This window comes from Mus caroli, unplaced genomic scaffold, assembly GCF_978045245.1.
Source record: "Mus caroli unplaced genomic scaffold, Mus_caroli_1 scaffold_8, whole genome shotgun sequence".
In the NCBI taxonomy this organism is placed as follows: Eukaryota; Metazoa; Chordata; class Mammalia; order Rodentia; family Muridae; genus Mus; species Mus caroli.
Genome location: NW_028227263.1, coordinates 53,635,491 through 53,779,669, shown reverse-complemented (window position 1 = coordinate 53,779,669; position 144,179 = coordinate 53,635,491). Strand labels below are relative to the sequence as shown.

General features: G+C 41.7%; 1 protein-coding gene across 4 annotated transcripts; it reads left to right on the top strand.

Annotated features, from left to right (window-relative positions):
• The first annotated feature begins 42,150 nt into the window (after positions 1-42,150).
• Positions 42,151-139,021, top strand: Rab30 (RAB30, member RAS oncogene family). Of its 4 annotated transcripts, XM_029479376.2 has the most exons (6): positions 42,151-42,428; positions 48,443-48,656; positions 117,892-117,992; positions 121,827-121,910; positions 127,542-127,725; positions 130,196-139,021. In XM_029479376.2, the coding sequence occupies exons 3-6, from the start codon at positions 117,900-117,902 to the stop codon at positions 130,444-130,446; spliced, it is 612 nt and encodes a 203-aa protein (XP_029335236.2). In that variant the 5' UTR covers positions 42,151-42,428; positions 48,443-48,656; positions 117,892-117,899; the 3' UTR covers positions 130,447-139,021. The 4 variants fall into 4 exon arrangements, with proteins under 4 accessions (XP_029335236.2, XP_021023461.2, XP_021023462.2 ...); XM_021167802.3 differs by lacking the exon at positions 48,443-48,656 and having other exon boundaries at positions 42,152-42,428; XM_021167803.3 differs by lacking the exons at positions 42,151-42,428; positions 48,443-48,656 and adding an exon at positions 80,144-80,626.
• Positions 139,022-144,179: the final 5,158 nt, after the last annotated feature.

The following is a 144,179-nucleotide window of genomic DNA, read 5'->3' as shown; positions in this document are numbered from 1 at the left end:
TACAATACCTGGCCCCAACTGGACACTTTGGGGATATTCTGCCAGAAACTTAGAATGAGTCTGAAAGTAATTCCTCTAAGCCAACCATCAAACAAAGATGGTGTGGGAAGAGAGGCTAGAGAAGTGGAATGGAGGAGCATTCCACTGTGGGAAGTGAGCAGGCACTAAGAACAGACTCTGGTGAACGTGTCACCTCTCACATGGCTGTATGTTTGCTTCACAAAGTAATTTCCACCAACTGGAACCTGGAAGGAGGAAGAAGGCCCACAGGACTCACAAAGCTTCAATGACTCAGGAAGCTCCGCGGGTTACAGGTCTTATAAGGCTCCTCCCCTGTGGCTATATATTAGTGGCAAACAACTGCTGGGAGCACTGACTCTTAAGTCAGCTGACCTGTATGCAGCACTGGAGCTTTGTCACTCATCCAGGGGGGGAGCTTTTCAGTGATGTGGATCTCTGAGTCACCATGATCCTGTAAGGAAACCCAGTAAACTCACAGGGTCACCGAGCTAGACTTAGTCTCTTTTCATTGGGTGAATAGACACATGACAAGTGGCGAGACGGGCTACCTTCCACAACCTGAAATATGCTCCAGTAATCTGTGGGCTGGATTCCAGGCTCTCTAACAATTCAAAATGCAGAAACAGATACCACCATTTTTAGGGGGGGTAAGTGGAGGTTGGGATTTAATCTCCTAAATATAATAGGCCTGTATAATATATTTTGATAGTTAACACACTGTATAAGTTAGAATGTTCTCCATCAAGTGGGTGAAATCTAGCACATTAGTGCCTGTTCAGGTGTAGGTTATTTTGGCAAATATTGTTTCTATTTGGGCCTAATGTGTGTGGCAGTGTGTAGTGTACCCAAGGCATTGGAAGCCAGCAGCTTGCTGAGGACTGGGCCAACATTCTGCAAGGTCCTGGAGATGTTTGTTCTGCCATCTTAATAATGTGGTCCAAGACAACATAACCTGTCAGATAAGTAAGAGAGACACTGCCCACAGGCAGCTGTGTACAACCTTGACTTTAACCCCAGCAAGCAACACAACAGGCATTACTCAGCCACAGAGAATAAGTCCAAGGTAAACCTCTGGACCATTCAGAACATCATCCAGCTCATGAAGGTTCTTAGGGAGTATTCCTACTGGCTATAGAGAGGCAACTACCACTGCTGTTAAGATAAGCTGGTCCTCTCAGCAGCATCAATAGCAGTCACCCTGTACAGCTTTTTACAGCTCCTTGGCCACTTATTGAATGACAGTGACCTCAAGTACCAAGAGATTCTTAAGAAGAACAAAGAGACCCTATAGAACAAGGCCATCACTCCCTACAAGGAGCACAATGGTAGGATATGGACCTGACCTCAGCCGACCATTGGCTGAGTTTTAATGAGAGGCTAGTCATCACAGGATACCCAGGGCTCTCAGTTACCACAGACTGCTTAGCACTTCAGGGCACCTTAGCACATTGTGGCATTACTAATTGATCTTGTCAGATTCTTGAAAGTCTATTGAAGGCTATTCCTTTTCCATCTAGATCCTTTTATGTAAGAACCAAAATTGCTTTCTTACAGGATGTCTTATGGATGATGACAACTCAACAACATACCTGATGCTACATCCAGCTGCCTATCAGGGGTGGCAGGCAGGCTGAGTGCAGCCCATGTTGCTCTGTGAATTGATACCTGCCCATTCCTTGTGGGTTTATGTTTCCATTTTTACAGGGATTCAGAACTTCACTTTTCACCAAATACTAACTCATCTTTCTCTTGAGATTACAAAAATGAACTAAATTGAGGATACAGGGTGGGGGGAGGAAAAGAAAATGGGGAAGCAGAAAAGGAGAAGGCATTTCTGGGTTAATGACTCTATTTAGCTTCAAGAAGCATCTATAGTTCTAAGGAAGTAGCAATCAATGGAAGACCACACATTAATTAAATAACAGGGGGTTGGGGCAAGCCTTGAGTCACTCCAAAGTTCTTTTTGGATACCCCAGAGCTGCTGTGAGCAGCTCTCTTGAAACAAGCCAATTATATACTTGAGATAAGGAAGACTCATGGTATCTTCTGGGAAACAATGCTGAACAGGATTGTTTTTCTCCAGATCTCTTTCCTTCAAGTTCCTAAATTCCTTATTAGAAGGAGTTCTTCTGTTAGAAAAGGTACAAGTGAGTTTGGGGGATCAGGATGAAAGACATTCCTTGCTGTTAGATCTTGGACTGTTGTGGAGAACAGTCCAAGATCTCCTGTCATCTTCCCTTCCAGCTGCAGGGCAGCAGCCTGGTATTGGACATGTTTGGTGCTGAGGTGTTGGAGCTCTGACAGCCTACCCGATGGGAAGCCTGGTCCTTTTTCCAGTGCAGGACTATTACAGGGCCAGGAACTAAAGGGCCCACTATTGTTTTTTAAAACATGCCAACAATTTATAAAGGGTAATAATTTACACTATATCTCTCACTGTTTTTTAAAAAAAGAATGTTGGGAATTATTATATTTCAGATGGGGAACCCAAGTCTCAAACATGATAAATCACTAGATCAAGTTTATATTACCTAAAAGTGTTCAGATCAGGACTTGGCGCTTATGTTTTTCTAATCCTAAATTATTCCTTCTCTGATTCAATACTGTTTGCCTTTTAAACAACTTGTTGTAAACATACCAAAAAAATCTGTTTTGGGAATTATTTGGGACCCCTTGGGCATAAGAAATTATTGTCAAGGGATATGGCCCCTACGCCTTGCCATCTTTTTCTGGTCATAAAAACTATTTACCAAACATATACATCATTGTGACAAATAATTTATACTAACCATCTAATCATCACTATGATCATATGTACATGAGTATGTGTCAATACATAGTTTTTTGTGTGTGTCTGTGCACGCACATGTTTGTGTGACTTGCTCAGTCTCATATGCCAGTAATCTATTAGATTAGAATGTTAGCATTCTGAAGGCGGGAGGGTTAGCTCATCAGTTAAGAACACTGGCCGTTCTTGCAGAGGACCCAGTTTGGATTCCTAGAATGCACAAGATAGCTCACAACTGTCTGAAAATCTGATTCTAAAAGAACGAGAGCCCCTTTCTGGCTTTTTCAGGCACCAAGCATATACATGGTGAACAGACATCTATGCAGGCAAAACATGATATATAAATATAGTCCAACTCAACTCCTAACTCTTCAGTTTCCTCCTAGTATATGATTTGCCTTTGCTTGCAGGATTCACAAAATGACAGCATGCTTTCACTTAAAACAAATTTATTAATTACTGGCATACAACGGTTAGGTTCCATTGCAGTATATTTCAAGTAAAATTTGGGTTTTGTTGTTTCTCGTTCTTCTTTCTCCTCATTCCCTTATTAAAACAACAGTATTATGATTCTCTAACAACTCCGACATTTGGGATTTGTTTTGCTGTTGACCAAGAACAATCATTTGCAAATTAACCTTTCTCTTAAAGGTACCTGGTTTTTATTATTATTATTATTATTATTATGTGTACGAGTGTTTTGGGCAAATGTATATTTGTGTACCATTTGAGTGCCTGGTACACGCAGAGGCCAGAAAAGGATGTTGAATCCCTTGGAACTAGAGTTACAGATGGTTGTTAGCTGGTGTGTGGGTGGGTGCTGGAAATCAAACCCAGGTCCTTGGGGAAGAAAAGCCAGTGCTCTTTACTGCTGGGCCATCTCTTCTGCCCCTTAAAATTAATTTCTAAATTCATTTTATTCTGCTCTTTGTTTGTTTGTTTTTTGTTTTTTGAGTCAGGGTCTCTCTGTGTAGCCCTAGCGGTCCTGGAACTCACTCCGTAGACCAAGCTGGCCTTGAACTCAGAAATCCACCTGCCTCTGCCTCCCAAGTGCTGAGATTAAAGGCACGTGTCACTACTGCCCGGCTTCTATTTCTGCTTAAGGTCAAAACATGACTGTTGAAAGTAACATACTTTCCAAAGCTTAGTTGTGAATTCTTTCCGGCTTTCAACGTGTTCTTTTATACAGCAACTGTGAGACTGCTCGTCCAAGACAGAGTTTGTGACTACTTTTCATAAGCAGTCTACCACCATTCTCAATTAGATGCAAATGACCTGGTTTTTGTACTTTGAAACTTCCAGGGGTGACAGCTCAAGCAAAGCTCAGAGGTGTTGTTTTGTTCTGTTTTCTTGTCTTCTCACCTTCAGTATGGCAGGCCCTGAGACAATGTTCAGGAAGCTTTCAGATGAAGAAGGAAGTAGCAAGGGAGCCAGAGAGCCAGGACAGGCATGGGAGTCAGGGCAGGCATGGGAGCCAGGGAGCCAGGGCAGGCATGGGAGCCAGGGCAGGCATGGGAGCCAGGGCAGGCACGGGAGCCAGGGAGCCAGGGCAGGCACGGGAGCTGCCACTGCTCCTGACTGGGAAGATCCAGAGCAGGATCCCTGTGTGCTCATCCTCTCTATTCAGGTGATTAACAAATATCTACTGAGGACATTCAATGACTACTTAGCTGTGTGAGGCTGTGGCCATGCTCTTCAAACAGATAGAAGTAGATAGACAATAAGCCATTCTTACTCCATCTCCCCACCCACAATGCCTGTGAGGCATAAAGAATCAGTACCCTGATCCGCAAATAGGAGGCTACTAATTTTTTTTAAGCTCAAGCATCTTCATGTTTTAATATTTGCCTAGCAATATACTAAGTAGTCTTACTCTGGTCATCTATGACTTATTTCCTTGTCTATGAAGTGATAACAGCAGTAGCAGCTGCCTTGTGATGTTGGGGTTCAGGAAATCGCCACTCAAACCATACATACACCATCTCAGTTAAGCAAGAACATGTTATCAACTGCACTCCATAATACTGGATGTCCTGGTCCACAAGAAGGAAAAACCTAATCGCAGCACTAGGCTGCTCTCAGGGTAGACTTTTTACAGGAAAAGCCAGGTTCAAAAGTTTAAAGGGCAAGAAAGTCAGTAGTTGGCTCACTAGGTAAAGTATTATCAGCTACCCTTTAAGCTGATTGGTCCTGAGTAAGGTAAGGGTGGTGGTGGATGGGTGGTGAACAGGGGAATTTTAGAACATTGAGATAACAGAGCATGAGTATTATAATCATAACCATTTGGCTTATTAGTGGTATTTTCTTTAGTGTCAGTCACAAAAACCATAGTGAGCTCATGTGTTGGTGCAGGAAGGGCTGCCCTATGGTCAGTGCTGACTCAAGTCATTTTAGACAGAACAGTTCATATTGACTTATTTGACAGGTCCTACGTAAAGCTGGGTGGAATTTCTTAAGACTAGTAAACCTCATTCAGAATATTCAGAACAAAACAGGGGATGTGGTCAGCATGTCCTTGAGCCAAGTCATTTCTCTGTGTCAATGACTGGCAGGCATGTTACAGCAAGGATATGGAATAGCTGGCAGGCATGGGACGAAATGACTACATCTATTTGGTGAGGGTGGGGGTGTCAAATCATAACAGTGAGAATATAAAAAACAATACAGGTGAGCATGCTACAGTCAGACTGATTGGCAAATTGTCCAACCCCACAAGGAAAATAAGGGACAGTTTGAACTTTAATCTTAGTTTGTCTGGGTTAAATCTGTATGCTTGACTACAGATCCATGGTGACTTCATAATGAACATATAAAAGTGTTTTGATACGTAGTTTAGTAGCTGCTCCATTAAAAAAAAAATTAAAACATTCATGTAGCCAGGCATGGTAGTGCAAGCCTTTAATCTCAGCACCTTGGAGGTTGAGGCAGGAAAATGTATGAGTTTGAGACCAGCCTAGTATACACAGAAAGTTTCAGGACAGCTAGGACCACATTGACAGATCCTATCTCCAAAACCCAGAACAACAACAAAAATTAAAACCAAGCCAGGCAGGTGGATCTCTGTAAGTTCTAGGCCAGCCTGGTCTACAAAGTGAGTGTAGGACAGCCAGGGCTTGTTACACAGAGAAACCCTGTCTCAAAAAACCAAAACCAACCAACCAAACACAAACGTTTTTATTTTACACACACACACACACACACACACACACACACACACACACGTAAGGATCATGCAGAAATTGATTCTTTTCTACCACATGGGCGCCCAGAATTAAACCCAGGTCATCAGAATTGGTGACAAGCAATCTTACCCACGGAGCCAGTTCTCTGAGCCTGCAGTTTTTGTCTTAAGACCATTTTGCAATACTATTAAGTAAACCCTTTCAAACATTAAAGCCTGACATTTTCTCTACTAAGCAACACTGGAATTTGACCTAACAGAAAATTGAAACTATTCCTTAGAGGCTTAAATTTCAACCCATTTTCACTGCATATTCCCTTTTGGTTTTCAATCATTTTTGTTTTTTACTTTTATGGTTAAAAATAGACATTGGTCACCTTTGGGAGCAACACTGATGAGGAAAAAAAAAAAAATTACCAAAGGCAACCTTTGGCTGGAGTGAAACTCAGTAGTGTGGAGACTGGAGAGGGAATGAATACCCACTAAATACCTCTGTGATGGTGTGGACTAGGTTCCCAGAGCACCTACTGTGTTCCCAGAACTCTATTGATACTACTGCTGATTATCAGATTTTTACCACAGCATTGCAAAATGGGGACATAGAGCCTTAAACAAGTTAAGTAAGTGCCACAAGGCCACATGACCAGCAGGGTCGGCACAACCTAGTTCCATGTTCAAGTTTGTGTGTTTTCAGCTCTGTTGCTTCCATGACATCTTTCCACTTTGCTCAGGTATTGCTGGGAAAGGGACGATTCTAAGCTGGTGAGCCAGGATTTCAAATCCCAGTTGGTAAGACCTATCATTTTCCTTGTTCTCCAGAGTTAGGAGAGGCTGATTACTAATGGAGACTTCAGTAAGTTCCTGTCTTCCTCCCTCCCTGTTGACTTCCTCCCTTCTTTTCTTTTTGAGGCTGTGTTTCTTGTATTCCAGGATAGCAACAAACTTACTATGTACTGAGGGCGACCTTGAGTTTTTGATTCTCCTGCCTCCACTTCCAGAATGCCTTGATCACAGGCTTCTCTCACCCTGCCTGGTTTGTAATGCAATACAAGGCATGGAAGCCAGCTCTTGTTTTGTGCATGTTAGGCAAACATTTTACCAATTGAGCTGTGTTTCAATCCTTGGTTAACGTTCTTTATCTTTTTGAGACAAGGTTTCATTTGTAGCTCTGGATTCCTGGAACTTGCTATGTAGATCAGACTAGCCTTGATCTTACCTCCCAAATGCTAGGATTAAAGGTATGCCTGGCCATGAATATCTTTTTTATATTTTCAAGAAAAAAGCCACTTGTTGTGGTGCACAACTGTAATCCTGACACTAGAGGCAGAGGCGGGAGGATCCTGAGATTAAGACTAGCCTGGGCTAAATAGTGAGTTCCAGGTCAACCTGCACAAAATGCTGAGAAACTATTGCTTTAAAGGCTATTTTTGGAAATGTCTCACTAGCTTCAAAAAATGCCTTTTAAAGTGCAGAGAATGCATAACTGTGGAGCACCCAGCTCTCACTGGATATCTGTATCACACCCCTTTCCTCCAAGGCTGAGGAAATATCACAGAAACGGGGACAGAATGATGTTATGAGTCAGAGATCAGAGAGCACTGCTTTAAAATAGTGCTTTCTGGATAGACACAGAGTGCTCACAGTCTCACAGCAGCTGAGGCCGACTGCACACAACCTGTGTGGGAGAGGACCTCCTGGTAGGCCCCACTGAGGAGATTTTACAGGTGGCTGCTGAGGGAAAGAGAGTCAGTTTTGCTCAGCAGTATGGCCCATAGACATTGCTCATGGTCCTATGGATGGCTCCACACCTATGAACACACAGGCAGCACTAATAACACTCAGTGAGATTTTTAAAAAAGAAGTCAAAGACACAAAGTAAGAAAAAGACAGGAAAGAGGATGGTTCAGGAGGAGGTGGAGGGTAAAGTAAGGGAAGATGTGGTCTAAATATATGGTGTTCATATATGAAATTACTCAAGAATATATAATTTAAAACATGGCTTTAAAGCTGCCTGTGCTGGGAATCACAGACAAGAAGACCAGGAGTTTGAAGTCCCCCTCAATTACATAAGAAGTTGGAAGCCAGCCTTCATTCTCAAGAAAAAAATAAAAGCCAATCAAGGAATGTCTTTTAGGAGCGGCTGGTTGCTCTAGAGAATACTAAATACAGTTTTCTAGAGTGCCGGAGGCTTCATTGTGAGTACAATGTTTGTGCATCTCACGGGAGCTATTGGGGACATGCACTTTGCTGATATATGATGGGAGTCCTCCAGGAGCAACACAGCTGAGAGGCTGGAGACTGAACAGCCTCTGCTCTAAGCAGTCCACATGGAGTGAGAAAGAAGAGGTGTATGTAAGATGCTTCACAGGGTGAACTGTTCGGTCAACCCCTGTGCTAGCTGCACCAGGAGGCGGGAGTTTGTAGAATGCTTAGATTTGTTCTCTTCTGCACTTTAAGACCCAAGGACATCAGAAAATGAACTTAATTTGATGGACATCATCACCACCCTGATTTTTGCTTCTTAAATTGCTTGGCATGTTCTCTCTCATATGCAGATCCCAGCTTCCAATTTTTATGTACCTTTTATGTGGAAGCAAACTGTGAGCAGGGGTCAAGAGATTAGAAAGAGGACCTAAGAGGAGGAGAAGATAGACGCCTTAGTGGTGGAGGTCTGGGGAGCACAATAGCTTGCATGCAATAAATGGAAATATGAGGAATGGTGGCTATAAGCAGAGACAGGGAATGGGGAGGGGTGTGTAGGGAAATGGGGAGAGGAGCAGGCTGTGGAAGAATCAACTGAAACTAAGTATGTATGAAAATCCCATAAGGAACTTGTTAGTTTATGCTAATTAAAAATTACTTGGCATGATGAAATCAGATGGTCTGCGTCTTAGAGAAAGGATAGCAGTTGTAGCATTTACATCTCAAATACACGGTTTCTTAAAGAAAACAGTCTAGGTATCCGGCAGCACTCTAGTTCCTCTGCAGCCTGCTGTCCATTGCAGAGCACGCAATGCACTGCTCTTCCTGTCTACATGGTGAATTCATTACCCAGGTGTCCCGCTGCCTTACTCCTCTATCACCTGACTTCATATTACATTTTCCCTCTATACAGAAGAAAAAGGAATATGCTAAGTAATTTCTTAGATTAGTTATACTCATTTACTTATTTGGGGGAATGATACAGCACAAGTGTGTCACAGCCTGCAAGTGGAGGTCAAAGACAACTTGGCCTTGTTGGCGTCAGTTCTCTCCTTCCATCATGTGGGTCCTGGGCATCAAAGTAAGGCTGTCAGGCTGGGCGGCAGGTACTTTTACCGATTAAGCCATTTACCAGACCCAGGGAAAGTTTACTTATGTGAACACTTAAGACAGTGGTTCTCAACCTTCCTCACACTGCGAGACCCTTTAATACAGTTCCTCAAGTTGTAGTGACCCCAATCATAATATCATTTCATTACTACTTCATAAGTATAATTTTGCTACTGCGATGAATCACAGTGTAAACACCTGTGTTTTCCAATGGTCTTTAGGTGACCCCTGTGAAAGGTTTGGTTGAGACTTCAAAGGGGTGTCAACCCATAGGCTAAAAACCACTGACTCAGATTCTTTAATAGCTGTAAAATATACTATTTTTTTTTAAAGGAAAATAAACTTTCCCTAAGGATTTACCATGTGTCAATCATTGTTGCCTCTTCTGACTTCTATTCATAATAAGTACAACATGGTACACATACATATCTGCAGGCAAACCAGTTATGTAAAATAAATAAAAAGATTTAAGCAAGTGAGCGAGCTGGGCATAGTGATATATCTCTTTAATCCCAGGACCCAGGAGGCAAAGGCAGGCCTATCTATCTGTATGATGTCCAGGCTAGTCTGGTCTAGATAGCAAGTTCCAGTCAGGGATCGACAGCGAGACTCTGTCTCAATACTTAGGAGACAGGCAGGAGGATCTCTGCAAGTTTGAGGCTAGCCTGGTTTACAAAGTGAGTCCTGGACAGTCAGAGCTGTTACACAGAGAAACCCTACCTAAAAACAACAACAAAGGCAAAAACAAACAAACAAAAAACCAAAAACAAAAGCAAACACAAAAACAAATCCTAATTTCTTTAATCATTATTTTACTTTTGTTAGAAACTATGCCATCATGCAGGGCTCTTTTGAAATGCCAGACTAAGATATTATTAAAGAGATCTGCTAGATCTTGCATAATCATTGTTTTGTTACTTTGAAAAATAATACATGTGGGGCCAGTTTAAGGCTAGCCTGAGCTAACTTGATAATGACCTGTAATGACAATTCTGGAATTTTGGTTTCTTTAAAAACCACAGAACTAGTATAAGAATGTGCTTTTGTTTTAGTCCCAGGTGTATGGATATGGGCTGCTTCGGACTGTTTTCAGCAGCTGCTTATGATGTGCCTTAAGCTCTGAGGTGTGGTTTTGCCAGCTGCAGATAGTTTTTGTTATTGACTGATGTTTGGAATTCTGAGAATATTTTAGAGGGTATATATAATGCTTAGAGCCCTGATAGGCAGGGTTGGTGGTGGTTCAGGGGGGTTGTGTGTGGTTTGTTAGTAATTGTGCTCAAAGAAGAAATTAGATCCAGGGATCTCTTTCTCTCATTCTCTCCTCTCTCTCTCTCTCTCTCTCTCTCTCTCTCTCTCCTCTCTCTCCTCTCTCTCTCTCTCTCTGTCTCTCTCTCTCTGTCTCTCTCTCTGATATTATTAGACAGCTACTAAGAAGGGGTTTTATGTTAGTTATGTATACATTTGCATTATATATGAATGTTGAATAAATGAACATATATAAATGCATACACAATGAACTTAATTTCATAGCAATCTTAATAGGAAACCACTATAATTCATTTTAATATGGAAAGACCTAATTAAGAAGGTGACAAAATAAGAAAGTATTGGATTTCTCAGAAGTATTCAAAGTCTGACCTAGTGAAGGCAAAACGAATGTGCTTTACCTTGGTTTAAGCTATCTGAGCTTAAGGAAAACATTTGGGGAGGGAAGAAAAGCCTATCTTACATCACACAGGGAAGCAAATTGCCCACAGCAGTTGCAACACACCAGGGGCCCCTCCCCATGCTATCTCCTATCTTCAGTTTAGTTTGAATCTGATCACTCTCTGGAGAACCCATTATAACACACAGCTGTCTCCATTAGGAACTGACTAGAGTCACTGTCTTTATGGACACAAACCAAGCCCCACACTCTTCTTCCTCCTGTCATTAACCTGCAGCTCATTTGTGGAAACATATAGAATTGTATTAAAACTTTAAACACTGTAAAAAAAAAATAGACATATTCAAATGCTACTCCAAAATGCCTCACTGAGAATACAGCATCTTCATTAAAAATATTACCTGTTAAATAGGATGGGGACTGTGAGCACATATGTACATGACTCTCAAAGAGTACTGTTGAAAGAAAACATCCTGATTATTCGGGACTGATGTTACAGTTGCATGTGTGTCTCTGTCTCATTGTCTGTTTGGAAGAAATCATGTTTGTTTCTATTTTACTGTTAATACTCATCAAATTGACAGCTTCTTTCCATATGTGTTGTTATTTTTTATCCTTCGTATTTTCTGTGAATAAATAAATACCTTCATTGTAACCATTTAGTGTCTGCTGAACACAGTAAGGTAATTGTTTTCATGGCTGCTTAGTATTTTGTTCCCAAAGCTAATTAGACGCTTGATTTATACAGTCCCTAAAGATGACAGTTTAAAAAAACAAACCACTAGGGTCAAATGCAAATATTAGCAAGAATAGTTAACTATAAATAAACAAGCACTTTTCCTCTGGGAATTGGTTTATAAAGAACAGTACAGAAATGACATGATAACTTTCGAAAAATGAACTTGGTATGGAGCTAACAACCATAAGCTGAATATTTGGATCAGGAATTCAAGGCTGGCTTTTGCTACACAGCAAGTTTGAGGCCAGCCTGGGCTACAAGGTGACTCTGTCAACACACACACACGCACACACACACACAGAACTTACTTCAAGTTTGTCAGATCTGGACCATAACAATAAAGGAACTTGAGTCCAGAGTCGTGAAGCTGGCATTCCATAGGGGGCAGGAGGAGCATGGTGTGGAGGGTACCTTGGATTATCAAGAGCCCTTGAGTTTAAAAAGAGAGGCAAGGGGTAGTAATGAGAGGAGGAAAGTAGAAAGAAAGGACGATAGAGACAGAGAAGTTTATACCGGATTTTATACGAAGAGAAAGAAGTAATTTGCTGTCAGAAGTAGAGAGCAAAGCAGAAGAGGGGATTCCCTGAAGCCTGATAATCTGTGTAAATATCCAAGGAGAGAGCCGACTTGTTCTCAAAGACTAGAGGACAGAGTCTCCGAGAAGGGACTCTGTATGAGGCATCCCTTTCTCTAGGCTTCCAGAGAAGGGAATGCGTCTGGATCAGCTCTCCTAAGGTCTCTCCCAGGGACCTGCAAAGAGCAAAGTCTGCAGTGAGCAGAATAAATCAAGTAGGCTGCCCAGGAGGAGTGAGTTGTCTGCTACTCTAAGTGGGAATAAACCTCAGAGTGTACAGGTTTGGAGGAGGCACTTGATCATATACAGGGTCCCTCCTGATATGTTTGCAGATGTTTAGCATAATATTTGACCATATTTATCCCAGAATACAGCCCCAGTCTACACATTTCCCTCCATGTCTGCCATTCTCCTAGCCTAAGACGCTGTCGTCAAGTGAACTGGATTAGGACTGGTCTTCTAACAGGTATCTTGATTCTACTTTGTACTCAATATAATGGCTTAATAGTGTGATTAGCTCAGTTATCCCTCCTGCTTTAAACTCTTAGTGGAAGAAATAAGAGAAACTAAAAGGCAGAAAAGAGAACATAGGAAGCTAGCTCAGTGGGCAGAGTGAAGAAGGAAGGGAGTGGAAGAGAAAGAATAGCGTCAAAAGTTTCAAACACAAACTTTTTCTTTGAAAGAAATTGAAGAAAAATCAAATAAAGGAAAGGTCTATACCATATCGCTGGGCATAAGATGAAATTATCTTAAAGTTGTCAGTTCACCCAAACTATAGGTACAGTGCAATTCAATTCCAAATCAGAAAGTTTCATTTTGTTTGATACTGTAATACACTGGTTTTAAATTTTACAGAGATAGATGATTAAGAGTAGCGAAAGCAGTTAGAAAGCAGGAAGTGGGCTGGTCTACCAAATATTGTGATTTATGATAAAGCACAGTGATTAAATCAGTTTGGTCAAAGTGCAGGAACAGAAAGTTGAGCAGTGGACTAGAAAATACTGTGCCCAGAGATGAAATGCTGTGCTGAACCTCTGATTTATTCAAACATGGTGCCTTAAGACTGTCATTCTTGAGTTACTGGTTCAGGAACACTAATTTTTCACATTCTGAAGAAAAAAAATATAAACTTCAATTATAAGTACATTCTACTCATAAATATGGAAGGTAGAATGATCTAAGATTTAAGATATTCCAAACGGGAATACCCACAGTGAAACAGGTGAAAAGATCCCAAGTCCAATCCAGAAAAGCAAAGCACAAAAGACTCAGGAATCTGACCCCACACAAAAGAAAAACCTCTACTCATCTACAGAAGCAATAAACATAGGAAAAAGGCATCCCAGAGAATTAGATATACATGCAACACACACCATCTGCTACCTCCTACCTCAGATAGAGGGAAAACAGCCACAAATTAATGAGAAAGCAGCAACATTCAGTTTTACAATTGTTCAAGAGTCTTGGTGGGCACCTTACAAAAGAGGATAATTAAATGGCCAAAAAAAGCAGCAGTCCTCTGGGAAATATTAAAACATAAACTTCTCTGCATGCCCATTCAAATGGCCTCACAGAAAGATGAAACAACGGAAAGGGGCCAGGCGTAGAGACACACACAATGAAAATCTGAGCACTCATTTGGGAGGTTTTGGACTTCTAAAAATACTTTGAACTGACCAGGCATGGTGACACATGCCTTTATTCCCAGCACTCAGGAGGTAGAGACTGGCAGATCTCTGTGAGTTCAAGGCTAGCCTGGTCTATGTGGTAAGCTGTAGGCCACCCTAGCTATACAGCAAGAACCTGTGTGGGGGTAGCCAGGACTGAGCCATCTCTCCAGCCCCTAGCTTCTTATTTTAACTATACAGAAGCTTATTGGTTTGTGTAGACTTTGGGTCTGGTTGATTTGTGTGTCTGTGATGTTTGTATTTATTTTCAAGGTTTTTTTTCATAATAAAGTTTATAAAAGTACAGTTATAACAGCATTCAGCATTTTTCACAAGTGAGAAACCCTAAACGACTAACATTAACATACAATAAAATGAATAACTAAATTAACATCTTTATAACAGAATTCTATACAATGAAGAAATAAACTTCATGTGCTAACAACATCAAACTCAAAATAATATATCTATTATTTCACTGTTACAGTGTACAAATAAGCTAAAACTAAACTATAGTGGTTCACTTCTAGGTGTACACACAATGTCTCGCTATGTTGCCCTGGCTGGCCTGGAATTCTCTACATAGTTCAGGCTGACCTTAAATTTACAGTGATCTGCCTGTCTTTATTTTTCAAGTGCTTGGTCACTTCCAAACTGTAAAACATGAAGTCATTATGAAATTCAGTATGGTAGTTACAAGTTTTAAAAGATTTATTTTAAAGGTTATGTGCTTATATGTGTATCTGTGTGGACATATGCACATGTGAGTGGAAGGGCGCTCAGAGGCTAGAAGAGAAGCCGATCCCCTGGAACTGGGGTTACTGGCAGATGTGCGCTGCCTGATGTGGGTGCTGGGAAGCATGCTCGGGTCCTCTGCAAGAGTGGTGCACACTCTTAACCTCTCAGCCATCTCTCCAGCCTACAAGTTTTCTTTGTCACGTGATGCTGGGGCATACGCTAACTGGGAGCCACACTCCCATAGGAGTGTATAGGCAAAGGAGTCAAGGTACTTGGGGACAGCATGGAGTTATAGTTCTTGATCTTAGTAGTAGTTATGACCATTTTTATTTCGTGATCATTCACTGAATTATATATTTCTGGGTTTTTACCTTTTCTATGTATATATATTCCATTTTCAATCTGATGGCAGGTTAAAGTAGGGAATTAAAAGGCACAGTTATGACTGAAGCAGGATAATTATAAGTTGGAGCCAATTCAGAGTTAATGGCTAGCCTGGGCTATAGGGAGAATCTACCAAAAAAGAGAGAAAAGAAAAGAAAAGGAAAGGAAAGGAGAAAGAAAGTAAGAAATGAAGAAAGAAAGAAAGAAAGAAAGAAAGAAAGAAAGAAAGAAAGAAAGAAGAAGGAGGAGGAGGAGGAAGAAGAAAAGAAGAAGAAGAAGAAGAAGAAGAAGAAGAAGAAGAAGAAGAAGAAGAAGAAGAAGAAGAAGAAGAAGAAGAAGAAGGGAAGGAAGGAAGGAAAGAAAGAAAGAAAGAAAGAAAGAAAGAAAGAAAGAAAGAAAGAAAGAAAGAATGAATGAATGAATGAAGAATGTTAGGGTTTGGGGCTGGTGAGATGGCTCAGTGGGTAAGAGCACCAACTGCTCTTCCGAAGGTCCTGAGTTCAAATTCCAGCAACCACATGGTGTCTCACAACCACCCATAATGAAATCTGATGCCCTCTTCTGAAGACAACTACAGTGTACTTACATATATTAAATAAATAAATCTTTAAAAAAACCAAACCAACAAGAATGTTAGGGTTTTATTGCTGTGAAGACACCATGACCACTGCAACTCTTATGAAAGAAAATATTTAATTGGGGCTGGCTTACAGTTTCAGAAGCTCAGTCCATTATCATCATGGCAGAAAGCATGGTAGCCTGCAAACAGGAAGTGCTGGAGAAAGGCAGCCAGGAAGAGGCTCTGATTTCACACTGGGTGGGGCCTAAAAATCTGCCTACATACACAGTGACTCACTTCCTCCAACAAGGCCACAGCTACTCCAAAAAGGCCACAGCTCCTAATAGTGTCACTCCTTATGGGCAAGCATAGAAATACATGAATTTATGAGGGGCCAAACCTACTTAAACCAGTACAGGAAGGAAGGAAGGGAGGGAGGGAGGGAGGGAGGGAGGGAGGGAGGGAGGAAGGAAGGAAGGAAGGAAGGAAGGAAGGAAGGAAGGAAGGAAGGAAGGAAGGAAGGAAGGGAGAAGGAAGGGAGGAATAGTAAAAGAAAAGAAGGGAAAAAGGAAGGAAGGAAAAGAAAGGTGATTTAAAAAATATCATCTGTAGAGAAGGCAAATAAGGTGCAGTAGTGGAAATGCAGCGCATGTTGACATTGTAGCATTCATCAGTCTTCTGCAAATTGGAACATTTATTTTTATTGTTTAATTAATTAATTATATTCAAGGTCTAACTATGTAGCCCTGGCTACCCTGCAACTTGCCATATAGACTAGGCTGGTCTTGAACTCATGGGAATCTGCCTATCTCTGCCTCCTGAGTGAACTGTGTTGATCTGAAATATGCTGACCATTTCAGATACTGTTCCTTCAGGCTAATCCTCTGACAGTGCTGTGCACTGTGGGTCTCTGGTTCTTTTTCTCTACCATATTCCTGGATGGCTTCTACAGCAACAAAACTGGTTCCTTTGTTTCCAGGGACATCATATGAGTAACTCAAATCTTAGTCCTCAGTCTACTTATTATTTGTGATGTTTTGCCCTGTTCATCTCTTTTCCCTAACACATTTTCTAGTATGCAACTCATGTGCTTAGGGCTTGGGGATGTTGTTGCTCAGTGGTGGAGAGTTTCCCAGCATGCATAAGACTGTGAGTCTGATTTTCATCACTGCCTCAGGGCATGTGACTGACTGTCACCTTACCACCCAGATGTTTCTCTCTGGTCCTGTTCCTGACCCCTCCATGTTGGAGTGGTCGCTTGAGGTTCTGTCCCCTAGCCTATACATGAGCAACTAGACCTTACTTAAATGTATCTTTTTTCAGTAAAGATTTATCTGCCACCCTTTTTTTCTTAATTCATTTCTTTTATTATTTTAAATTGCGTGTATTATATCAGTTCTATTCCTTTAGTGAACCCTGACTAATACAAACATTATTTTGAAATATTTTCTATTTTACATTCTTGTGTGTTGCCCTTTATTCTCTCTAGAATATCTTCTTTTGTTGTTTGTTTTATGAGATGAGGTCTCTCTACGTAGATTTGGCTGGCTTGGAACTCATTATGTAGACCAGGCTGGCCTAGAACTTACAGAGATCTGCCTACTTCTGCTTCCCAAGTGCTAGGATCAAAGGTGTGTACCATCCTGCCCATCCTGCCTAGAATATAGCTTTCAAAAGGGAGGTAACTGTATGTCACTGCTGCATGTACAGTATTTGGAAAAGCACCTGCACACACGAAGCATCCAATCCATGTAGAGTAATAAACTGTAGAGTAGAATCTGGTCCAGGCTTAGGTTGTTTTCTTTTAGCCTCTCTGTTCTCATTTCATACCCCTTTCAATTCACTGGTCATAACTTGATGTTGGGGCGCTGGCTTAGGGATTTGTAGTTGGCTTTTGCTCTGCTGAGAAAGTTTTTGTAAGGATCTTTCTATAACTGACTCAATCTTGGCTGGGCCTGGTGTTGCAGACCTTTTATCCCAGAACTCAGAAAATGGAGGCAGGAGAATCGCTTGAATTTAAGGTCATCCTGATCTACAGCCAGGCTACACAGAAAAACCCTGTCTTGAAAAACTTAAAAAAAAAAAAAAACCCAACAACAAAACTAAACAACAACAACTAATAATAATAATAATAATAATATCTGGCTTTCCCTAGTTACTATTTTTTTGCTCTAGTTTTCTTTTGAGATAAGGTCTCATTCTGTAGCCCAGGCAGGTATTGGATTTAAGGTCCTGCTCCCCAGCTTCCTATGTGCTCGGATTATACGTGCACCACCATACACAGTCTACTTCCTCTTTTACATATTTCCCTCTTTATTTCTGTCATAACATTTCTAAAGAATCTCCTATTGACATGTGTATTCCTCTACCTTCATATGTTTAAGCTCCACGAGGAATGGTTTAGTGTGTCTTTCTTGTTTATAAATCCTTAATATCTAGCACAGGCCTGGCACATATTGGTTCCTTATTAAATATCTATTAAATAAATGGTAGGGAGATGGCAACACAGTTGGTAAAGTGCTTGCCTTGTAAAAATAAGGAATAGACTCTGATCCCCAGAACCCACATAAAAGGAAAGTCAGTCATAGTGGAATGTGCTTATAATCCCAGCACTAGGGAGAAAACAGGCAGAGCTGTGGGTCTCACTGGTTACCGGTAGGTTAGTAGTGAGAGACTCATTCAAAAAAAGGTGGACCTGAGGTTGCCTTCTGGGCTTTTGTGTGCACAACATATATGTACATGTACTTGCTCTCTCTCTCTCTCTCTCTCTCTCTCTCTCTCTCTCTCTCTCGCATTTGTCTTGATATATTGAGTTCGAAGAATGAAATCTCAATATTCCTTATAAGATCTTTTCTCTTTGAGTAGCCTGGCCATCTCCTGAGGGAAAAGAGCACATGTAGCAATAGTCCACCTGCACCAAATGGGCCTCTTTTGATGTGCTGGCTTGAAATGTGTGGACCATTAAAGGTGACTAGCCTTGGAGACCAAGTAAATAGTGCGTGAAATAATGATAGCTGCATGGGAAGAGGAGTGGGAAGGTGGCTTCTGGATACATTATGTTTTCTTCCAACTCTTCTAGTATTTTTATTACCATTACTCTATGTATGAAAGCAAATTTTACATTAGAGTAAGACCAAACTATAGGGGGCAGAAGACAGAAGTCATAAAAGAGAAAGATGTAACTTGGGGTCAAGCCGTAGAGTTGGAAGGCCAAGGCACTTTCCTGGAAGAACCACTATGGGCCAGACATTTACTCAAAGGATCCTAGTGAATCAAATAGTTGTACATGAGAAATGTATGAACAAAATGTGACATGATCATTATTGGCTGCTCTTCCAACCTGACTTTACTCCCAGCATATATGGTAACTTAAACTTCTGTATCTTCAGCTCTAAAGGATCTATTATCTTCTTTTGATGGCTAAACACACACACACAGAGACACACACACACGCACACGCACACGCAGGCAAACCAACCATACATATGAAATAATAAACTTTTAGATATAGTATAGACAAAGAAGATACCATATACACTGTGGCTTTTCTTATGAGTCCCATGCTATGAATCAAAATACCTCACCCCTGGGGGAAGAGGGTGTTTTCATTTTCAAAGTTCTACAGGAATAGCATATCACTGAAAGACTTCAAAAGCCCCAGAAAAGGAGGGCCACAATAAATGTGGTGTTATGTCTCTCTGCCCATCCCTGGGGACTTGGAGTGTATTGCCTGCAGGATTATCTTTTGGTGATGTAATCTATTAATAGCAATGCCTAGCATTTATTGATCACACAGTAGGCATTGTACTGAAGTCTTTCTATTTTATTCATTTAATCTTCCAAGATCTGAGAAAAAAGTAGATTATTTCAGCTTCACAGATAAAGGAGGAGAGGTTGTGTATGTCTGAAGTCACTGCCAATTTGTAAGAAAAATCCAATAAAATTCATTTTCTGACTTCTTTTTTGCCTTCCCTTCTTTGCCTAAGTTGTGAAAATACAATCCCCAAAGAAACTCAATTATGTGGGAATAGGAAAAAGGTCACACAGCTCTCCCATGCTCATAAAGACACATGACACTGCTCTTGGCCTGATGGCTAAAATAGAACAGGGCTGTTTTCATAAACCACACTTAAAAATTGTAAAAAAAAAATGATGTGTCTGAGTTTGTGCACGGAGTGCTGTTGACTCTGGAGACAGAGGTATTGGCACCCCTTCAGCTGCAGTGACAGGCAGCTGCGTCTGATGAGAGTGCTGAGAACTGAACTCAGGTCTTCTTCAAAGCAGTAAGCACTCTTAATTGCTGGGCGGTCTCTCTCTCTCTCTCTCTCTTTCTCTCTCTCTCTCTCTCTCTCTCTCTCTCTCTCTCTCTCTCTCTCTCTCTCTCTCTCTCTCCAGCTGTCTAAAACATGCTTTTATGTGGGAGAAAGTACTGGCTTTCATATTAAAATCATAAAAAGCTTAGCACTGGGTCCTGCTCCATGGTTGACTAGGTATTTATCTGGCATCAGCCTTAAAGAAATTTAGTTTCAAGTATATAAGGGTAAAGGTACAAATTCATTCCCAGAGAGGCTGTCCTTAATAAAAACCTGGATAGAAAAAAAAAACAAAACCTGTCTGTCTCCAAATGCTATTTTGCAAGGGGGTGGAAAAGTCTCCAATGCCTGATATAACAGACAACTCTTCCATGTCACTGATTTCACACAAGAGTTAATATCTGTGGCTTAATGTGTGCCTGTAGTCTCAACATTTGGAAGTTGGAGACAGGAGCATTCGAGTTTTAATCTTGGTAGGTTACTATGAGAAACTATCTGGAAAAAAAAAGTCACACAACAGTCCAGATCATGCTGGAGGTATGCAGAGGAGAGGGATACACTCAGGGGCTCTACTGAGTCCCAAGACAGGAAGTGTGAGCATGGAGAACAGAGACTGGTTCATGCCTGAGCCAGGCCTGGAGGTACTGTTGATCACTTCTGCTTCCATGCAAATGAGTAGACCCAGTAATGTGGCTGGCCTACCTGCAAGAGAAGCTAGTCTTTCTGTGTGATTAGGATGAAAAGGAAACTGTTTTGACTAACTAGTCAGCCTCTGCCCACTGGTATTCTAACCACACAATGTTTGCTTGCCTGTCACTCAGTCTCATCAACAAGAGGCAGAGTGAAGAGAAAAAGCTTTATTAGGAGCAAGGCTGCCTGGTGGAGAGAGCATGCTCCCTCCTTCCAGCAACTATCCTTGACTTTAGGGAGAAACTTTTATGACTTTCCAAGGGAAGATATGTGTGTTCCTGACAGGTGGATACCTTAGTCCTCAAGTGTTTTAACAAGCAGCTGTTTCTAGGTTGTGGGCTGTGTACTTCTTATCTAATTCACAGATAGAGGAGAGAGGTGCTGTCTACTGGATCTAAAGGAAGCATAAACGATCAAAGTTTCAGTGCTCATTAAAGTGACTTGTATTTGGCTTTTGCTATGGCCAGGGTTTCTAGCAAGTGCCCTTGCAGGTGTGATTTTCTCCTACAATTTGAAACTAGGGTGTGCTCAGGAAGGGGTTTCTGTATTCCTAGCTAGCTTTAGTGTAACAGTTTATCTATAAAAGATAGACTTCAGTGAGCAGCTAATCCTTAAGAGAGAGAGTAGACATGAGATGGAGCAACACCTGAGAACTGGGTCAGTGTCGGGGGTGATGTACACCTGCAGTATATTGAAGATTAAATGGATGATTTAAAAAGCTTAGCTCAGCATCTTTGCACCTGGAGCAAGGGTTTGATTTTTATCATATTATACCCCCCAGTGAGCTAGTTATAGTACCAATTATTTTCATGTCACACACACACACACACACACAAAATAAACAAACAAACAAATAAGCAAACTATTCCAAAAGGTTGTTACTTTCTTGCATGGCTAGTAAATAGCAGAATGAACATTAAATCTAAAGACGTATTTCTTTGATTTCCTAATATACTATACTCTTTGCTAAGGGTGTTATTCCTACTATATAACTGCAGATCCTGTGACTTGGACAACTGATCTCTAAGTGGAGTGTACAAGATGAGGCAGTGAGGTATGGTTAAAAAAAAAAAAAAAAAGAATTGTAACGTCTTCTATTTAAGTCTGAACCAACAAGTTTCCATTCTTGGACTGAGGCTGGCATACTCTGTAGGAGCTTTTGACAAACCAACTTTTTATTTTGAGATGGCCATGCTACGTTGCCAAACTGGCCTGGAGCTTTTTAGCCTCCTGCTGCAGCCTCCCAAATAGCTGGGGTTACAGACCTGACTGACCATGTCACTGAAGTCCTCACTCAATCCCAGGCATCCTTGAACTCACAGTGAGCCTATTCTTGTTGGGTGCATGGTACACACACCTACACCCAGCTTTATTCTATCCATTTAAAATGTTTTTGCCTGCATTTTATAACATATTACCTACAGTAGTACCTGTAATTTGAGATGTATCTTACACATATTGTGGGCATATGTTAAAATTAATTTGATATTATTGATTTAAACACTTTCTACTTTTTGCCAGCTGAGTGTCTAGTATGTGAATACAGTATTACTCAGGACATAGTAACCATGAAAAATAATAGTCCCATGCTAACCTGGTGGTGGTGCACATCTTTAATACCAGCCCTTAGGAAGTAGAGGCTGGTGGATTTCTGATTTCAAGGCCAGCCTTATCTACAGTGTGAGTTTCAGGAACGCCCCCAGGGCTACACAGTGAAACCCTGTCTTGAAGCATTCCCTTACCAAAAAAATTAAAATAGTGAGTCTCTATATCAATATCAGTATTAAGCCTAAGGAAGAACAGGTGATTTTGATGCAGACTCATGATATATATCATGACTTCCACTATTTTACCTCAAATAAACAAGATAATTTGATCTCTTTGGAGACACTTTCTTGGTCTGAAATTATAGACTTTGCTGCAATTATACTAATGCTGGATCTATAAGACTGTTGCTCTGAGAAGTCCTAGAAAGGCCTCCCTCTGATCTTTTCCTTTCCTGTTGGGCAGACCAGTGAGATGGTTCTGCAGGTAAAGGCACTTCTCCCTAACCCTAACAACCTGAGTTTGACTACTGGGTCAAACTGTGTAGTGGAGGAACAAAACTGATCCTGTACATTGTCTTCCAACCTCCACATACATGCACTGGAACCCCGCCACCACCAAAAAGCCATAAAACCACAACAGCAACAACAAAAAAATCCAAGACAAATGTAACTTTAAAAACAGTTTTAGGGATGGTGAGGTGGTTCAGCCGGTAAGAGCACTGACTGCTCTTCCGAAGGTCCTGAGTTCAAATCCGACTACCACATGGTGGCTCACAACCACCCGTAATGAGATCTGACACCTTCTTCTGGTGTATCTGAAGCCAGCTACAGTGTACTTATGTAGAATAATAAATAAATCGTTGGGCGGGATCAAGCAGGGACTGAGCGAGCAGAGTTGACTGGATCGAGCAGAGGTTCTAAAAAAAAAAAAAAAAAAAAATCAATTCCCAACAACCACATGAAGGCTCACAACCATCTGTACAGCTACAGTGGACTCAAATATATAAATAAATAATTAAATAAATCTTTAAAAACAAACAAGCAAACAGTTTTAAACCACATAGTAGGGATTCCCACCTAAAGTCCTACTGTGAGCACTGCTTCCTGGGCTGAGATCCCCATTGCTCTACCTGTAGAGTTCATGTTTTCTGTCCTGTGCTCCTAAAAGAGCAACACCAAACCTCAAGAGTGTGTCTGAAAGCAGCTACTTGGCTGTGTCTGCCTGCTTGCTAACTAACAAGCTTCGATGGAGATAAAGCCTACTTAATTCATAGGCTTTGTAGTGCAGACTGACCTTAGCTGTGCTACTAAATCTCTCTTAGGCTACCATGCCATCTGAAAAGTGGACACACACTTCCTAGGGCTGTTGTTTCAAATACGAAATGAGACAACAGGCCCTGAAAAAACATTTTTGTAGTTTATCTTTAGGTGCTCAGTAGAGGTTATTTTCATCATTTTCTCACCTGAAACACTAAATCCCACTCTGGATGTTTGTTCTGTAAAAGGATGATTTACTTTCTAAAGCTCTCAGATTCTCTTTCCATTGAATAAAATGTTTACTGTGGCAGATACCCTACCTAGTAAGCACTTTCCACTCATTTTTAATACTCTCCATAATCATATGATGGACTAATAAAAGGTCAATTTCAGCCAGGCACAGTGGGTGGTGTATACCTATAATCTTGGCACAGACATAGGAAGATCATTCCAAGTTTAAGGTCAGTTTGTGTTACAGTTTATTCATGTCAGCCAGCTATCTAGCAAGATCCTGCATCAAAAAAGAATTTTTTTTTGAGTTTTTTGAGCGTCACACATAAGAAAATGGAGTACAATTGAATGCTGAAGACAATTAGAATCCAGGACTTTCTGACTCTGGGACTCACAAATTTGTTGCCTGCAGATTAAGGGTTTAAATAACTAATTTTCAGCCCTGCTTATTTTTTTTTTTTAATTGACCAACCCCAAATAAGCCTTATACATTTGAATTCAGAGCAAACGCTGCCTAGGGCATTTGCAAATACCTCCTGGAGACTCTAGCTTTACCTCCCCCCAAGGCTGTACCCTCTCAAAAGCAATGTGCACAGCAGTGCCAGGAATCAGATCCTTTGAAGTATACAGTCTGAAAATCAACCTGCCCAGTCGCTGGCTCATCTGCCAGCTCTGAGTCAGCTGGCAGGCAACAGAGCCAGAGGCTTAGATATAACCGGTTCCTACACAGGTCTGACCACACCACCTCTGCCTTCCTCTGCCTTCCATAGCCTTCCAACCTGATCTTGCCACAGGGACCCTCCTGAGAAGGAAGGCATCAAGTCTCAAAGGGCACACTGATTCCCCTGAACGCTTCCCTGCCTACAGAAGTGACAGCCACACTTACTTTACAAATGATGATTGGTGGCAATTCTGAATGTTTTGAGGATGATGTTGATTATAGATTCTGGAGTCAAATTGGCCAGGGGTCAAAGTCTCAGCTTTGCATTACTGTTGTGCAAATTGTCTTTACATTTTAGTTTTTTTATTAACAATTTGGGGGTGACAATATTAAGCCTCTTACTGAGCTGTTTAGAAAAATTAAGTGAAAAACAAGTAGGAAACGCATGAAAAGCCCTTGGGACAGTGTCTTAACCAATAGTCTTAACCATTGGTTCGCTGTGCTATGTAGCCCAGAGTGTGTGAATGAGAGAGCCTAACATTTTTCACATACAGGGGGTGTGAAAATGAAAAAGGCCCTGACACATATCAAGTGCTCAGAATGCTAGTCCATGTGATCAGCGACTCCCTGTTCCATACTTTATGAACATTAAACAATTTGCATTTTTTCTATCATAAACCTACTTGCTCTCATGAAAAAATAGGCAAATGCTTCTCCAGCTTCAGTAAGCAGATAGCTGCTCTGGTTAAATTGCAGTAGGTATTCCTTGAAGATTCCTTGGCAAGGGGAAGGAGGGTGTAGCTGGTCTTTGCTATTTTGTGGGTTCTTTCCCCAACCCTTTATTCTGCCCCCACCACCCCAGTTTCACTCTTAACAGTAGATAGGAGAGAACCATGGATGGATCGGAAAGGTAAGGAGGAGGAGGAAGAAGAGGAAGAGGAAGAGGGGGAGGAGGAAGAGAGATCTGAATCTCTTTTAAACTTTTGTTTCTTCTTTGATCAAGGCTACTAACAAACTGAACCTAACCTCCCTAAATGACCGACAACCACGGACCCTGCTTCGTGAGGCACTTGCATTATGTATCCCTATGAAGTTCCCAGAACTCCAAATATCATACCATTGCAGAAATTATCTGCAACTGACAAAACCATGCTTGTGCTAGATCACGAGGCAAACCACAATCAGTTGTAGACAGTCAGAAGCAGCCCCACATCCCTACACCTAGGATTAAAACAAAAGTACATTTTCCAAGAAACCAAAAATGTCATGGACACAAGGGCCAAATAGGTCATGAGAAAGCATGCACTGCGTGTACCACTCACTGTTTTCTTTTAACCAAATTGACCCTCACAACTCTATGGGGCATGCCATATTCAAAGGAGAGCTCTTGCTTTACCTGTCATTTTTATCCACTACAAGGCAAGACAATGTTTTGTCATCATTGTTCATCCAAATAAAACGTGAGAGGGCAGACCTAAAGGATTCCAACTGGATTTCAGAAGGAAGAGTGGTAGAAAACAAGAGTGATCACTTAGTACAAAGCTCAAAATATGCCATCTATGTGTGGGCAGTCTTCACTTCTTTATCTGTCAAACTGTATACTGTATACTTCAAAGGTGCCTGAGATCTTGTCTCCAACAAAGCAATGTTTAAGAGATCATGAGGGCAGATCTTAAGTGGGGGGAGTAAAGCAATGCTGTGACATGATATAAAATATGTGTGATATGAAAGCAGAAGGGAGAACTATGTTAGGAGGGAAAATATCAGCCTAAGGGGGGATAGGGAGAATGGAGGTAGGCAGTAACAAGGAGGGATAAAATAGAACAAGGAATAATCTCTCTCCACCACCCCCCCCCCCCAGAAATGCCATACTGGAAACCAATAGTTTATATGTGTAAATTTGTATCTTACAACCCTAGAAAAAACCCTGACTTTTTCAACACTGTGCAGTGGCACCGTTGCTGTCTTTGTCCTTAAAGTGGAGAATGTCAGCAGAAACAAATATTCTGACCAGTCTAGTCACTTAGCTGGGCTTGGTAGCACAGGCCAGCAATCCTAGCCTCTCGAGAGTCTTAAGCAGTAGGGCTACAAGTTCAAGGTCTGTCTGAGGAGATTTCTGATATGTGGCCATCTGAGTGAAATACTGTCTAAAGATAAACAGTGAAAAGAAAAAGGCAGAGGATCTACCTAGCCTTGCTTTAATCTCTAGTACTGGAAAAGAAATTCAAGTGACTTTCGGCATGTTTTAAAAGTTTTGTTGTTTCCAATATAATGCAGGGTTGTTTTGTGAAATCTGCTTATCTCAATGACTAAAGGCAAGTACCGTGTACCCTGGGGCAAAACAGCCTTTAATCCTAGCACTCATGGAAGCAAAGGCAGGTGGATTCCTTAAACTTAAGACCAACTTGGTCTACACAGCAAGTCCAGGCCAACCAGAGTTTGAGAGAGCCTGTCTTAACACAATAACAACACACACAAGTATTCTGTATATAAAGTACTTAGCATATGGTAAACTTCAAATGTTAATTACTTTCACTTATTAATGTGTCACACTCATCCTTCCAACTTCTTGCCTTCTTTAAGACTTCTTGTAATAGTCATTGAAATGAGCCTTTGCTATCAGAATATGTTATCCCAATGGGAGAGGAGGCATAGTATCATGTTTGTATACCCATAGTATCTCCATGTTTGTATACCCATAAACTATGACAAACTATAAAAATCCTTAAATAATGTAGGTTAAAGGCCCAACACTCTGGTACATAAAAGGTACTAAATTTGCCAGGTAGTGGTGGTACACATCTTTAATCCTAGCACTTGAGAGACAGAGGCAGGTAGATCTTCCTAAATTCAAGGCCAGCCTGGTCTACTGAGCTAGTTCCAGGACAGCCAGGGCTACACAGAGAGACCCTGCCTGAAAAACAAATCAGAAAAACAGTACATTTAGACATACTAGAAAAAGCATGGCAGCAAGCTATAGGCTTGACAGAACACATATCCTGTAGAACACTGGGGTGCTGCAGAACTCATAGGCTCTGGAAATGAGACTGAGGATCAGTGAGCTGTTTCTACAACTTCAGTTTAGATCTGTTATTAAGATCCAATCACATGTAATTTAAAGAGATTGTTTGATTTTCATTGATTTTTCTCTCTAGTTAAATTTAGAAGACAAGCCAGCCTTAGATGCACATGCCTATAACAGCATATTTGGGAACATGGACAAAACAATCATGAGTTTGAAACCAGTATAGGTGAGACCTTGTATCAAAAGCAAATTAAACTGAACCTTTTCAAGATATTTTAAAACTGAGACAGGAGGATTAACCAAATAACACAAAAAAGAAGTTACTGGCAGTCAACAAGAGAATATGTAGAATATGGCTCTGTATAGATTTAGAGGCTATTCTTCAGGATTGATCTCTTTAAATCCTCGGAGAATCTGGTATTACTTTTCTTCAGGGCTCATCTCTTTCATTCCTCTGGGAATTTGGTATTACTCAAAATACCACACACACCGCACAAAAATGAGAGAGAGAGAGAGAGAGAGAGAGAGAGAGAGAGAGAGAGAGAGAGAGAGAGAGAGAGAGAGAGAGAGAGAGATAGAGAGAGAGAGAGAGAACGAACCAACCGTGGCATGGCCAGGCACTATTATCTTTTCAAATCCCTTGATTTCTACTCTGGATCACCAGAAGCTTAAATTAGAAAGTTGCCAATGAGTAGCAATAATATGGTCTACTTTTTCTTTATCTGTATGCCACAGAACTCATTGTCTTAATTCCAAGACATACTTTCAAAATAAGGAATAATGCTGGGCCTGGTGGCACACACCTTTAATCCTAGCAGTCAGGAGGCAGAGGCAGGCCAGTCTCTCTGAGTTTGAGGTCACTCTGGTCTACACAGTGAGATCCAGGATGCTAGGGCCAGAGGGCTGAGGTACTGTGATCTTAAAGTACAGTCATGATGAGTTTGCTAGAGACTACTGTCCTGATGGGATTGGGTGTGTGCAACGTTCTACACCAGAGGCTAGTAATATTGTACAGAAAGATTCTTGATGTTCTTAAGCAGTTTCCTTAAAATGCATCTCATGAAACCACACAGATCACAGAATAGCAATGAGAAGCTGGGTATGGTCAAAGCAGAACCAGATGTTCAAAAATTACAAGACACATTTCAGGGTGGTCAAACAGAAACAATAATGCTTCAAACTGAAAATAAACTAAATCTTGCAAAAGCCATCCCCCTGCCAAAAAGAACCACACACACACACACAAACACACACACCACCACCACCACCACCACAAACCAAAAAACAAATAGTTGTAGTAGGAGCCATGGGAACTATTAGTGTGAATGGACAATTGGCAAATATGCTCATTAACCTAATGTCTGATGGTCGATAAGAAACTGGTATAATTGAATGTTATGTTAAAAAAAAAAATACAAAGTTGGGCGGTGGTGGCACACGCCTTTAATTCCAAAACTTGGAAGGCAGAGGCAGGCAGATTTCTGAGTTCAAGGCCAGCCTGGTCTACAAAGTGAGTTCCAGGACAGCCAGGGTTATACAGAGAAACCCTGTCTTGAAAAAACCAAAACAACAAACAGAAAAAACAGCCAACCAACCAACCAAAGGAACATCCAAATATGGCTTTTTGGAAAATGACTTAACCACAAAAGTTAAGGGGTAACACATGAGACTTCTGTGAGGGTGGGAGCTGCTCTGGACCTTGAGTGTGGGGATACTTTTATGACTTGTATTTGTGAAAATTTACAGAACCATGAAGCAAGAGGGTGAAACTCATTATCAACTAAAAATTAAGATTTTAAAAGCAGCAGAGAAAGGCACTCCATAGTCTATTGTTGCTCCTCCATTTGTTCAGGACAGCCACTGTGTGGCATTGCTCTGGTGTAACTTTGCAGTAGCAGAGATTTATCCCTGATTTGGGGATGGGGGCGGGGGCAGTGCTTATTGGGAAGATGTCTTTGGAAATTCTTTTTACTTCTCTGGAAATAGGATATCTATTCCACTCAAGCTTAAAGTTGGCACCAAGGGAATGGAAATAGACAAATTAGTAGGACAGCCTAGGAAAGATAGATGAGAATGAAGACTAATGCTAAAACTTTAAGATCACAAAAAGGGTTCCCAAGCAGGCAAAACAAAACCAGACTGAGTAAGGAAAAAGTGCTGGGCTTTGATTAATGTTTACTCCCAGCATCCTGCATGGAAACTTACCTTGAGTTTATTATTCCCAGCCTCATTCAAGTGTCTTGCCACTTGACTTGTACATACTATGACCATTATACAGAACTAAGGCCAGCATGTATTTGGCTTGATATTGAATTAAAACATAGTTTTAAATTAGTACTTCTATTAGAATGACAAAATAGTACTTATACAACTTTTGGTTTGCAGATCTATTTTTGTTAGCTCTTTGTAAGACTGCTAGGTTCTGATGGGTACCGTGTTTATCGTGGTGTCTCTAGAATATCTACCTTTGAATTATCTGACACCTAGTGGAAACCCAATGAATATTTCCTTAAGAAACTTTTTTTTTTTTTTTTTTTTGGTTGAGACAGGGTTTGTCTGTATAGCCCTGGCTGTCCTGGAATTCATTTTGTAGACCAAGCTGGCCTCGGACTCAGAAATCCGCCTGCCTTTGCCTCCCGAGTGCTGGGATTAAGGGTGTGTGCCACCACGCATTTGAGTACAGAAGAGAATGTGAAATGGTCTAATTTTTAAAAGAGCTTTACAACTTAGTGATTTTTTTTTCCTTTTAAAAAAACACAATCTCACATAGCCCAAGCTGTAGCTTACTCTGAGCTCACTGTGTTGGTGAAGACTACCTTGAACTTCTGATATTCACGCATTCACTTCTTGAGTGTTGGAATTACAGGTATGCCTGTTTATCATAGTGATGGAGGCAAATATAGGGCTTCGTGCATACTGAGCAAACACTACCAACTGAGCTGCAGCCCTGACTCATTAGTTTATTTCATGAATATAACTTGAAAAATAAGAGGGCAGAGGGCTTTCAATTATGTAGAATTTGATCACAGAACCCACTTACATGTTGTTTTAATGTTAAACGGTGTAAATTCAGATCCCTTAATATCCTTTCATGTATTTCTGGGGCTATGTTAAAAAAAAAACAAAAACAAACAAACCACAACAAAAAGAGGGCAGTGGTGGCACATGCCTTTAATCCCAGCACTTGGGAGGCAGAGGCAGGTGGATTTCTTGAGTTCGAGGCCAGCCTGGTCTACAGAGTGAGTTCCAGGACAGCCAGAGCTACCCAGAGAAACCCTCTCTCAAAAAAACACCCAAAAAACCTTATTAGGTAATAGGAATGCAAACCAGAGCCGGGCATAGTGGTACCTGCTTTCATCCTAGCATCCAGGAAGAAGCAGGCAGAACTTTCTGAGTTAAAAGCCAGCCAATAGATGTAGCCATCTGAAGACCAAACTTAGTGCTTTGTACAAACATGGCATGATTACACTTCCCCAGATCTCATTAAAATTTTGAAATTGTGTGCTGGGAGGTTAAGAGTCCATTCCAGCACTCACCTTGGAACTCACAACCAATCTAGAAACCTCTTATATTTATTGGCGCCTATACACAAACACACACACACTTTCCCTCTCTCTCAAGGAGCTCATAAAGTTTTAGTCTAAAAATATATTAAGCTCAGTTAAGGGCAGAACTGTCTTTCTTCCATTCATTTTGGACTCTGGAGGCACAAGTATCTCTAGAAGATCTTGTTACTATGTTTTCAGGGTCATGACACTCAATAATGATATAAACCTTAACATATATTCTGAATTTGTGCCTGAGCATATGTGCAGCCCATTTATGCAGATGCTCATGGAGGCAAGAGGGTGTCAGATCTCCTGGAACTGTAATTTGTGAGATATCAAATTTAGGTACTGTGATTTCTGCAAGAGCAAGGGCTTTTTTTTTTTTTTTTTTTTTTGAGACAGGGTCTCTCTGTTTAGCCCTGGCTGTCCTGGAACTCACTTTGTAGACCAGGCTGGCCTTGAACTCAGAAATCCGCCTGCCTCTGCCTCCCAAGTGCTGGGATTAAAGGAGTGCGCCACCACATGGGGAAGATGACAGATCAGTTAAGAGCCCTTGCTCTTAACTGATCTGTCATCTTCCCCATCCCTAACAGACTTTACTTCTAAATACATGGACATTGTACATGTCCCTGTCGTAGACTAGCCTATCTAACAGACTTTACTTCTAAATACATGGACATTGTACATGTCCCTGTCGTAGACTAGCCTATTACACCCGGGATCAGATGCTAAATCAAATTTTAAGGGACTAAGCAATGTACCAGTTTTATAATCTAACAAGATATTCATTTAACCATTACACAACAACTACTGTGTACATGCTAAGCAGAAAAGGTCCAATTCATGTAACACCATCTGGCTGCTAAGTACAGCTTGCTGGTGTGTGAACGTCTTTTGCTGCAGCAAAGAGGAGCTAGAAAGTAGATTGTTTGTAATCAGCTTTTGGAGAGAGGGCGTTATAAATCTTGAAGGTGATTTCTCTACTTCTATTGGTTGACTACCACTTTCTAAGTCAAATGATAAAATTGTACATTAATTCATAATTATTTTCTTAAAAAAAAAACTAAAAAGAGAATTGGCTGGGCAGTGGTGGCCATGCACACTTTTATTCCCAGCACTCAGTGGGCAGAGGCAGGCAGGAACTCAAGACCAGCCTGGTTTATAGAGCAAATTCTCAGCCAGCCAGGGTTACAGACTGACATCCTGTCTTGAAAACAACAAAACAAGCCGGGTAGTGGTGGTACACACCTTTAATCCTAGCACTTGGGAGGCAGAGGCAGGTGTATTTCTGAGTTCGAGGCCAGCCTGGTCTACAGAGTGAGTTCCAGGACAGCCAGGGCTACACAGAGAAACCCTGTCTTGAAACAAACAAAAAACAGAAAAAGAAAACAACAAAAGAAACTGGTTGAATCTACATAGCCCAGCCTGATCTGGAAACTTTATATAGACCAAGCTGGCCTTGAACTCAAGATCCTCACCTCTGTCTCCCCAATGCTGGGACTTAAAGCATGTTATTTTTTTGTTTTTTCCAAGACAGGGTTTCTCTGTTTAGCCCTGGCTGGCCTCGAACTCAAGAAATCCGACTGCCTCTGCCTCCCAAGTGCTGGGACTAAAGGCGTGCGCCACCACTGCCCGGCGTTATTTTTAAAACATAAAAACTGGATCAGCTGACTACAGAAGACTCCAACTTCAGCCTTTGGAAGGCAACAACAGTTCTAAATTATAGGCTAATCTGGGCAACCTGAGCCCTGTCTCAAGACTGGTGGTGAGTACACGAATTAAGACTAGGACTGAATGGATGTAGCTTGGAAGGAATTGGAGATGCGCAGTGGTTAACAGTGAATGTTGTTCTATCATTGGGCTGGAGTTTGGGTCCCAACAACTAAGTTGGGTACCTCATAGTTATTTTTAACTAGCTACAGGGAGATCTGGCACCTTTGACATCAGCACCCACCTGCACCTATAGAAAAATAAACCCTTTAATAAAACTAGCACTCAGGAGGCAAAGGCAGGTGGGCTGACAAGTTTGGGGCCAAGCTGGTCTACAAGGTAAAACTGTCTTAAAAAGCCAGTTTATTCTAAAACTGTAATATATCTACCATACTAATAGTACCATACGACCCAGGCAGATTAACTGTTCTGGAAGGGAAATAACCATAGAAAGCCCTTTATCCTATATGCTTAGGATCAACAATGTAGTATTCAGTTCTTGGAACTTGGAATAGCAGTGGTCTATGTGTATTGTAGTTGGCAGGTTGGCACTAGGAATCAGAGGTCAGTACCTCTGTTACTAAGTACCACTTACAGTTAAGTAGTATCAGTACTGATAGGTCAGATTCTGGTCTAAGGCTTCCTATGTGGAGCAGAGGGTCTTGGGAATCATTCTTTACGTTTACTACTGTGTTTGTCCAAGAAATGTTTTTGTCTAGATTGCTTTTCATCCTGGACAAGCATGTGAAAATCTGTGTGTCTAAGGACTGTTAACTTGTGAGCTGTGAACACGAACTCCAAAAATCTTGGTACTATTTTCCTTGGAGAGAGGAGTTGATCAATGATTACACTGTAAAGACAAAACAGAGATAATTATTGCAGCATAAATATATACATCTGAAGCCGTAAAAACATATGTAGTTCTAAGCCATAAGCCAGGAATGGTGGTACATACCTTTAATCCCAGTAACTAGGATGGATGTTTTCTGAGACGTGATCTTGGAATGCCCAAGTCAGCTCTTAACTGAAGCTTTCATGTCTTGGTATGTTTATGAAACCATGCACAGATGGTATGCTTTAAACAGAACTTTTGTCACCAGGTCTGTATGACAATGATTCCTGCACCTCTTTGGGATATGTGCAGAAAACGTACTCAAAATACTCAAAAATGTAATTTTCTTCCTGCTTTTCCTTGATCCAAGTAGCAGTTCCTGTACAGTGGACTAAGGTTGAACAAACCTGTTATATTTTCAGCTCCTCTCCTTGTTAAAGGATATCGTCAACCTCGCTTTTAAGGTTTTTATTGTGTTACTGTATAACAGTGTATGTGAATTCAGGTAAGGTCAGGGAACAACTTTCCAGGTCTTCCTTGTAATGTGGGTTCTGGGGTTCAAACAAATCAGGTTTACCTTCTGAGTTACCTGGACAGCCTGGACTTGTGCTTACATTTCAAAACTGGTAATTCCTATAGCAAGCAATGAAAAGCACAGCTAGATATATACTATGTCACTATTTGTTTCCTGTTGAGATTATAACCTTATAAAGCTGATATTCTTGCATTAGAAACCACCTCTCCAGTGCCTATTTATTGGGCAAAGTAATCCTGTTTTGTTTCCATGAAGCTCCTTGAATTTACTATTCTTCAACACTGTTCTTCTATTCACTTGTGTTACAAGGCTCTCACCACACAAATACCAGATGCACCAGACACAGCCAGGCCCACATTTTCAATACACCTGTATTGAAGCTGTAAGAAACAAATGGATGATTCTAATAGTAAGGTTTCACCATCAAAGAAAGATTTCTTCAATTCATGTATCTTTTTAAGTTTTTTTTTTTTTTTTTTTTTTTTGGAGACAGGGTTTTTGCTGTGTAACCTTAGCTGTCAAGGAAACTGCTCTGTAGATCAGGCTGGTCTCAAACTCAAGAGATCCAATAAGAGTTTTTATGTGCCCAGAGGTCAAAGTAATTAGATTCCATGAAAAAGAATTTACAGCTCATAATGAGCCACCTCTCCAGCCCCTTAAATTCATTTTATAAGTATTTTGACTTAAATGGGCTAAGGCACATTTTCAATGTTGAGATCTTTTATTTTTTTGAGATAAGGCTGATATATATATATATTTGTGCACAGGCTGGTGTCTATCCTCTTCTGTTCGAGGCACCACTAAATTAGCCCTAATCGGCCTTGGGCACAGTAATGAGAGTAGTTACTAGAGTAAGGCCCCCCCGTCCCCGACAGGCTTTCTCTGTGTAGTTCTGACTGACCTAGAACTTGCTCTGCGACCAGGACAGCCCGGAACTCAGAGATAGATCTGCCTCTGACACCAAACCCTAACAAGTGCTGAGATTGAAGGCATGCACTACTACTGCCCAACTTAGAATTAAGTTTACATTATTTTCATGTATGAAATTATCAATGAACATAAGGAATTCTATTAAAACTTGTAGCCAAGGTTTTAAATCAGGGATTTATAAACAGTGCTTCAAAACTAGTTAAAAGTTAATTCTTTACTTTTAGTGACTTCTATTAAAATCTGAATATAATCAGGGAGGATGATAAAAATGTATTAAATTCTCAAATAGAAATATTACAAAATTTATAGACTTCATATATAGTTTGGTAAACTTCAGTGTGTGTTTTTCTATTTGTACTTTTTATAATAAAGAAAAATCTGGGCTGGAGAGATGGCTTAGTGGTTAAGAGTTCAATTCCTATCAACCATCTGGTAGTTCAGTTACCTATAATGGGACCGGATATCTTCTTCTGGTGCATCTGTAGACAGTGACAGTGTATTCATACATAAAGTAAATAAAACCTTAAAAATAAGAAAAATGCCTAATGTAAAAAATTACAGTATTAGCAGTAAAGATGAATGTCCTGATAAAATGCATTTTCTTATAATATTGCTGCAGGTAGTTTGAAATATAATCTGCTGGACACTAGCTGAGACACTGCTGATAACCTAGAGTTAAAAAACATGTATTTCTCTGTAACAACTTAAATTTTATGATTTTTTAAATTACTTTCTCCCTAAATCAATCCACTGTACTTTATGCGTGTAAAAAGTTTTGTTTTTGAAGAGATCTCTAGATAGCAGATTGAAAAAGGGGTCCATGACACTGAAACAGGCTATGTCATGACTTAGAGGGAGGGACATAGGTATCACTGTATCTCTAGGCCCTTGTGCTTAGTACACAATTGTTACTGATTCAAAATTTTACAATTAGCTCAAACTTTGGTTCAAATATTGACACTTTTAAGGATCAATTTATTATAGGGCAGCTTCTTACTCAACACCTTTTTTGGTTTGTTTATTTTGTTTTTCCTCCCTGAGACAGGGTTTCTCTGTGTAGCCCTGGCTGTCCTGGAACTCAGAAATCCTCCTGATTTTGCCTCTGAAGTGCTGGGATTAAAGGCATATGCCACCACTGCCTGGCAACACCTTTGTTTTAATGACACATTAATAAACCCCGTGATTTACAATTTCCCTAAACTAACTAACTATATATGTCTCTGTGTGTATATATATATATATACACACACGCATTGAATCTAAACAACACTTATGTGGTTGGACAATATTCTTCACTGAATATCAAATGTTCTAGTATGTCTTGGATTTGTAACCAGGATGAGACATACTGAGAGCTAGGCTTACAATTAGGAGTTAGGGCTGGACATATAACTCAGTGGTGAAGCAAGCACTTGTTTGCAAACACAAAGCCCGACGGTCAACACAGGTATCTGGTAGGGGCAGGGGACTCAAGTGAATTAGGACCATCTATATGGAGAAATCTGACTTTGGTGGTGGCAAATTACTCATGTTGGTGTTTTCTGTTGTTTTGTGAGACAGGATCTCATTATGTAGTCCCTGCTGGCCTTGAATTCAAGAGATACGTCTAACTGTCTCCCTAGTGCTGAACTTGGTGATGTGCTAAGAACATTTTAAAATTAAGAGCTGATTCAGACCTCACTCCTCTAAACTGACATCATAGTCAGTGCAGCAGTGGAGGGTCTAGACACTAACAGTCTGTTTTCCATTTTGGATTTTGGAGTTCTCATATACTTGCCATTCTTTAAGCAGACCATCGACCAGCACAGCTTTGGGTATATGTACATCACAGCTCCAAATGGGTAGTTATATTATTCAGATACTCTCTTTATTTCAATTGTTAATGTAAGACTTTCGGTTAACTGCAAATTGTATATGTAGAGATTTTACATATTATATAGGGTATTACTAAATATAGTATTGATGGCAGTTAAAACTGAAAGAACACAGATTTATAATAAGGAAATTCAATCTTTAAAGCTTAAAAGTGGTAACTTTTAGTATTTAGTGAATTTTAGTGAAAAAGGTTGTTTTCCCCTCAGTCTGTGTTCTAAGATCATACACAATACTGCCTTTGGGAACATTAAGCACTTTTTCATATACTTCCTTAATTCTTCAAAAAACTCAATGAAGTAGGCATATAATTTTTATACCAGTATAAGCCCAGAATGAATGTCAACATTATATTAAAGTGAGACTCAAACACATTCTTCTATTGGTAAAGCCTATACTAAATGACAAAACCAACTTTGTGATCAGTCGTGACCACAGGTGTATACTTACCTACCAGGATGTACAGAAGAAATGGCTTCACAAACACTTTAGTTTGACATACCCATTTTATCTATCATACAGGAATCACTTTTTAAAGACAATTCTGTCATAGTACTCAAGTATCCTCTAAAAATTTATTTACCTCAGCTATGACAGGCTATCAGGAACTCATTTTGTATCAGCATAGTACATGCGGTGCATGCCTGTAACCCCAGCACTAGGGAGGTAGAGGCAGGGGGATCTCTGTGAGTTTAAGGCCAGCCTGGTCTACACAGTAAGTTCTAGAGCAGCCAGGCAAGTCTATGTAGAAAGATCCTGTCTCAAAGAAAAACCAACTTATTTCTACTTAAGTTACTTGAAATTTATTCTGAATCATTGTACAAGTATTAATTAGTTACCTAATTAGCTCAGCAGAGAAAAAAGGGTGGCAAGGTAGATCAGTTTGAGGCCAGCCTGTTTTCTCAGATAGCCCCAGGACAGCCAGAGCTATAAAGAGAATCTGTCTCTGGAAAAAAAAGGTGGTGATGGGGGAAGGTATGTATATATGTGCAGGCCAACTGTCTTTTGAACCTTGATTTCTAGTTTTTCATTTTATAGAACTCTTACTGTCTTTGCTGTTTTTCTTCATTTATCTTTCTAGTTAAATCTCTAGAGAAAACAGGTAAGTAATGAGAATAACTTCAGGCAATGTAAAATTTGATTCGTAATTGTTAAGACTTGGATTTATGACATTTACAGAGGGCTATACTGCCTCTCAGTCGCTTCTCTCCTTTTGCATCTTTTGTATCTGTACAACCACACATTTCCCACGAAAGTAATCTAACAAATTCAATCATTGTGCGTTTCTCTTGTCAGTAACAGAGACCAGTCGCATTCACTGAATTTTAATACTCTCTCCAACAATGGTTTTAAAGATCCCAGTTGGGTTTGATGAGCATTAATGAAGTGTAAATACCCTGCTTATGTCTTTTTTTTTTTTTTTGAGTAGTGTCATAAAAAATTCACAAAACACAAGTTTGGTCATACAGGCAGCCAAGACTTGAAAGAAAATGGCAATCATGAAAAGACAAAGAATTCAATGAAAAAATTTCCTGTGGTTTGACAGGAATTCCCCACATAGTCCAGGCTGGGCTCCAAGTCACAGTTTCCCTCTTTCTACCTCCAGTGCTGGGTTTTAGAAAGAAACCCAAACCACTGGGTATTATACGAGAAAATTACTGCTAAAGTATTTCAGAGATCCTTTTCTTTGCCTTTTTTGGCTGGGTTTGAGTTTAAATGTCCTCTCAGATTCCTTGAGGACATGATCACTGTGCACTGAGTTAGGACTGGCCTTTAATTTCTAAGAGGGGATCTAGAAAGTTGTGAGAGGACAGAGACGGCTCAGTGGTTAAGAGCACTTGTTGCTTTTGCAAAGGATCAAGTTCAGTTTCCAACATCCACATGGTGGCTCACAACAACCTCTAGTTGCAGGGCAATCTGAGGCTCTCTTCTGACCGCTGTGGGCACCCTAGCAGGCACATACATGATGGCAAATACCCAAGCATATAAATATAAGTAAGTAGGCTGTTGCTTCTAACATTTATAATAAACCCTTTTAATTCTGCCTGCCCCTACGAACATTTATCTTTCAGAGATTCAAACCTCTTACTTTCACTTGGTACCTATTTTTCTCTATTCCATTCATTCCTTAAACCCTGAAATGTGTTGACTCCACTATATTGTTAATTTGGAGTTTTTATGAAAATAACAAAACTTAGCAAGCCTTCATGGGGAACAATGCCAGTTTGGGAAATAAAAAGCTCAGGAACCACCTCAAAAGCAAAAAGGAAGTCGAGTTTTAGAAAGACTAAACATGAACACTGAACATGGAATAGGCTCAGGGACTAAAATTCAAGGAAGGCATAATGCCCAGCATGATAATCCTACAGAAAAAGAAAGCCATCAATGTAAGTATGCATCACTCTTAAAGAATTCTCAACTGTGACAGTGTTGTAACATGTAATTGGCAAACAAAATAGTATGTTTCCAGTAAAGGCCACTTATTACATACAAGGAACATGCTATTTACTTACAGTATTGCAACTGTAATTGAAGTACTCTAAGACATTACCCACAATAAGCTTTGTATTACCACTTTAGAAGGCAAAAATCCTTCCCCAATTATTTCCTTATACTTACAAGCATGGTTTTGCATTGGGTTTTTTTTGTTGTTGTTGTTGTTTGTTTTTTGTATAATTGTGTTGATTGCTCAAACTCTGAGCAAACTAAAACCCATTGGACTGCACCCTTTATGTAGGTGAAGGGCATATGTGAATTTCATTTCAATAAAGCTGCGTATAACAAGAGAGATACAACTCAGGATTATAGTTTATAACAAGATCATATACACACACAGCATCATCAAAAATTCTTAAAGACTATGAATGTATACCTACTTTTTACATAAATGGTTACAGTTGAGCATCTCTGCATACCTGAATTTCTGGAAATGGTTATATTCATTAACATATATAGTTTATCAGCATATATCCTTGCAAAGACATGTTTTCTAGTGCCCTTTAATTAGCCGAGCCTGCTAAAATCTGAGAAATAAGATGGTAAGATAAAGCTTGCTTTTCTAGGTAGCCATTAATTAATATAAATCTGATGTCATTTAGATTAGATTTCAAATTTTGAGAGACATTTGTTCCATTTACCTTAAGCCATGCAGGAAATCTAGCAGCAAAAATCTACATGAAAGAACGCCTAAAATATGAAAAATTTTAGTTTTCTTATTATCCAAAATGAAGTAAAGATTTGCTCCGAGGGTGGAAAAAAACCCCTAAAAACTCCCCAAACCATATTTGGCAAATCTAATGGTGTGCCTATCTGTATCAACTTGAAGAAATGGGGAGTATGGCATTTACCATAATCAAAAAGGAGGTCTGAAAGATACTTTTTTTTTTTTTTCTGGTAAAATGTTTTCCCTTAAGTTTCTAAATATGGAATTTTTTTCCTGTGAGAATTTAGGCTTAATTTTAGTCTTTCTGAAGACACTGATATTTTTTCCATGCATCTACGGTTGACTATCCACTATAGAGAAGGCGAAAATACTTCAAAGTACTCAATCACGTACAAATTATGGAAGCCATTACATTATATCACCCCCATTTTCCACACTATTTTCACCCATCCTGTTATTTTCTTTCAATAAATCAGTCTTCCACATAACTCAAACTCAGGTTACTGCTCATAAAAACAAAGATTCATTAGCCTGAACCATTTCTACATTTCCATCAAAGGACAGAAAGGAAATGGTAGCTATTGGCTCCTTTCTGGTACTTACCAACATTACAAGCAGAAGATCGTAGTATTTCTGAGGCTTTCACGTTGCTGAATCCACAAGAATGGCATCTGCCACTTCTGTGGCTGCTTCTCACACCACAAGCCAATCTTTGAAAAAAAACGGCCTTTTTAAGCACCATCATCTCCATAAACGGCCTTTTTAAGTACCATCATCTCCATATATCTTTGAAGGTTCCTGTTGTGTTTTGGCAATTTAAAAAGCAGCCTGCCTAGCTTTTTGAAAGGAAGACCTACTGGAACTTTATTAATTTCTAACAGAGGCACAGTATATATTTTCACTGATGCAAACAAACCAGTGCTAGGGATCCAATCCAGGGTCTTGACTGTGCTGTGGGAATCCTCACCACCGAGCTAGCCATCTCCTTCGAAAAGCTCGGGAGGGAAAAATAAAACACTCAAATTATGCATATCAGCATTTTTAACTTTTCAGAGACCCTCAGAAGGTCTTTTGGCATCTTTCTATAGTGAACTTCTGAACCTGAAAAACAAACACACAGTACTATTTGAGTTACTGGAGAAAAGGTGCTATTTGAGATGCTGAGGCTCAAAAGTTCTTTAAGTATTCTGAATGCATTTTCATCGGTAAGGGTATCACGTGGCTAAGGGAAGGGGATGATGTGTTAACTAACGTTATCTGCACGAAGATGTCACAACAAAACACATTATTTTGCACAAAATAGGTAACAAAAGAAAAGGGAAGTTTTCCACGGTTATCAACTTCGAATATACGCAGTATTTTAGCACAGTTCATTCAGCGTTAGTCGAGTAAGACTGCTCACTTGCAGTCCCTTTTCAATGTCGTTTACGTTCGCTGGTGGGGTAAGAAAGATTAGGCGCTAACTTCTTTGGGTAGATCCTTCCTTTGTCATTTTCAGGGCCAAGCTCCACAACCCTTCGCGATCACATTATTTAGCAAAGGATTTCTTTGAGGCCCTTTGCAATTCACGACCGAACGAAAATTCAGTGGTGGGTGCAGGGGTCCGACACCTGAGGAAACGATCATGAGGGATTAAGAAAAATGACAAGGCAAAAAATAAATAAATAAATAAATAAAAATTAACCTAGGTTTAGCTCCACTCATAGGGTGCACGCGAGCTTTTCGTCTTACAGGCGCGAGGCCCGTCGTCCCGAGTCCCCACACCACAACAAAGACACCTTTTGCCCAGAGAGTCTCCCTAGGAAGTCTAAGGGGTTCTCCACGTTCAGTAAAGCGACTCCCTGTGTCCCGGGGTGGCGAGGCCTTGTGCAACCCCTGCGGGTTGCGGTTCATTCCGACTTGCGATGGCATTTCTGGCTCGACAGCCCTGAAGGTCCCCAGTGTAGCCTCCATTCGGTCCTAGCCGGTGCGCGAGGCTATCAAGTTCTACATCCTAGCCTCACCATTCTCACCATGCCACCTCTCGGCTCCACGAGCCCCCCGAAACCTCGGCTCGCCGCAGCTCCAGGGCTCCAACATGGCGGCCGGTCCGGTCCTTCTCTGGGCGCTCTGACCAGAGCATCCTGGGTATTGTAGTTCCAGCTGTAGCCTCTACGTCGCTCCCGGACTTCAAAGAACTACAGATCCCAGAGTGCACAGCTCTGGAGCATGGCTATTGGGGCCGCTCGGACAGAGGGATGATGTCATTGCAAAACCCTACTGCATTCATTGTGCTACGGTCTATCCACCCCCCGCCCCCCCGCTGCTGCTGCTGGGCTCGCTATTGCCGCTCGCTCCAGCTGAGCCCTGAGTAGCAGCAGGACCAGGGCAGGGACTGACTCCAGTCCTTGGACTTAGGACACCGCAGCACCTTCTCTTGCGTGCGTGACTCATTCGTATATCATTTCTTTTTATGCCTGGGGTGGGGAGAAAAATCCCAAACCAGGTGAGTTGAAGTGATTTATTCAAATCGTTTTCCCAAGTTATCCCTCCCGCTTAGTTCTCAAGGCTTTCTTTTGAGAAGATGGGGCCGGGAATTGGGGGTATGGATTCGGGAGGTTCTCACCGGCGCTGCTAAGAGCTAAATAGCTCTGTGCAATTTGGGTCACTGCAAAGAACAACTCCTGCAACCTGCCCCCGCCAGAGGACTGGTGCCTGCCAATTTCCTCGCCTCAACTCCCTTTAACCTTTTTGAGGCTAGGAGAGGGGGCTGGGCTGGGAAGGATGTTGGGAAGTGCACTTGGAAAACACGAGGAGGGCAAAGGTGGGGGACTGCAGTCCTGTCATTCCACGACCCCAGTGCTGAGGTTTGAGTGGGAAAGGGTGATGTGTGGGGAGAAATGGAGACAGTAATTTAATGTGGCCGTACTTCTTGAGAACATTTGTGTCGCTTGGACTAGCACACACTATTTTTAAGATGAGCATGTTTCTCTTGAGTCGCTTAAGTTTCGTAGGGCTTTATTTTATGTTTGTATGTTTGTGTCGTTTGTCTCGCCTTTTCCTGCTGATTTGAGGTGACAGTGTCCTTTAATGGTGCACTCCGTGCCAGTCAGAAATATTTCACGTGTCTAGGGAAGGATCTCTTCGGCTGCTAGAAGCAGCATTTTTGTTAAGCGTTTTCATTTTTTGTGTTCTCCCTACTGCGGGATTCGGGATGGTTTGGAAGTAGAATTTGTGCTTGTGTGAGTGTTTTAAATTACATCGCAATAGGCTCTTGCCACTGACAATGGTACTGTAACAAGCTGCCGTTTCCGAGGCTTAGTCTCCACTCAGAAATAACGGTTTGCAGACGGAATCGATTAGGAACCTGGGTGCTTTTTTTTTCCTCTTTTTAACACTTTAGGGGAAGGAAAAGTTGGATGTTGTGTCACCCCGTTACTGGACTTTAATGAAAGGTATCCAAGAACAGAGAACCTGACCAGTGAAACTCGGGAGCGTGGTAGTGTGCTGTTTGCTTGAATTTTGTTTTCCAACGAACTGACACATTTAATAAGGCAGGCGACATTCTGACTTGTATGATGCTGGCTCTCCTCTTAAGAGTTACAGGGATGAACGCTGCAATAAATATGTTCCTTTGAGATAAACAGCTGGCTGGCTCCGGAACAGATGGGGCCAGTCTTTGGCTGAGAGATATACAACCTTGGAAATGAATGGACTTTGGGTCAACCACACCCCCTTTAGGAATGTCAAAAGAAGGAGAACCGCCAGGGTGTTTGCTTAACTCCAAAAGGCTAAAGCTCTTTTCACAGCCTCTGCCAACTTTAGAGGAAAAGTCATTTACTGTCTGTCTTTAGCTTCTGGGAACCAATTTTATTCATTTTTAATTGAGATGCACAGGTCTCCAAAGTTGGAGCTGCTGGGTGACACTTTGTTAAATGCTTCATGTTACCAAATGCAAAGGACAGCTTTGTAAGTGGAGGGATTTATTGGGAGTGCAGCGGGTAGTGGTTAGATTTGGGGAAAACCCAGCATGCTGTATTTGCTTCTTCCTACAGCTTTGTGATGGCACTCTGCCCTTCTCTTCTGTGCCCTTCTTTCTTTCCCTACCCAATTCTCATCTCTTCAGATTCTATTTCCCCTCCCCCTTGTCTATTTGCAGTAAATACTGCCCTTTCTCTTTGAGGATTTCCCCTGTGGCAGGAGAGTATCACATCTCTTTTTCTAAGTCACTTTCCAGTCTCTGCACACCGCCCTCCACACCTTCATCCTGCCTTCCTGGAAGGAACCCTGGAGTTAGAGGATGTAGGCTATGTGTGAATCTTTGCTCAGAGTCCTCTTTGAAGAGGTACTGGCATTTTTGCCCCCTTGGAATCTGTGCTTGGTAGGGTGACACCAGCGAGCCCCGACCCAGGGCTGGGGTTGTGCTTTCCATGGCAGACATAACCTGGGCCCGCGAGCATGTGGACAATGACATGCAGGCCTGGGACTCTTCCTTTCCACGGCACTGCTCAGTCCCCATGGTTCAGCAAAACTGCTTTACACAAAATGCTCTCGTCATTCCCAAAGTAGTCTTGAGTAGCTTCTGCTTCATGTAGTATTTGTGTTTCTTCCCTGTTCCAGGGAGTGGTGGGAAAACAGTGGATCCCCTGAGCCTGATGCTGAGTAACAGCAGTACAGGCAGGCAAACTGTTTGCGTCTTTTGAAGGTAGTTAGAGTCCCTGCCATTTTGTCTTCTCTGTGGAAGAAAGAAGTTTGTTGTTCTATGCTGCTCTCCCCAAGACATGGGTGTGGTGGCAGCTATATCTTCTTTTTTCTTAACCAGGAATTTAAAGGCCATTGTCCATTTGAAGTCTGCCTGGGTGACAGGTGATGAGACTTCTTTTGTACTACCTTGCAGTACTAATCCCTCTTTCCTGCAATACCCCCTTGCTTCCTGGGTGTGTGTGTGGGGGTGGGGGGGATGGTTCAGTTGGGAGGAGGAATGAGATGAAGATTAGATGTCAATGCTGTCCTTATGACTTTCAAGAGCTGCAAGTTTCTTTCTGCCTCAGTTTGTATATCTACAAAGGGACACTCAGGGTGTCTACAAAGGGACACCAACCTTTGCTTCTTGGTTTCCTTGGCTTATTTGCTACAATCCTCCATGGTAAAGCCTGAAACTTACTCCAACAGCAAATATGTCAGTTGAGCAGGTATTGTGTGATAAGCTCTGTGGTGCATCAAGGAAGAGAAATGTTCCCCCCCTGCATTGAGGTATTCCAAGTGTCATGTATGCTTCTTCCCAGGGGTTTGCAAGATGGGATGAAAGTGCCCAATATGACTGTTCCCTTTTCTGGTGTAACCAGGGAAGGTTTCCTTTAGGAAGTGGCATTTGAAGGGACTTGAGTGGTCAGAGTTAATTTGAGGTGGCAGTGGGAGTTGCTTTGAGTAAGGCAATTAGGGTTTGTAGGCAGAAGGAACTGCACATTCAGAGTACAGAGAGGAGTGGTGAGGAGGAGATGGAGCTGGAAGAGGTAGGAGAGGCTGGAGCCTGGGCTATTTTGAATGACAAGGTGGTTTGGGTCTTTGTCCTCAGGTAATGGCAACCTAGGAAGTACTTTAATTAGCTAGATGAATATCACATGTGGAATTACATTTAAAAACACCCCATGGTTAGGGAGATGGCTCTAGGGTAAACTTGCCATATAAGCCTGAGGACTTGGGTTCAGTCCCAGGAACCCATGGTGGAAGGAGAAGACTGACTTCTAAGAGTTGTCCTCTGACACTTCCATATATGTGCTGATGGGTAGGACACACATACACACACACACACACACACACACACACACACACCAATAATAAATGACAGATATTTTTAAAATCTAAAGAAAAAATTGTGAGGAATGTTTGGCCAAGTAGCGTATCGTTTTGGAGTCATGACAACAGGTAATGACTCGGCGGAGACTGGATAGACACTAGGTTTGAAAATTATAATTGTGTAAATGTATTATTGATTGATTAGATGTGAGACTAGGAAGAAAAAGTAGAATATGGCTTGTGTTTTCTGTTTTTTTTCTTTTTAAGCAATCCAGATGACTTTTACAGAGAAAGAGAAAGCTGATTGGGCACTCAGTTTGTTCAAGAAGAGGTGGGTAGGGCTCTGGATTCTGTTGAATTTGAGGCTTTTGGAACAATCTAAGATCTTTGTTTTATTCTTCCCATGGTTGTATGGGATGTGGCATGGTAGTCTAAGGAAGAGAGATGTGATGAGGCTAGGATAGGGTACTACTTATTTATTGATTTATAATATTGGGAATGGCATATTCATATTCAAGGTTTAGTTTTCTCATCTATACAATGGGTTTATCCCACAACAGTATACCCAGATGTAGGTGCATCATGCTATGAATGCAACCTCTCATGAAATAGTGTTTGCTTTCAAGAGATTTCTCTGAAGGGGGAAAGACACGTGATTAAATGGAGGGATGAATCGAAATTCTAGGACATCACAACCCCTCAGGAGGCATTCATTCTTGGAGGGTGGGAATTTAACGATGTGGCCCCCAGCCTTCAGCTCTAGAAATGAAGGCAAGGAACAGCCCTAGGGAGGTGTTCACAGGCCTTGCACAAATTAGGGACTTTGCATGTTTATTAACTACTAAGGATTCTTTCTTTCTTTCTTTCTTTCTTTCTTTCTTTCTTTCTTTCTTTCTTTCTTTCTTTCTTTCTTTCAGATTTATTAATTTATTATGTACATATGTGCTGCCTGCATATATGCCTGTACACCAGAAGAGAGTGTCAGATCTCATTATAGATGGTTGTGAGCCACCATGTAGTTGCTGGGAATTGCACTCAGGATCCCTGGAAGAGCAGTCAGTGCTCTCAACCTCTGAACAATCTCTCCAGTCCCTCTAAGGATACTTTCTAAATAAAGAAAAATTTCAATGTATTGAAAGCTGCTGCTTTTAATAATGAAATGTCAAATGTAAATGGCTACTAGCAGTTCATTTTCTGAGACCTATATATAGTCTTTTTTTTTGTGGATAAGTTTAGGGAAATCCAGAAGTATTTCAGTTCTGGTTTCTTTTAGGGCTCAGCTTCCTAAATTCAAGTTAGTTTCCCCAAAATCATTCTAACGGCCAATAATATTCCCTAAATCAACGGACTTTTGAATTTTACAGATCAGCAACATCACACCAGATAAATACAATTGGGTGAACTATTTACAATATTTTTCCTTGGTAAAAAAAGATTTTTCTGTAGCACGAAGAATTCTCTAATGTATCTTTTTTTTTTTTAAAGATTTATTTATTTATTATATGTAAGTACACTGTAGCTGTCTTCAGACACTCCAGAAGAGGACGCCAGATCTCGTTGCGGATGGTTGTGAGCCACCATGTGGTTGCTGGGATTTGAACTCTGGACCTTCGGAAGAGCAGTCGGGTGCTCTTACCCACTGAGCCATCTCACCAGCCCTCTCTAATGTATCTTAACCCCTTATTTTATTGCACAGGAAAGTTTAAAATCAAAACTCTACAGTGTTATCATTACTTAGGAAATCATTGCTGTATTTTCTTGGTTGTAGTAGAAATGTGGCCAGTCTTTAAATGAACATTTCCAAGTGAAGAGGAATTTTATGTCACCCACAGATAATGTATTCTCAGGTTCCTTCCCACAGGAATCTAACCTTTGAAAACTAGCAGCCTCAACATTAGTCTATCGTAGAGGTTCTTGGGATTTTATTTTTCTTTCAATGTTGTAGAACAAACCTGTAACTTAATGGTCCTTTGAAGGTTATCAGGAAGACATGACCCATGTGATCCTGAGTTAATTTATATGTGTTTTTGTGTTATAGTTCATTTAAGCAATTACTCTTATCATTATGCATGCTCCTGGACAAATACCTTAACTTCTTTGAACCTGTTTTGAAGGAGGATTATAGTGAAGATTAAATGAGAATATATTTTCAGATTTATTTATTGTATGCGCATAAGTGTGTATTTGTGTGTGTGTGGGTTTAGTGCCTTCAAAGGCCAGCAAAGAATATCAGATCCCCTGAAACACATTACAGATGATTATGATCCACTATATGAGTACTGGGAACTGAGCCTGGGTCTTCTGTGAGAGGAGCAATACTCTTAACCACCATGCCATGTCTCTAGGCTTGAGACTATATTTTAAGCATCTGGCACTAAGCCTGATATAACTGTTGTTCATAGTAGATTTAAGAAAAATTTTAAAGATTTTTTATTCGTATGAATGTCTGACAGTATGTATGTACCACATGTATATACATACATGTGTGTATCGCAAGTACACCTGGTGTGTGCAAAGGTTGGAAAAGGATGTCAGATCCCCCAAAACTGGAGTTACTAATGATTATGTGGGGGCTGGGAACTGAACTAAAGACGTCTACAATGGCAAAAGTGTTCTCAACTACCGAGCCATCTGCTCGTCCTCATGGCAGCTATTTTAAATATTACATTTATTGGTAACTTTCAACGTTTTATTTATTGGGTGGTGCCTATTTCATCCTTACAGTGACAAAGGAGAAATGGTGTAATGAGACTAGCTGGAGCTCACCTCGTCAGCGCTGAGTTGCTGGAGTAGAAACCTCGATGTTTACCAGAAATGTTTAACTTGCATCTAATCATGAGGAAATAATTAAACACATCCAAGTTGTGGAATGCACTATACACAGGGCCCGCTTGTGATCTTCACCACATCATGAATGATTCATGGAATAGAATGAAAGGTAAACATTAAAGAAGGTTAAAGAGATAAGACAACATAGCAGCCTGTAATCTTTGAATGAAGCCCTAAAAACAAAAGAAAAAACAAATCTTATTATGAGGACATTTGGGGAAATTTGAATGGGAGCAGGACATTAGGTGACCATTAAGATCCTTGATGCATGGTAGTGCAAGCCTGTTATCCTAGCACTCTGGTGGGTGCATGTCCGATTTCAAGGTTAGCCTGGTCTACAAGAGTTCTAGATAACCAGGGCTAAACAGAGAAACCTTGTCTAGAAAACCAAAACAAAATAGCAAGCAAACAAATAAAAATAAATCCTTATTGGATATAATGAGTCCTTCATTTAGTCTAATATGTGCATGTGCTGCTGTTAAATGTTGTCTTCAAGAGTGTCACAGCAAAACAAAAAGGCATGTTTGTGAGGCATTTCTTGATTGATTAATGCAGGAGGGTGGAGCCCACTGTGGGTGGCACCACCCCTAGGCAAGTGGTTCTGACAGGTATAAGATACCTGAACCTGAGTTTGGAAGCAAGCCAGCAAACTGCCTTCCTCCCTCATTCTGCTTTGGGTCCTGATCCATGGTTTCTGCCTCACTTCCTACTTTGGCTTTCGTCTCCTAAGTTGGGTTTAGTTAGTGTCTTATCACAGCAACAGAAACCTAACTAGGACATGTGTGTAAAATAGCTCTGACAAATTTGCATGTGCATAAGCACATAAATATATGCTGTCTGAAAGGTGCTGGCACCTCTGACTAAACTAGTTCATAGCAATCGTTCCTGTGATTCCAGTGGCGTTTTTTTTTTAAAGGAAGAATGTTATTCTTGTTCTCATAAAGTCTTTTCTACTTTGTCAATCAGAACTTATGTACATAGGTTAAATACAAGGTCCTGTACTGGGTGTTCTGATAGAGAAACAAAGGTGGAGGTTTTCTTACACGCCTCTTGATTCTGTAAGACTCAGATCTCTTACTTAGTAAGGTCTTCAGAAGGAGATACACCATGAAGGTGTATTCTGTATGCTATTCTCTTTCAATCCTATGCAAATTTAAAATGTTTAAATTACATTGATTGATAGTGTGTGTGTGTGTTTGGAGGTTAGAGGTTAAGATGTGTCTAATGGCTTTCTTAATCCCTCTCCTTACTTTTTGAGACTAGGTGTCTTAATAAACTTGAATATCTAGGTTGTCTGGCCCACGAGTTCCAGCGATCCTCTTGTTACCTCTCATTAGTGCTACAACTCTAGCATGTGCCTCTGAGTTCAGCTTTTGATTTAGTCAGTCATTCATTTGTTTGTTTGTTTTGAGGCAGGGCTTTTTGTGTAGTTCTGGCTGTCATCGAGTTGCTCTGTAGACTAGGCTAGCCTGCCCCTGCCTCCCAAAGGTGTTGTGCTACCATACCTGGCTAAGCTCAGCTTTTTAAAAACATGTATGCTTGGGATGGAGAGCTGGCTCAGAGGTTAAGAGTTCTTCTAAAGGTCTTGAATTCAATTCCCAGGAACCACATGGTGGCTCACAACCATCTGTAATGGGATCTGATGCCCTTTTCTGGTGTGTCCAAACACAGCTATAGTATACTCATAATATATATAATATATTGCAATATATAATATTATACACACACACACACACACACACACACACATATATATATATACATATATATATGTATATAATGGATGCTGAGGATTTGAACTCATGTCTTCAGGCTTCCACAGCAAGCACCTTACCAGCCGAACCATGTCCCTTTAATAACCCTTTTCCTTTTAATAACCCTTTTTTTTTTTTTTTTTTTTTTTTTTTGGTTTTTCGAGACAGGGTTTCTCCGTGTAGCCCTGGTTGTCCTGGAACTCACTTTGTAGACCAGGCTGGCCTCGAACTCAGAAATCCGCCTGCCTCTGCCTCCCGAGTGCTGGGATTAAAGGCGTGCGCCACCACGCCCGGCTAACCCTTTTTTTTAAAAGATGCTTGATCCAAAATCTAGTCAGGTATCATTCATACAAGATAATTGTGTCCTTTAGTTGTTTATTTTTCGTGTAGGATAATATATATCTGTCTTCTTGTCTTGGTGTTAAGATCTTTGAAAGTCTTAAGTCTGTTCTGTAGACTGAAGTTGGATTTTTCTGATCATTTTCTCATTATTAAATGTGGGTTAAGGATTTTGGTTGGAATTTTCAGCTGCACTTCAACCCCTTGTATCTGAAGGATGTGTAGGGTCAGTTTGTCAGATCCCTGGTGATATAAGGGTTGAGACCATGGTTAAGGTGGAAAGTCAGGACTTCCCATGAAAAGGACATCATATTGAAATGACCAGTATGAGGATTCTCTACAACCTTCATCTAATATTTTCTAAATTCCCTCATCTTATATGTATCATATGATCAGTTAGCTTCCGGCTCCTCCTTGCCACTTCAAACACCCACTACTGTCCTCCAATTGTTTGTCCTTCAGTGTATTATAATCGTTATCAGGCTTCTTCCCTTTATGCTTTCTGATATTCCGTTGTCTAAGATGTAACGAGGAAGCTGGGCGTGGTGGCGCACGCCTTTAATCCCAGCACTCGGGAGGCAGAGGCAGGCGGATTTCTGAGTTCGAGGCCAGCCTGGTCTACAAAGTGAGTGCCAGGACAGCCAGGGCTACACAGAGAAACCCTGTCTCGAAAAACCAAAAAAAAAAAAAAAAAAAAAAAAAAAGATGTAACGAGGAGACCAATCTTATAGTTATTCCTAAAAGCATGTGGTAAAGTAGGCAAGATGCTCTTGAAAGTATGGAAACTAAGTCTTAGAAGCCACAAGTAATTCAAGGTGTGATTAGTCACATAGCCACTTAACAGGAGAGACCAGTTGCAAATACTGTCCTAACTCCAGAATGCTTCCTGCTGCTCCACACGTTGTCCTGGCTGTCTGGGAACAGAGTGTCATCTGTCGAAACCAAATTAAAGGATCGAGTGCAATCATTGCAGCATCTTGCTGTTAGAAAGTGATTGGAATTGTGCAACAGCAGGGGACTGGATATGTTTACACAAGGGAAAATCTTTAAAGCTACAAACAAGAGTTCGGGTGTTCTCTGAGGATATATATATATATATATATATAGTAAGTGATAGAAGGAAGTGTGAAATGTATTTTGTGAGGGGATAATAATATTTTGAATTTGCACAAAGAAACCCTGGAAGGCTATGGAAAAATACTATGCTATGGGTTACTGGTAGAAGGTAGGTGATGGACAGACAGCATGTGGATTATGGACAGTGAGTGTGTACACATGTGTGCTGAGATATTTTGATATACATATATCATGTTTGTGACAGGTTCTTACTCTGTAGCCCAGGCTGATCTGGCCTCATTTTGAAGCACAGGGTGGCCTCGGACTTAAGACAGTTCTTATGTCTGGTGTTCTGAGTGCTGGGATTCTATAGGTTGGAGCTACCCTAACAAGTATAGAGTATTGATTTTAAAAGTAGCTCCATTGAAGTGTGGTTAACACATACCACATAAATTGCCCTTTAAAAATATACAATTTAATATTTTTAATATGTTGATCAAGTTGTATAGTCAACTTTAGGATTTTTTTTTTCTTCACCACAAAAAATGTTATCACAACCAATTTTAAGATTTTTTAAAATCACCACCAAAAGAAACTTCAAAGCCCTTAGCAGTTATTTGCTATTTTTCACACCCCTGCCTGCCCAGCTCAAGGCTACCTCTATTACACTTTCTGTATACATTTCCTACTTCAGTCATTTAACATGCATGAAATTATACCATATGTGGTCTTGTTTGAATGACATCTTTCATTAGCATAATATTTTCAAACTTCACCCATCATGCATTCTGTATCAGTGCTGCATAACATTTTATTATCAAATAATATTCCATTGTATGGCTATTCTGCATTTTATGGATCCATTTTCATATTATGCATAATTTGAGTTGCTTATACTTTTTGGCCAGTTTGAAAAATGCTGCTGTCAACATATATTTTAGGTTTTTAGGTGGATATATATTTTGATAATTTCTGTTCAGGATATGGGACAGAGAGATGGCTCAGTGGTTAAGAACACCTGCTACTCTTCCAGGGGCTCTGGGTTTGAGTCCCAGGGAGGCTCACAACTTTCTGCAATTCCTGTTCCAGGAAGCTTGACACTGTCTTCTCATCTCTTTGGACACCAGTCAAGTGTGTGGTGCACCTATACATAGGCACAAAACATTCATATACATAAAATAAAATAATAAGTTATTTAAAAAGAGTTCAAGTTTTTCTACTTCTATGCCAATATCTGTTAAAAAATCATTGTATCTATTCTAGTGAGTATATAGCATATTGATTTTCTTAACTGTTTCAATACATTAACAATGTAACATTGATTCTAAAACTAAAATAAAAAAACTAGGAAGAGAGACTAGAGAGATGGCTCAGCAGTTAAGGGCTGTTCTTCCCAAGGGACCTGAGTCCAATCCCCAGCACTCACCTGGTGACTCACAACTGCATGTAACTCCAGTTCTAGGGAATCTGAAGCTTTCTCCTGGCTTCTGTGGGTACCAGGCATGCATGCAGTGCACAGACTTACATGTAGGCAATCCTTATTAAATTTTTTTAAAAAAAATTAATCTTGAGAGACAGAGAGAGAGAGAGAGAGCGCGAGAGCGAGAGCGCAGCAGTAGCGGCAGCAGCTCAGAAAGAAGAGCTTCAGCCAGCTAGTTGAATGGTCAGGGTGCGAGAGATGGTTTCAAGGTTTCCCCTTTCAGCCTGGTGTCCAAATGCACACAGAGGTTCCTGTCAGACTTTTTAGTGTCCCCCGACTTTCCTTCCACCAGCACAATCCCATTCATTGCCCAGAGTGTAGAGCCTTCCTTCTGGTGTAAAGGGCTGTGCTCAGGAGGCCTTCCTTCAGGTCTGATGGGCTGCCCTCAGGATGCCTTAGGGTTAAGTAGAAAGAACATGAGAGACAGAGTGACTGATCACTTGATCTAGACATTTAGGGTCTATCTGTCCTTCAGTCTCCTTTAATTTAGAAGCATTCACATCTTTCACACTCCACCTTATTTTTGTCCTAGACTTTAAGACTAGGATTCTGTGGGCCATGAGGTCATTTTGTGAGCTTCCTCTGCACAGGGTTAGGAGATAGATGAGGCTACTTTAGCCGTGGTGGCTGGTGTGGGAAACAGAGGGCCTTTATGAGAAATCTCAATGTGGGAACTTACATATGGCTTTGCGTTTATGTTTTGGTATCTTTAAGCTTTATGACATTGGATAAGTCCCATTTTCTCTAAAGTTCTCATTGTCTGTAGCAGGGGATGCCTGCCTCAGCATCTCCTCACAGATAGGTACTCATTAGTTGTAAATGGGTGGGGATGGGAAACAAGCAAAATTGTTGAGGAAAATGGAGGATATTACTTTTGCTGACTGACCAAAGTTAATATCAATGATGAGACAAATAGACTTATGAGAAAAAAGACCCCACCACTTTGTAGAATTTCTCCCTCAAATACATAACGAGAAAGTAACCACGAGGGCCTAGGGAGATGGCTCAGTGGGTAAGAGGCCACTAAGCAAGAAATCCCGTGCAAGCAAGGTGGATCTTTGGGTCTCTTGATAGCTGAACTAGGCTTTGGATTCTTTGAAAGACCTGTCTCACAAAATAAGATGGGGTGTGAAAGACTGGCCTGCTTCTAAGTTAAAGGAGACTGAAGGACAAATCAACACTAATGCAACACGCGGTCCTGGGCTAGTTCTTGGATCAAAGACATTTTCTCTTTGTCCATTGATATAATTCATATTGCCATAATGAATGCTTTTTGGAAAGTGAGTAAAAATTAATTAAGGTTTGAAACTGGATTAGATTTAGGGTCAGTATTAATTTCCTGATTTTGATAACCATATTGTGGAGATAGGAGGGAATGTTCCTGGCTTTTAAGGAAATACTACATATTTAGAGATAAAGTAGTATCTATAGGAGAGAAAATGATAAGGGGAAAGAAATGGGATACAACATTATTAATATTTGGGTAATTTGGGTAAAACACACACCTTTAATCCCAGCACCCTGGAGGCAGAGGCAAGAGGATTTCTGTGAGTTTAAGGAAATAAATTCTTAGTAACTGACTTCAAAATTTTTGGTAAGACTGAAACGAACTTTGAGATAAAAGAAGAAAGTTGGAGGAGAGGTACCACTCCTTAGGGTGTAATGTGGTTGTAAGGATTAAACCCAGTCTGATCTCCGGATGCTGCCTGACCTGGTTGATTTTGGTCATCCTCCAATGAGCAAGACAAATGGTCACTCTTAGACATGATGTGGGAGTCGAAATTATCTTATTTGGGGCTGGAGTTAAGAGAAGAATTCACACACACACACACACACACACACACACACACACACAAACACACAGAGTTTCTGAATATACATAAAATAATAAAAATAAACATGTAAGTAGTTTCATCTATGGTATATAGTGACAGTATTGCATTGAACCGAAATTGCAACTCATCCAGCATTGGTGGTGCACACCTTTAATTCTAGCGCTCTGGGGCAGAGGCAGCATGGGCTTGGTGAGTTTGAGGCCAACATGTTCAACATTTCAAGGTTCAGGCTAGCTAGGGCTGTAGAGCAAGACCCAGTGTAAAAATTCATTCACTAAAAATAAATAAATAGGCTGGGCGGTGATGACACACTTAATCCCAGCACTCTGGAGGCAGAAGAGGCAGGTGAATCTCTGTGAGTTCGAGGCCAGCCTGGTCTATAGAGAGAGTTCCAGGACAGCCAGGGCCATGCAGAGAAACCCTGTCTCAAAAAACAAACAAACAAACAAACAAACAAACAAACTGGGGATCATGGTCTGACAGAAATGTCTCCCTTATTTATAAATCCATTGACTTGAAAAGCTTTAGAAAGTACTCACACCAAATCACTAAGCCACTGTAGGAAGAAGTCATCTTAACCTACCATTTGTTTTTTGTGGAACTCGGACTGTCTCGGAAAGATTGTGGGGAATGGTCACCTTTGCCATCTGGGGAAATTCGGGGCCAGTATTAGCATTTGTGCAATGGTCTCTTCTTTTTCTCCTTCCCATCCCCACATAGGCTTTTAATTTTGTCTTAGAGAGCAATTTTAATTAGGCATGCCAAATTTTAATTGTTTTTGGCAGACAAAAAGAAAGCTGAATAAGCTTTTCTGGTCAAGATTCAATAATTTTGCTTTCTAAGAGTTAACTTTGGAGCTGGGCAGTGGTGATGCATGCTTTTAATTCCAGCACTTAGAAGGCAGAGGCAGGTGAATCTCTTAAGAGCTAACTTTGGGAAGAATGCCATTAGTCTGGAAAATCCAGGTGACCCTCAGAAGAAATTTGTATGCTCGTGGAAATTTGTATGTATAAGAGTGGGCTTGGGAACTAAGCTTTTGAGAAAAACTGAAAGAAATATGTCTATCTGAAATAATTACTTCGTTTTTGTCTTTTCTTCTTCAAGCCTCTATATATGAATGATTCAGTTTTGGTGAGATGGCTCAGTGGGTAAGAGCACTTCTGACTACTTGCCATCCATTCCTGAGACCCATGTGATAGAAGGAGAGAATCTACTCCTTCAGATGTCCTAATCTCTAAATGTGCACCATGGCATATGTGTTTATACCCCACCTCCATGCTCACATACACATACATACACACATACCACACAAACAAATAAGTATACTTAGTAAATGCATGTAATAACTTTAGAACAGACTTAGTTCATGCACCATAAAGAAACAAAGCCTCTCAAATAATAGTGATTAAAAATATTTATGAGGGAGTGGAGAGATGGCTCAGTGGTTAAGAGTACTGGCTACTTTTGTAGAGGACCTAGGTTCGATTCTCAGCAGCCACCTGGTAACTCAGAGCCATCTGTCAGTGTAGTTTTAGGGAATCCGATGTCCATTGTCATCTCTGCAGGCACCAGCCATGCTCATGGCGTACAAACAAAGATGGAGGTAAAACACACAGCCACATGAAATAATAGTTAAAATAATAAAAGTAAAAAGAATATTTATGAGATTTTTGATTGGCTAGATGCTAAGACAATCTTTAGTATAGCTTAAGTGCTTCTCTTTGAGGTGAGGAAGTCTCTACCTCTTGGAGCTGTAGATTTTGTTTTGTTTTGTTTTGTTTTGTTTTGTTTTGTTTTGTTGTTTTGTTGTTTTTGAGACAGGGTCCCATGATGTAGCTAGCCTTTCTTGGCTTGCTTGGAACTCTTATGTAGATCAGGCTAGCCTTGAACTCATGGCTGCCTCTGCCTCCACCATGCCTAGACGGATTATTTCTGTAGGACTTAATTCCGTTTTGACTGTTACCTACAAAAGTTTTGTCTACTTGTTGCTTTTATAGTTATGGCTAAGACATGATTGCATGTGCAATAAACTGTATTTATTATAACTTTATAATGTTGAACATATTTAAAATTTTTATGATATTCCAACCATTGCACTGACTAGATAAATTATGCCATTTAATTTTGACAAAAGTCTAAAGAGGATGCCTTATGTCTGAGAGCTTCAGTGAAATGCTTAAAATCATTTGACAGTCTTGATTTCTGCTGCTAGACCTGTTTTGTACTAGTCAAATGGTTGATTATATAAATTGTTCAGATGATTTTAGATTGGATGTACCTTCCTATGATTAAAGACCAACCAACCAACTGTACTGTCTGGTTTTGTGTGTCAACTTGACACAGGCTGGAGTTATCACAGAGAAAGGAACTTCAGTTGGGTAAATGTCTCCACGAGATCCAGCTGTAAGGCATTTTCTCAATTAGTGATCAAGGGGGAAAGTCCCCTTGTGGGTGGTACCATCCCTGGGCTGGTAGGAAGCAAGCCAGTAAGTAACATCCTTCCATGGCCTCTGCATCAGCTCCTGCTTCCTAACCTTCCTTATTTCTAAGGCACTGCAGGCTGGGAGGACAAGGTAAGGCACGGCAGGCATCTACTGGTAGCTGCTTTCTGCCCCCAAGATGCTGTGTATTTCCATTCCGTGTCTTCATATGCCAGGGGATGAACTTGCCCTTCAGGGACTTTTGAAAAGATTTATTTATTCTTATTTTTTAAATTATGTATGTGTGTGCATGCCTGTTGGGCATGCCTGTGTAAGTCCTGTTGGCCCAAGGACACCAGAAGACCTTGTTAGATCCCCTGGAACTAGAGTTACATGTGATTGTGAGCTGCCTAGCATGGGTGTTAGAGCCTGAACTCAGGTCCTCTTGCAAGAGCAATTAAGTGCTCTTAATTACTGAGCCATCTATCCAACCCTTTCATGTACATTTCTAGGTCACTAATGCGTTTATGAGATCACTAGACCTCATGGTTGAATCAGTCATTAGTACTCTTAACACTGTCTGCACTTAAACTGCAATTTCAGTGTAAATTTTGGAGGGGACATGGCCATTCAGACTGTAGGATGCTTCACAGTGTAGTGGAAAGTGACCATTGAGACAAGGAAGGACTGGTGAGGTCACATGGATTAGAGATGCTTTCTTCCTTCTCTGTATTAGTCACTTTCTGTTATGGTGCTAGAACTTTCTGTTATGGTGCTATGTAACCAAGGCAACTATAGAAGAAAGAGTTAGTTCACTTTAGCTTAGGGTACCAGAGGACTAGGGTCCCAGTGGCAGCAGGGACAGCATATCAGAAGGCAGCAGGTGTAGCAGCTGGGACAAAAATCTGAGGGCACACATCCTTTACTGAAAGCACAGGGCTTTAACCTCTCATAGCCCCCCCCCATCCCCCGGGATGTATTCCTTCCAGCAAGACCACACACCTTAAACCACCCCTAGTAGTACCTCCAACTGGGGGAACAAGTGTTCAAATATCTGAGCCTGCATGGGGCATTTCTCATTCAAATCATTTTGTCCCATGACAGGGTAAGTCTGGCTAGGCAGTAGAGGCTGGGTAGTTTTTGTGTGACATGAGGACAGTTGGGAGGTCAACTCAGAGGAAGGGAACAGTGAGTAGTGTTGTCAGAGGTGACGTTGAAGAGCACCTTTAATTAAGATCTAACTCTACCAAGGAAGCAGTCTCCAATTATATGGCTCTATAATCATAGGTAACCTTGCCACCTTCCAGGTTGGCAGAGAGTTAAAAGCAAAGTCTAAACCAGGTTTGTGATGTTGTGCTATGCTGGACAGGGACTCAGTCATGATTCACCCAGAAAATGTTTGTTTAGCACATAGTGTTGATACTTTGCTAGGCACTTTACGTATGTTGGCAGACTTAATAGCCCCAACGACTTGGGAGCTATTAATAGCCCAGTTAACAGATGCAGAAATTATGACTCAGATAAAGTCACTTTGCTAGAGGTCACATGACTGGCAGGTGGCAGGAACAAGATGATACCTGCAGCCCACGTATCCAGTAAACCACGTGGCCTCTCTCTGGGCTAAGTGTGAGTTGATCGCTGCCTTTGAACTCAGTCACAAGGGCAGGTGACTGCCACCACTCGTCGTCTTCTTGCTACTGTTGAGGGTACCTTGGTTGAGTTATCTGACATCTTTGAGACTCAGTTTCCACATCAATGAACAGGTGATGGTCATTGATGTGTATAAGATCCAATCATTTCTAGTTTCTCTTGGTCTCACTGACGAATTTCTGCCATCTGGTAAAGGGTACTATTGTTTGAGTGTTGATGTCGCATCACCTCTAATTCATTAACCAAACATTGCTATCTGCTATACGACCAGCTACTATAGATACTAGCAATTGCGATTTGGTAGAACCTTGCCCGTAGACAGTTTGAGTCTAGCAGAAGAGACACATCATACCCTTTGGTCTTAGGGCCAGCACCAGTGTACATAAAGGACCTGGGAACACAGAGCACAGGCACCAGACTCTTTTTTGGATAGGAGGATGTTTGGAAGAAATGGCCCCACAGACCAGGAGGATGACATGGGAGACCACAGACTCTCACTCTTCTTGCCGGTCTCATAGTACATATTTAATAAGCTTTGGTAAACCCTAAGCTCCCTTTTATCTTGTGTTCAGTCTAGTTGAATTTGGCAGTTAAATGCAAGTATTGGGGGTGCAGAGATAGCTCTATGGGTAAGAGAACTCAGAGTGGAGACAGGCAGAGCCCAGCAGCTTCAGGTTCAGTGAGAGACCCTGTCTCAAAAAGTAAGGTGGAAGGTGAGAGAGAGGACAGCTGCCATTTTCCCTGGGGCAGGCATGTGTATGTGTAGACCTGAAGACACAAGTGCACACATACCACACAGACACACACACAAAGGGTAGGTGTCTACAAAGTGTTTCTTTTGTATTGGAGAAGGCTTATAAAATTGGAGAGAGATATGATGGTTACATTATTCTAAAAGGAATTAGCAAGCCTGAAGCAGATTGGTAAGGGGCCCAAAGGGCTCAGAGTTATTTGAGATGTTCACAACTAAAGTTGCAGATGGTTGTGTTTCATAGAAGTTAATGAGGTGGCCAAGATCCTGGGTAGATTTCACGATCCTGTCATACAGAGGGCTGGTGAAGTAATAAGCATTTCTGAATATTGGAATTCTGATACCAAAGGAGTAAGGTAGAAGCTGGTGGGGGGGGGTTGGGGGTGGATAATCAGTTTCTAAGATTTATTAAGTAGCTACTAAGCCAGGGACTGTGTTACAGTATTTTTTTTTAAAAAAAGCATTTACTTACTTAAGTTTCAAAGAGGCTTATTTTATGTGTATGAGTGCTTTGTCTGAATGTATGCAAGTATATATACCACATGTGTGTCTGGTGTCCATGGAGGCCAGAAGAGGCGATAGATCCTGTGGGACTGGAGTTCGAGACAGTTGTACATTCCTGTGTGGATGCTGACAAGGGAACCTCAGGTCTGCTGAAAGAGCAGCATGTGCTTTTAATCACTGAGCCATCTCTCCAGCCCTACGTACGTACATACGTGTGTGTGTGTGTGTGTGTGTGTGTGTGTGTGTGCGTGCGCGCGCATGTCTGTCTGTAAGTAAGTTCACACCGGACCTAAACTTGGGGCTGGAGTTTCAAGTGGTTGTGAGCTTCCGGATGTGGGTGCTGGGAACTGAACCTGGGTCGAGAGCAGCAGCAAGTGCTCTTAGCCACTGACCACTCTCTCAGCCCCCGAGCTCTTTCTTTACATTTTATTTTCCCCACAGTCTGTAAAACACACTGCGTTCCCTCTCCCTTTCCAGGTACAGAACCTGAGGCTTACAGAGATTATGGCCTGATTAAAGTCACAGCTAACAGGAGACAGAGAAGTAGTTCAAGGCCAAGTTTGTCCAAGTCTTTGTTCTACTCTGTGCTTCTTCAGGGACCTAAACTTGGTGTTTCTCAAGGAAGTGAGCCAACACATGAGCCCCGCGTCACCCATGGAGCCAAAGAGAGCAATGATAGTTATATGATATCAGTTCTTGAAGTTTGCTAACTTGCTAAAGCGAAGGGATTGCGCCTCCTGTTTTCTGTGTTACCTTCTAAAGTGATAGATCATCAGCTCCTGAGGGGCAATGGTTCTCACTAACTCATTAATAGAGATTTTTTTTGTCTCTCCCAGTTAGTATTTGCCAGTTAGTGTCTTAGAATTAAAATCACCTGAGAGAATGCTCACTGAGGCCAGGTAGGTGTAATGATTTGATCCTCTTTCTCTAAGGATAATTTCCATGTATTCTCTAGATCTTGTCTCCTTGTCCTCTGAGACCTTGAACAAAATTCTGGCTGGATCACACGGAGGTGTCAGGACTTTCAGTCCTTGGATACTTCTTTCCTCTCAGGATCCTTGGTGGGCCTGCTATCTAGTCAGGGAACATTTTCCCAGCAAGCTTTGGAGAGAAGACACACATCTATCATAGGGCTTTTAAACCCTCTTAGAAAGTTCTGACATGTGGCTTTTTGAGACAATGAAACCAACTGCCAGCGTGTTGACGAACTGTGAGTGTTTGGCAGACTCTCCTCCAGGATTGCCTGTGCTCTAGTCTTCTGTAGTGTGAGCTGTGGTGAAGTGGACAGAGGACCAGCATTCAGGAGGTTGGCGCCAAGACTTGGCTCAAGTCACTTAATCTAGGGCTGGGGGCATCAACCTGTCTGGGTCTGTGTCCTACTGTGAGTGAGGGCTGATGACAACCCCAGGTTTATTTGGTTGTTCTGGAAGTCAGAAAAGTCGCCATGTAGTGCGACTAGCAAGCCTGTGGAATGTATTATACTGTGCTACCATGCTTTTTGTTGCAGACCTAATTTGGCTCCTTGAGAGCCCATTCTGGAGCCTGCCTAGCGTGCTTCCTTTATCACCACTGTCCCCAGTGCTATCATTGGCCAGGATGGCTTTTCTGGCATCGCTCTCCTGTGTATTTGTAACCTTCTCATTAATTGACCTATAAACGCTGCCAAGCTCTGGTGACTCTTTGCAAACATTGCTTGGGCTCCGACACTCACACCCAGGACTGCTTCCCTCCGCCTCGTGACTCAAATTCTCAGAGTTGTGTCTGGATGCCTTTCCTGGTAAGATCTGGGGCAGCAGCAGAGGCTACTTATGATTTGTGAACTTTACCATGCTTGCCAGAATTTTGGATGATAGCTCCTGAGGGCATGGAGAGAAGGAAATGCCGAGGTAGGGCTGCTACAACTTCATGCACATTCCTAAGATGAAGAGGATGTAGAAAAGGGCAGCTTGCAATGGTGAGCTTAAAGCTAGGAGGCCCTGGAAGTAGGGAAGGGTCTGTGTGTGTCAGTACCATCTTCAGTTGGAATTGTCACCTTGTTCTGAGGGAATGTTTAGGTGTTCCCAAGACATTTGGGGATTGTCATATATTTCCACTTCCTTGGCATTTCAGATGCTTGCTATTTATCTTGCCTGGCTGTTAGAACTCGCAAAGCTCTAAGTGAAAGAACCTCTTAGTTGGGCAAAGAGGGAAACTTTTTCTTCCCTGAGAAAGGACACTGAGTTATTATAGATCTGTCAGAAGAATTGGCTGAAACTAGGATGTATTAGAGAAGTTAATTATGGAACAGCCCCATGTTAACCAGGTAAACCTAGTTGTTCTGACTAGCCTGCCTTCAAAGTTTAAGGAGGCCGGGCGCCTTGTTTCTTGTGTCCTCTCCAAATTCTGAGTTTTTCCCCTCTGAATGTGAAGTTGGAGAAGACCCCCTGTACTGGCTGGTTTTGTGTGTCAACTTGACACAGCTGGAGTTATCACAGGAAAAGGAGTTTCAGTTGAGGAAATGCCTCCATGAGATCCAACTGTAAGGCATTTTCTCAATTAGTGGTCAAGGGGGAAAGGCCCCTTGTGGGTGGGACCATCTCTGGGCTGGTAGTCTTGGTTCTATAAGAGAGCAGGCTGAGCAAGCCAGGGGAGGCAAGCCAGTAAAGAACATCCCTCCATGGCCTCTGCATCAGCTCCTGCTCCCTGACCTGTTTGAGTTCCAGTCCTGACTTCCTGTGGTGATGAACAACAACATGGAAGTGTAAGCCGAATAAACCCTTTCCTCCCCAACTTGCTTCTTGGTCATGATGTTTGTGCAGGAATAGAAACCCTGACTAAGACAAATTGGTACCAGCAGAGTGGGGTATTCCTGTGACAACCTGACCATGTTTGGGGGAGGACTGTGGAAGGACTTTGGAACTTTGGGCTTGAAGATCCATTCGTTGTTAAGAGCTCTGTCAGATGTTGTGTAGGAGCTTGGAAGATAATGCTGAGAACAGTGCAGAAGATGGAGGCCTGGTTTGTGAAATTTCAGAGGGAAAATTAAAAAACTCTCTTCAGGGGCATTGCTGTTTTTATTGTGAAGATTTTGTAGTTCTGGTTAGCTGGGGCTGAAGAATCAGCTGTGATTAACAAGATACCAGAACTACTAAAGCAAAAACTTTGCATTACTGGGACTATTGATGCTGGTTAGCTGGAGCTAAGAAATTAGCGGTGATTAAGAAGAGACCAGCATCGTTGAGGTGACATCTTCTGGGAAGTGTTTTCTGAAAGCACAAAGAGGCTGTGTTCCAGAGATAGACAAGGTTGTACTCCTTCTGCAGTGGGACTTGGTAATGTGTAAGGGTCACCCAGGTGGTACTGGTTTTGAAGGCATGAAGGGGTCACACAGCAGCTCAGGCTTGGCACTGTGAGAGGCCATGGAAGGCCATTGGTGAAGGTGCAGCCCCAGTTGTAATTGAAGGCCCAGGACTGAAGGGGTCACGCAGTGTTTTGGAGATGCCAGTACCACGAGATGACCACCAAGAGCAGCAGCAGCAGTGGAGTACAGGCATCTGGAGCCCAGAGGACGACGTGTGTGCTACAAAGGGCATGGCTGGAGAAGTGACCCAAGCCCTTGGAGGAGCCCAGAAGATCGTGAGTTGGATCCCAGACATTGGACGGTTGGAGATTGATTTTTGCTTTGATTGTGACTGTGCCCTGATATTTTCCCTCTTGAAGGAAGAAACTGTTTTAATGGAGCCCACAGTTAAGAGACTTTTAATTGTAAAAAGACTTTGGATTTTAAAAGAGATGGATATTTTAAAGAGATTGAAATTTTAAGAATATGTAAAGACTGTGGGACTTTTAAAGTTATTGAGACCTTGGGGATAAATAAGAATGTAAGGGTTGAGGCTTACTAGTGATGTGTTTGTGTGTCAAGTTGACAAGGGGTCAATTGTACTGGCTGGTTTTGTGTGTCAACTTGACACAGCTGGAGTTATCACAGGAAAAGGAGTTTCAGTTGAGGAAATGCCTCCATGAGATCCAACTGTAAGGCATTTTCTCAATTAGTGGTCAAGGGGGAAAGGCCCCTTGTGGGTGGGACCATCTCTGGGCTGGTAGTCTTGGTTCTATAAGAGAGCAGGCTGAGCAAGCCAGGGGAGGCAAGCCAGTAAAGAACATCCCTCCATGGCCTCTGCATCAGCTCCTGCTCCCTGACCTGTTTGAGTTCCAGTCCTGACTTCCTGTGGTGATGAACAACAACATGGAAGTGTAAGCCGAATAAACCCTTTCCTCCCCAACTTGCTTCTTGGTCATGATGTTTGTGCAGGAATAGAAACCCTGACTAAGACACCCCCCATGGAAGGTTTTGATGAGCAAGGGGTGGGAATGTTATCTTTCTTGTGTTCATGAGAGTCAGTACAGTCAGTGTGTGGTCTCTGACTAAAGAGTGCTAAGAATATGTCTTATATACCTAAGAAGTGGGGGACAGTGGGTTGGTTGGGCACTTAAATTACACTGGGCTCTCCCAACTGTCAAGATTCTGTTCCTTGTCTTTGTTTCTCTATTGTGTGGCAAGAATCACAGCTATTGAGTTCTGCTCTCTATTTGTAGGAGTGCAGAAAATTGAGTGCAATGTAAGCAATCATGCCAGTTCCTTTAAATCTCACTATTGTTATGCGCAAAGGCCTGACCTATACTCTGATTGGGTCTTGGTAGAATGTCTCTAAGAGTAATGGTTGGTCTAGAAAGTCAAAGTGATTTAGCATCTGGATACCTAGTGGGAGCCCAATTTTGCTCTTAGAGAAGAGAGAATAACAGAAAGTTAAGTAAGACAACAGCCAACCAGGAATGAGGTCCAGCTTCTTCCTTTATTTCTACTCTTGTAGAAAAGCCAGTACAATATTACAGTTGCCTTTTCAACCTCCCTTACAGAAGAAGTACACCAAATAGTTTACTTTACTGAGTGTATGGAAACCATGATTTTGTTTCTTTTTTATTATATATTTTCTTCATTTACATTTCAAACGCTATCCTGAAAGTCCCCTATGTCCTCCCCTGCCCTGCTCCCCAACCCACCCACTCCCGCTTCCTGGCCCTGGTGTTCCCCTGTACTGGGGCATATGATCTTCTCAAGACCAAGGGCCCTTCCTCCCAATGATGGCCGACTAGGCCATCTTCTGCTACATATGCAACTAGAGACACAGCTCTGGGGGGTGGCGGGGGGGGGAGGGTACTGGTTAGCTCATATCGTTGTTACTCCTCCTATAGGGTTGTAGACCCCTTTAGCTCCTTGGGTCCTTTCTCTAGATCCTTCATTAGGGGCCCTGTGTTCCATCCAATAGATTACTGTGAGCATCCATTTCTGTATTTGCCAGGCACTGGCATAGCCTCACAAAAGAGAGCTATGTCAGGGTTCTGCCAGCAAAATCTTTCTGGCATATGCAATAGTGTCTGGGTTTTCAACATGTACTCCTATTTTGTATATACCTGAGAAAGACAAAATCAGGTAGGGTGGCATTCAAACCTATGACATCATCTTCTGTTGTGCAGATGTCATCTGCTGTGGAATGTATCCTAATTTCCAAGCAGATGGTATTTATCCTACAACAAAGCTCTATAATTCCATCCCCTGGACCATTGCTCGTCATTTTTTTCCATTCATCTACCTATTTACAAAACATTTGTGCATCAGAGAACAGTGTATTAACTCTCAGCTGCCTCTCCTCCCTCCCCTTACCATTTCCTCTTTTAGAATGTTTTCTTTAAATTTTATGTGTCTGGGTGTTTTCCCTTCATGTTTGTGTGTGCATCACATATGTTCCTGTGGAGGCCAGAAGATGGTGTCCGATGCCCTGGAACTGGAGTTAGATGGTTGTAAGCCACATTGTGAGTCTTGGGAATGATGTCCCTGTCCTCTGGAAGAGCAGCCAGTGCTTTTACCCATTGAGCATGTCTCCAACCCCTATGTGTCTCCTCTTTTTAGTCTTACAGTGTTAGTTTTCTTTTTCTTTCTCTGTCTCTCTTTTTAAATTTTAATTCCTCTAACAAAAGCTTGGTGAGCGGGTCAGTTATGAAGACAAAGCTTCATATAGCTTGCAGTTTTGGAGCCTGAAAGTCCAAGAGCAAGGCACAAGCTGTCCCCAGGATCCAGAGGTTGATGACAGTTGTGAGTGCTGTCAGGGAGAGAGCACATGGTGAACAGAAGTCAGAGAGAGACTGGGATCCTGCTCAAACTTTTATACAATTTGTTCTCATGAGACTCACTCCAGGAGGCCAACATTCTCTTCTGAGGATGGCTGCTTCCGTCACCTAAAGTTTTTCTATTTGCCCCCACCCCTGTCTTTTTTTTGTTTCTTTGTTGTTGTTTTTGTTTGTTTGTTTTTTGTTTTTTTACGAGATAGGGTTTCTCTGTATAGCCCTGGCTGTCCTGGAAGTCACTCTGTAGACCAGGCTGGCCTTCAGCTCAGAAATCCACCTACCTCTGCCTCCCAAGTGCTGCGATTAAAGGCGTGCGCCACCACGCCTGGTTTAAAATGATTGTGTTTTATAAAGACAAGAGGCAGTAGTCTCCTTTGAGTGTCAATATGGAATTATTTCCATAGATAATAATCACTAGTAGGTTGTAGTGTTCTCCAAAGCTCTTGTGAATCCCCTCACACTTCTTACTGAACGCCATGCTCTAGAGTCACGTGTGCCTTCTTTCTTCGTACAAACATTAATGAATCTTTTATAGAGGCAAAGTAGGGAATAATCAGATTTATCTTATAATGGAAGTGGTCTCCATTTGAAGAAAAAACATTAATTAATTCCTTTAAAAGGATTCCTTCTGCAGGTTGGTTAAGTATTTTGCCAAATAGGCCTGAGGCCTCAAGTTCAAATACCCAGTTCCCATATCAACAGCCATGCTTGGCTGTGTGCAGATGGTATGAGCACTGGGGAGGCAGAGGCAAGAGGATCCACTGGTTTTCAGGCCTGCAGCTCTAGCTTAATCGATGTGGTCCAGATTCAGTGAGTGACTTTGTCCTCGTTAGGGTTTCTGTGATGTGATGAAGCACCTTGACCAAAAGCGAGCTGGGGAGGAAAGGGTTTATTTGGCTTATGTGTTCACATCATAGTCTACCATTGAAGAAAGTCAATACAGGAACTCAGACAGGGCAGGAATCTGAGGGCAGGGCTGATGCAGGGGCCATGGGAGAGTTCTTTTTTACTGGTTTGTGCCCTCTGCATTTCTTAATCTGTTTTCTTATAGAATCCCAGACCTCCAGCTCAGGGATAGCATCTCCCGCAATGGGCTGGGCCCTCCCATACCAGTCACTAAGAAAATACTGTGGCGAGTGCTAGAGGTGATACCCAGAGCGGGGCTCTCCCTTCTCATAGAGGAGGGAAGGGGAATGAGAGGAGGATCTGCGTGAGGAGGGACTGGGAGGAGAGGGGGCTGATATTGGGATATAAAGTGAATAAGCAAACAAATAAGTAAAATACTATATAGGCCTGTCTTATGATTGTTATGGAGGCATTTTCATAATTGAGGTCCCCTTCTCTCAGATGACTTTAGCTTGTGTCAGGTTGATACAAAACTATCTAGCACAGACTCTGTCTTAAAAGTAAGCTGAACAAAACACCCATGGAAAAAGTTACAGAGATAAAGTTTGGAGCTGTGATGAAAGGTTGGACCATCTAAAGACTGCCATATCCAGGGATCCATCCCATAATCAGTTTCCAAACGCTGACACCATTGCATACACTAGCAAGATTTTGCTGAAAGAACTCAGATATAGCTGTCTCACAGAAGTGGATGCTCACAGTCAGCTATTGGATGGATCACAGGGCCCCCAATGGAGGAGCTAGAGAAAGTACCCAAGGAGCTAAAGGGATCTGCAACCCTATAGGTGGAACAACATTATGAACTAACCAGTACCCCAGAGCTCTTGACTCTAGCTGCATATGTATCAAAAGATGGCCTAGTCGGCCATCACTGGAAAGAGAGGCCCATTGGACTTGCCAACTTTATATGCCCCAGTACAGGGGAATGCCAGGGCCAAAAAGTGGGAGTGGGTGGGTAGGGGAGTGGGGGGGGAGTGTATTGGGACTTTTTGGATAGCATTGGAAATGTAAATGAGGAAAATACCTAATAAAAAAAATTAATTCTAAAAAAAAAAAAAAGTAAGCCGGAAAAAACAATCGAGGAAGACACCCAATAGCAACATCTGGCACACATGTATACAAATACATACGTAAACTCATGTGCACACAACCGTGAACATAAACACACACACACACACAAGATTCTTTTTAGCTGAGAGACATTTTTTTTTCTGGCCCCAATGAGTTCTGTAGATCACATGCTCCAGCAGGCAGAAAGGAGATGCAGCCAAGAAGGGCCATGTGCAGAACTCCTGCGTGCTGTGTCCCAGCCTCGGGGAATGCACTTTGGAGAGTGTGTGGGTGAGGCTATTTGGGATGAGATCAGGGATCAGTGATAAAGCCTCACAAAGCCAGAGCTCCAGGGCTCAAACAGTTGAGGGATCCTTATCCCTCAAGCTAGGATGTTGATGAGGTTGGACCCATTATAGAAAAACCACAAAGAAAACAAAAAAGACTCTGGTAATAAATGTTTTGTGGAGGTATCAGAGACCCACAGGGAGGCCCAGTATCTGACCTTTTTGTTCTGGATATTAGAACATGCCTTCCTAATATGTCAGAAACAAAAACCAAGTTTCTATTATTCTCTCTTTAGGCTTCTGAAAAGACTGGACAGGAACACTGAGACAGGCAGGATTTTGTCAGTTCCTTCAGGTCAGCTTGTCCAGAGCAGGGTACTTAGCAAGGGTAGCTGTTAGGGGAGAGATGGTTAAGGCATGTGAATCTACCTTGCATTTGGACACAGGGGCAATTGAGGGAGAAGAGACATCTCTGGTCCCCTGGGAGAGGGATTCCTTATTTTTAAAACATTTTTAATTTATGTGTATATGCACTACACACATGCCTGGTGCTTGCAGAAGCCAGAACACCTTGGATCTCCTGAAATTGGAGTTACAGATGGTTGTGAGCCACCATGTGGGTGTTGAGAATTGAACCCCCAGTCCTCTGAAGGAGCAGCCAACCAGGAACTTCTTTAGAAAAGAGCAGAAGTGTGTGTGTGTGTGTGTGTGTGTGTGTGTGTGTGTGTGTGTGTGTGTTTCTAGATCAACTTTGTGATTACTTAATAGCAATTTGACAGCGAAAGAGAAGCTTGATTGACGGGGCAGGCACCTCTACCCTTTTCAGAACTTGTAAGTTTACAAGTAGAAGAGGAGCAAGAGAAAGAGAGTAAAGCTATTTTTTTGAACTCAGCAAAAATTGTATGCTGTGCAGTGATTTATCAGTGTGCAGAGGAGGCACGTTAAAAGACTAATTGCCGGCTGTTTATTCTGGAAAACTGTGTGTAGTTAGAGTCGGGGCAGGGAGCTTTATTTCCTGTTACCTTGTTCACACTTCCATTAGTGTTAATAGGATCATATATCCTAGGCTTTCCTTGGCTCGCTGCCCTGACATAAATGGTTGAATTCCTTGTTTTGGTATTCTATATTCTTAACACCAACAGGGGGAAATAGAAACAGAATGTTGGGAGCTGAGTTACTTTATGTGCTTTGTGGTAGACAGCATTTATTCACTGTGGTCTATGGCTGTTAGGATGATGTGTTCAGATGATCTGTGCCCTTGGGAGCTTTATAATTTGCCCGAGGTGGGTCATTACTGGGATGCTTGTGTACATTTTTTATTTAACGGAACAACGTGATTCTTGGTCCTGGTTGTCTGGGTCCTTATTGTTGTCTGTGTTATCAATAGCTCTATGGGTTTGTTCTTCTCATTGTGGACTCCCTGAAGGCATTTGTCAGGGAATCTTTTGGTACACATGGACCCAACTTACTGGGGGAAGGATTTCATTCTTGAGGCTGTTGCCGCAGAGACTATTTAGCCAATGAAACAAATAGCAGCTGAAACTCTGTTGTGTTTCTGGTTTTGTCCCTACTCTGTGTAGAAGGCCGGAGTCAGATCGGGATGTGAGGAAATCGGGTTCAATCAGAGTGCTGGGTATTAAGGAAACTTAGGTGGTGGAATCCAGGGCTCAGCTGGCATATTCTGCAAAAAGCCAGAAATGAAATATAATGGTCATTGGGGACCGCATATGGTAGCCAATGTGTATGGTATCTTTCTAATTTCTAGCAGCTGTAAGCTGTCATTCCAAGCTAGGTGTGCAAGGAACAGTTTGAGCCCTGATCTAATAGATTTCTCTCATCTTACCATGAGTAAGAAGAATATCCTGGCCTCCTCCTTCCCCAGTGTCACAGAGTTAATGACTAACAGAGTGGGGTTGGTGACATATCATAAAGTCACCTGTGCTGTGACTCCTAGTTGGTAAAGCAAGTTGTGTCTAGCCCATATCCAAGTACTCTATTTAGGGTTGAGGATGCAAATCATGTATAACAAAATCTCATCTGTGGATCAGTGTCGCTGGTATTGCATGTGGATAAGAAGACAAAGTGGAAAGGGGCCTGCACAGAGGAGTAACGAGTGGTGATGCGCCCGACAGCGCTCCTGCCTGCATCCTTTCCCTTCCTCCCACACTTAGGTTTGAGGAGCCACTCCTCAACCCCAAGGAAGAGAACAGATGCTTAGCTTCCCCTCCAGCTGCTGCTTTCTTTGGGGGCACGTCATCTATGCAGGTGTAGATAATGAGGCTAAGGAACTAAGATGAAAAATGGTTCAGCCAGTCCCCCTCCCCCATAACTGTTCATTTGACAGTTGCTTCTTAGCACTAGTTTATTTGAGCAGTGACATTGAGATGTGCAACCCTGCAAGCGAGATCATCTTCTAATGTTGTAAACATTGACGGAATTTGGGGATCACTAAACTGTCTTCTCTCATGTCACAGATAAAGAGCACAGGGCTGGGATGCTGTGTACCTCATTTTGAAGAGTTCCAGGGTGAGAATCGTATATAATTAAGAATTGTAGACTTATCTAAAGTTCATTGTGGCTTGCAGAGTAATACACATTATCTATTTAAATTCTAACAGTAGCTCAATGTGATTGGTGTGATTTCCCTTCCTGTATAGTAGCTGAGGAAGTTAAATCTGGAGAGGTTAAGTAAAAATTGCCAAAGATAATCCTACTTGGTTAGTGGTAGAGTCAGGATTCACACTCAGCCCAAGGGCAGTCTGTGCTTAGAATCATGCCCTCCAGCTTGGCTAAGTGTTTGTGTGTACTCTGCTTCACCTTCTCTGTTAGTCTGTGGGACCCTGTGGGCAGGGACCATGGCCCCTCTGTCCATCAGTGTACAGTTTACCCAGCCATGTATAGCTAAGTGGGCTAGCTAGTCTATATTTCTTTCAGTGGTTGCTAATCCTTGTAACAAGGAGATAAGGACTCAGTGGCTGAGCCAGCCCCATGTCCAAGTCTTGTGGTGTCTAGTCTTTTCATGAGGCAGAAACGTGAGCATGGAGACATGGGCCAGCAAGGCTGATGGATGACTCCGCCGCTGTTTTTACCATGTTCCTGATACTTACTTACTTACTTGTAGATTTATTTTGATAAGATCTCACTCTGTGGACGAGGCTAGCCTCAAACTGGCTGGCTTCCTGCCTGGGTGTCTGGAGTGTTAGGATGACAAACCTGCACTGCTCTGCCCCATGCTTTCTGAACATTTACAATAGAGAGAGAGTGTGTGCACAGTGAGCTCTACTGAGCATCAAAGGTTCCGTGAAGGCGTGACAGCCTGGCTGGTGCCTCGGAACCTGATGAAGTTTGTGTGGGCAGCTGGGAGGTTCTCTGTGCGTGGGTGGGAGGTTTACCTCTTTGCATATCCATTTAAAAGATGTGATTTCGAACTATATTCTGAGGCATCCTGGGGTTTGTGGGCCAGAGAACTAAGGAATTCTGCAAGAGAAATGAGACATGGATTTTTACCCCATGCCAAATAAGGCCTAAAACAAATACCCTTGCAACATAATTGATTTAGTTCTGACAAATAGGTGCAACCAGCTCATTAAATGCACAGGATTTTGCAATGCCTTCCTTTCTCCTACTTATAAAATTTGAATGCTTTATGTGATGGGTTGAATATGTTCTGTATGCCCTTGGTGACATGGTTCCTGCCTCTGGGACAGGGCTAGCCATGAGTGTCCCTGGCTGCCATGGGCATAAGGCTTGTTTGTATAATATTGTACATATTTTTATGTTCCTCTGAGGAACGTCCTCCCTGTTAATGTTAATGACTCCATGATAATCTTAGACACTGTATGAGTCTGGGAGGCAAAGGTGTGGCTAATGTCTCAGCAAAATGGTAGATGCTGAGCATTCACAACAGCCCTTAAGGCTGTGGAAAAAGAACTCTAAAGACATGGGTTCAAAAATATATAATCTCTTAAATATGCAAAAATATAAGGATGCAATATGAATTGTTTAAGGAGCTTCACAGGTCTAAAGGAAAAGAGGCAGCTACACTAAGATCCAGCTTGTCAGAAAGATACAAAGGCAGTCAGATTCCTGAGTTCAAGGTCAGCCTGGGACACAGCCAGTTCAGGCCCAGGTATGGTAGATTTGGTAATTTCAGGATGGGGTCCCTCCAAGGTAGTTTACAGGCTGTGCTTTAACAGAGACAGACAGATCTCTGAATTCTTTTGCAATATTAAAAGAAAATGTGTGCTTGCTGTCTCCTAAGGATTAGGGGGCTGGGATTACAGGATGCTGATTCTTAGGATAGTCAAAAGGGAACCTGGAGTAAATACCTGATCTGTAAATAAAAAACAGGGCTTTTGGTCTGCATGAGATGAGCGAGCAAGAAAGTGGTAGCAGTTTTTTAGAATTTTTCTTGAGCGAGAGCTGAGCTGTCTGGATATCTCTGGAGAGTGAAAACAGCTTTTTAAGAATTTTTTTCTAATAGGATTTCTGATTTTAGTTGGAAAATCCATGGAGAGCAAGCACAGCTCTTTTAGAAAATTTTGTAGCTCTTCAGGAATGTTTTCTAACAGGATTCTGACTGGGTCAGAATTACGGTTAGAATTTTTCTAACAGCAATTCTGACTTGGTTGGAAGATCCAAGAATTTTTTTTTCTATAGCAGCTTTTCTGACTATTGTCAGAAAACCCATGAGCTATCCAGAGAACCTTTTAGAATTTTTACTAGCAAAGAGCTGTCTAAACAGTTTTTAGAATTGCAAGAAAAAGCTGTCTAGAGCAGAGCAGAGCAGAGCAGAGCAGAGCAGAGCAGAGCAGAGCAGAGCAGAGCAGAGCAGAGCAGAGCAGAGCAGAGCAGAGCAGAGGAGAACACACACACACACACACACACACACACACACAGAGGCAGAGAGAGAGAGAGAGACAGAGACAGAGACAGAGCAACCGACCAACTTGGACCCATGATCTGACTTCGAGTCATTTGTTTTTGCTGCCCCCAAACACCACTCTCTCTCTCTCCAAGGAACCCCTCTCCAGGCTGAGGCTGGTCCTTGGCAGCTTGACCCATAGGCAAGTGGCACTCTTAGGAGCTGTGGCCTTGTTGGAGGAAGTGTGTCATTGTGTAGGAGGACTTTGAGGGCTCCTAGTGCCCATGCTCCACTCAAGTGTGAAGAGAACCTTCTCCTGGCTGCCTGGGAAAGTGTCTCTTGCTGCTGCCTTTGAATCAAGATATACAACTGTCCAGCACCATGTCTGCCTGCGTGCTGCCATGCTTCCCGCCATGATAATAATGGACTGATCTCTGAAACTGTAAGCCAGCCCTAATTAAATGTCTTCCTTGATAAGAGTTGCCTTGGTTATGGTGTCTCTTGATGCCAGTAAAACCCTAACTAAGACACTTTACTCACCTGACAATGGTAATACCTATTTTCATGTACTAAAATATATAAATGGTAATATATAGTTAAAACATGTTTACTAGTTCGTTGAGAATTTCTTACAATGTGTTTTGTTCATATCTATCCCCACTACCTCATCCATTCTACTTTGTGTGTCTTTTTAACAAGACTGATTTGTGGTACCCAGGTATTCTTGAATGTGTGGCCTTCTGCTGGAATATGGTTGAAGTACCAGCGGCTATGCTCTTAGAGAAAATTGATTCTTTTTCTTAGTGTTCTGTTGTTGTGAAGAGACACCATGAACATGGCAACGTTTATAAAAGAAAGCATTTAACTGGGGCTTGCTTACATTCAGAGGTTTAGTTCATTGGCATCATGACAGGGAGCATGGTGGAACCCAGGCAGACATGGTGCCTGAAGAAGTATTGGAGAGTTCTCTATCTGGATTGGCAGCAGGCAGCAGGAAGGGAAAGATCTTGGGCTTACCCTGAAGCCCTCCTCCTGTGGCACACTTCCTCCAACAAGGTCACACTCCTAATCCCTGTCAAGTAGTGCCACTCCCTAATGATCAGCTATTCAAATATATGTGCCTATGGGGGGCATTTCTATTTACATCACCACACTTTCCCTCTGCTGGAAGCTAAAAATTGCCAGTAGCTCCTTTGTGCTCAACTCCTCCCTCCATGCTAGGATCTGGTCTGGCTTGGGTTTGTACATGTTTTCTGCATGCTATTGCAGCTACTGTGAGTTCATATGTGCAGTTACCTTGCTATTGATTGCTTGTAGTCGTCCACCTTGTCTTAGTTGGAGTTTCTATTGCTGCAACGAAACACCATGAACAAAAACTAAGTTGGGAGGAATTTTTATTTAGCTTACACTTCCATATTGCTGTTTATCATGAAGGAAGTCAGAGCAGGAACTCAAACAAGGCAGGGTCAATGGAGGGATGCTGCTTACTGACTTGCTCAGCCATGTGACTGGCTCAGCCTGCCTGCTTTCTTATAGATCCTGGGGCGGTAGCCCGGGGATGACACAGCCTACAGTGTGCTGCCCCACCCCTCCCCTGCTAATCACTAAATGAGAAAATGCCCTACAGTTGGATCTCTTGGAGGCATTTCCTCAACTGAGGCTCCTCCTTCCCTGATGACTCTAGCTTGTGTCAATTTGACAGAAAACCAGCCAGTTTTTCTGCTCCCTCTTCCAAAATCATCCCTGAGCCTTAGGAGAAGTGGGAGCAGTATATGTGCCATTGAGAATTGAACATCCTGCAGTCTCTCTCTCTCTCTCTCTCTCTCTCTCTCTCTCTCTCTCTCTCTCTCTCTCTCTCGGCCAGTTGCAGATCTGTGTGTTAATCTCCATCTAACCCAAAGCCTTAAAATAGATTTACAGATACTTTTCTAAAAATAACCACCTATCCAGATTACTGTTTTTTATGTGAAGGATGACACAGACTTTGTTTGGCTTTCCTTATTAAGCAGAGGTTCTCTATATGGCCACGGTCCTTGGATTTGAGTTCATAGCTCTGAATCCTTTGAACTTAAACCCCTGGATTGGTTAATATTTATTTCGTATCACTTAAGGACAACCCACATTAAATAAAGGAAGCTTTATTAGGCTGTTGGAGGCAGGGCAGATTTATATTCCATTGTCAAGACTCTCCAGGGACTTAAAGGCAGAGATGGAGTGTGGAATACTCTATCATTTGTAGGCATTTGGAAAAATCCCTCAAGATAGAGAAACGGGGGAACATTTCTTCTTAAATACAGAATAGCTTGATGAACTGCCCATGTTTCTTCTTATATCTCATTCAACCCTTGATGATTTTTTTGACTATATGAATAAGAAAATCTCCCTCATTGATTGTTTCCTATTAACACCTACCTTTAAACATTCCTTAATTATTAACTAATCTTCTGTATAACTGTCTCAATTGGGTTTGGAGAGTTGGCTTAGCAGTTAAGTGTATTTGTTGCTCTTGCAGAGGACTCTGGTTCGATTCTCAGCACCACATAGCAGCTCATAGCTGTTTGAAACTCCAGTCTCAGGAGATCTCATCCAATGCCCTTGCCTGACCTCCTTGGGCACCAGGCATGCATGAGGTGCACATAAATACGTGCAGGCAAAACACTTATATGCATAAAATAATAAAACTATTGTCTGTTTGTCTATCTATCTATCTATCTATCTATCTATCTATCTATCCTCTTACTATAACTGTAACTGTTCCCTTTGCTCTTCAGCGGCAATAGTAGTTGTCTTCAGTAATAAAGGAAGGGGCCAGGGCTGGGTGGAAAGGATTATGGTCTGTTCCTGCCTGGTGTGTCCTGCTTTTGGAAGTGAAGACTCAGTGTCACCATGGAGATAGCTGTGTACTTTTTTTTAATCTGTTTGACTTTGTGTATGTCGTATATGGGCATGTGTATATGTAGTATGTATTGGGCTGTATGTATGTGTGTATGTGTGCATGCTCATGTGTATACATGTACATTTGCCACTGTGTGTGTGTCTGTGTGAGTAAAAGAACAACCTTAGGTACTGATCCTTCCCCTTCACCTTTTTGAGACAGGGTCTCTGTGCACTGCTGTGGATGCCAAGCTAGCTGAGCTTCTCCACCATCTGTCCTACCATAGGAACACTGGAGTTACAGATGTATGATACTTGACACGGGTTCTTGGAATCCTAACTAAGGTTTCCATACATGTGTGACAAATAAATTACCCACTGGGCCGTCTCTATACCTCTGGTCTGTTTGTTTATTGAGATAGGGTCTCACTATGTAGCCTTGTGCTGGCCTGGAACTCTATGTAGACCAGACTGGCTTTGAACTCTTAGAGCTCTGCCTGCCTCTGCCTTCTGGGTGCTAGAATTGAAGGAATGCAGCACCATGCCCAGCAGCTGAGCTGCATTTGTCCAGTGGCACGGAAGTTACCGCCGTTTACCCAGTTCAAGCTAGAGACCTCAGAGTTTGTATCTGGCAGCATTCTCATACACACCACCAGCAAGTGTTTTCAGTCTTACACATTTGCAAATGTAAAATCCATCTCTACTGCCCTCACTGTGGCCCAGACCCTTTCTCTCCTTGTTCCAACTCCTGCCTCTTTTGTGTAGTCTTTCCTCCACACAGCAGCCAGAATTTTTGAATATTCCTTTAAAATAAGTCTTTAACTTTTTTCATTACATCTATTTATTTTGGTATCTATATTTGTATGTGTGTGTGCATGCTCCATTGTGGATGGGGTCATTGTTCTCTGGGGATGGGAGTCAGGCTATCAGGCTTAGTGATGAGTGCTTTCACCTGCAGAGCCATCTCACCGGCCCTAATATCTTTTTAATTTATTTGTAAGGTCAGCATACACAAGAATGCTTTTATAATAGCACAATCGTCAGGGTTTCCTCCCCCCCCCCCCCCCAATTTTATGGATGAGATTCGGGTCCTTGTTATCGCAAAGTAAGGGCTTGGCTGAATGGGCTCCTCTGTCAGTATTATCTCTTTAAAACATGAACTGAGTCACATCATTTCCCCTATTAAATTTGTTTTTTTGTTTTCCGTTGCCCTTAGAATACAATCAAACTGTTTGTTGCGTTTCCCAAGGCCCTGCCTCCTCTGAACCATCCATCTTCCTGTTGCGCTCAGTCTCTTCTTGTTCCTGCTGTTAGTCCTTGCACTTCCTGTTCCTTCTGCCCACACGCCTCCAACCCCCACCCCCAACTTCCTAAGAGGCTGACTCCTCCTCTTTCAGGTCTTAGCTGGAATCCTCCTTTGTCAGAGAGGCTGGCCTGCATGCTCATCTCATAGCCAGAAGGCAGGGGTGTTGAAGTCATGTTAAAACACATCTGAAGCTAGGCGTGGTAGTGCTTGTCTGGAATCCCAGCATGCAGGAAACTGAGGCAAGAAGGTCCTGAGTTCAAGGCCAGCTTGAATTATATAACAGAGGCTGAGTGTGGTGCGGTATTCCTGTAATCCCAGTTCTTGGGAGGTAGAGAGAGGAGAATCATTAGTTCAAGGCTAGTGTCAGTTACATAACAAGTTCTTGGCCAGCATAGTCTCACAAACAAAGTAAGTGTGTGTGCACCCAAAAATCAAAAAACCAATAATCGAAAAACAAAACAAAACCCCAAAACCAATCAAATAAACAGACTAAAAAACAAACAAACAAACACCAAGTCAGATTTGAACATGATCTTTAACCCTTCCTGTGTGACTTTAGGCAAATTATATGACTTCTCTGAGCTTCATTGCTGTCTCTGCCCACTAGCAATCCTGTCTGCCTCATAGAATATTCTCCAGGTTAAGACACAGCTGCCTGGCATATGAGTGCTTAGTCTGCCTCAGAGCCACCATGAAGCCTCATTGTCTGTGCATGGAAGAGTTCCTTCAAGTTGCAGCCTGCTTCCTGAAACTGGCTGTTGTGCCTGTATGTGCTCAACCCATAAGTGAGGGTGTCATGTTCCTGTGATACGCCCTTCTCAAGAGACACTTGCCTGGCTTGGAAAATGGTTCCCACTCAGTGTATGAGCTGTCAGACTGGGTGGGGCTCAGCATGATCACCTAGGAGTGTCAAGCACAGAGCTTTCCTTGGGGCACAGAACACAGTTCCTGAGAGCTATGTGAGCAAACCTGGCAACACGTAGCTCCTGTCTTGTCAAGATGGATTGGGATGCTCTGTCTAGACAGTCCCTTCCTTTGGGAAATCACAGTTGCTCTAGGTAGAGGCACATGGTCTCCTGTTAAGAATACGAAATGAGCCTGTGTGTGGTTGGGTGGAGGCTGCTGTAGGGTTGTGTGGATTGATGAGGTAGTGTGCAGGAAGGAGCTGCCGGTCTCTCACACATGGGGGTCTCTGGCTAAGGGTGGCAGCCCCCTCTTCCCCACATGCAGAGTCAGCAGAGTCCACGTGCTTGAGAAGGAAGGGGCTTAGTGATCAGACTTCCCAGGGCCAGTGGTTCTGATTCTGCAGGGTACCAGGGGGGACTGAAGGTAAGCTTAGAATGTACTGGGAAGGAGCAAGCTCTGTGAGACTTGCTTGCTTGGCCTGATGGCCTAAGCTATTTCCTTGTGTAGGCTGCAGGAGCTTTAAGGTGGAAATTAGATAGCCTAGGGTTAAAATCCTGGTGCTGGTTAACATCAAAGCCATAGTTTGTTCATAGTAAAATGGGGATAAAAGTGACTCCTATCCTATCTAATTGTTCCAACGATTACATGATAGAATGTCATCGAATAGCTTAGCTTAGTGCCAGGCACATAGCCAGTGTACAGCTAGTGAGCATTCTCGTCTCTCTCCCTCTTCTTTCTATTAGGGGAGGTAGTCCAAGGTGTTTAGCTTGATTCTTTTTCACCTCAGTGCTGAGGATTCAACCCAGGGCCTCACAGGCTCTAAGAGCTTTTGTTTTCTTTTAAGACAGGGGTGGGGTGTGGGGGGTATAGGGAGGCTCACTCTGTGGCTCTGTCTGGTATGGAAGCAGGCTCACAGCAGTCTTCCTTCCCCAGCTTTCCAATGTTGAGACTACAGATGTGAGCCAACATTCAGGCTTTAGTTTGTGGTCGTTCTCTCTGTCTCCTGGGACTCATGTTAATAGGCTGGCCTCAAATTCACCTTGAACCACTGCTTTCTTGCCTCTCCCCAAGTGCTAGGATTACAGGCATTTGTCACCATGCCTGGGTTATGTGGTGTTAAGGATCCAGCCCAGGGTTTCCTGCATCCTAGGTAAGGAGTCCACCAGCAGGTTGCATCCCCATCCCAAGTCCTGGAGTTTGTGTTTGCGATGTGCTATACTGAGCTAAAGTTTCGTCTTGGTACCCTGAAAAAGTTAACCAACCTCTCTGCGTTGGTATTCTTTTCCATCACACCAAGTTCACAGTTCCCATCTGCATAGAGATGGGGGCTAGCTTGAGATCAGCATCACTGCAGGCGGCAAGTGTTTCCGATGCATACTGCCTTTCCCTCTGCTTCTCGAGTTTGTGAAATCTGGTCCCTTCCCTTTAAGCTTGTTAAGATTCTCCACTAGCTTTGTATGCAGCTGTGGGCAGGCAGGCAGCTTTGGCAGAAGGAAAGAGGAGCCTTTAAAGAGAAGAAAGACGACTGTTTCATAATCTGTTGGCACAGATCTGCTGCAGCCACACCCCGTGCTCCGCAGGGTCCTGGGTCCTGTTGCAGTCAGCATGTGCCTTGCTCTAACCTAAATAATCCCAGAAAGCAGTTGCTGTGAAAGGCGGTACTGAATGCAGAAAGGATTTTTCCCCCCTCTGCACTCTGGGAGGAAGCTGGCTCAGGGATTTTTAGCTGCAGAAGGAGGGGCATTCGGGCTTGGACTGCAGTCCTGCCTTGCAGCCAGGGGTTTTCTGGTTTTCATTAAAATTCTTGGGCTGTCTTTGGAGATTGCTCCATTGGATATGACTGTGCTGTAGCTGTGCGTGCCGCTCTCTCAGCTTCACCCCCATCAAATACCAGTGACCCCGAGGAGGAGGAGGAGGAGGAGGAGAGAATAAAAGGTGGGAGACAGCCTGGCAGAGGGGGTCTGCGGAGGGGGATCCCTAAACTGTAAAGTTTGAGTTTGCTGAGTCCCAGATACATACAAGACAGCAGACACGGCCAAGCTGGGGATGGGTGGGTTGCAGTTAGCTCTTGAGGGCAAACGGAGATCTCCGTTAATGTTAATGGAATCAGTTCTACCTGATATTTCTTTGAAGGTGTTAATACCTTTGTGTGCCCAAAAGGGTCTGGGTCAGGGTTTGGGCCAGTTCTCTGAGGGTGTCAGACTTTTTTAAATGTTAGTTTCTGGGTGCTGACGGTATCTCGCTTGGGAGGGAACCCCACACCTGGAGAGCTGGGTGACCTGTGATTCTGTGGTTAACTTGCTCCGTGACCTTGTACCAGTTAGGGTCCCAGCCTGGACTTGCTAGTGTGCTTCTGAGGATTAAAGGAGACAAATTATGTAAAGCTCTTGGCAAATCCTATATTCTCAACCACCACAGACGTTATTATAAATCGGGCTAGATTTGACCTGTCACTTCAGCTTGCCAAGCCGTATCCCAGTTCTGTCATCTGAAGCCTCCCTCCCAGCTTTATGCCATTTATGAATTTGAGGCAAATGAATTCCCTGGGGCAAGATGGAAGTCTTCTTACTGGAAAAACATATGAAGCCATATTATTGGGTTTCCCAGGAAGAAGTTTAAGATGTCAGATAGTTCATCACTAGGTAACTTGGTGGAAGGAAAGGATTTTTCTTTAATCATTCTTGATGGATAGATTTTGAGAAAGCCATTTTAATTGATCTTGGGAATAAATATCCCCCAATGATACCCTCAAAAGAGCATCCCTGAGGGGGGCTCATTCCCGTAAACTGCAGTTCTAGGCATTCTCATTGTAACTTTATCTTTAACCCTGCGTTTTAGTTTCGGTGGATGGTTCACAAGAAAATCAAGGTAACCTGAAACATAACACAAGACTAAGGAGCGCTTTTAAGCTCTAAGATTAAAATGAAAATGAAGTATCCGTCGTTCAGTTAATTAGATGGAAATCATTGATTCCCTAGAAACAGTGTTTACAGTGACTCTCCTGGCTCTGTGGTTCTCATTCCCTTCCTTTTCTTGGTGGTTTAACCAGGCATGGTTGTATTATTTACAATATGCTGGGTTTTCTTGTTGTTCTGTTTGTTTGTTTGTTTGTTTGAACAGAAGCAAGCACAAACCTAAAGGGGGTAACCCTGCGTCAGTCTGGTCTTAGCTCCTGGGCACTGTGGAAGGTTCTAAGGAGAAAGTAGGAAACATGGAGAATAAGTGTGAGGGACACCAGGCTGTGCACTGCCGGGTATCCAAGAGTTATAACCTGGTCACAGAGTGGACTGCTCTCTTGTTTCTAGTTTCCCTGACTTTCCTTCAGCTCTTAGGAGTAGCTCAGAGTCAAACTCCTATACATTGAAGTGAGAGCCATCCCTAAACCCAAACAGGCATGGAAGAGTAGGTGCACAGCTAACTCTCAAGTCAAGAGCAGAGAGCAACCTGCTCCCCCCGCCCACATGCATTCTTGCATTCTTTGTCAGGTTAAGGTAAGGATGCAGTAGTACCCAGCGACTACCCTGACCTCACAGTGGACCCTAAAACCAGTCAAGCATCAGGGCTCAGATTTCCTGGAGACAAGGGGGAAGAGGACAGGTTGAGCAAGCACACACATAAGTTTAGAATGTAGGACATGGTATGGGATAACTGGCTTGGCTTCTGAAACAAGTTAATGACATTAAAAAAAAAAAAAAAGAAAGAGTAATGACTTAAGAATTATAACCAGAGCTGGACTCAGTAGTGCACACCTGTAGCTCCAGGCATTTGGGAGGCTGAGGCAGAAAGACCGCTTGAGCTGAGGTATAGTACAGTCTGTACTGACTGTGGTAGTACAGTCAGACCCATCTAAAAGAAAGAATATAGCTGACAGGAGTATGTGAATCTTTATATGGTTTGGGATACAGTGTGAATTCACTTGCTAGGACTGCCATAACAGAACACCACAGGCTTGGGTGGCTTAAACAAAAACTTTTCTCTCAATTCTGTAAGTAGGGAGACCACTGTGAAGGTGCGTGAATACTAATTAGTTTCCTCCAAAGGCTGTTTTTTTCTTTTTGGTATACCCTTTCTGGAATGGCCCTGTTTCTGTGTCCTAGTCTCCTCTTCTGTAAAGATCCCAATCAGATTGAGGCCGCTTTAACTTCCTTACTTCTTTAAAAAGCCCTGACCCCAATTATAGCTACATTCTGAGGGCTTGGGAGTAGGTTAGTGCTTCAGTAAGAATTTGGGGGATTGCAACACAGTTCAGCTCATAACATATAATTCTATTTTTAAGAAGGCATTAAAAAAAGATTTTGGGGAAATTTTGTCACAGATTGTTAGGTGATAACTATGAGTTAGTGGTATTTTTAGGAGTGATAATAGTATTTTGAAGGAGAGGTGATATAATAATGGACTTGGAGAGAGGTCCATCAGGTGCTGTGAAGTAGAATTAAAGAACGTTTTAAGCAAAGGTATGTGATCGATTAAGTTAGTGTGCCAACTACTTGACAGTTTTTGAGCCTACATAGTGGGTGTAAGAAGGGTCTCCTTTTGCATTTGAAGTTTAGTAATCAGACATATAAAATGGAACCGTGACACAAGAAAGGACTTACTGCCAGTGGAGTGGCTGGTAGTGACCACCTTCAACGTGCCTGTACCCTGAGTGCTTTCCAACCTGATTGGCTTCTGTGTGTGGCAGTCATAGCGGGGCGGGGGGCGGGGGCTCCTGCCCTGGAGACCTGTTTCTTGTCTATCACTTGATGAAAAGCATCCCCTGGGAGCATCTTTTAAGAAAATGAATGGAATATGAATTCCTATAATTCCTTGTGCTTGAAAAGTGCTTTTAGACTTGATTTATCTTTTGCCTAGCACATTACTTACTTCTCCAGTTGCTGTGATAAAATACCCAACAAAGGTAACTTAAGGTAGGAAGGATTTATTGTGGCTTACCATCGGAGGGTACAATCTCTCTCTGCAGGGAAGTCATAGTGAAAGAAGCCTCGGGCAGCTGAGCAGTGTCAGCAGTCAGAAAGTCCAGAGAAACCAATGTTGGTGTTCTGTTAGCTTCCTTTTATTCTGTCTGGAATCCCAGCTCACTAGATGGTGTTGCCCACATTCAGGGTCTGTCTTTTGTCTTTGGTTAAACCTTGTTGGAAACACCCGTATAGACATCCCAGAAGTGTGTTTCCATGGTGATTCTAAACAGGGTCGCTTGACAGTGAGGACGAACCGTCACACCTAGACGTTGCAGCCTGTGTGGAAGTGGTTTTCTTTTGCCTTTTAAAGGTATTGCTCGCCCCATTGTCATCTTGCTGCTGTGGCGAAGGAAGTCAGGAGAAGGGTTCTAGTTTCTCAGCCTTCGCATGGAGCCTATTTGCTTTTCCCCTGAATGACAGCTTATGGAAGGAATCTTTTCTTCATCTGCCGTTTCCTGAAATTTCATAAAATCTTTACAGTGGTTGGTGAACTGAATCATTTCAACACGACAATCAGAATCCTTTAGTTCTTTGATGTTTTGTTGAATTACATTGTTAGGATATTTCTTTCATTTTTCTCTTCTCTCTTTCATGGGAGTTTATTTTATTCAACTCCAGGCCCCTTGGACCAGTCTACCAGAATGTTCATAGCTTCTCTCTCCTATCTCCCACATCTTTCCTTTGATTTTGTTTTATGCATTTCATCATGTTTATTTTCTAAACCTTCTATTGTGTTAAAAAACTTTCTGTGGTTTTGTTGACATTTTCTAAGGAGTCTTTTTATTCTTACAGTATTTTCTCTTAAACTGTTTTGTTTATTTCGTGGTTGCAAGGTTTTTAAATTTTTCTTGTGTATGAGTGTTTTGCATGTATGTATGTGCACCTGTGTGTGACTGGTACCCCCCAGCAGCCAGAAGAGGGCATTGGATCCCTCAAAACTAAAGTTAGAGGTAGCTATGGGCCACTGTCTTCCTATTGGGAACCAAACTCAGGTCCTCTATAAGAGCAGCAAGCACTCTTAGCTCCTAAGCCATCTCTCCAGACATCTCTTAAGCCATTTGATTTATTTATTAATAGTAATAATAATTATTATAGTTTTTTGAGATAGGGTTTCTCTGTGTAGCTCTAGCTGTCTTGGAACTAGTTAGGTAGACTAGGCTAGCCTCAAACTCACAGAGATCTGCTGCCTCTGCTTCCTGAGTGTTGGGAAGGCTTGCACCACCTCCACCTGACTTATTTAATTATTTTAATGAGAATATTAGCGGCATCTTTCCTTGTTCTCCATGTAGTATCTGCTTTTTCCCCCCAAGTACTTTTCCTAAGAAGTCAGTCTGAAATGTGACTTCTTGGCTGTGTTGCTCCAGAATAAGTGTGTGTGTGTGTGTGTGTGTGTGTGTGGCTGGGGACATGGGAGTATCAAGATCTTGACATTATAGTAAGTGAAAGAAACCTCTCAGTAAAAACCTCTTAGAATATGACATCATTTCTAAGAAATGACTAGACTAGACAAACTGATGGAGACTGCAAATAGATTAGTAACTGCCCAGAACTGGAGGCTGGAGAATGCAAAGTGACTGCAAATGGGGATAGGGTTTCTTACGGGGAGATGAAAGTGTTCTAACATTGATTGTGATATACTTTTAAAATGTTGGATCATATGTTTTAAAAGATCAATTGTGTGGTACATGAATTACATTTCAATAAAGCTTTCAAAAAATGTGGTCAGAAAGTCCGAACATAGGATCCTGATTACTAGCTCTGATCTAACTGCAGGGAGATCACCGTGGGTTCTTTGTGAGGACCCCTGATGTCAGCATCTTTAGGCTCTCCTTGGCTGCTTCCATTTCTTTACAGAGTGAGAGTCTACCCGACAATGTGCTGATAGACAAGAGGAGGAGTTGGAGGGCCTATCCATTGTACCTTAAGTAGCTATAGCAGTGTGCTGCCTACCCTGCTTCTCTGGGGACTCCCAGGCTGAGACATGCTGCCTTCCTACTGTGGGGAATCCTGAGGATGTCAAACGTAGAGAAGAGGAACAGCGTTCTCTTTGCTCGGGTGTTCCCATGGCCAGTTTATGGATACTTTGGTTGCCTCTCCAGCCTTGGCTAGATGCTCCCCAGTGCCTAGGCCTCCAGAGTTTGGTCAGTGAGGAGGGAGCCGGAGAAGGATGTCCTTGAGCAGCTTTGCCATGTGTTCTTAATCTTGGCATCCTAGCTACCGCCTGGGAGGAGAAGGGCCTGAGTCCTGTCCATTATGAGGATTTGGGCGTTTAAACAGCTGAGTCTTGACTTTTCCTGCGAACGTTTCAGGATTCAGATTTCCCAGTTCAACTCTTCCCAACCTCCCAAGATTTGACACCATTCTCTTCTCTCATCTGTGTCTGTACTTGCAAGGTTTCGTTAGTAGAAGGGAGAAAAAGAACACTTTACTGTGTTTTTATATAGTTTGGGGAATATGCAAAATTAGACACAGTCCTGTGAGCCAACTTGGCTCCCCACTTTCCTTTTCAATCTTGCCTCAACCTATACTAGTCAACTCACCGACCTGATTTTATTTATTCACTGGTGTACTTATTTGCCTGGGAAGCTGTCTGAGCTCTTCAGGACATGGGGGAGTCTTCATAGGTTCACATCCCTCTCTTGCGGCACAGTGAGGAGTCCTTGCTTTTCTGCCTCCTCAGTCTTCTCAGCTCAGCTCTCATTTACAGGATTGCCTGCCTGCCTGCCTGCCTGCCCTTTGCTTGCAGCCCTGCAGCGTGCCCACCTGCCTGTCTGCTCCATTGGCCTGTGGAGGGAGACTTGATCTCATTCTTCTCTGCCTTGTCACTACAGTGCCTCTTTCCCTGCACACATTTCTTAACTGTATAATTCAACATTGTGCTTGCAGGGTGGGACAGGCGGGTGTACAAAGGGGCCTTATCGTTTAAAGGCACTACCTTGTGGTAAAGATTAAACAGCAAACTGCTTTGTGGGCTTGTTATGAAACACCATTCTCTCTGTGTCCAAGTCTGATTTTTTTTTTTTTTTTTAACTCAGGCAGCAGGTTGGAGAAGAGGGAGAGGGAAAGGGTAGTTTCATGAATGTAAACATCCTAGCAGGGATGTGCTGAACTCTTGTCAGACGGGCATTAATCTTTCTCCTGTGATAGAAAGGTTGGTATCTGCACTCCACTATCCTATAGAGAAGGACATCATTTGTTCCACGTTGACAGGCACGGTGTGTTCCTGTGCTTTTTCTCTTTGGACAAAACATCAGGAGAGTTTTGGAAATCACTGAATGCATTCTTAAAAAAACCCAATGTTAGAGTTGTTATCTGTGTGAGGTCCTGTGCGAAATGAAAAACATAACCATGAAAGGATAACAGCCTGTTGTCTCTTAAAGTACGTTCTCATAAATGTTAGACATCTCTCTCAGGAGGGAAGGCATAGGGAGCTGCCAGTGGAACCCACTTGGAGTGCTGGGCTGAGCAGCTGAGTAAGAACAGAGGCCGAGTAACCCGCTACACCTCTCCACAGTGACACAGTGAGGTAGGATCGAGTCTGTCATGGGGCTGTGCCAAGACCGTATGAAAGAGAGAACCACCAGTGCAATAAATATTCAGCTAATAGTAGGAATTAAGGAACAGAGGAGTCAAATTCAGTTTTCAGGCTTTAGGCTTGGGTATCCTTTCCCATTATTATTATTATTTACTGGCATGTCTCTGATCTCTTGCCTTTGACAACTCCATGTGAAAGGCAGACTTAGAAATTGCTTATTGGGAGATAGTGTTTTGTGGAAATGGTGTCATGCAGTTTCTTTAAAGACATATGACATCAGAGCACTTGTATGTTGTTTGTTTTGGAATTTGTATTTGCTTGACTCCAGGAGTAGTCTATTGGGAGAAAACGTGATCCCAAACAGATTGCTATCAGATTCACCTGCGAGTATTTTTCTCATTCATTCAATCATTCATTTTTATGTTGGAGATTGAAAACAGGACCATGAACATGAGAGGCAAATGCCTCAAAACTTTTAATTATAAGAAATTTCGGGGCTGGAGTATAAACCAGTAATTGAGTTCTTGTTTAGCATGTATAAGGCTCTGGGTTTAGTTGAATGAGGGAAGGAAAGATACCAGGAGGAAAGGGAGGAAGGGAGGGACAAAGGTATGGGGAAGGAAGAAAATTTCAAAATTTAAATTTGAGACAGAGTCTCCCTGTGCAGCCCAAGAGAGCCTAAGACTTGCTATGTATACGAGACTGTGGTCAAATTTCAATGAACTTCCTGCCTCAGCCTTTCCAGTGTTTTGATTACAGATATACTTCATACCCAGCTGGGGAATGTTTTCACATAATTAAAAAAAAATCTGTGTAGCTAAATGGAAGAATTCTTTGTAATAGTCTAAATTTCACTTCTGATTTTGGTAAGCTTCCTGTCTTATTTTAAAATTATAAAATAAAGCATATTTATGAAAATGCAAAAATACAGAGAGAAACAACAACAACAATAACAACAACAAAATACCTCAGTAAAAATCAAAAGCCCTGTCTTTTAGGGCATGTTGGGCAGGGGTTAGAGTCTTACTGTGTAGACCAGGCTGGCCTTGAACTCAAAGAGATCTGCCTGCCTCCGCCTTGCAAGTGCTCAGATTAAAGGCATGTGCCCTGTTTCCAGAATAAAACCCTGTCTTCTAAATAGAAGTTAGCAAAGCAGACTTTTAATCAGAATTCTTGGAAAGGAATATAGCAGGTTTGCTTCCTAGTTACATGGTACCAGCATTTCCTGGTTTGATATAGAACAAATCTGCAGCTGTTGTTCTTATTTAAGATCAAATTACAAACTGCTTAGTTAAGGGCCTACAGATGTGCTGAACTATGTGTGTGGGACTATGGACACTCTAATACAATATAGAGAATGTGATCTATCTTTCTGAGCTTCTTATTGAAGAAGCTGGCATTTACAAAATCATTAGAGCCAAGGAATTTGTATTTATAGAGCAGTTGCTATGAGCCAGGTACCATAGTGGATGTTTTACCAAAGCACATCACTAAGGAGACTTTGGGGTAGGTAATACTATTTCTACCTTCTAGATAGAGGAGCCAAGCCTTGGAGAGTGACTTGCTCAGGACCTTCCTGCTAGTAAGAGGGACAGAGTTTAAATTCCAGCCCTAATCCATCTGAATTTACTGCTAGGCCACCTCTCCTGCTGTTGGTGGCCTGTAAGCATCTTGGATTTCCTAAAGTGCTCTTCCTTCCATTCTGATACTTGAATAAGAGAGTAGTTTTAAAATTTGATATGGGGCTAGAGCGATGGCTCCACAGTTAAGAGTACTGACTGCTTTTCTAGAACCCAGGTTCAATTCCAAGCACACACATGGAAGTCTGTAATTCCAAGATTCGACACCCTCACACAGACATATATATATATATATATATATATATATATATATATATATGTAAAACGCCAATGCACATAAAATTAAATAAATTATTAAAATAAAGATTTGATATGATCAATAGCTAAAACTGTGTGGTTCATATGACCTGGCCTTATAAAGTTTCAGAGCAGAGGCCTGGAGGACTCTGGGGGGAGATATCATTGTGTGAAAGCAGGAATACCAGGGACAGGCAGTGGTCCGATAGAGAACGATGTAGCTAGGCAGCGTGGCCTTATGCTGCCTTGTGACAAGCAGGTCAGGGATAAGAGCTGCCTAGGAAAAGCCACTTCCTAGAGCATGAGGCCACTGAAAACCTAAGATAGTTAGCAAAGAAAAATCTGCACCGACACGTGCTTTCGTTTTCATCTTAGTCTTGTTCAATGTAAACCATCATTTAAAAGTCTTTCTGATGCTTTCTTCAGCGCTGGAGAGTGAATTCCTCAGCTTTTCTACTGACAGTGAAATGTGATTTTCCTGTGTCTGTTATCTCCCATCCGTATGCTGGACATAAAGGGGCAACAACTTCTGAGGGTCCCTCAGTTAGTTGAACCCCTGATATTATTGCAAACATCAATGACATTTGAAAACAAATTTAGTCATAGAGGTCTGTAATAGAGAACAGAGCCTGCTCACAGAGATGCAAGAAGCGGGATGGATGTTTCTGTCAGTTCACTCAGCTGAAGATCCCTTCCGCTTTGTTGTGGTTATCTTCAGAGCCCGAGCTTGGGATCTTTCCCAGGAGCCCGCTGTGTGTGCTGGAGTCGGTGGCATGGCTGCAAGAGGATGCAGTAGGGACCAGATCAGACCCGGCTCTTCTGCACACCAGTTTAGTTTAGGGATTTTTTTTTTTTTAAAAACCTTGAGGACATTACAGACTTTTAAGTTTACTATAAGGCCTTGGCAATTTGTAGCTATATTCCTCTTTTCCTCTCTCTCTCTCTTTTTTTTTTTTTCTTTAAGATTTATTTATTCCATGTATGTGGGCACACCGTCGCTGTCTTCAGACACCCCAGAAGAGGGCATCAGATCCCCATTGCAGATGGTTGTGAGCCACTATGTGGTTGCTGGGATTTGAGCTCAGGATCTCTGGTAGAGAGTCAGTGCTCTTAACCACTGAGCCATCTCTCCAGCCCAGAAAATTCTTTTCTTAGTTGAGAACCTATTCATATCATAGCCCTGGCCACCCCAGCTCTACCTTTCCGCACTCACTTCTGATATAAATTTCTAAGTTGCCCACAGGTTTGGCTTCGTTCTGTCTTCACTGTGCTCATCCCCCACTCTTTCACTAGAACTTTTCTGTTTCTATTACCCAGTAGCCTTTATGGCAAATCGAAGGCCACTTCTTTTAGGTAAGTTTGTATTTATTGATTGGTTTATTTTGTGCTCTGTTTGTGGCCGTGTGTGCGTGTGGGTGTGTGTGTGGAGATATGCTCACATGGCTGTAGAGGTCGGAGGTCACCATCAGTGCCTCCCTCAATCATGTCCTTTTATTTTTATTTATTTATTTATTTATATGTATGTGTGTCTGCTTGTATTACTCTGTGTGCACAACATGTGGGATAGTTAATGATAGAGCCACTGTGTGGGTGCTGGGAATCAAAGTGAGTCCTCTGCAAGAACAGGAAGTGCTCTTAATTGCAGAGCCATCTTTCCAGCTCCTCCACCTTAGTTTGTGAGAGAGTCTCTCATTGGTCTGGAGTTCACCGAGTCTGCTGGTCTGGCCTCTGCCTCTCTTTCCTTCTCCAGTGTTGAGATTGTAAGCATGTGTCACCATGCCTGGCTTATTTATACAGGTTCTTCAAATCAGGCTCAGGCCCTGATGTTTCCTGGCAAGCATCCCTCTCAACAGCTTTGACATGACTGAATCACTGCGGTTTTGGCCACTCTACTTTCTGGGCCTCGTTCTATGTCTCTGAGGATCTCCGAGTGTGCATCCTGAGCGCCCCACTCCCACCCCCGTCAGGACCCCCCTCACGTTTCTGCTTCCTCATGTTCACAGCTGTCCTCTCCTAACCAGCCACGTACAGAACAAGTACCCACCTCTTGCTAACGGCCTTCTGCCTAAAGTCTGTATGGAACAGGAGAGTCTTTTTTTTTTTTTTAATATTTTTATTACATATTTTCCTCAATTACGTTTCCAATGCTATCCCAAAAGTCCCCCATAGCGCCCCCCACTTCCCTACCCACCCATTCCCATTCTTTTGGCCCTGGCATTCCCCTATATTGGGGCATATAAAGTTTGCAAGTCCAATGGGCCTCTCTTTCCAGTGATGGCCGACTAGGCCATCTTTCGATACATATGCAGCTAGAGACAAGAGCTCCGGGGTTCTGGTTAGTACATCATGTTGTTCCAACAATAGGGTTGCAGATCCCTTTAGCTCCTTGGGTACTTTCTCTAGCTTCTCCATTGGGAGCCCTGTGATCCATCCAATAGCTGACTGTGAACATCCACTCCTGTGTTTGCTAGGCCCCGGCATCGTCTCACAAGAGACAGCTATATTTGGGTCCTTTCAGCAAAATCTTGCTAGTGTATGCAATGGTGTCAGCGTTTAGAAGCTGATTATGGGATGGATCCCTGGATACGGCAGTCTCTAAATGGTCCATCCTTTCATCACAGCTACGAACTTTGTCTCTGTAACTCCTTCCCTGGGTGTTTTGTTCCCAATTCTAAGAAGGTGCACAGTGTCCACACTTTGGACTTCATTCTTCTTGAGTTTCATGCGTTTAGCAAATTGTATCTTATATCTTGGGTATCCTAAGTTTTGGGCTAATATCCACTTATCAGTGAATACATATTGTGTGAGTTCTTTTGTGATTGTGTTACTTCACTCAAGATGATGCCCTCCAGGTCCATCCATTTGGCTAGGAATTTCATAAATTCATTCTTTTTAATAGCTGAGTAGTACTCCATTGTGTAAATGTACCATAATTTCTGTATCCATTCCTCTGTTGAGGGACATCTGGGTTCTTTCCAGCTTCTGGCTATTATAAATAGGGCTGCTATGAACATAGTGGAGCATGTGTCCTTTTTACCGGATGGGACATCTTCTGGATATATGCCCAGGAGAGGTATTGCTGGATCCTCCGGTAGTACTATGTCCAATTTTCTGAGGAACCGCCAGACTGATTTCCAGAGTGGTTGTACAAGCTTGCAATCCCACCAACAATGGAGGAGTGTTCCTCTTTCTCCACATCCTCGCCAGCATCTGCTATCACCTGAATTTTTGATCTTAGCCATTCTGACTGGTGTGAGGTGGAATCTCAGGGTTGTTTTGATTTGCATTTCCCTGATGATTAAGGATGTTGAACATTTTTTCAGGTGTTTCTCTGCCATTCGGTATTCCTCAGGTGAGAATTCTTTGTTCAGTTCTGAGCCCCATTTTTTAATGGGGTTATTTGACTTTCTGGAGTCCACCTTCTTGAGTTCTTTATATATATTGGATATTAGTCCCTTATCTGATTTAGGATAGGTGAAGATCCTTTCCCAATCTGTTGGTGGTTTTTTTGTCTTATTGATGGTGTCTTTAGCCTTGCAGAAGCTTTGTAGTTTCATGAGGTCCCACTTGTCAATTCTCGATCTTACAGCACAAGCCATTACTGTTCTATTCAGGAATTTTTCCCCTGTGCCCATATCTTCAAGGCTTTTCCCCACTTTCTCCTCTATAAGTTTCAGTGTCTCTGGTTTTATGTGAAGTTCCTTGATCCACTTAGACTTGACCTTAGTACAAGGAGATAGGAATGGATCGATTCGCATTCTTCTACATGTTAACAACCAGTTGTGCCAGCACCATTTGTTGAATATGCTGTCTTTCTTCCACTGGATGTTTTTAGCTCCCTTGTCGAAGATCAAGTGACCGTAGGTGTGTGGGTTCATTTCTGGGTCTTCAATTCTATTCCATTGGTCTATTTGTCTGTCACTATACCAGTACCATGCAGTTTTTATCACAATTGCTCTGTAGTAGAGCTTTAGGTCCGGCATGGTGATTCCACCAGAGGTTCTTTTATCCTTGAGAAGAGTTTTTGCTATCCTAGGTTTTTTGTTATTCCAGATGAATTTGCAGATTGCACTTTCTAATTCGTTGAAGAATTGATTTGGAATTTTGATGGGGATTGCATTGAATCTGTAGATTGCTTTTGGCAAGATAGCCATTTTTACAATGTTGATCCTGCCAATCCATGAGCATGGGAGATCTTTCCATCTTCTGAGATCTTCTATAATTTCTTTCTTCAGAGACTTGAAGTTTTTATTATACAGATCTTTCACTTCCTTAGTTAGAGTCACGCCAAGATATTTTATATTATTTGTGACTATTGAGAAGGGTGTTGTTTCCCTAATTTCTTTCTCAGCCTGTTTATTCTTTGTGTAGAGAAAGGCCATTGATTTGTTTGAGTTAATTTTATATCCAGCTACTTCACCGAAGCTGTTTATCAGGCTTAGGAGTTCTCTGGTGGAATTTTTAGGGTCACTTATATATACTATCATATCATCTGCAAAAAGTGATATTTTGACTTCATCTTTTCCAATTTGTATCCCTTTGATCTCCTTTTGTTGTCGAATTGCTCTGGCTAGGACTTCAAGTACAATGTTGAATAGGTATGGAGAAAGTGGACAGCCTTGTCTAGTCCCTGATTTTAGAGGGATTGCTTCAAGCTTCTCACCATTTACTTTGATGTTGGCTACTGGTTTGCTGTAGATTGCTTTTATCATGTTTAGGTATGGGCCTTGAATTCCTGATCTTTCCAAGACTTTTATCATGAATGGGTGTTGGATCTTGTCAAATGCTTTTTCCGCATCTAACGAGATGACCATGTGGTTTTTGTCTTTGAGTTTGTTTATATACTGGATTACGTTGATGGATTTCCGTATATTGAACCATCCCTGCATCCCTGGGATGAAACCTACTTGGTCAGGATGGATGATTGTTTTGATGTGTTCTTGGATTCGGTTAGCAAGAACTTTATTGAGGATTTTTGCATCAATATTCATAAGGGATATTGGTCTGAAGTTTTCTATCTTTGTTGGGTCTTTTTGTGGTTTAGGTATCAGAGTAATTGTGGCTTCATAGAATGAGTTGGGTAGAGTACCTTCTGTTTCTATTTTGTGGAATAGTTTGTGAAGAACTGGGATTAGATCTTCTTTGAAGGTCTGATAGAACTCTGCACTAAACCCATCTGGTCCTGGGCTTTTTTTAGTTGGGAGACTATTAATGACTGCTTCTATTTCTTTGGGGGATATAGGGCTGTTTAGATCATTAACCTGATCTTGATTCAACTTTGGTACCTGGTATCTGTCTAGGAACTTCTCCATTTCATCCAGGTTCTCCAGTTTTGTTGAGTATAGCCTTTGGTAGAAGGATCTGATGGTGTTTTGGATGTCTTCAGGATCTGTTGTTATGTCTCCTTTTTCATTTCTGATTTTGTTAATTAGGATGCTTTCCCTGTGCCCTCTAGTGAGTCTGGCTAAGGGTTTATCTATCTTGTTGATTTTCTCAAAGAACCAGCTCCTTGATTGGTTGATTCTTTGAATAGTTTTTCTTGTTTCCACTTGGTTGATTTCACCCCTGAGTTTGATTATTTCCTGCCGTCTACTCCTCTTGGGTGAATTTGCTTCCTTTTGTTCTAGTGCTTTTAGGTGTGTTGTCAAGCTGCTAATGTGTGCTCTCTCTAGTTTCCTTTTGGAGGCACTCAGAGCTATGAATTTTCCTCTTAGAAATGCTTTCATTGCGTCCCATAAGTTTGGGTATGTTGTGGCTTCATTTTCATTGAACTCTAAAAAGTCCTTAATTTCTTTCTTTATTCCTTCCTTGACCAAGGTATCATTGAGAAGAGTGTTGTTCAGTTTCCACGTGAATGTTGGCTTTCTATTATTTATTTTGTTATTGAAGATCAGCTTTAGTCCATGGTGATCTGATAGGATGCATGGGACAATTTCAATATTTTTGTATCTGTTGAGGCCTGTTTTGTGACCAATTATGTGGTCAATTTTGGAGAAGGTGCCATGAGGTGCTGAGAAGAAGGTATATCCTTTTGTTTTAGGATAGAATGGAACAGGAGAGTCTTAAACGTGCCTCCACTTGAGACTTGTTGCTCCAGGCTTCTCACGCCTCACTTAACTCCCTCCACATACTCAAATATCTGGCTTGTACCTCTTACCAAGCTTTCCCTTTCTTAGTCATCTTCATCCAGTCTTCCATCATGTCTTATCTTATCTACAGAATCCCCAATGTATCCGTTCTTCTAGTCCAGACCACATTACCTTTCAGCTAGGCTGAGTAGCCTCCTAACTTTTCTTTGTTTATACTTGTCCATATAGCATGACACCCTCTCCTGTAGGGACTTGGGAAATCTTTTTAAAATGTTAATCCAGGGCTGGAGAGATGGCTCAGCCTTTAAGAGTACTGGCTACTCTTTTTTTTTTTAATTATTACTTATTTTTTAATTAGATATTTTCTTTTGTTACATTTCAAATGTTATCCTCTTTCCTAGTTTCCTCTCTGAAAATCACCTATGCCCTCCCTCTCCCCCTGCTCCCCAACCCACCTACTCCTGCCTCCTGGCCCTGGCATTCCCCTATACTGGGGCATAGAACCTTCACAAGACCACTGGCTACTCTTAAGACTAGGTAGTGGCGGTACACTGTGCCTTTCTTTAATCCTGGCACTTAGGAGGCAGAGGCAGGCGTTTTTCTGTGTTTAAGGCCATCCTGATCTACAGAGCAAGTTCCAGGTAGCCAGGGCTACCTGGAGGAATCCTGGCTTGAAAAAACAAACAAACAAACAAACAAACAAATAAACAAACAAACAATACTGGCTGCTTTGGGCAAGGTGAGATGTTTTCCTAGTTAGGATTATTTTTTGTCTTGAAGAAAGAGTTTGGGTATATGTGGGTGTATTTCTACATATGCACCTGCATACTAGAAAAGGGCATCAGACAGTGGTCAGCTGCTTGCTACGTGGGTGCTGGGAATTGAACTCAGGACCTTCAGGATAACAGCGAGTGTACTTAACTGCTGAGCCATCTGCCCAGCCCCCATCTCCCCACCAAAGAAAGATTTTTAAGAGCACTGTTTATTCACTAAGTGATCAGCAGCAGCTAGTTTAGAACCAGTTCCATGCCACTTCTGTTCCCTCTCCCCCATATAGAGATGCTGAATCCTAATCCAGAATGGCTTTTTCCTGGGAAACTCACATTTTCTTCTCATTGGTTATATGATCTTTATTCTTCATCCTTATTCTGGTGCTTACTGTCTCAGAGTAACGTTCTTGGGTTTGTGAATATTGGCCAATTTTTCCTTTCTATTTACTGAATAAATATTTGCTTAGAGTCTATCAGAGTGGCAGATTATAAAGATAAAAGTAAGTATTCACAGTGGCCTCTGTCCTAAGGCTTAGAGAAGAGAACAGGTAGTAAACCAAGAAATAGAAGGAAATGTCGGTGTAGAACAGTGGTTCTCAACCTTCCTAATGCTATAACTCTTTAAGAGTTTATGTTGGGGTGAGTCCCAACCATACAATTATTTCCTTGCTATTTCATAACTGTAATTCTGCTACTGTTATGAATCGTAATGTAAATATCTTATATGCAGGATATCTGATATACAACCCTATGAAAATGCCATTCAACCTTCAAAGGGGTCATAACCCACAGGTTGAGAGCCACTGCTGTAGACCACAGAGGAAGCACAAAGGAGGGAGTGGCTAACTCCCAGGAGGTGGGGACTTGAGAGGTCCTTCTCAGCAGCCATCCACCAGAAGATGCCCCGGCAAGGAAATGTGTGGTGGAATGAGCCCACCTCAGCCTACACTCTAGGAGCTTCCTAGAGCTTGTGATCCCAGTGACAGCTGTGACATTAACACTGCAAGAAACAAACCCAGACAGCTGTGCAGGAGCTGGGCTCTGTAGCCCCTGCTAGGAAATTGCCTGTGCTAGGAAGTCTGGCGGTAATAATAACAACACAGTTGCACACATTTCCCGAGCATTTCTTGAATGGCAGGCTCTTTGGTAGGCACAGTTAAAAGTCGGTATCATTACAGTTCTTACTTGCAAGTAAAGGAACACAGGGACCAGGGTGGGGGGATGGCTCGGTGAATAAGGTGCTTGTGCAAAAATGCTGATCTCAGTTTGGATCTCCAGCTGAGGAAGCTGGGTGTAGGGCTATGCTCCTGTAACTCTAGTGTTGGGGGAGTGTTGGGAGCAGGCAGGCAGATCTTGGGGACATGTTGGCCAGCTAGCCAAGACAAACACCAAGCTTCAGGTTTAGGGAGAGTCTATGTCTCAAAAATCAGGGAGGAAATGAGAGAGGAAGACATCTAAACTCAACCTCTGACCTCCACACATGCAGGCATAGGTGAGCACACATGCGCACACATGCACATACATAAGCACACACACATGCATACAGACAAGCGCAACACACACACACACACACACACACACACACACATGCACACACACACACGCACACAGATGAGAGAGAAATAATGAAAGAATAGATATGGGCTCCTGACACAAGCAGCTTGAATTTAACAGAGCACCGCATTTCCTCCTACAAATGACTTTGTGAAGGCGGCAGCAGGGAACCCTGAGGGAGGTTTGCAATGACAGGATCAGATTAGTTCATTGGCAGGGTGTGGTGGAGTCACATTGCATCTCCTATCTTGTTCAGGGGCAATTTCTAAAGGCAACATCACAGGCTACAAATGCCTAGTTCAATCTCTCCCTGACTGGGGGAGTAGCTCTCTTGGTAGCACGCTTCATCTTAGCCAGGCCAACAAAACAGCTTTCCTCCACTGAAACAGAGGGCAGTGTTGTAGGCAGCCAGGCGTACAGTAGATGAATAGTAGGTTTCTGTTGTGGACACCCATTGTGTGGGAGCACAAAAGGTTCATACTCCTGCAGAAATGGATCTCCTCCATGGCGACTGCACTCTGAGTCCTCTCATTGCTCAGGCCACATTCATTTCAGGGTGGCAGACCCCTTGCATTACAAGGTACACGGTGTGTGTGTGTGTACTTGTATATATGCCCTCTTGTTTTCCTCTGTAGAAGAATTCTAAGGAAACAAGTTGCAAGTTAAGCCTATGTATCATCTTTGGTGCAGGCCACAGGCTGCACAGCGCAGCATGGACTGCAGGCAAAGGCAGGTGGGGGCGAGGCAGGAGGAGAAGCCTGCAGCTGCTGCTTGCAGAGGAGTTTGCCCTAGGTGAAGGTCAGAGCAGGGGAGGTTAAATATTTTGGACAAACAACCAAGTGGATCTGTTCCCTTCAAGCCTCTTGTGATCTGAGCGATTACATGTTCATCTTTCTGCTTTCAGAGTCTTATAAAATTCCATCCGCTCACCGGCTACTTCAGCTCTAGTAACAGTGCTTCTGCGATCCTGACTTATGACACTGCAGTGTTAGAAACATTGCTCAATGTATCTGTTTTGTCACAATGGCATACTTATTGTTCTTTGATTAAAAAAACAAACATTCCCAGCACTCGGGAGGCAGAGGCAGGCGGATTTCTGAGTTCGAGGCCAGCCTGGTCTACAAAGAGACCAGGCTGGCCTGGGCCAGGACAGCCAGGGCTATACAGAGAAACCCTGTCTTGAAAAACCAAAAACAAACAAAACAAAACAAAAAAACCCAAACATTATATGATACCTCATTATAGATATAGATCTTGAAACAATCACCAGGGTGTTTTCATTTAGGACTTGTGTTAAGTTCCCCCCTTTTAAAATTGAAATAACTTTGTATAGTAGCTTTTAAAATTGGTATTATCTTATTTTTATTTATGTGTATGTGTGTGTCTCTCTGTGTGTATGCTATGTGTGTGCCAGTGCTCCTGGAGGCTGAGAGAGGCTGTCAGATCTTTTGGAGCTGGAGTTACAGGCAGTTGTTAGCCACCTGATGTGGGTCCTGGGAACCAAGTCAAGTCCCAGTCACGTCCTCTGTAAGACCAAGACCAGCATGTGCTTTGGGGGGGTGGGGGGGGGGGTTGGTTTTTTTGAGACAGGATTTCTCTGTGTAGCTCTGGCTGTTCTGGAACTAGTTATATAGACTAGACTGGCCTTGAACTAACCAAAATCTGCCTGCCTCTGCCTCCCCGGTGCCACTCTAGCCAATCAAATAAATCTCTTTTGCTTTCATTTGTTTTTTACTTTATTTATTTAGTTGAGTGTTTGGTTTTGCTTGCATGTATATCTGTGTACACATGTGTGCCTGGTGCCTTGCAGAGGCCAGAAGAGGGCATTGGGTTTCCTGAAACTGGAATTACAGCTGGTTTGAGCTGTGATGGGAACTGAACCAGGGACCTCTAAAAGAGCAGCAAAAGCTCTTAACCTCTAGGCTGCCACTCTAGCCCCGATATGTGCTTTTAACTGCTGAGCTATCTCTCCAGCTCCCTGATTATTATTTTTTTTTTGAGTCAGAGATTCACTATGTAGCCATGGCTGGAAGGCTGGCCTGGACCCCTTCGTGTAGAATAAGTAGGCTGGTTTCAAACTTACAGAATAGTTCATCAGCCTTTGCCTCCCAGAGTGCTGGCACATACCTGAAAAGGTATGTGCCCCTAAGAGGAAAAAGAGATGAAGGGACCATGTTGTATGCTGACAGTAATTGCACTCCTGTTGTCAATTTATTTTCTTGTTTAATTAACACTGGAAACACATGTTGTGGATCTAGTGTTACAAGAAGATGAACTTTAAACCATAACATGCCCGGCATCCCATATTCTAACATAGCATATGTTTTACTCTCAGAATTCCCTTGTTGACACACATAACTGTAATCCTAACAATGAAGCTCTGTACATTGGATTTTTTTATCGCTCACATTATTTCATATTCCTACATAGTTTTCATAATTGGCATTTCTGATGGCTGCCCTGCATAACTTGGTGTGTGTTCTATATGAACTAACCCTGCTTGGATATTTGTATTGCTTCCAGTTCTTTGCTCTGTTATCTAAGAGACAAATTCACTTTTTTTTGTTGTTGTTGTTGTTCAGTTAACATTTTCCATTTGTTCAGTTTTTCCCCTAGAGTGAACTCTCAGTAGTGAATTCCCTGCGTGAGAGGCGTGCCTGCTGTGGCTTTGGTGAGACCCTGTTCTGGAGAGTCATTTGAATGTGGATGGTCACTGGCACTGTACTTGTGTACCCATCCACCTGCGTTTCTTTTACCACCCTTGAGCCCCATGAGAGTTTAAGGATATGCATCTTTTCTCAGTAAGCCCTGTTGATTCAATGAGTCATCTTTTGAAGAAAACATGGGAGATTCCTAAATGGATAACCAAGAAAATAAGTTCTTCCTCATCTTAATGTTACCAGAGAAATCAGGGTTCCCTCTGGATTCTTTTTTTTTTAAATTTATTTATTTATTATATGTAAGTACACTGTAGCTGTCTTCAGACACTCCAGAATAGGGCATCAGATTTCGTTATGGATGGCTGTGAGCCACCATGTGGTTGCTGGGATTTGAACTCTGGACCTTTGGAAGAGCAGTCGGCGCTCTTAACCACTGAGCCATCTCGCCAGCCCCACTTCTGGATTCTTAATGCTGGTAAGAAAACAATTTTGAAATGGACTTGGGGGAACTGGAGAGATGGCTCAGTGGTTAAGAGCACCGAGATTGTTCTTCCAGAGGTACCAAGTTCAATTCCCAGAAACCACATGGTGGCTCACAACCATCTGTAAGTGGATCTAATGCCCTCTTCGGATGTGTCTGAAGACAGCTACAGTGTACTCATATAAATAAATCTAAAAAGGAAAAAGAAAAAAGAAATGGACTTGGGGGGAAAAAGCTCAAGAAAAGTTTTATTAGAATTTGAGAGGAAAAAACCCGACAGGGTTGGCAAGCTGTGAATCCTGGCAGCTGCCAGGAGGAGGGAGATGGAGAAGAGGAGGAAGAGATTGGCATCTGGGTCTGAGGATGCTGGTTGTTCATCGTTGCTCAGCTCTGGAGGTTGGTGAATGCCTACATGACAGAATGGGAAGGGGACTTCCGAAAAAAAAAAAAGCAGGAAAAGCCCAGAGTGTCAGGGAAAACACCAAAAGGCTTTGGCTAGTATTCAAAAGTAGGAAGAACAGAAAGAAGGTACACAGTTTGAGTTAGAACTTAGAAAACAGGCAGCTTCCTGCACTGCTGTATGGAGAGAGTGAGTGTAAGAGGCTGCTCAGAGGGAGGGCCTCTGGGAGGGTCTCAGGAAGAGCATAATTATTCCTCCCATCGCCTTAGCTTGTCATCAGCTGAAGCAGCTTTCCTAAGGAGTGCTTTCCTGGGCAAGTGATTGCCAAGCCTAGCTGGGTTAACTCTTAATGAGTAACTCTTAATGATGTTACTCATCTTTTCATCTCTGGAGCAGATCAGAATGTTGTGTTTCTATTAAGGACCAGAGGTAGAACTGGACTAAGCAGCCTTCCCCTAACAGATCTCAGCAAGACCCTAAAACCTTCACCTTGTCATATCATAATTTAAATCTTAAGTGGGGGAAGATGTAATATTCCCCTTTTTAGAGTTAACAGGAAGGGGAATCCTGTCTTCCATGGCCTCCAAGCCTGGTAATTGTTCCTCTTTAGTTACATAACACCGCCACCCTGAGGTAAAGATTTTAAAAATGTGGGTTTTTTTCCCCAAGTATATCTTTTATAATTAGGTACTTGTCTTGTTGCTGTGATATAATCCCTGGCAGAAGTAACTTAAAGATAAGGAAGGCTGTACCCTCCTTAGTTTAAGGATACAGTCCATCATAGCGGGGGACGTCATGGCAGCAGGAGCTGGAGACAGTGGTCATATGGCATCTGCAATCAGGAAGCAGAGAGCCTTTTTATGTGGGTGAGGAGCTAAGGTGGGTCTTCCCACATTAAATAAGTAACCAGATGCTTTCTGACAGACACACCCAGAGGCTTTGCTTCTAGGTCCTGTCAATTGTAAGTATCCCATGTGTTCCATCATTCGGCTCTCTGAAAGTGTAGCTTCCTGTAAGACACAAGTTTTGTTTTTCCCTCCATCTTGAGGGTCAAGTCTGAGTGATACTGGAGTGAACTTTCTCATCAGTATATCCTTCTGCATATCTTGGAATTGTTCCTTGGGAACATTCCTAGAAGCAGATGTGCAGGGTCAGAGGATGGACCTTGTTAGGGAATTTGATGAATATTGAAAATGTACTCCTGGTGCCCCATTTGATGTTTGGCTGTCACCCCTGTATTCTCTAGTTGTAAATGTCAGTGGCCAATTACTTATCCATTTATCTTAAAGGAGCTTTAGACTTCTGCCTTTGGTCCCTAGACATCTTGTTCCCAGGCAAACTTCCCAGAATTTATTTATTTTATTCAGGATTTTCTTTGGATTCCATCTCTTGGTGATTTTTGCGTATCTACAACTTTCTCCTCGTCCTTTAACTATGCCCTGCAATATCTTTGCTAGGCTTCTTGATTAACTAGACATCTTGAAGTCTAGAACTCCTGGAAAGGTACTGCCAGCTTTAGTTTATTTCATTAGTGATGCTTGCTGAATTCTAGCTTGAGAATCTCAGTGTCTAAGGAAAATGAATACTTGCAAATGGATTATATTTATAGTGTGCTAGGTGAGAGGGCTTTATCCTTACAAAGGGCTGGGGAAGTGTGGAGAAGGGACATACCATATGTTTTTTGGAGATTCATCTGTGAAGATAAGGAATTCTTCAGCATTAGGAAGGCTGTGCCAAGGAGGGGAAGGACACACTCAGGGATGAAGGCCCAAAGAGCAGAGGCTATTTGGAGAAAAGAGACAAGCCTTCATGATGGTGCCTTGGGTTCTGTGGGGATTGGAGAGAGGCACAGGCGGATCAGACCCTTAGAGTCCTGTTATATCCACCTATGGAGTTTAAACTCAACCCGTCTGGAAGGCTGAGAATTAGTAGGCTCTTGGAGCAAAAACCCTTGGTAGACAGGTAGTAGTGAACCAGGCTAGAAGTCTGTTGTAGCCTACAGCATGAGAGCGGCTGGAGGCCTGAGCTATTATGGTGTAGGAGGGACCAGGGTGGAGCAGAGGGGCTGTTCAAGATACATTTTTTGGCAGAAAATCTGCAGGTGACATATGGCTTTGAGAAAGCTCTCTCTCTCTCTCTCTCTCTCTCTCTCTCTCTCTCTCTCTCTCTCTCTGTGTGTGTGTGTGTATGTGTGTTGTGGGAGAATTTGTACCCTATCTGTTTCATAGGAATTTTCCAGGGTACATGAGAAAGCACTTAGCAATCTATAAGTGCTCTACACATGCGGCATCTTAATTATATTTCTACCATACTAGGGAGGTGGCTCAGTGGGTAAAAACAGTACTGTGGCATGCCTGACAACCTGACTTTGTTCTCTGGAACCTATGTAAATAGCTGGATGTAGTTTACATCTCTACTTCCAGTTCTGTGGCAAGCTGAGAGGTAGAGATAGGAAATTCCCTCAAACTCAAAAGCTAGATAGCCTCAAGTATGTAGCACACAGAAGACATAAGGGGAAAGCCCTGACTCAAAACAATGGAAGGCAAGAACGGGCTCCCGAAAGCTGTCCTCTCAGCTGCGAGCATGCCATAGCCCATGCACACCAGTGCTCTCTCCCCCCACCCCCAACTTTCTCTGGCTCTCTCTTACACACAACGATAGAAAAATGTCTGCATGTGGATATTGCATGAAGTGATGGGTTTCATGATATTTCATTGGAATACTTAATGTGAACATATTCACCTCTTTCATCTTCTATTGTCTTCCCCTCCCAGAAGTCCCCTTCTTCATCCCAGAGTCCCCTTAACCTTTCATGCCACAGGTATATATGTATACAAGTGTATATGTACATATATATGCATGTGTAATGCAGGCTCTGCACATAAGAGAAAACATGCAATATTTGTCTGAGTCTGGCTTATTTTGCTTAACTTGATCATCTCCTGTTCCCTTCGTCTTCCTACAAATGTCATAGATTTTCTTCTTCTTTTTTTATTGTTTTAGTTTTTTTTTTTTTGATTTTATTCTTTTTTATGGCTGACTAAAACTCATGCATTGTGCATGCATTATATTTTCTTTATTCATTGCAGCTATAAAAATTTATTGATAGTGGTGGTGTTTAAGAAACCCTTCCAGAGAGGACTGGTCTATGAATGAAGTGGGCTAGTGTGAAAAGCATCTAAGTGCTAGGCAGATAGTTTGTTCTTGGTTGACCAGTGCTTTATTCTCATCGGTTTGTCTCCCAGACCATGGAGACACTTTTTTTTTTAATTAGGTATTTTCCTCATTTACATTTCCAATGCTATCCAAAAAGTGAGACACTTCTTTTTTAAAGGTGCTCCTGCATCCAGTGAAAAGTGACTGTGAATAGCTGAGAGAAGGGTCCAATTTGACAGGGTAGTCTTCCTTCCGCAGGGAGGAGGTATGTCTGTGGTAGGTCTCTGGTCTCTGGGATGAAGGACCATCAGGGAAGTGCTTAGATTCATTCTGGATAATAGCTCTGATCTCTAGGTGCATGACCAGGCTGCATTGCAGGATTGGCTCTGTGGGTGATGGGGTGAGGATTGGTGGTGAGGTCGAGGTAGGAGACAGAAGAGGTTGATAAGGAGCCCTTCCTGTCCAGTAAGCCAGACATGGGAAGGCTTCAGCCGAGAAAGACCTCGCTTTGGAGAACACAAACTGGAGGACTGTGGGGCAAACCCCAGACTGGGTGATGTGTTGCTTTTGTGGATGGCGGAGGACGAGAGAGGGATCTTGTTTACGAATGCCAGCACGTTGGGTCTGGAAGGACCTTTTTTAGATCTGTTGTGCAAACCTGCTTTGCAGACCGAAGCTCCTGCCTTAGAGAGGATTGATGAGCAGGAGGGCTGTTTTTTCTTCCCCAGGAAACAGAACGCTGGGATGTGCAGGTGCTGCAAGCCTCTGTCAAGCACCTGCCCCCAGACGCTCTGAAATGGATGAGTTCTGCTTGAATTAATCACGAGGGACTGCTCTCTAAGCAGCACTCCCCGCCCCCACTCACCACCTGTTGGTGGAAAATGACATCCCTCCAGCCTGTCACAGAGCAGGTGAGAGAGCACTGAGAGACAAGTCAGAGGTTTGCTTGTTTTAATGATTGTCAAATGCAATTTTGTGGATTATTTTTAATCTTTCATACATGTTTGATTTCAAATCTACTTCCCATTTCTGAGAAATAAGAGTATAAAATACAGAGTATGTGAAGAAGAAGATATTTTGTCTCGATTTTAAAAAAATATGCTGTGGAGATCTTAGGCCTTCTTTATTTTCATTTTTGTTAGGCTTAAAAAAAATTTTTTTTTGAGAGAGTTTCTCTGTGTAGCCCAGGCTTTCCTGGAACTCACTTTGTAAACCAGGGTGGTCTCAAACAGCCTCTGAGTGCTGGGATTAAAGGTGTGTGCCATCACCAATGGCTTTTTTTTTTTTTTTTTTTTAAAGACAGGATCTCTATATAATGCATGCTGGCCTCAAAGTTGAGATTGAGTCTGAGAGATTACTTTTGAGTTATTTATTCTTCTGTCTTTAGCTCTTAAGTCCTGGGATAGAGCTGAGTCCATCACCATTATCGTAGGTTTTCCTTGGTGTGTGCTGAGTAAGCGCTCTGTATCCTGAGCAACAGCCCCAGACCTGTACTCAGCTTTAGAACTCTACTTCAAATCCATGGCATGGGTCCAGCCAGCCTTGGAACCTGCCCCTGGCCTTGCCTGGTAGGGTCTGATCTTCAGAGATTTTATCTGTCCTGACAGCAGCTCTGATTTAGAGTCAGGAGACCATTGTAAGATCATTCAGGTGCAGCATGGCCGGAGGCGAATCACTCCTCAGTTTCAGTACTGTCTCTAGAAAGTGGAGAGAAATGACTGGCTCCTCCTGCTTCCTCCTGAAGATGCCCTGAGTGTAGCAAGATTAACCCTAAACTGTGCAAAAGCTTTGCTTTTATCCATGTCAAAAATATTGTTTGACCCTCGCTTTGCCTTTCATACAGTAGACACTCACTTGTGAGAGATGTTAGTCTTTTTTTTTTTTTTTTTTTTTTTTTTTCGTTTTTCGAGACAGGGTTTCTCTGTATAGCCCTGGCTGTCCTGGAACTCACTTTGTAGACCAGGCTGGCCTCGAACTCAGAAATCCGCCTGCCTCTGCCTCCCAAGTGCTGGGATTAAAGGCGTGCGCCACCACACCCAGCTGAGATGTTAGTCTTAAAGACCTGAGATCTTTTAGACACTGCTACATTTCAGCTTGGTTTAACAGAGACAGCTATGATGTACCCAATGAGCTGGGAAACACAGCCCACAGGTGTGGTGGGATATTTATTTCCTCCCTACAGCTTAGTCACATGAAGGGATAAAACAGGGCAGAGGAAGAAAAATGGAGGTGTATGCGTTTATGGTGTGTATGCCCACGGCATGGGCGTGTTTATTTTCTCATGCCCATGTTTACATGTGTAGAGGTTAGAGAGAGATGGGCATGAGCAACCAACTTATTCCTTTGTGACAGAGTCTCTGTACTGGAAGCTAGTCTGATGGCAGTAAGCCCTGGAATACTCCTGTCTCTTCCACACAGTGCTGGGGTTTCAGGCACATGCGGCAGGCAGGTCTGGCTTTTTACATGTGTATTATGAACTCAGGTCCTCAAGCGTGCACAAGAAGCATTCTTATCAAACTACTTCCCAGGTTCTTTCAAAAGTTTTACACGTTTGTGTATATATATGTGTGTACATGCTACGGTATGCACGTGGATAGCAGAGGATAACTTGTGGAATTTGTTCTCTTCTCTACCATGTGGGGCCTGGAGATCATCAGACATGGTGAAGAGCCAAGCCATCTTGCCAGTTCTGCCTCAGTTTTGTGTATCTCCAGCTGATTGGATCCCTAGCTCAGGATGATGAACTTCTGACATGCCTGCTTCTACCTCTTACTTGTTGTGATCACAAGTTTTATGCAGAATTTGGGACTATATTAGTCTAAGTTCTATAAAGGAACAGTACTATATGTGTGTCCAGTGCCCTTGGATGCTAAAATAGGGTGTTAGATCTCCTGGAACCAGAGCTTTGGATGGTTGTGACATACTATGTGGGTGCTGGGATTTGAACTAGAGTCCTTTGGAATAGCCTCTATCATCTCCATCTCTCTCTCTCTCTCTCCACACAGATACAGACACAGACACACAAGGGATTTATTAAATTGGTCTACAGGATGCAGCCTAGTTAATCCAACAATAGCTGAACCAGTAGGCAGTCTGGTAGTTGCTTCATCCATTAGCTGGATGTCTCAGTAGTGCTAATCTGGCACCGAAGACCTGGAGGGTTCCTGGAGAGCTGTTACTCTTCAGGGATGTTGGAGTCTGGAGGAGTAGGTTCTAGAGAGTGAGAGCAAGCAGGCAAAAAGCGAAGATTCTTTCATGTCCTTTTAACTTGGCTGCCACCAGAAGATGCCATTCACATTGAGAGTGGGTCTTCCTGTTTCCAATAATCTGATCAAGAAAAGCCTTTGCAGGAGTGCTTAATAGCTTGTACTTTAGTGGATTCCTGACACATCACGTTCATAACCAAGATTACCCATGATGGTTGAACCCAGGCCTTCCTGAATGCGAGGCAAGCACTCTACCAGCTGAGCTATAGCCTAGATCTCAAAGCAGATTTATTTAAAACAATAATTTATTTATTTATGTTTCAAATGTTGCCCCTTATTCCCCCCTCCCAGAGTTCTTCACTCTATCCCCCTCTTCCCTTCAAAGCAGGTATTTTAAAGGATCATCTCTCAGTGAACTAGGAAAACTGTCTCCTTTTCCTTGTGTTTTGGAGACTACATAGAATAGAAGAAGATATAATTTGAGAGTTGGAAGTTATATTCTTGTCTAGAGAAAGCTAAGTCTCACAGTCTGTCCAAGGCCAACTATTCTTGTTTATTTGATAACATTCCAAGAATATTTTATAGAATATACAGATATAGAACTATATCTACCATCTCCCTTTCATATGCTATTCTCCATTTTTTTTTGTTGTTGTTGTTTGTTTTGGTTTGGTTTTGGTTTTTTGAGACAGAGTACCCTGTACATAGCCCTGATTGTCCTGGAACTCATTCTGCAGACCAGGTTGGCCTTGAACTCACAGATATCTGCCTGCCTCTGCCTTCTGAGTGCTGGGACTAAAACTGTGCACCACCACAGACCAGCTAGTCTCCATTCTTCGCCTTTCTTTAATAAATGTTACAGATAGATGTGTGGAGCAGGCTATGTGGCTCATTAATGTTTGACTGCCGTGCTTTATACGACCATTTCTGTACAAGTGGACTTTTAGTTTTCATATAACTACCATCAGAAATAGAACATTTTTGTAATGACTATCTTTCTACCTGTGCCATTGTTTATGGATATAAGTGCGCAGGTGTGATAGATCTCTGAAAGTACATTTGATGGTATAACCATATGGTTCATTTAGTGGCATAACCATATGGTTCAGGATGCTCCAGCTTTCTCTTTTATTTATTGTTTTTGTCATCTAGGCACTTGAAAAAAATGTACTTCCCTAAAAAATAGATTCATTTTATTTTAATTTGTACTTGTGTCTGTGTTTAGCACATGTGTGTGCAGGTGCCCAGGGAGACCAGAAGAAGGCAATGGACCCCTGGGAATGTGGCTTCTAGCCACTTGACTAGCATGTTGGGAAACAAGCTTGGCTTCTCTGGCAGAGCATTGACCACTCTTAACCGATGATTCATCTCTTGAGCCCCTAAAACTTGCTTACTTGTGTTAGTTTTCAGTTTTACAGCTCTGATTTTTTAGTGATTGAATCTTTCTAATTATAAGGTCTTATGCATATATAAAATGGTTTTCATGCTGGGCAGTGGTGTCGACCGCCTTTAATCCCAGCACTTGGGGGAGGCAGAGGCAGGCAGATTTCTGAGTTTGAGGCCAGCCTGATCTACAGAGTGAGTTCCAGCACAGCCAGGGCTACACAGAGAAACCCTGTCTCAAAAAAAAAAAAAAAAACAAAAAAACAAAAAAAAAAACCAAAAAACCCCAATAAATAAATAATAAAAAATTAGTTTTCATTATTTGTATTGAAACCTTGAATCCATCTAGAATTTATTTGAATTATGAGACAGAATCTTAACTTCATTTCATCTTTCTTTCTTTCTTTCTTTCTTTCTTTCTTTCTTTCTTTTTTAAAAGATTGATTTATTTTATGCATGTGAGTACACTGTAACTCTCTTCAGACACACCAGAAAAGGGCATCCAATCCCATTACAGATGGTTTGTGAGCCACCATGTGGATGCTGGTTATTGAACTCAGGACCCCTGGAAAGGGAGTCAGTGCTCTTGACCATTAAGCTATTTCTCTAACTCCCTGAATTTCATTTCTTTCCAGAAATATCTAGGGTTTCTTTGTTTGTTTTGATACATGCTATGGCTGTATAGTCTGGTTGGCCTAGAACTTCCTGTGTCGGCCAGCTTGCAGCTATCTGTCTGGCTAGTCTCCAGAATGCTGGGAGCTACAGCTAAGAACTGGGTTGAATTTAGGTGTCCTTTTTACTCATTAGCTGTATGATTTTAAGATTAAAAAATATGTATATGTGTGTGTATGTTTATCTAGGTGTGTGCAGGAGCCTACATAAGCCAGAACTAGGCATTGGGTTCCCTGAAGCTGAGTTAGAGGAGATTGCTATGTCTTTTGTCTTCTGTGTCCAGCCATCCCAGGCCCTGCTATCCTAGTAGGAAGTAATCTTATCCACTAAGCCACCTCTCGGTTCTATGATTTTTAATAAATTAACTTAGTGCTTCAATTTCTTTATCTGTATATTGGAAATAGTACTAATAATGTGCTGTTGAAAAGATTAAATAAAATTCTATATGGAAAAAATTTTGCCCTACTCCCAATACGGTGTGTTAAGGTCATGATTTAAATCCTCAGAAACCTGGGAAAACATACTATATTTTGTCAAAACAAAGTCCTAGAGGGCTGAAGTAGTTACTTGTGACTCATCAGTGTGACTTAGGGTGAGTCACTCTCTTATCTAACCCCTGTTTCCTCACCTGATGGATGATACAGTCTAGATCATGACGCTGACAGAGGTCTTTATTAGATCACATGTTCAAATATCTTGTAACCTCTGAAGGGCTACGTAACAAAATGTTGGGATTTATTTCCTGAGACAGAAGTAGCCCAGCACCGGTGGCTGTCTGACATATGCCTGAGGAGAATAATTAACTTGCAGTAATACAAAATTAGCATCCGATGTCAAGCAAGTAAGATTGCAGCGCTGATGATGGTAATGGTTAGTGATTGCATCTTTGTAATTAAGCAATAATGAGCTCCCTGGGACAGAACCTTGTTAGAGTGAAGATGGATCAGAAGCCTTCAGTTTAATGTATACTCAGCGTACACAGCAGCAGGTTAAGCAGAGAAGAGGCAGTTGTTGAAGCACAGTCCTTCGTGGAGTCAGGTGTGAGTGTGGTACCTCTGGCCTGTTCCTCGGGTGCCCTGTCCATTTGCACTCTCTGAGGTAGTAAAATAAAGTCACTTGGGTTGTAGATAAACAGTGCTTTTAGTGTAAGTATGCCCATATAGCATTTGGCCCACACTTATATTCCATTCCCACCACCACATATAGAAGTTTATACATGTCTCTCATAGCATATTTGTCAGGAGGCACACATTAGATTATATGTATGAAATAGTAAAACATATGTATTAATATCTGAAATTGAAATTTAAGGGCTGTCCTGGCCCTCTGCTACGTTTTCAGATCTGGCAGCTCTACCCGGGCAGTCCTGATTCCAAGTGGTATAAAACTGCATTGACCACCCTAAGGCTTCACGGTACCCCAGTGGCAGGGGATCTTAAAAGGCTATGGGAGGGAAGAATTCCCAGTTTATGTCATACTTGGTAAATCTAGGGTTAAACAGTGGTGACTGTTTACTGTTTTGTTTTGTTTTGAATTCTGTCAGTTTTCAGGGTATTAAAAGTTCCTGGGTTCCAGCAGTGAGTGTTTCTCAGTGGTACCACTGTGAGACTCCTGAACACACGTTGTTTCTCACTTTGAGTGCTTGTGAAACTGAATGAGTGTTGAGCGTCTCTGGTGGCCATTTCCCTCTGCACACCATGAGTTCAGACAGAACTTAGCGGCAGCAACAAAGATCTTTCTGTAATGTTGTGATACTATTGAGTTTTAATCCACAATTTGATAATAAGACAAATACACAGACATAAAGGCTATGTAAACTAAAGGGTTAGAAACATGTATATAAAAGTGTAATCTCATTGTACCCAGAAGGAAGAGATTGTGGGTAATTTCCTGTCTTTTCGTCTGTAGTGCCTGCACTTATTAGAGGAGAACACAAATACATTGAAAAGGGATACTTTCCCATATTTTATTACCCAGCAACTCAATGATGAGGGCTTAGGGACTTTAGTATCATCTAAGTTTTATGGATTCTTTTGACTTCATTACCTGGATGAGACACTATTTTGGGCAATGGGGTTGGTGCTTATAAATCAGCCTCTTACATTTATAGACTGAGGTAAAGCTCTAGGAAGGGAAAAAAAGACCCAAGGCACAGCTTACTTCCCTTTTCTTATCTCCTGCTTTCATTTTTCCCTCTCTCCCTTCCTCTTTCATCTTCCTCCCTTCTTAACTCCTCTTGAGACAGAAGCTTACTTAGTAGCTCAGGTTAGCCCTAAACTATGTAGGCCAGGATGGCTCTTGACAACTTTCTTCCTCAGCACACCAGTGCTGGGTTAGAGGTGTGATCCACATTCTTACCTTCCCCTTCCTCCTAGTTGTTTTGAGAGACTATCACTATCTAATTAACCTAGGCTGGTCTTGAACTGTTGGTGTGCCTCCTGCTTCAGCACTCCAAGTGTGGGGTTATAGGTATGATCTACCATGGTGATCTTAGGAACATAATTTTTGAGCAAAGACAAGTTCTCTAAATTTTCTGGGAACAGATCTGGGGTTTAGAATATAGAGGAGGGGACATGACTTTTGAGCTTATCTAATTTACTGAACCCCAAAGGGCAAAGGGAAAATGTATGACTAGGCAACAGTGAGCATGCATGGGTGTGCAACAGTGACCATATGCGGATGGGCACCATGAGTGTAGTGTTTTAAAAGATACCTAAAAACATGGTGTATGTTGCCAAATCTGTTACTCAGGATGGTTTTCTTTAAGCTTTTAAAAACATACTCAGTTACATTTCCCACATGTTTAAACAGTCTCTTCTTCTTTTTCCTTATCTATTTTCTTTTCCTTTTTGTATCTTCACAGGTGTAGGACTATGTGGTAATTACAGTATTTGGGATTCCACTTGTTCATCTCAGCAATGTTCCTATTTATCCCTTATCCCCTAGGCCTGGTACTTAGCTATATTGAGTGAATGGCGAATGAGTTATGGGAGTGGGATTTGAGGGGATCCAAGTCTAGTTCCCAAAGAGAGTGTGCTGGCAGACAGAGCCACAGCAAACAGCAGCACATGGCCTGGGATCAGTGTGCAGACTCATGGCGGCGGGGGGTGTGGGGTGTGGGGGTGTGGGGTGTGGGGTTGGTGCTTTAGCAGCAAGGGCTTTCTAGACTGCTGTCTTTAGAGGACATGGGGAACATTTGCCTGAACTTCAGACAGACATAGAGACACTGTTGATCACAAGAGTAGAGGTAGCAGTATTCTGGTTTGGGGCAAAATGGCTCTTAGGTGATAAGGGTATCTACATTATAGTGTTGTTGTGTAGATCTTGTGAATAAATACATGGAGAAGGCCCAGTACACATTAAGCCTCAGTATTACACATTATTACTACAGTAGTTAGCAGAATGGAAAATGCTTACAATACGCTTGCTCAGTATGCAAGAAATTTGCTCTGTAGACAAGGTATCATTGTTATTGTCACTCTAGGGCTGGGTTAGTCTGCTTCTGAGATTTCCCCTCCTGGGCTACTGTCTCATCACAGTGATTGGCAATGCCTGGGCTGTTTACATGATGGGCCAAATAAAATGGACTTCCTTAGATAGGTAATGTGTTTTCTCTTAGAAATGGGACAGTCCCCTCAGTCTGTAGCCTGAAGCACACAGTCAGTCCTGTCTTTATCTCCCAAAGCCTGCAGTTGTACAGAGACCCAACTTGTTTGTCCCAGAGGTTCATTTAGCAAAATGTTCAGGGTTGGATTGTTTGTAGCTCAGTGGTAGAACATGCAATTAGCATGTTTAAGACTCTAGATTCAAATATAAATACACAAAATAAAAGCATTCAATAAAGCATTAAAGTTAATTTCTTTTAGAAAGAGTATCTTTTTTTAAAAAAAGATTTATTTATTAATTTTATATATGTAAGTATACTGCCACTCTCCTCAGACACACCAGAAAATGGTATAAGCCACCATCTGGTTGCTGGGAATTGAACTCAGGACTTCTGGAAGAATAATCAGTGCTCTTAACTGCTGAGCCATCTCTCCAGCCCCCTAGAAAGAATATCTGAACCTTTGTTTTATAGTATGGTCCAGGTGGTAATCTTGTGAGCCAAGGTTGATGATGACTGAGCCTCTCTTTCATATCATAAGGGTATAATTTGGGCATATAACCTTCCTTTAGGAGCCTACTTTTTCAGGTCTGTGTGTGTGTGTGCGTGTGCGCGCGTGTGCGCGCCTGCCCTAGAGTCACACACACACACATATGTATGTGTGTATATATATATACATACATATGTGTGTGTGTGTGTGTGTGATTTCTTGCTTTGTTTCTTTGACATCTGGCAAAAATTAGAATAAGTGTGTCAAAGCATCTATGCACAGGCAACAGAGGTAGGCCACTCCCATTTTCCAGTTTCTGACTTACGATAGTGATGACGCCTGCTCCACACAGTTGCAGGCCCCCCTGCTATCTTGTGCTTAGTGCTGAGGCTCCTTTCCCCTTTTTAATTTTAGTTTTGAGACAGAGTTTCTATATGTAGCCTTGGCTAGCTAGCCTGGGATTCTACAGTGTAGACTGGGTTGGCCCTGAATTTGCAACAGCTGTCCTGCCTTTGCTTCCCAACTTCTGGGATTACCATGTGCTGCCTTCTTTGGGTTTTAACAGCAAATTTTTAACTAACATACCGTCTCTCTAAGCATTATTGGGAGCTTAGCATTGATTCTGCTTTAGGCAGTATAAGAAAAGGTTTTGAATTTGAAGCTAGTGGGGGAATAGAAAATCAAAGACTGTCTTAGTTAGGGTTTCATTGCAGTGAAGAGATCCATGACCAAGACAACTTTTATAAAGGACAACATTTAATTGGGGCTGGCTTACAGTTTCAGAAGTTCAGTCCATTATCTCCATAGCAGGAGGCATGAGAACATCCAGGCAGGCATGGTGCTGGAGAAGGAGCTAAGAGCTCTACATCTTGATCCAAGGCATCCAGAAGGAGACTGTCTTCTGCAGGTAGCTAGGAGGAGGCTACTTCCCTCACTGGGGAGAGCTTGAGCAACAGGAGCCTCAAAGCCCACTCCCACCATGACACATACCTGCCAACAAGGCCACACCTCCTAATAGTGCCACTTCCCATGGGCCAAGCATATTCAAACCACAACAAAGACTCACACAGGAAGTGCCTAGCCTGTTCAATTCATCTCATTCTACTTCAGCTCTTCCTATGCCCCAGGCCTGGTAAAAGTCACCAGTGGGAAAATGAGCCAAGGTTGAATTAGACTGTCAGCTCCTCTAGTAATGAACTATAGGAGCTCAGTACTTTCTTCATGATTTAGAAACCTACTTTATTAAAACATTTAAAACTAAGAATACATTATATCTGTTGTACTATGGACCATCAAAAATGACATTCTTCAGTGGTTCTAGAGAAAAAATTATTCTCAAAGAAGTAATGCATTTGTCTTAAAAATTCATATTAGTTTATGTCTCACCAGGACCACTTAGATGAAGGAGACAGAGGAATAATATCTTAGCCTGGCAGTTGTGGTGCACGCCTTTAATCCCAGCACTTGGGAGGCAGAGGCAGGTGGATTTCTGAGTTTGAGGCCAGCCTGGACTACAGAGTGAGTTCCAGGACAGACAGGGCTACATAGAGAAACCCTGTCTCGAAAAACAAACAAACAAACAAACAAATAATATCTTAAAGTACTGATAATGTAATTATCAAATTTCAGTTGAATATAATTCATAGTATTTTTGTTATTTAACTTTTCTTGTGCCTTCACGTCTTTATCTGTCAAGTTAAAACTGTCAGCCATGTCTGCTTCATAGGACTGATGTGAGGTTAAATAGTTACTGTTGTGAGGTGGTACAAATGATGGAGAGCATGGTGACGAGGATGGTCATTCCAGGACCATGGTTCAGCCAGACACAGTATGTGCACATTTGCTGAGAGCTGCTGGAGGAGTATAGACAGATGCACATAGTTAATGTAAGCAAATTATGGTACATACATAACTCTGTCTAAGAGGAAGAAGGCATTATGGAAGTAGAAATCCGAGGGCCCAGGCCTCTCTCAGGCCAGAGAAACCCACCAAAGGATGTGATGCTTCAGCTGAGATCTAAAGCAGAAGTGAGAGTTAGCTGGGTTGGGGGAGGTGGCAGGAGGCTATGGGCTCCTGTTCTAGCTAGAAAGGTTTGAGGAGAAAAGCAGACCTGTCTATGGTGTTTGGAAGCTGGAGAAAAACAGTGCATCTTTGTGAGGGTTGTGCCAAGACATGACTCTAGCAAGAGACAGAAATCAGATGATGGGGAACCTGAGAATGATCTTAAGGAGTTTGCTTTACCAAGACCAAGAACTGTCCTCGAGACCTGATTTTGTTAGCCATTACAATGCCATGACATCATGCTATGTCTCCTTATTGATATTAGGGGATACAGTCATTAGCCCAAAGGCATAGAATTCATTTGATCATTGATGCCCTGTGACAATGTCTGGCTGTGTTGACTTGGAGCCAACTTTTCTATCTCTCAACTTCAGTTTGCTCAAATTACATACAGCATTAGTCAGTATTAGCTTCATGGACTATTGAAAATGAGAAAATATACATAAAAGGCCAACTAGAGTGCAAGGTGTGTATCTCATATTCTTGCACAGATGTTTTTCCTTCACAGTTCCAGTGACATGAGACAGACCCCTATGAGCAGCTGTCTGCATGCTTACTTGGTTGTCAGCTCTCGTTCGAGGACTAACCACCTTCCGTGACAGGTCCAGCACACTGTGTTCTCTACCTGCAAGCCTGCTGTCACTGAGGCTTAGGTTTGCTGGCGCAGTTGGCCTCCTGCTTACTCACTTTCCTAGAATCCTTATCTCTAGAAGTCACTGTTTTTCCTTCTCCCTCCGGAGCATATCCAGCCTGTTCTGCTTAGGACACAGTGATCTTCAACTAGAAGCTAGAATTAGTTTTGAAATGGTCTGTCTGCTGTTTGAGATACAATTTCCTTAGGTAGCTGTTTGGCTTCAAAGTCAACAGTTGCTCCTGCTTCAGTCTCCTGAGTGCTGAGGTTGTTTCTTACTTTATGGCTGATTTTTAAGCTTCCTCATGTTGGTTTTAGGGGCTGATGTCTCCAGGTGATAGAAAAATGGTCTAGGAGCTACTCAGGTTATTATTTTTTCCATCAAGCTCTATGGGATGCATTTTGTTTTGTTTTGTTTGCCTGTTTGTTTTTAATCTTGAAAGGCATCCTCGGCCGGGCGTGGTGGCACATGCCTTTAATCCCAGCACTCAGGAGGCAGAAGCAGGTGAATTTCTGAGTTCGAGGCCAGCCTGATCTACAGAGCGAGTTCTAGGACAGCCAAGGCTACACAGAGAAACCCTGTCTCAAAAAAACCAAAAAACCAAAAAAAAAAAAAAAAAAGAAAGGCATCCTCTATGTTACATTATGGGAATATTCTTCTTCACACAATTGGAGAAACAAATGTCTATATCTAAGCAATATGCCCTTTAATTGATTCTTTCCGTCTACAGAGTATACATTTACTAAGTGTGACTCTGTTTCTAGGGCTAGGAGATAGAGGTGAAAAGCCATTGTCCCCGTCCTCAAGGATAAGGCAGACATTTGAACAAATAAATCTGTATAGAAGTGAAATGCTGAGATAGAGGAATGGTGAAAACGTGTCAGTTTGTATTTATCACTATTTGAAGACCAGTAAAAGATTCAGAGACAATGAGAGGCTTGCACTGGAAGAAAAAGGTGGGAGGAAGATATCCCAAGGGAGGAGAGGATATGGCACAGCTCATGGTCATTAGAAGATGAGTGCTGTTGGAGGCCATTTAGCACCAGAGCGGCAGATAGCAGGTAGCTAGAAAAGGGGTAGTGGGAGAAGGGCAAGATGCTCTCCTAGTGGTGCCTAGGGCCCAAGAACCTAGGACTGGCAGGAGACTGAAGGGCCTTTTATGATTTGTCTCTCTTTTTATGGTCTCCTGGTGGCTATCATTTTCTTACCCAAGAGGAATACATAGCTTATTAACTGTCAATTTCTGAATGGCTTTCGTCTCTCCCTACTCGTCTACACTCTTGGTTAGCCTGGCTAACAGAAAACACACTTTACAACTTGAAAACCCACGACCTGTTTGCTTGGAGGAACAAAGGTTACCAGGTGAAAGGTACAAGATAGATCAGTATCATTTGCTTTCCGGAGCACGAGGTAGCTAGGGAGAATGAAGTCCATCCGTGACCCAACACCTATGTTCCTCTTTCACTGGCTACGTCAGCACGAGGTAGCTAGGGAGAATGAAGTCCATCCGTGACCAAACACCTATGTTCCTCTTTCACTGGCTACGTCACCGGAGAGGAGCCTTAAGTTGCCCTGCAAACGCGTTAGACCTCTTGTTTCCGTGGCAGGGGCTAGTGCAGCCTGAGCTCCTCGGGAGGCTTGGGCTCTCACTGCTGTCTGTGCTTGCTTGCAGCTGTGTAAATGAGTATGGAAGATTATGATTTCCTGTTCAAAATTGTTTTAATTGGCAACGCTGGAGTGGGAAAGACGTGCCTAGTCCGAAGATTCACTCAGGTAAGGGGATCTGCAATCCAGGGTTGGCTTTGTTTGTCTAGCCTGTCTTACAGTGACCATCTTCTAGATGGGTGACTGGGCCTAGTGCCAATCTCTAGGCTATACGCTCCTTTTTCTTTTTAATTTTTCTCTTTTCTTTCTTTCTTTTTTATTTTCTTTTCTTTCTTTTTTCTTTTTTTTTTTTTTTTTTTTTGAGACAGGGTTTCTCTGTGTAGCCCTGGCTGTCCCAGAACTCACTCTGTAGACCAGGCTGGCCTCGAACTCAGAAATCTGCCTGCCTCTGCCTCCCAAGTGCTGGGATTAAAGGCGTGTGCCATCACTAACCAGTAGATTGAAAGTTCTTAAGGTACCCTTTGGAAGCTCCCGAGAGTTTCATAGTCAAAGGTTTTCTAAGTTGCCTAAGGGAGAATGGTACTAAGGTCTTCTCCCACACCTCCTTTTGCTTCCTCTTACAAGGCGGTCAGGTGGTTTGGTTTTTAGTGTGCAGGATCAAAAATAGATTTGGGTAAAAAATAGATCAGTGGTTCACAATCATCTCAAGGTGGAAATATATTAAGTTGGGTATTAAGCTGAGTCCAAATATTCATTTTTAAAAAGCCCCAGGAATGATGATTCCTGCCTATGTTTGTTCTCATCCAAAAAAAAAAAATTGGATTCTTTTGGTTTATAATTGAATGTTCTGCTTGTCTAAGTCTCTTAAGTAGGACTAAGCTGAGGGCAGTGAACAGTGGAACTGAATGTACAAGTCCCCCACCCCCCCACCCCACAGGGCTGCCCTCTAGAAAATCACTGGCCAAGATGACATAGTAGTAGTTTTTATACAGAAAGCAGTGAAAAATCACTCTCAAGTTGATTTTGTTTCTCACTGAAAAATGTCAATGAAGCCCTTTTCTGGATTGCCATGTGTACAGCATGATCTTGCTAACAGGCACTTTGGGAACACTGAAATGAGCTCCTTTAAGGCTTAAGATGACCTGGTGCCATGGGAAGAGCAGAGGCGCAAGGCTTTTTACCCAGGTGCTGGGCCTGGCTCTGCTGCCCATCTGCCCTTGCCAGGCAGGGCGTCTCTGCTGCAGTCTGTGGAAAACTGGAGCGACAGATTGGGCAACACAAACAACTTTAGGGTTTACAGTTGCTGGAAATGTCAAAGTTTTTCCCATGCTGAGTGACTACAGACAAGAGCCTGTGTTTTCACCAAGTTTGGGTCTGATGAAATTGAAAATCTAAAGTTCACCAGTGTCAGGATTTCAATCAATTATCACAGAGAGATCCCGGAGCCTCCAGCTGCTTTTCCATCCCCTAACCTTGGCAGTCTTTACTGCTTCTGCCAGGAGGACTTGCCCACGTATTTTGCAAGGAGAAAGGCTTTGGTTTTTAGTGCATTATACTCATTTGCTTGATTGTGTCTTTTCACTGACAGGTCACTTAGAGATTATCTGTCCAGTCCTCTTATACAGATCCAGAGGGACCCAGTGACATGCTTTTGATCTTGAGGCATGTAGCTGGCAAAACGGGGACTCTCATCTCCTGCTTCTTGCCCTGATAACCTCTCCACAGTGTTGTACCCTCTGGTGCCACTCTCCTTCACTTCCTGAGAGAAATCCTGCCATGAAGGATGGAAGTTGTTTTTGTTTTTGTTTTTTTTCTTTCTTTTTTCTTTTCCTTCTGATCAGTACTTTTCCCACAAGCATGGTTATGGTTCCTTTTTATTTTTCTTTTCTGTCTACTTTTTATCTCTCTATCCCTTTAATTCTCCCTAAAGTTCACATTTCATAGACAGGATCACCTATGTTTTTGTTCTATAGCAAGCAGTTAAAATGAACTGACTTCAGCTGACACAGAGGTTTGGAGAACAAAGTGGGGGAGAGGGACATTGGGAAGGATTTAAAAAAAATCTATTTTGGCATTTGTTAGTCTGCAAACAGCTGGAGTTATAAACCTGAAGCTTGGCAGACTTCTGCTTGAACCAAGCCAAAAAAGAAAATTGATTCAGTATTTGTAAACAGAGTTATGAATGTTTATATTTGCATCATTTGCAGACTTGAAATGAAGCTTTTGCTTTTGGTTTGAAGCTCAGTGCTCTGAGTTCAAACATTAATTAAGGAACTCTCTTGTTAGGGAATGGATTTAATTAAAGCTGTCCCAGTCTTAGCTTCAAGAGCTAATAAAGTCCATTTTGCTTTATTCCTGGAATTCTGCAACCTGAAGAGGGAAGAGACTAGGTAAAGACTTTTTCCTTGGTAGAAGTCCATGCAACCCCCACCCTCTCCCTAAGCTTACAGGAAACATGAGAAAGTAAACTGCATTATATGTGAAATTTTGCTAATGGCCCTATTCTTTTGAAACTGTTATGTTTCCAGCTTAAGGTAAAGCAATTTTCTCCTAGTTCATGCTTCTAACAACTTCAACCTCAATGATTTTGGGGCCTAGAGATGGGGAGTGGTCTGTCCAGGCTCACCTGCTGCCTCCTGTTCTGAGCTGCTGCTTCTACTCTGCTGTCTGTCTGATGACCTCACTTGCCATGCATCTGGATTGTGTATGACTGTGTGTATGTGCGAGTGTGTGTGTATGTATCTGTCTGTCTGGACTGTGTGTAATTGTGTGTGTGTGTGAATGTCTGTCTGAATTGTATAATTTTTCATGTTCCCACCTGGACTGTGTATAAATGTGTGTATGTCCATTTGGACTGTGTGTAATTGTGTGTGTGTGTCTGGACTGTGTATGATTGTTTGTGTGTCTGTGTCTGGACTGTGTGCATTTGTGTGTCTGTCAGGAGTGTGTGTATGTATGTGTGTGAGCCTGGACCATGTAATTATGTGTATGTGTGTCTATTTGGACTGTGTGTAATTATGTGTGTCCATCCGGACTGCGTATAATTGTGTGTATGTGTGTGTCTGGACTGTGTGCATTTGTATGTTTGTCAGTAGTGTGCGTGTGTGTGTTTCTGGACTGTGTGCAATTGTGTGTCTGTCTGTACTATGTGAAAGTGTGTATGTGTTTGTGCGTCTGGACTGTAATAGTGTGTATGTATCTGTCTGTGTCTGTATGTATGTGTATGTGACTGTGTGTAATTGTGTGTGTGTGTGTCTGTCTGGACTGTGTGTAAATGTGTATGTGTTTGTGTATCTGGACTGTAATTGTGTGTGTGTGTGTGTGTGTGTGTGTGTGTGTATGTATGTGTGTGTGTCTAGACTGTGTTTAGTTGTCTGTGTCTGTCCAGACTGTGTGTAATTGTGCATGTATATGTGTGTGTCTGGACCGTGTGTACTTGTGTGTGTATCTGGATTGTGTCTATGTGTATCTGGACTGTGTGCTATTGTATATGTGTCCATCTAGACTGCGTGTAATGTGTCTGTCTGTCTTTGTGTGTATGGTACAGTACCTCAGGCTGGTGACCATCCTGAGGGCCCAGGAAAACCCAGCTGTGTATCTTTCTTCTCTTTCCATAGCAGAGGTCCTCCACATCTCATTTTCTTGTCTGTTTTTTAACCAGTCTTACCTTTTCTTTTCCCATCCTGACAATCCTGATGTCATTCTAGTGACTCATTCCTCTTCACTCTTTTGTCTGGGTTTTCTGTTTTAAAGCCACCATTGGCCCTTCCAGACTCTTTCTTTTACAGTCAGCTTCATGTTTGGTCATTCCTTCTGTGTTTGCTTCTGTCAGCATTTCTCTCCAGCTCCCTCCCTGCTCTCTGTTCCCCTTCAAACATGACAAGAAACAGTGTGAGTCCTTGTTCTAACAATTACCTCAGTCAAAGGATGGGCGGGAAGTGAGGAGAGTTCACCTACTTGGAAGATGTGCTTAAATGTTACTTGCCATTATTTCTTCCTTAGGGTCTTTTCCCCCCAGGTCAAGGAGCCACAATTGGAGTTGATTTTATGATTAAGACAGTGGAGATTAATGGTGAAAAAGTGAAGGTAAGAAGCTAAATAATAAATAATAGTAGAGCTTTGATGAATTCTCTAAATTTTAAGTTTAGGGGAAGAAGTACAGGTATGTTTTTTTATAACATTTATTAAATTGTTTCATTCAAACCCACATTGAAAATGATGTACTGGGGTGGGGCTCAGCTCGCAGAATACTTGCCTAGCATGCAGGAAGCTCTGGGTTAAACCATTAGCACCAATGGAACTAGGTGCAGTAGTGCTTACCTCTGATCTGGACGAGGGTCAGGTGGGTTAACAGGAAGCTCAAGGTCACCCTTAACATAGCACATTGGAGGCCAGCCCAGCTTACCTGAGAAGCCATCTCAGAAGAAAGAAATTATACACAATTAATTCAGGGATGGTATGCTTATATATGAAGATGGTGAGGAAAATACATTTTTCTGCCATACTAGAAGTGATGTGAAAACAAAGTAGGAATTTCTTTTTGAATTTCAAAGTTGGACCAATAACATTTCTATTCTAAATAAAAGGCCCATTTAAGAAAACCTTCTGATCCCCACATTTTGCTGTAGGTAATTTAGTCACATGAATTGCTTATTAAAATTATCCTTTCTCCCACTGTATCTTTATGTTAGAACTCTAAATGTCTAAGAAAAGACCTTTGATCCCTACTTTGCCTTCCACTTGGTGCCTTGGTACATAGAAGTAGTGTAGTATGTATAGGAACAGGAGTAGTGTGTTCATTAAATAAGTATGGTAAGTCAGTGCCTCTGATAGATCCTTTTACCTATGTTACCGTTGCCACTCTAATTCTTAGTATGATCTCTGAGAAGTAGATGGTATTGTCCTTATTGTATAAGCTTCAGAGGTTACTTAATTAACTTATTTAACCATGGCTGTTGTCTGGAAGGGAGAGGAACAGGATATGAAACTCACTTGCTGACCTCTGGTCTTCTAGCTCCGTGAGGTCACCTGTGGGATAAGAGGATAAGGAAGGCACAATAGGCTCAATACCTTGTATCAAGAAAATGAGGAAGATGATGACTGGAAGAGGTATGAAGTGAAGAGCTAGAGAGAGGGCTTAGAGACTGAGTGCATACTGCTCTTATATATGACTTGAGTTTTGTTTCCAGCACCCATTTAGGGATGCTTATACTGTCTGACAATTTATTCTGGCCTATACTCACAGATACTTATACTTACCTTCACATCCATCTACACACACACACAATTTAAAAATTACAAAGTGAAATTAAACTTCATGAAAGGAGGTAAGAATACTGGTGTTTAGTACTGCCGTTCACTTACTGAAACTTCTTGTTCAGATCTTCAGAGTCAAGTCCCATGGAAAGAGTTCTAGTCAGGAGCATCAAAGGATATTGGTACTAGAATGGTAGTTAAGTCTCGACCTAAGCATCCCACATTTGGTTTGTGTTCTCTGCATCCTTCTCCCATTTGGTTGTTCCTTCACATCTTATGCGTGCCTTGGGAAGGGTAGAGATGCTTCCTGGCATTCTTTCAGCAGTTCATAGATAGCATCGCACACAAGGGCTGACATGTGGCTCCTCTCATGTCCAGATGAGAGACAGGAACCTTCTTTTTCTCTTTTGCCTTGACTCTTTAAAATAGTTCCTTACTAGAGACACATCTATACTAAGTATAGTGGTGAAGAGAAAGCTGGGATACTGGAAGCTAAAAGCAGGCTCTAAAATCTACATAAACGCCAAACAGAAGGTCAGAAACCTATACAAAATGAAGAAGAAGAGCTAGGGTCCAGGGACAGGAGACAGGGGACTAGAGAAGGAGACAGGAGCAGGCTGAAGAGATTCTGACAGGAAGAACCTTTTGTAGTTTTCTTTTATTCTAGAGAAGGTAGTTGCCAACCTAAGGAATCAGGAAAGGATAATCACTTTTTCATGAGTTTCCTTCCCAGATATAAATTTCTATTTGCATATGTACTTGTGCATTCATTTGTTTGACTTGAAATGTTGGTGCCTGGGCTGGAGAGATGGCTCAGTGGTTAAGACTGTTCTTCCAGAGGTCCTGAGTTAAGATCCCAGCAACCTCATGGTGGCTCACAACCGTCTGTATCCGATGCCCTCTTCTGGTGTATCTGAAGACAGCTACAGTATACTCATTAACATAAAGAAGTAATTCTTTAAAAAAAAAAAAAAGCAAAAAAGGAAATGTTGGCGTCTACCATGGACTTGGCTTGCGCCATGAACAAGGGAAAATAAGGAATGGTCTTATGGTTACACCACAGGCTCTTTTCCATTCATGACTGTCAAGCTTAGGCATTCTGTTTATTTTATTTTCAAAACCAATGGCTTCACTTTTTACATCTTTATTTGTATTAACTTGTGTCTCTGTGTCTATGTATGTGTTTGAGCATGGGCTTGGCATGCATGTGAAGGCTGAAGAACAAGTTAGAAGTGTTCTCTCTTTCCACCATGTGGAGTCTGCGGATCAAACTTGGCCCTTCCCCACTGAGGCATTTTGTTAGCCCTGATCTCATTTTTTAAGTGCTTATTACATGACTAAAATTCCATCTTCTTTGGCATTGGATTCCACCATAAGACCACAAGCTCTCCAAGAGCAGGGGTTTCTGCTTACTCATTTTTATATTCACAGCTCAGTCGCTGCCATTAACACCTCTTTAGACTTCTAACATCTCATAAGAAATGAGTAGGCTAGTCCAGGTCAAGTTGCCTGTGGTTTATTTCTAACCCAACATGTTGGATGACTTATAAAAACAGAAAAGAAAACTTTGCATAAGGAAATAAGATGTAGCATGATGGTCTTCAGCCTTACCCACTGGCTTTCAATCTATCACAAATTAATGAGTAACAAATACAAATGTAAGGTCAGCTTATTTTTTTTTAAAGCTAGAGGGATTTTTTTTTGTTGTTGTTGTTGTTCCTACTTGTTTACTTACTTTATGTGTGAGTGCTCTATCTGCATGTACACCTGCCTGTCAGAAAAGGGCATCAGATCCTATCACAGATGGTTGTGAGCCACAATGTATTTGCTAGGAATTGAATTCAGGCCCTCTGGAAGAGTAGCCAGTGCTCTTAACTGCTGAGCGATCTCTCCAACCCCAGCCTATTTTTTAACACCTTAGACTGATTATAATAGAGGAGGTTTTTGTTGTTGTCTTTGTTTGTTTTTTTGAGACAGAATTTCTTTGTGTAGCCCTTTGTTGTCCTGGAACTAGCTTTGTTGACCAGGCTGGCCTTGAACTCACAGAGATCTGCCTGCCTCTGCCTGCCCAGTGATGAGGCCATCTCAAATGTTTATTCTTTTGATGATTTGTTTGCCCATCTTGTGTTACAGTTGATGCTTAGTGCAGAGCTCCATGGTAGGTGAAGCATCACTAATCTTTGGAACTCACTAATACCCAGCTCTGATAACATTTTGTTTGAGACCTTTCAAACTCCACTCATCTAAGAATAGATAATCAATTCCTCCTTTGTGATCCCACAATCCTACGTTCATCTTGTTAACCATCATTCAACTGTGCTCACTACATACTATGTTAGGAAGGAAGCAGAGGCATGGAGTCAGAGAGACAACCTTGGTCCTTAAAGAACTCTGTCCGCTAAAGAGGACAGCCTGGCAAACTACTGACCAGGCATTGCTGTGACAGGGAAGCAAGAGCAGTGCAGTAAGAGGGCAGGTGAGCAGTGTAGTAGCCCTGTGCTATAGGTGAGAGTGGCAAGGGGATGCACGGCTGCAGTGTTGCGAGGACACATTGACAGAGGAGAGACTACAGTTTTTAGACACTCCGTTCTTCTGCTTCCTCTTTGAGAGGACATTGCTAATTAGTTGGAGATTTGGGTTCTTTGTAGACCATGACCTCTTAGATCAGGGGTTGTGTTTTATTCATCTTCTATCTGGTACCCTACAAAGGATGAAAAGAGACAAATGGATTAGAGAGAAAGGTGGTGAAACTAATTTGAGCAATAGATACTCATTTCTCAGGCTAGACACAGGCAGTCCTCTATGAGAAGGTGGCAAATATCTTGGCAAGGCCATACAGTATCTATTTTAGAAAATATTTTGATGTTTAAAGCAGTTCCTAAGATGTTACAGTCATGATCACAGTGTTTTCTAATGACTGACAGTATCTAAATCTGGTCAAAGGAGTTGCAGAGGCTGAATGGGGCTTTAAAACAATAGCCTACTATTCTAAGGCACATCTTGGCAGAAGAGGACCATGGCCCTACTTTGAGGCAGAGAAGAGAAATAGCTTTTGTTCCAGCACAAACTGTCATGTGTATGTTTGGATTTAGCACACACAGACTTTATTTTATATTATCAAAGAGTTGCTGCAACTTCAAATCAAAGGAGAATATGTGTGCCAGCTTGCAATGTGGGCTACTGGTCACTACTCAGTGTCTTCAGCTAAGTTGTTATGGGGCTAGAGTGACACCAAGTGACTGCTAGGTGTAGATGTCCATTTAATGAGCATGCAATGGCAAAACCAACAGGGCATGCCAGACTGAGTTCTGACATGGAAACAGAAGACGTGGAGTCTGATGTCCAGCTTTGTAGGTACACGCGTAGAAGAAACAATTATTATTAAACTTGCCTACTTCACTCACTGGGAAGGGGTAAAGAACAATTAAGACCATCAGTGTAAGACGAACATCTGCTTTTTGTTCCAGGCGCACAGTTTGTGGTGAGTAAAACAGGTGGCTCTTCCTGTTACGAAACTTTAAATCAAATAGGCCAGACAGGCATTAACCAAATTATTTCAAGCTTGTGATTAAGATATGCCAGTTGGAGAAATGATACAACATACTGCCAGGGAGACTGGGGGCAGATGTGGGGGGTGGGGAGAGGTTCTAGAAGGCCTTACCTGAGAAATTAGTATGGAGGTGAATTTGCCTGGGACCTATGGAGTTTATAGTTAGGAGGAAAGCTCTTGGTGATATTCTCATGTCACCAAACTCTGCTCTATAGTTAGAGTTGTCTCTAGAGAAGAGGCCTCTGTGACCTAAAGTCATAGAGCTTAGTTGTCTGGAGGAAGGGCATGACTGTAATAGTACCATTTCTATTTCCATTAACAGTGATACTGTCTTCATATGGTCATTAGAATCTTAAACTGGGAAAGCTGGAAGTTGAGGAGGTTGTATTTTTGTTCTCTCGCTTGCTGACTGAAGTGCCAATGCCCACAAAACAACAGCTTGCTCTCTATTGCAATGTTGGTGTACCCAGCTTATAGGCAAGAACACGGAGTCCATAGTGAGTGTCGAATTGTCTGAGACATTGATCAAGTGAATAGATCTCACCGTGCTTTAGTTTACTGATGAGGGAAGTGTAGTATAATCATACATACCTTATTGGGTTATTGTGAAGACTGAATTATTACATATAAAATGAAAAGAATAGAGCTTGGAATATAATAATGAACAACAGACCTTGGTTTGGTGTTTTGAGAATAAAGAAGTCTTAAGCAAACAAACAAACAAACAAACAAAATGGAAGAGAAAAAGCTCTTTCCCCAAACTTAGAAACACTTGACAACAAACAGTACTTTTCAGGGCAGAAACCAACCATGAAATTGTTTGTGTGATATTCTCATTTCTGAGCTCTAGCAAGGCCGTGCTCTTTGGTTTTGTGCTTTTCCAAGCTGAACCCTGTGTTATGCCTCTGCAGTTACAGATCTGGGACACCGCAGGTCAAGAGAGATTTCGCTCCATCACTCAAAGTTACTACCGAAGCGCCAATGCCTTGATCCTTACCTATGACATCACCTGTGAGGAATCCTTCCGCTGCCTTCCTGAGTGGTTGCGGGAGATAGAACAGTATGCTAGCAATAAAGTCATCACTGTGTTAGTAGGTAAGTAAGGGCTAATGAGGAAGGAAATTGATTTTAGTGCATCAGAAAATTTATGATAATTTAATACTAATGTGTTGGTACCTTCCAAGAATATAGTATCGTACCTGAGTTGTAGTCAACATTCAGGTATAGAACTGAGAACCTGAAATTAGTTCTTTACGATAGTGATAATTTAGGAAAATAAACAAACATATTGCTGACTTTCCTATTAGTGTAGGTGAAATAGAAGATGGTGTAAAAGTAAAAGAAATCTTTCAAATTGATGAGGAATTCATATGAAGCAGGGTTTTTGTTTGTTTGTTGTTTTTAGCTTACTTTGGTGAATGTTTTTCTTCTTACTTTATGCTGACTTCAGACATCCCTCCTGTGTTTTAGAAATCCATGAAGGGAAATGCTGCAGTTTGTTTCATCCTGTAGGAGGAGGGAGTCTATTTAATGTGGGAGAAACCCAGAAAATAACCCTTGATTTTCTATGGTGACAAATGCAATCATTAAGATGGAATCACAGGGCCTGGGGGATGACTGAGTTGGTGAAGTGCTTGCTGCACAAGCCTAGGTACCCAAGGTAGATCCTTCGTACCCAGGAAAAAGACCTTGGTGTGCTGGCCTTTGCTTGTAATTTCACAGAAGGCTGAATAGGCACACCCCTGAGCATTGGTGGGCAGCCTAATCATGGAGTCCCAGGCCTTATTGAAAGACTGTTACAAAACCCAAAAACACAACTAAGGTGGAATGCATCTGAGGAACAAGTTTGACCTTTGGTCTTCAGGTACATGTTTGTGTGCACACGCACACATACATGCGATTGCTATAAAATGAATCATATAATTATAAGCTCTTCTGGTTGTGATGAAAAAGAGGCATCAACTACCTACTTGTTAAAATATTTTCTCTCTGGGAAGGAATTCTGCTGTCATGACTTGAATTTTAGAAATATAGAAGACTACAGAAAGCATCCTTAAGTTACAAATTATGGCTAACAGCAAGCTGAGCAAATGTTTTATTTTTTTTCTTTTACTGAAAATTTATTTTTTTCCCACATAATATATTTTGATTATAGTTTTTCCTCCCTCTACTCTTCCCAGTTCATACCATTTCTGTCTCTCATTAGTAAAATAAACAGGCTTCTACAAAATAATGAGATAAAACAAAAACTCACACATTGGTGTTTGACAAGACAAGCAGAAGGAAAAGCTCCCAAGAGGAGGCACAAGAATAAGAAATCCAGTCTTTTGCACACTCAGAAATCCTATAACGGGGCTAAAGAGATGGTTCAGTGATTAAGAGCACTGGCTGCTCTCTCAGAGGTCCTGAGTTCAATTCCCAGCAACCATGTGGTAGCTCACAAACATCTGTAATGGAATCTGATGCCCTTTTCTGGCCTGCAGGTATACATGTAGATAGAAGACTCATATACATAAAATAAATAAATCTTAAAAAAAAAGAAATCCTGTAAAATCACTAAATTAGAAGCTATAATATATATGCAGAAGACCTAGTGCTGAGCTGTATAGGGCCTGTGTATACTACTTCAGTCTGTGAGTTCATATTTGCCTTGATCATATTAATTTAGAGTGCTATGTTTTCTTGGTGTCCTCTGGCTCTTACCCTCCTTTCTACAGGGTTTCCTGAGCCTTGAGGGGCTCAGGAAATTAATTGTACAAATACTTAGATTTATATTTTAAAACTTTAAAATTTTTATCTTAATATCATTAATCTCATACTTGCATTTCATCTTCCTCATGTCTAAAAGCTCAGTTCCAAGTGGCACCAACATAATTAATGACTTGCTCCATCCCTTAATATACACAGAGCAGACTCAGAATCCCAGTACCAGCTCGGCCATTGACAATATGGTTACTGAATGTGTTCAAGACTTTGTCCTTCAACTTTCTTTTGTCCTTAGCATGCACACCTAAGGATGCAGGGTTAAATCATAATGTTTCAAATTCAATTGAAATCTTTGTACTTATGCAACTATATAACTAACAAGTTTACAGGTTACTTTTAAATTTTAACTTTGTATTAAGTACATAATTATCTTGTTCAATTATGTTAAAGTGAGATTCTAAAGTCATATCTGTAAAGTAGAATATGATCAGAGAGGTCTGGTTTCCTCCCCTGCGCTCTCTACGTTTCTCTTCCTGGGTGCCCGTTGTCTTTTAAACTACAATCTTGCTTTATTATTTTTCTTAAAAAGTAAGAAAAAAAAGGAATTTCTCTCTATTTATTTTATTTAGACGGTTGAGGATTATACTTTTTTTCTGTTTCCTGTGCTTATATTCTCAATGCATGCATGGCACTGGTGTTTTAAAATCAACAACCCCGCGATCACGGTCGCATTTATTGGGCTTTATTTGCTCGCTCATCTGTTTAACCTCCTGATGGACTTCAGGTCTGGAATTGAGTCGCGATGCTTCCTGGCTGAAACACAGTCAGGTGACGATTCTTTGTTTTACCCTCGCTACAGGTAACAAGATTGACCTGGCTGAAAGGAGAGAGGTCTCCCAACAGAGAGCAGAAGAGTTCTCAGAGGCTCAGGACATGTATTACCTGGAGACTTCAGCCAAGGAATCCGACAATGTGGAGAAACTCTTCCTTGACTTAGCATGCCGACTCATCAGCGAAGCAAGACAGAACACACTGGTGAACAATGTATCGTCCCCCTTACCCGGAGAGGGGAAAAGCATCAGCTATTTGACTTGTTGTAATTTCAACTAAAGGCTGAGGCAAAGAGAATCAAAGGGAATCAGTAGTTGCCTTGGTGGGCCTTACGTTGCTAGGGAATCTGGCAATGACTATGGCTCCCGCTCTTGGACCTTCTGACTCCTGTAGGCTCCAGAGCTTACCAAGCATGCAGGCCAAGGGCCTTGACTGCAGGCCAGCATTAGCAGAACACATAATGGTTTCACCCTTTTGCAGTCTGGCGTTGGAGCAAGGAGAAAATTGCACTAAGCGCTCCATGATCTGCAGAGCATGTTGCTTTTGTTTTTAAAAAAGCAAGTAAAAATGCATTCCTGAACACAGAGCAGGGGATCGTGTACTGTAGGAATCCTTCTGTGTGTCAGCGGGTGCATGAGGGGCTGTTCTTTAGGCTTCAGTGGTAATCTGGTGCCCATGGATTTCTTGACTACCAGGTAAACCAAAACTGGAAAGGCCAAGTACTGTCTCTGTATACGTATTGAGGACCCCATGGAGATTTTGAAAAGTGTTATTTCTTTTGTCCACAAGCACTTTCAAAACCTTTGGGATATAAAAATGGGAACTCTTCTCACGACCAACAGTAAAAATTATTGTTTAACAATATATACAAGCTCCATGACTCTTTTTGGTGCTAATGATTATGCTATTTCACAGACCAAACGTTTTAGTACATTGATACCCTTAGATGTATTACCTAAAAATAAAAAGAGAATGGGGGAAATCCATGAGTCAGCAGTCTTTTTCAGTCTCATTACCACCATTTCTAGGATGGGTTTGGATATGAGAAGCCCTTCTTCTTTCATATTCTCCTTGAAATTTATTAACATTCTTCTATTCTTTCACACTTATCCTGCCCTTAAGGTAAATCAAAGTATTAAAAAATGGGGAAAATTATAAATTATGACACTCTAATAAAGAAGACTAGTTGTAGGACATGTTGGGTAGCATGAGAAAACAGAGCAGATATGACCAAAATACTGTGGACTATGGACTGACTGCAGGGCAGACTTCCGACAGAGTGTAGCTCTCTCTAACAGGTCACGCCTTTTCCTTTCGGGAACTAGCCTTGGAGAGACCAAGGTTTAGGATTTTGTAGACATTTTTAGTATAATAAGTGAGAATAGCAAGAGATGAAAAGTCTCACAAACCATTTTTGTATCTTCAATAAACTTAGGAAAGTGTGCTCAGGAAGCAGGCTGAGCTGTCCTTTATTAATATTAATATTGATCTCAGATTCATCACCATACATTTCTTTCCCCTTTATCTTTTCTTTTCCCTAGTCTCCCCCTGTAGTGTTCCTTTCCCCATTCCTTCTTTTTCTCTTTCCTTCCCATACTGGTATGCATGTGTTGCTCGACTTCTCCAATTCCGATGGAGGTATATATGCCTTTACTTAGCCAATTTTACAACAGGACTCAAATTGGGAGATGTGCTGCTGAATGAGTTCCTGTTTCTTCAGTGCCATGGTTTGATACCTTCCAATTTGTTCACTGTCATAACTGCAAATACGACAGTAATTAAGTCTGTGTGCTCTTGGTGTTGCAAGATGTTGCTGAAGCTTGCTGTATAGCATAACTAAGTATGAATCACTGACTGAAGATATGACATGTAATTCCGCTGTCGGTATTGATGGTGACAATCTTGGACCTGACATGTCACTCTTGGAAAGCTACTGAATTATAAAGCAATGAGTCAACAGGGCAGGATATTGATAACACATTTCTAGCATTTCTAACAGATTCCAGAATGTCCAATCTTTTTCACCTGTGACTGCATGTATTATTACCAGTCATTGGTATTGATTGGCTCACTGTGCTCTTCTTGATTTCATAGGAAAGAAAAAAGCTTCCTACAAGTTTGAACTGTCTTTCCTTTATATAGGAAGGGGAAATAAATCACTTTCATGGAAATCAAAATCATCTATAATTACCTTTGCTTAATAGCCAGCAACCAAAGGCATCAGAAGATAAACTAATCAAAGTTACAGAAAAATGTATCTTTCTACTGTGAATGTCCCTAAATTTAGATTTATTACTTTTCTTTATGGCAAAATTCTGATCTCCCCAGCATAAGATGACTCAGCCTTGTCTCACAGCACTGTGTTAAAAATAACGTTGCTTTGTGAACTTTAAGGGCTTTGTTAGATTGGACTAATTTAGCTCCAGAATAACAGCTTTTGGGGTCACATTTATGTTATTTTATTCTCATTCCTTTGGGCTTATAGCACCCCCATCTGTCCCTTCGAGTTCAGAAGCAGCTCAGAGAGCTCTGCCGCAGGTCCATCTCCCCCTGGGTCTCTGAGTCTTTGAGTAAATCATAGTCACCAATCTTTGGCCTATTAGTGTGGACACTTGAGAAGCTGGGCCCTTCGTTCCACAGTTCTGTGAATTTAAGATCAGGCCATTGGGATATTTGTTCAGCGATATATCTCAAGTTTGAGAACAATCCATGACAATACTGTAGGTGCAATAAATACCAGTTGAATAAATGATTCAGTGCCAAGAGTTTTGTTTGATTGTTACTTTAAAGTGAAAGTCCTTAAAGTGGTTCTTGAGAAAGAATCATTTCAATCTAGGGCAGGACATAAATATTATTTTGCCTAATAATTCTTATTGCCAGGGCAATATTTGCTCAGATAAGCCTCCTTTACATAAAATTATTCAGTGGTGAAAAAAAAAACCCAAGTTTTGGTTTATTGTAATGTCAGCTCATCCTGACAAGGCCATCGCTCCTTCCATTTGTAGTATGACATTTTTTTTTACTTTTTAATAAAATTATTAAATATGTGGCCGCCGTTTCAATTTCCAATGAAAATACATGTTCAGGTTATAGAGTCATGCTTGGAAAGGATCTGTGGGATCATAGTTTTCTGATAGACTGTGTCCTCAAAGAACTTAGTGGTTTCTCCTTTCCTACACAGAGCTGTGTTCCTTTGTATCTTTCATTAGATCTGTTGGATTATATTAATATTTAATTACATAGTGCCAATCATGGTTTGTGTGGACTTCAAAAGTTACATCATTGGCTTTTGCTGGCTTTCATCCCCTCTCCCCACCCATAGTTTAGTCATTTTTTTATGTCAGCATCTTTCCCTAACTAAAAATGAAACTGAAGTGTATTAGCATTATAGTATGTCAGGTTTTGATTTTGAAATTATTAAGAAACCACTGACCAAAACAAGATGTCTGGACTAGTATGATTGAAAGCAGTGAGGCTTGATGGAGGGAGGAAGGAAGCAGAATCTTTCTCTTCTCTTCATCAAAGTGTACCTAGAAGGACCCTAGTGACTCCCGGTGTTAGAGCAGGGACTTGCCAGTCTACTCTTTGAGCTAGCCCACAGCATCAGCTTCACTTAGACTAATTCTGAACAAACAGCTGCAAATCATTTCGAACTTGATTTTTACCCCCAGGTGTCATACCCGTGGCCTTAAAAACAGGGAAAGTTCTGAGTCTTAGTCCTGCAGAATGTTCTGCATCTCATGGCCGGAAGTACTTGTTAGGGATCACGTTCTTACTAGTTTCTGAAAGAAGTTGTAGCTTTGTTTTGTTTTTTAAAGAATTTTTAACAGCGACGGTTTCATTTCTTCCTTCAACCATGGTCTTGACAGGTGTGTTTCACATCTCATTCTCTGACAAGATGTATTCCACATAAGCAATTATTGTTAAACACTAAATGAAGAAGATAGATGTTGGGATTTTTGTTCCTGTGGCACGAGATTATGTTTGAAAAGAAAGCTGCCTTTCCCTTATACTGTACATACAGGCAATTAATGGTAGTTAATGATAGTATCCCTTCAGGTCAGTCATTACTATTGAGTAATATAGATGGTTCCTCACCTCCTTCCTAAATCACAGGATGTTCATGCTATAATTACTCTGGGGAGACACTGTCTTTTACTTTTTATCTTTATCTTTTTTTTTTTTTTAAGACAAGATCTCAGTCTGTAGCTCCAGAAATCAGGCTGGCATAGAAATCACAATGTAGTTCAGGCTGGCTTTGAACTCATGGTAATTCTCTTTCCTTAGTCTTACTATAACTAACAAGCCACCATGGTTTAACTCTTTGAAACTAAAAACAAATGGAGGGATAACTAGTGGGGTAAATGAATTTAACACAAGATAGTTGGCGATTATTTGGAGGATTTTTGTAGGACATGGCATAGAGAGGAATATAAAAGATACTTCACAGTTCAAAGAGATAGAATGAAGACTATCACAGCCAAGCCATAGAAACACAGATTAGGCTGTGTTAGGAAGAATATCATGAAAAAATTGGAACCCTCTGTAGCAGCCGCCTTTGTGTCAAGCAAATGATAGATACAAACTGAGCAAAGAAAATGTGCGCAGGACCTATAGTGTTGAGAGGATTGGCCCAGATGCTCTATAAACTCAGAATCCTAAATAGCAGTACCTTTTCTTATGCTCAATTAATGTTGACCAACAGTTAATGATATTTTTTAAAAGGCATTATATTCTGTCACAGCCCTTTAGGGAAAAGGTTGGGTCACATGTCCTTAGACCAAGACACTGATCTGCCATTAAGTCCTAAGCTAAGAACTCTTGTTAAACCCTGTTGAAATCAAACTGGCTTCCAGGTTAAAAATGGAAGAAGTATCATTTAGGCAGAGGTTATATGAAATCATAGAAATTATTCATCTCATTTGGCCTAATAAACAGTGTGTTCTCTTCAGGATGTTAGAAGTAATTTAGCATAGGAGAACCTTCCATTAGAGAATCCCCAATAGTGTTCATGAGAGGACAGGAGGATCACAGGTAAGAAGGCATCCTTAAGATCTGCTTTTGGAAGTCTCAAATGACATTTGGTGATCTTGCTGATTGTGGAGAAAGAGAATTTAAAAGAGTGAAGGCCAATTTGCTTCATATATAAAGTAAAATAAATGTACAAAGTACAAAACAGGTCTTTCACGTGAAAATAAAATAACTAAAAACAATGTTTGCTAATGAAAATGTATGAGCCAAATGATCACATTGTAAAGCTCCTTGCCCCCTTTCCAGTCTGATAGACTTCCTTGGTTTTTAGAAGAGGAAAACATTGCTCTTGAATCAGTATGGAATGAAACATACTTGAATATGGTGAGACTGTCTCTGACTGGGTAAGAAATCAGAATATAAAGGCTAGTTCTGCTTTGACCCCATCAGGTGTGTGAGTTACATTTTTCCCCCAGCTGAGTTAGAGGAGAATGACAGATGCTGAGCCATGTTCTGATGAAATTCTTGGTCAGTGATGACTGGTAGCTCAGGCAATGATATATAGAAAGGTACGAAAGGCAGGCACTAGGCTGGCTGTGTGCAGCCCTACAATAGAAAAGTTAGATGGGGGTTTAAGCAAAGTTTGAACAGTTTTTTCCCATCTGTGGGACGGACCTGTTAGGAATATGCTGAAAATTAGATGAGATAAACTGAAAATATGTTGCCCAGCAAAGAGGAAAAACTCAAATATTAGGTTTTTGTGTTTGTTTGTTTGTTTTCTCTCCTCTTAGTTAAGAATAGACTTTGGCAGTTGGAGCAGTGACACGTGACTTTAGTCCCAGGTACTTGGGAAGCTGAGGTGGGAGCTAAGGCAACACAGGGAGACTCCATCTCAAGACTGTAAGGAATGATTTGGGTCAGTCTGTTACAAAGCAAAGAAGTCCATTTCGATGAGGGCTCCTTAAAAGGAAGTGTCTGATTCGATTTGCTTTTACAGCTTTTACATGTCAGTCACCTGTTTCTTTCCATACACCTTGAGAGACATTTTGTCTCAATAGACAATTCCAGGGTTGTAAACTCCTCATTATCAGGAAACTTTCTCTTAGAACTGAAATACCTCACAGTGCAATACAAACCTCTTGTTGATTTCATTCTCCATGGGAAGAAAATGGCTTGGTTGTTATCTGTAAGGGGTCACATTTGCTGTCTGTTATTGCCCATTGTTAACTATTTGAAAACAAAGTCGTAACAGTGTGTGAAGGTGGTGACGATCCTTACCCTCTTGGTGAACATCAGGACAGTCGTTGACTAGCTCTTAATTTCTTACTGGGATCAGATTTAGATAATCCTATTGTTGATTAGTTCTTTAATTATCCATGCATTTCTCCCTTTACTAATAATGTATAATGGATATCCAAGCAAGACTAATTCTGGTTCTGTGGCTTTTCTCCATCTATAGGTAGAAATGATATGATAAATCCCAGTTATGTTATCTGCTTTTAGATTTAATTCCATATCAACATTATTGTATGAATGTATTACTAATACTCTAAATGTTTTTATCTCCCTTTCTATGTGTGTGCTACATTTTGAAATAAAAATTCGGGTACTAACTTCCTAATAGAGCAAAAATTCAAGTGCAGGGTTAAGAAAAGAATTTGGTTAGAATAATTCACTAGTTGATGAATGGCACATAGCTTTTGTTTAATATTACACAGTTATGCCTGGATTAAATAATAATAATAAACTTGATAAAGCCCTCTGAAAAACAGCTGCTAAGCGTACTGCTTCTGGAATGTAATCATTAGGAGTAAATATTTTCATGTTCTATACAATTACAGAATGTTAGTGGGAGTTTATTGTAGACTATTTGACAATGAATGTCAGTTGATTTATTAAATGAATTTTTTAAAGTACTTTTATCCTTTTTAGGGTTGATTGGGGCTTTCAGGTCCCTGATGTAAAACATTTCAAACGATTGGAATGCTGGCTTCTCACTTCGCTCATTGGAGTGTCCATTTAGCCCTGCCTGATGTTAGCACTCCTTTGATGGCGTGGAAATGAGATGCACAAATCTTTCTCAAGTAGTGCATGAGCAAAGTTGCTGTTTTCAGAAAAGAAAAAAAATTCTGCTAAAAATTGCAACTAATAAAGAACAAAGACAAGACTTTGAAGCAAGTGTGCCCTGTATGTTATTGCACACAATGTAATGCATGACTTTCAGCATAAGGATAACATACAATACAAAATATTTCATTCTGGAAATCTCCACAGCTACTTAAAATATTTGTAGAAGCTGCTTTGTGGAGACTTAGAAAATCCCTTATTTTATTCATTTTCTTATCTCTCCATTAAAACACTAATATTTTATACAGTTTCAGCAAACAGGTTGACCAGTAGATTTTATGAACTCAGTTCCTAATATATGGCTATTGGCTTTATGCATAGGATCTCAGTAAACTCCACACATATATATCACTATATAAATCCTAATCATCTGCTTTAATAGATGCATAGTTCTTGGTTTAAAATGTGATATGCAGATATTAACTATACAATATATATTTTGTGTCCATGTATTGAATTTACTTAACAAAAAGGCCATTATAAATATAAGCCATTTGTAACCTGAGTATAATTAGTTCAAAACATTGTGTAGAAAGATGATTTGTAAAAAATTTAGTCCAATTTCAAAAGGGGGACAAAGAGGAACCAGGAACTCAAAAAAAAGCATTTTTAAGTAAAATTGTATCTTTAAAAATTTCAGATAATTCACACACAGTAACTTGCCCCTTTGAAGTATAAAATTCAGTGTTTTTAGTATACTCAATATATTGTACATTGTCACTGTCTAACTTCAGAATATGTCATTCCCCAAAGGCTCTGTATCCATTAGCAGCCAAACCTTCTCCTTCTGCAGTATCTGGGAACAATCTATCTGCTTCCTGTCTATGGATTTGCCTTTCATATAAATATAATTAGACAATGTGGCCTCTTGTGCCTGGCTTCTATTAAGGTTTTCAAGACTCATCTGTATTGTAGCATGAGTCAGTATGTTCTTTTTATGGCTAAGTAATATTCTGTGTGTGTGTGTGTGTGTGTGTGTGTGTGTGTGTGTGAGAGAGAGAGAGAGAGAGAGAGAGAGAGAGAGAGAGAGAGAGAGAGAGAGAGATTTTATTTGTAAATTAATCAAATATTGGACATTTAGATTGTTTCTACTTTCTGGCTAGTGTAAGTAATGCTGCTAGAACATTTATGTAATTTTTGTATGCGGTCATGGTTACTTTCACATTTCAAAAACAGATTAACAAATTAAGTAATTTGTATTTATTTAAATAGAATCTTTTTAAAGTCCTGCTTGGAGAATGAAACTTATGATCTTGATTAAAGTGGTCAATTGGACTCTAGAATAATGCCTGTCAGGTATGTCTGTAAGAATATTTTTGTGAGGATGTCATTTTGATATGGTTATCAATTTCACGAGGACTCCCTTCAGTCCTTGTAGAAATTACATTGAGAATTTCAAAGTTCTCCACATTCCTTGAAAGACAGCTATCAATCATACTGGAGAGGGCATTCCTTAAACTCGCTAGGACCCTTCAGTCAACGAAGGAGCATTTTAAAGGTATGGTTTCTTACGCTCTAACTATCTCAACATTTGCATCTTGGAAAAAAGATCATCAAATTGCCAAGCCTCCTGAGTGTTGTAGTTTAAGTTTTTATTATTAAGAAGTAATTCATAACAAGAGCAAAAGTGTCAAGAATGTATTTTGTGTGCAAAGAATGAATGTATTTAACAAAATCTTTTTATTTGTAACAATTTTTTAAAAAGTGGAATGGAAATTGATTTCCCATGTACTTGTACATAAATAAACATTTCCTGTTGCCCCCAGTTGGAGGATTATATACCATGTCGATACGTCAAAACTGAATCAGCTCAAGTACACTTGTGTCCTTCAGTATTACCTGGAATGTGCCCTGCATGTAGGGCTCTAGATCTTCTGAGTTTGAGTGTTAATTCTGTAGCTGGCAGACCTTTGACAAGTCATTGAACATTTTGTATATTTTTTCTCCTCTATGATAGGGCCTATACTAGATCACCTTTAAATTTTTCTTAGGTTAGAACACTAAGATTACCCTGTCATATTCAGATGTGAAAATCATCTATGTTAATTATTGAGAAAGTTACTGTGATGCATTAGATGGGGCAATGCAATGGTAAGCAGGAGTATAAACTATATTCCTGTCTCAGGTATGACATTAGAGTTGTACTTTTCAACCTTTAATTTTTTTCAACTTCAAAATATGGGTATCTCTGAGTTTAGCTTAAGTGTAGCTAAATACATTGCATAGTTCTGAAGTGATATCACTTAAGATGTTATTCTACACAATTCAAAATGGAAGTACTTATTAATTACTAGTAAGTCATCCACCCATCCGTTTACACACTCACCATTATTGAGGCCTGACACTATTACTGATGCTCTGGTGCTTACAGACAGGAGCCTAGCATGGCTGCCCTCAAGCAGTTGAAAGAGTCAGCTGCAGATACTTATATTCAACTAATGGACAGAATCTGGGGACCACTGTGGGTGAATTAGGAAAAAGCTGGACGAAGATGAGGAGGAGGGCGACCCCATAGGAAAACCAGCACTCAACTAACTTGGACCCCTGAGATCTCTTAGACACTGAGCCACCAACCAGGCAGCATTCACCAGCTGATATGAGTCCCTGGAAACATACAGAGCAGAGGCTTGCCTAGTCTGGCCTCAGTGAGAGAAGATGCACCTAACTCTTGAGATCCCAGGGAGTGGGGAGGTCTGGTGGGGTGGGGATGGGGTGGGGACATCCTCTTGGAGATGGGGGGGGGGGCGCAGGTGGGAGGGAGGGAGGTATGGCATGAGGAACAGTTAGAGGGCAGAGTGGGAGGGGGTTAATGACTGGACTGTAAAAAAAGATTAAAGAATAATGATAATAAAGAAAATAAGGCAAACAGGAATGTGCCTTTTAGAGTCACCCTGCCTCTCACTATTTCTACAGCAAGAGCCAAAGATATGTACCTTTTCTCAAAGTTCATTCTACCTCCACTACTTATCTCTCACCTTCTGTCTTCTAATATTCATATGACAGGAGCATGACTTAGATTGAATGTAACAGGTGGATTGTTTTAGGAGCACCCAACACTCAGCGGCTCCACTCTAAAGAAAAACCAAAGCAACAAGTATATAGCTACATTTTAGGAAGAGTAATCAGCTGAATAGAAGTTGGAACCTTGTAAGATCCAGAGGATCATTCTCTCCCTTCCTCCCTCTTCCTCCTCTCCCTCCCCCTCCCTCTCTCTGACACAGGGCCTCTCTGTGCACCCCTGGCTGTCCTGGAACTCTCTCAGTAGACCAGGCTATCAACAGTATAGTATAGTATACTATACTGTATAGAAACAGTATAGTAAGTATACAGTATAGTAAGAGAAACAACAGTATAGTAAGAGAAAATATGCAGTATCTACTGACCCTCTAGCGGGTTAAGGGAGGATTAAAAAGCCACCAGCAAGCTTCTTGTAACACTGGAAAGTTTTGCAACCCTTGTAGGCCTGTGTAACTAGATATGCCTGAAATCTACTTAGTAGCACTACATTGGAAATGGATTTCATATCATTTCCCAGCAAACCTACCATAAGCTGTACTGAGGGATCATCTTAAAAAGGATTATCAGAAATCCCTGTATATACAATTTCTGAGATGTTACAAATATTCTATGGCCTTGAAAACAAAACTTGGCCCAACAGAGTGACTTTGACAAAAACCGCTGAACATTCTATATTGAAAGGGATGGGTGATATAAAATTCAGGGAAATGGGAGGATCAAGACTAGAGAGATCCTGCTCAGTGTCTCCTCAGAGGCAGGCAGATCTCTGAGTTCAAAGCTAGCCTGGTCTGAGAGAGTTCCAGGACAGCCAGGGGTGTACAGAGAGGCCCTGTGTCAGAGAGAGGGAGGGGGAGGGGGACAGAGAGGGGAAGGGGGAAAGGGAGATAATGATCCTCTCTGGCATATCTTGCTGAATAATAACAATCTCCCCTGTGTGCTCTTGGCATTGTGATACCATCAATAACGAAGCCTTTATAAAAGCCCCAGTCAGTATTGGTGCTATCCCCTTGAACCTCCAGAACTGTGAGGTAAATAAATGTCTCTATAAAGAAAAGGGCAGCAAGATCACCACACTTGCCCTCTGAAAGGAGAAACACAGGGAACTATAGGTTCACACCATCAGTCACCTGTGCCAGTCTAATCACTCCTCAGTGTGGTACTTGGGCATCTGTCAGAAGGTGAGGGAAGTTAGCTTCTATGGATTCCCAAAACTCACAAGGCCATTCTGAGGTATTTGGAAACAATGTCCCTGCACTGGGCTGCTGCCCTGTCCTGGGCTACTTGGTCTAACTAGGTCCAAAGAGAAACTTTCCTTGGGAATGGCTGTAACATACTCAGCTTCAGCTCAAAGGTTTGTAAGGAGAAAAGCCCTAGTCAGTGGTTTTTGTCCTGGCTCATGCCAGGGCAGGGGCAAGGGGACAGCTCCTGACATCTCTACAGTAGCGGCAAAGAACACCACCGTTCCTGTTGCTTTATACTGCCTCCTCTACCAGCCCTGTATCGCTTATGACCATGGACTGACCACAAGTACTTTAGGCCCCTCACTCCTCCTGGTACAGGTAGTGCCAAAGACCCTTAGAAAGAGAGCCAACATCAACAATGCCAAAGGAAGTCACTACCACCTGATGTACTTCGAGTTTAGATTACCTTATTTCACTCTGCTTAATTTTGGGTGTGTTTGTGGACCACAGAGCCCAAACAGTGTATACATTGTGTTCACATTCACTAATCACACCTAAAGAAACTATAGGGCTGGGCTAGAGAGATGGGTCAGCAATTAAGAGTGGTTACTGCTTGCTGCACTTTTAGAGGACCCAAGAATAGACTTAATTCCAGCCCCCACATTTGTAAGTTCACAATTGTAACTTTAGCTCCAGGGGATACAATGTCTCTGTGCTCCCTGGCACCTGCACATACCACAGATAAACATACACATACACATCTATACATATTTAAAAATAATAAAAATAAATCTTAAAAGAAGGAAAAGCCCAGGAATAGATTGTTTGGCTAAACTCTTATACTATAAAATGTTTAAGGACAGTGTCATCCCTTTGCCAAAAAGACTCCACCCTTGATCTTAGTAAGTGGAGAAATAATAGCAAGGACATATGAAAGAAAACTTTAGATTGAGATCCAAAAAGAACACAGATGCAAAAAGCCACAAGAAAATACTAGTCAATCAAATTCAACAGCACATTTAAAAGATATTCAGCATGATCAAATTGGTTCCATTTCAGGGATGCAAGGATGGTTCAATATACATACAACTGAATAAATATGCCACACATAAAGAGAATGAAGGAGAAAAATAATACCATACCATGGTAAAATCCTTGGCATTAAGGCTTCTTCCTCAGTACAGCAAGCACACAGCCCCAAGGCCAATATGAAACAGAAAGCACAGCCTTACAGAAAGGAGGTGCTGGTGTTTATTTTTAACACTTGTCCTTGTATGCTTTCTATTGCTGTGATAAACATTCTGACCAAGCAAACAAAAAAGCCTTGGGGACGAAAGGCTTGATTTCAGCTTAGTACATCATGAAGGAAGATCAGTTCAGGAACTCAAGGCACAGACTTGGAGGCAAGAACCAAAGCAGAGGCCATAAAGAAAATGACTGCTATTGGCTAATTTACCCACAGTTCGCTTAGTCTTATTTCTTATACAACCCAGGACTGCCTGCCCAAGGCTGGTATTGCCCACACTGGACTGGGCCTTCTTATATCTGTCAGTATTCTAGAAAATGCTGCACAGACTTGCCTAAGGTCCAATACGACTGAAGCATTTTCTCAGTTGAGGTTCTCTTGTCCGAGATTACTCAAGCTTGGGTCAGGATGAAAAAAATTAACCAGGACAACCTTCTTACACTGTGTAGTACATTTTATCAAGAGCAACACAACAACAGCAAAAATAAAAGTCATATACAATTAGAACAAGAGGGAAGCAAATTATTCCTGTTTTTAAGTGATATGAGTCTGTCCATAGAAAACTGTAAAGACTCTACCACAAGACTATCAGAGGAGATAAATAGTATATAAAAATAGGATGCAAAATCAGAATAATGGGAGGGGAGATCCATGGTCCTGTGGAGGCTTTATGCCCCAGCTAGGGGAATGCTAGGGCATTGGGGTGAGAGTGGGTGGGTGAGTGGGTGGGTGAGCTCCCTCATAGAAGCATGTGGGAAGTGGGATGGGTTAAGGGATTTGTGAAGGGGATAACATTTGAGATGTAAATAAACATAGTATATATATATATATATATATATATATATATATATATATATATATGAGTTTCCTATATATCCATCAATTTATTATGAAAGAAATCATGAAACCAACACCATTCACAACTCCCCCAATATACCAAAACAAAATACTCTAGAAATGAACTTAACTAAAGTAAGATTGTTCCCTGATGAATCCTGATTATAGGATGCAGAGACCTCCCAGACCCACAGTTTGAAAGAATATTGTCAAAGTATGCATGATACTCAGAATGACCTACAGATCAATGTAATCCCCATTAAATACAATGATATTCTTTGCCAAACTGGGAAAGAAATGATCAAAGCTGAAGGCATCATTGTATAGCTGATATATAGTGATCCATATATACTATATAGCTCATCTCAAAATATACAACAGAGCCATAATAACTAAAACAGTACAGTACTGATATAAAACTAGACCCGTAGAATAGAAGAGAGATTTCAGAAATGAGTTAACTTATTTGTAGCCAACTGATTCTCAACACAGTTGCTAAAAACATACTCTGGAGAAAGGACCGTCTTTCAACCAATGTTGCTGGGGACTGCATATCCATCTCTAGAAGACTGAAAGTTGGTCCTTACTTCTCACTCTATACAAAATCAACTTAAAAGGAGCTAAAGATCTAA

Excerpts from the sequence above, each read along its gene's own strand:
- Rab30 (XM_029479376.2), top strand. The coding sequence starts at position 117,900 with ATGAGTATGGAAGATTATGATTTCCTGTTCAAAATTGTTTTAATTGGC. Across the intron at positions 117,993-121,826 it reads TAGTCCGAAGATTCACTCAG|GGTCTTTTCCCCCCAGGTCA; the intron begins GTAAGGGGATCT and ends TTTCTTCCTTAG. Across the intron at positions 127,726-130,195 it reads AGTCATCACTGTGTTAGTAG|GTAACAAGATTGACCTGGCT; the intron begins GTAAGTAAGGGC and ends CCCTCGCTACAG.